At 50.1% G+C, this 137,719-nt stretch overlaps 7 protein-coding genes and 1 non-coding gene across 15 annotated transcripts in view; 4 read left to right on the top strand and 4 right to left on the bottom strand.

The window, feature by feature from the left end:
* TIE1 (tyrosine kinase with immunoglobulin like and EGF like domains 1) overlaps window positions 1-7,618 on the top strand; it is a 19,965-nt gene extending 12,347 nt beyond the window's left edge. For both annotated transcript variants that reach the window (XM_070786710.1, XM_019957671.2), the window contains 9 exons: window positions 1,926-2,136; window positions 2,298-2,408; window positions 2,617-2,807; window positions 3,800-3,913; window positions 4,024-4,094; window positions 5,251-5,291; window positions 5,393-5,489; window positions 5,575-5,674; window positions 7,150-7,618. In XM_070786710.1, the coding sequence (XP_070642811.1) occupies window positions 1,926-2,136; window positions 2,298-2,408; window positions 2,617-2,807; window positions 3,800-3,913; window positions 4,024-4,094; window positions 5,251-5,291; window positions 5,393-5,489; window positions 5,575-5,674; window positions 7,150-7,221 (1,008 nt within the window). In that variant the 3' untranslated portion in view covers window positions 7,222-7,618. The remainder of the gene's footprint in view (window positions 1-1,925; window positions 2,137-2,297; window positions 2,409-2,616; window positions 2,808-3,799; window positions 3,914-4,023; window positions 4,095-5,250; window positions 5,292-5,392; window positions 5,490-5,574; window positions 5,675-7,149) is intronic.
* Window positions 7,619-24,151: 16,533 nt separating this feature from the next.
* MPL (MPL proto-oncogene, thrombopoietin receptor) lies at window positions 24,152-39,063 on the top strand. Its single transcript, XM_019958428.2, has 12 exons — window positions 24,152-24,230; window positions 24,396-24,528; window positions 24,873-25,051; window positions 25,547-25,845; window positions 26,479-26,641; window positions 27,007-27,133; window positions 31,910-32,088; window positions 32,251-32,393; window positions 34,707-34,866; window positions 35,059-35,155; window positions 37,212-37,299; window positions 37,505-39,063. Exons 1-12 carry the CDS (start codon window positions 24,152-24,154, stop codon window positions 37,790-37,792), a joined length of 1,935 nt encoding a protein of 644 aa, XP_019813987.2. The 3' UTR covers window positions 37,793-39,063.
* Window positions 30,918-31,021, bottom strand: LOC139182353 (U6 spliceosomal RNA). The gene has a single exon (XR_011566024.1). It is a non-coding gene; the product is annotated as a U6 spliceosomal RNA (small nuclear RNA).
* Window positions 39,064-43,103: 4,040 nt separating the features above from the next.
* CDC20 (cell division cycle 20) lies at window positions 43,104-47,123 on the top strand. 2 transcript variants are annotated; one of them, XM_019957664.2, is made up of 11 exons: window positions 43,104-43,256; window positions 43,429-43,617; window positions 43,732-43,880; window positions 43,967-44,063; window positions 44,224-44,352; window positions 44,453-44,649; window positions 44,760-44,854; window positions 44,992-45,220; window positions 45,378-45,503; window positions 46,401-46,518; window positions 46,868-47,123. In XM_019957664.2, the coding sequence occupies exons 2-11, from the start codon at window positions 43,437-43,439 to the stop codon at window positions 47,044-47,046; spliced, it is 1,500 nt and encodes a 499-aa protein (XP_019813223.1). In that variant the 5' UTR covers window positions 43,104-43,256; window positions 43,429-43,436; the 3' UTR covers window positions 47,047-47,123. The 2 variants fall into 2 exon arrangements, with proteins under 2 accessions (XP_019813223.1, XP_070642807.1); XM_070786706.1 differs by having other exon boundaries at window positions 43,115-43,256; window positions 43,398-43,617.
* Window positions 47,124-47,299: 176 nt separating this feature from the next.
* LOC109556406 (very long chain fatty acid elongase 1) lies at window positions 47,300-72,963 on the bottom strand. 4 transcript variants are annotated; one of them, XM_070786704.1, is made up of 15 exons: window positions 72,884-72,963; window positions 71,182-71,300; window positions 70,072-70,216; window positions 69,395-69,535; window positions 69,119-69,200; window positions 68,511-68,759; window positions 67,720-67,780; window positions 51,986-52,092; window positions 49,420-49,479; window positions 49,099-49,289; window positions 48,799-48,879; window positions 48,619-48,675; window positions 48,423-48,528; window positions 48,204-48,340; window positions 47,300-48,035 (listed from the first exon to the last, which is right to left on the bottom strand). In XM_070786704.1, exons 1-15 carry the CDS (start codon window positions 72,887-72,889, stop codon window positions 47,814-47,816), a joined length of 1,764 nt encoding a protein of 587 aa, XP_070642805.1. In that variant the 5' UTR covers window positions 72,890-72,963; the 3' UTR covers window positions 47,300-47,813. The 4 variants fall into 4 exon arrangements, with proteins under 4 accessions (XP_070642805.1, XP_019813229.2, XP_019813227.1 ...); XM_019957670.2 differs by lacking the exons at window positions 67,720-67,780; window positions 68,511-68,759; window positions 69,119-69,200; ... (2 more) ...; window positions 71,182-71,300; window positions 72,884-72,963 and adding an exon at window positions 52,607-53,051; XM_019957668.2 differs by lacking the exons at window positions 67,720-67,780; window positions 68,511-68,759; window positions 69,119-69,200; ... (2 more) ...; window positions 71,182-71,300; window positions 72,884-72,963 and adding an exon at window positions 51,185-51,277.
* LOC139182265 (dolichyl-diphosphooligosaccharide--protein glycosyltransferase subunit TMEM258-like) lies at window positions 53,193-67,160 on the bottom strand. Its single transcript, XM_070786708.1, has 3 exons — window positions 55,657-67,160; window positions 55,006-55,052; window positions 53,193-53,433 (listed from the first exon to the last, which is right to left on the bottom strand). The coding sequence occupies exons 1-3, from the start codon at window positions 55,876-55,878 to the stop codon at window positions 53,334-53,336; spliced, it is 369 nt and encodes a 122-aa protein (XP_070642809.1). The 5' UTR covers window positions 55,879-67,160; the 3' UTR covers window positions 53,193-53,333.
* A 22-nt stretch (window positions 72,964-72,985) lies between the features above and the next one.
* Window positions 72,986-126,077, top strand: SZT2 (SZT2 subunit of KICSTOR complex). 2 transcript variants are annotated; one of them, XM_019957662.2, is made up of 72 exons: window positions 72,986-73,094; window positions 85,236-85,361; window positions 85,663-85,836; window positions 86,133-86,303; window positions 89,598-89,729; window positions 90,488-90,629; window positions 91,038-91,144; window positions 94,651-94,861; window positions 95,043-95,213; window positions 95,565-95,799; window positions 95,987-96,116; window positions 97,028-97,170; window positions 97,420-97,572; window positions 97,705-97,819; window positions 98,028-98,245; window positions 98,328-98,543; window positions 98,943-99,021; window positions 99,219-99,313; window positions 99,579-99,747; window positions 99,916-100,030; window positions 100,146-100,259; window positions 100,448-100,618; window positions 100,739-100,833; window positions 101,070-101,193; window positions 101,285-101,449; window positions 101,536-101,740; window positions 102,035-102,150; window positions 102,259-102,505; window positions 103,305-103,446; window positions 103,555-103,647; window positions 103,802-103,880; window positions 103,982-104,275; window positions 104,439-104,580; window positions 104,759-104,854; window positions 104,942-105,005; window positions 105,237-105,422; window positions 105,737-105,907; window positions 105,995-106,082; window positions 106,179-106,250; window positions 106,428-106,629; window positions 107,433-107,532; window positions 108,231-108,360; window positions 110,114-110,266; window positions 110,369-110,471; window positions 110,557-110,662; window positions 110,748-110,859; window positions 111,387-111,505; window positions 111,613-111,777; window positions 112,019-112,103; window positions 112,239-112,403; window positions 112,488-112,655; window positions 114,382-114,515; window positions 114,904-115,070; window positions 115,184-115,281; window positions 115,371-115,503; window positions 115,603-115,733; window positions 115,869-115,969; window positions 116,043-116,219; window positions 116,408-116,675; window positions 116,779-116,858; window positions 116,941-117,066; window positions 117,171-117,370; window positions 118,682-118,772; window positions 118,997-119,077; window positions 119,160-119,234; window positions 121,738-121,951; window positions 122,313-122,466; window positions 122,607-122,729; window positions 122,824-123,229; window positions 123,343-123,459; window positions 125,019-125,087; window positions 125,247-126,077. In XM_019957662.2, exons 1-72 carry the CDS (start codon window positions 73,068-73,070, stop codon window positions 125,388-125,390), a joined length of 10,290 nt encoding a protein of 3,429 aa, XP_019813221.2. In that variant the 5' UTR covers window positions 72,986-73,067; the 3' UTR covers window positions 125,391-126,077. The 2 variants fall into 2 exon arrangements, with proteins under 2 accessions (XP_019813221.2, XP_070642804.1); XM_070786703.1 differs by lacking the exons at window positions 72,986-73,094; window positions 85,236-85,361; window positions 85,663-85,836 and adding an exon at window positions 88,974-89,139 and having other exon boundaries at window positions 86,196-86,303.
* HYI (hydroxypyruvate isomerase (putative)) lies at window positions 126,070-128,994 on the bottom strand. Of its 2 annotated transcripts, none has more exons than XM_070786707.1 (8): window positions 128,667-128,994; window positions 128,476-128,587; window positions 127,343-127,457; window positions 126,870-126,948; window positions 126,731-126,780; window positions 126,560-126,629; window positions 126,338-126,382; window positions 126,070-126,227 (listed from the first exon to the last, which is right to left on the bottom strand). In XM_070786707.1, exons 1-8 carry the CDS (start codon window positions 128,863-128,865, stop codon window positions 126,154-126,156), a joined length of 744 nt encoding a protein of 247 aa, XP_070642808.1. In that variant the 5' UTR covers window positions 128,866-128,994; the 3' UTR covers window positions 126,070-126,153. The 2 variants fall into 2 exon arrangements, with proteins under 2 accessions (XP_070642808.1, XP_019813220.2); XM_019957661.2 differs by having other exon boundaries at window positions 126,338-126,472; window positions 128,667-128,992.
* Between the last annotated feature and the right edge of the window lie 8,725 nt (window positions 128,995-137,719).

The following is a 137,719-nucleotide window of genomic DNA, read 5'->3' as shown; positions in this document are numbered from 1 at the left end:
ATGCTTGGGAAGCCGGATGAGAACATGGAGAATGCCTGGGCTCCATGAGGACCTCTCTCTGGCCAGGCCGTCCTGCACACATCTGTGGCTCATGTCCTCAGCCCTTCTGTGACCTCCTTTGGGCTAGAAGGGCATTTGCACTTTGAGTTCCTCATCCCAATCTCCATCTTTGCAAATCCCAGGGCCTCCTTGGACTTAAGAACTCCAAGGGCCTTCCCTGATCCTGCAGAGGGCAGCATATTCTGCAGCCCTCAGACCCATTGCTGCAGCTCCTCCTACAACTGTTTCTACTGCTCTCGAGTTGAGCCGAGCCTGCAGCCTCACCTGTCACTCCTTGCGAGAAGCACAGGCCTCCCTACTCTTGTCTTCCCTGTAAACCTGAGCACCAGGCCCCCACTGAGGGGGTAAGGACTGGGTGAGGGTGCTAACTCCCCTTCAGGGACCCCAGCATCACCCCATCTGTCACCCTCCTCCACCTCTCTCTCCTCTGGAATCTTCCCCACTGTTGTCACTTATGATCCGAACTCTGCCCTGGTCCTCTGTGCCTGGACTCGGTATTTACAAAGAAGTTTTGGCATTTCAAAAAAAAAAAACCCTCTTCTCTCTCAAGGGCTGATCCTTGTGATAGAAAGCCTAGTGTCCAAGGCTGTTGTCTCTACCATGCCTCTAAAATACTCCCTTCAGAGATTCAATCGGCTTCTTTGTTCCAGGCTGCGTTGGCCTCCCTCTGAGGTCAGTGTGTGCAAAAAGCGGCCTGGCTGTGGTGGGGGAGGGTCAGGGGTATGCATGTGAAGGGAAGGAGCAGGAAAGTAGTCTTAAATGGATGTAGCATCCTAACATATATCAAGACATTCCCCTGCCCCAGGCGCCTATGTGCGGGTATCTGTGTGCATGAACGCGTGGCTGGGCGTGCGTGTGCCCATCTGTGAATGCCCCCATCTGCATGCACTTGTATCCCTGACATATGTGTCCCTCTGCTTGTTCTCCTGTATGAGCACATGTCCACATGTACCTCTCATGGATGCCCTGCCTACTGGCCTCCACTAGAACACGCGTGTGTGCGTGCAGGTGTGCGCTTTCAGTTGTCTACGTTTCATGTGAATCCGTGTGACCTGTGTCCTCAGACCTCTCCCATCAAGCTGGGCTGTGCCTCATACGGGGACCCACACCCCAACAGGTCTTAACCATTCTTTGTATTCTCACATTGGCGGTGCCCATGGTCCCGCTCAGCTATTTCCTTTCCCTGCTCTCAGCCCTGCCCGGGTGGCCCAGGGCCTACTTGGCTAGGGCAAATGGATGGTCGTCTCTGTTATGTTCTTTCTGTCTTCAGTCCTGGGTGGTTGAGAGCTATGGGAGCTGCCAAGTGGGTGGACAGGGGTCATCTCTGCTTCTCTGCTATGGAGAAGAAAACCACTCCACTGGCTGCCCGCTGCTCTAGGCTCAGCATGGAGTAGGTACTCACTAAACACACCCCGATTCACTGCCCAAGGCCAGAATCCACTCCAGAACCTCCCTGGTGACAGCACAGCCTGGTTGGGGGATTGGAAGAATAAGGGGACGCTCGTTGCTCCCACCACAGCTCACTCCAGTGCCTCTTGGTTTTAGGGTTAGGAGTATCAACCTTCCGTTGACTCATGCCGTGGCTTCCAGCAATTTTACCTACTCCTTGTTCCTTCAGAGCCCACACACTAGATCTCCAGCCTGCGGTCTCTGCATTTCTCTCTGGACATTTGTCTACCCACTGGCCCACCTGTGGCTCCATCTCATATGATTCTGTCTCAGTATGTGTCCTGTGTCTGTCCATGCCTGGCTGGCCACCAGGGTGCCCTCTGTCTGGGTCTCTGTTTGTTTGTCTGATCACTGTTTTGTCTGCCTGTCCCTGTGTCTTGTGTGGACTGTCTGCCTACTTGTCCCATCCTGTGAAGGGCGAGGAGACCATCCTGCAGTTCAGCTCAGGCACCTTGACACTGACCCGGCGGCCAAAACCTCAGCCCGAGCCCCTAAATTACCCAGTGCTGGAGTGGGAGGACATCACCTTTGAGGATCTCATTGGAGAGGGTAACTTTGGCCAGGTCATCCGGGCCATGATCAAGAAGGATGGACTCAAGATGAACGCCGCTATCAAGATGCTGAAAGGTCCGCTGAGAGCAACCCCTGCCCCAGCCCTGACCCTCTCCTTTCTTCCTCAACCCTAGGCCCCACCTAGCTTCCACCAGCAACTGACCCCAGCCCTCAACAGCCCACACCCTTTCTCCAGGATTATTTCCGGCAAAAGTGATATTGGATTCTTTACACAGAGTATGCCTCTGAAAATGACCATCGTGACTTTGCGGGAGAACTGGAAGTTCTGTGCAAATTGGGGCATCATCCGAACATCATCAACCTCTTGGGGGCCTGTGAGAACCGAGGTGAGCCCCCAACTCATCACCTACCCCTTCTTCCAAACCCTCATCATCAGCCAAGACCTCTAGTAGCTTATAGGAAGCTTCAGGACACCAAAACATCACTGTTGGTTCTCCTTCATGCGCCAGGTTCTCTATCTAGTACCGTAAGGTGCCTGCTGCCATCCCAGGTTGTCTGAGTATAAATCACCACCCTGTATTCCTCACCTCCCAGGTTACTTGTATATCGCCATTGAATATGCCCCCTATGGGAATCTGCTGGATTTTCTGCGCAAAAGCCGGGTCCTGGAAACTGACCCAGCTTTTGCCCGGGAACACGGAACAGCCTCCACCCTCAGCTCCCGGCAGCTGCTGCGTTTTGCCAGTGATGCTGCCAATGGCATGCAGTACCTGAGTGAGAAGCAGGTGTGTGTGTGTGTGTGTGTGTGTCTTTGGGGAAGGTGGGCTAGCAGAATGAGGGGAGACCATCAAGCACTTCAGAACATCAAATCAGCAGGCTCTAATTGAATATGGAATTGAGGATAGAGAGGATGTGACCCCAAGTTGCTGGCCTGGGTGAGTGGGTGAGACCACCCCCAAAGCAGGTCTGTGTTTGGGGATGTGGCTTAGCATATTGCAACTGTCAGCCTAGAACCAAGGAGGGAGGCCTGGACCAGGGACAATAGTCTGGAAGCTGTCACTTCAGAAATAGGGGTGCTGGTGGCCAGGGAGTGGGTGAGACTCACCAGGAGAAGGGTGGAACAGACGGGAAGCCTGAGCCCAAGTCCAAGGACACCCCGCTTGAATGAAAGGAGGGAGGGGACAGTTGGAGGAAGGGATGTGAGACTAAGGGAGGCATTTTGAAGTTGTTAATGTATTGAGTATCTTTGAAAGTAGAGGGCAGGGGGCCAGGGCAGAGGGAGGGATGATAGAGCAAGGTCTCTGAGGAAGGTGGAGGGCCCAGTGAGGAGGATCTGGAACTCAAGGGAGAGATCGCTTTGGGCAAGAGAAGGGCCTTTCCACTGTCATCAGTGGAGCAGGGGTCAGGGAGAGGTCAGGGAGAGACGGGGTCAGGGAGCATTCAAAGAGGAGAAGATGCAGTGTGGTCACTGGGGGAAAGTCAACCGTTGTCCCAGGAGAAGGATACAGCCTGAACTTGGCCATGGCCCAGATCACAAGTAGGAAGGGATGACAGTCCCCACTGTGGTTTTTCCCAGGCACGAGTCTCTGAGTCGCTCTGAGTCTCTGAGTCTCAACCTACCTCAGGTTGAGGCCTGGGGTAGGTGGGCAGAAGAGTAAAGGGCTGCTAAAGGCCCAGAGGGCCCAGGAAGCCAGCCATGAGGTGGACCCCCTCCCTGGCCCTGGAGTCCCAGGCTCCATCATCCTCCATCGTCCCTGACTTCTAACCATGCCTGCAGTTCATCCACAGGGACTTGGCTGCCCGAAACGTGCTGGTCGGAGAGAACCTGGCCTCCAAGATTGCAGATTTTGGCCTTTCTCGGGGGGAGGAGGTTTATGTAAAGAAGACTATGGTAAGTCTCCTTCAATCCTCCCCTTCAGGGCCGGTGTCTCGCCCTGCCTCCCAAAACCTGCTGAACAGCCCTTTCTCCTTACCCAACCCCTCAAACCCACTCCCTCCCAGGGGCGTCTCCCGGTGCGCTGGATGGCCATTGAGTCTCTGAACTACAGCGTCTACACCACCAAGAGTGATGTGTGAGTGTGGGAGTGCAGACAAGCAGGAGGGTTTGGTCCTCTAAGGATGCATGTAGGTGTGACCTGGACACACCTCAGAGATGTGTCAGGTTGTCCAAGGCATGACTTGGCTGCCCCTAGGGTATATTCCAGGTATGACACAGATGTGACAGATGTGTCTTAAGCATGCCTTGGTCATGCCCAGCATCTTAATGGGAAGGCGGGGTTGGGCGGCGGGGAAAGTAGCTGGAAGGAAGCTTCATCTTGGAAGGTGTTTCAGGGTAGCATTGGAGTAGGAATGGTTTAGGGCTGTGTTTGACTAAGAGACTGGAGGATGCCTTGGAGAGGTATGGGGCTGCTGGCGGATAACGCCTGGGTAAATGGAGAGACCACTCAAAAGAATGCTCTGACCTTCCTCTCTGAGGGGCAGGTCATCCCCACTGGAGAACCTAACCAGAGCATGACCCCCAGAGGCCGCTTCTGTGCTCCCTCCTCCAGACAGCCATCCTGGCACACCTCTGCCCCTCTCTTCAACCTGGCCTGCCCAGCACTCCAGCCCTGGTCCTGGCCCTTCCCCAAGCTCTTTGGCCTGGCCTGCCCAGCTCACTATCTACCACACCAACACCCCTCTAACCACTACTCCCCTACTTCCTACTTCTGCCCCAGGTCCCTTGAAATGCCTCCCCCGACTAGAACTCCTACCCTGGCCTCAGCCACCTCTCATCTGCTCAGCTGCTGTTATAATATAAGAGGCAGCTAAGAGCAAGGGCTTTGGAACCAGACTGCCTGAGTTTGAATCCCAGCTCTGCCACTTGCTAAGTGTGTGACCTTGGTGAGCTAGCTAACCTCTCAGTGCCTCAGTGTCTCTGTAAAATGGGGATAATAATAGTGCCTATATCATAGGGTTGGTGTGAGGGGTAGATGAATTAACATATACATTAAATGATGAGTGCCTGGCCCACAGCAAGTACACAGTAAAAATGTTAGCTGTGATTATGTTGAGCCTGGGAGGCTGTGAAGGAATTTCAGTAGCAGAGACCACACCTGGCCAAGGCCCGACCCTTGCAAAGTAGACATAGGTAGGGGCTGGGAGGGGCTGCACACTTGGGGTAGGTAGACATTAAGCTGCTGGGCCCCAGGGCCTAGAAGGTAACTCAGTGCATCCTCCTCATTTCAGTTGGTCTTTTGGGGTCCTCCTCTGGGAGATCGTGAGCCTTGGTGAGTCCCTGAGCCCTGTTCCCCAGAGGGCCCCCACCTTTCCCTGACCCCCACCCCTCTCCTCCTGGGCCCTGGGCTAAGAGAGCATTGCCCTCCCACAGGGGGCACCCCATACTGCGGCATGACGTGTGCCGAGCTATATGAGAAGCTGCCGCAGGGCTACCGCATGGAACAGCCTCGCAACTGTGACGATGAAGTGTGAGTCCCTCAGCCTCGAGCCCTGGGCCCCCTGTCAGTCACCCCAGCAGGCCCTGACCCTCATCTCATCGATCCCCACCCGCAGGTACGAGCTGATGCGGCAGTGCTGGCGGGACCGTCCATACGAGCGACCCCCCTTTGCCCAGATTGCGCTACAGCTGGGCCGAATGCTGGAAGCCAGGAAGGTTAGGAGAGCACCGGGGTGTGGGGAGAGCTGGGCTCACTGAGCTCACAGGATTGCCCCTCACAGTGCCCATAGGAGCCAGAAGGCAGCAGTCTCCATGGCCCTGTCCCCACCAACAGCTGCACCACAGCTAAACTGGGCCCTGGGGCGTAACGCCCTTTCTAGCTCTCACCGAGTTGGACACTGGGCCTTTCTAAAGCCTTCCAAGACCACTGATTAGCTTCAGCAGCAAGTCCCTGTCCCAGATCCCATGTCCAGGACTCCCTGCTTTCCTCTGCTGGGGTCATCAGTCCTTTCTTATCTTATCTTATGGACACCTCTTCTCACCTGGCACAGAGCCAGGGTGGAATGCACGAATGGTCAGCTCACCAAATGGATGGATGGATGAGTAACACAGTAACTGAATGAATGAATGTATAGAATTAGTGGATGAATGATATAATAATCATACAAATAAACTAATTAAGGGAATTCCTGAATTCCTTGCTGGTCCAGTGGTTAGGACTCCATGATTCCACTACAGGAGGCACGGGTTTGATCCCTCGTCTGGGGACTAAGATCCTGTAAGCCACATGACAAAAAAACGTGTAATTAAATAACTAAATCTAATATAATAATATCATAAGTAAATGATAATAATAATATAAGTAAATGAATTATCAAATAAATCTAAGTGAAGAAGTACATGAAAATGAGTAATGTGAAAAGAGTTCTTAAATATCAATTAATGACTAAATAGTTTTGGGAATTATTAAACTATCTTAAGAATGAAGGAATAATCAAATAACCATGAAAGCAAAAGTTGCTCAGTCATGTCCTACTTTTTGCAATCCCAAGGACTACATTCCATGGAATTCTCCAGGCTAGAATCCTGGAGTGAGTAGCCATTTCCTTCACCAGGGGATCTTCCCAACCCAGGGATCGAACCAGGTCTCCCACATTGCAGGTGGATTCTTTACCAGCTGAGCCACCAGGGAAGCCCAAGAATACTGGAGTGGGTGGCTTATCCCTTCTCCAGGGGATCTTCCTGACCCAGGAATTGAAGTGGGGTCTCCTGCATTGCAGGCAGATTCTTTACCAACTGAGCTAAGTAGTTATAGAAATTATTAAACTATCTTAAGAATGAAGGAATAGTCAAGCAACCATAAAAATGGGTAAATCAGCAGAAATAGCCTTATGAGTACAAGAATAAGTAAATGAATGGATGAATGCACTATCCATCAATTCATTAGCTAAGGGCATGAAAAAACACCTATCCAACATTGTGTCAAGGGTCTCTCATGTGAGCTTCCCAGCTGTGGTCTGATATTCTTGCTGCTCTGGGCTGGTGAGCACCACCCTTGGCCATGGGGTCATCTTGAGTCTCCAGTATGGATCAGTGTCTCTTCCAGTACCCCAACCATATGGAAGTCGAGGACCTCCAGGGCAGGCATACCCCATCCCTGGCCCCCCACTAAAGCTTTCTCTGCTCCCCAGGCCTATGTGAACATGTCGCTGTTTGAGAACTTCACATATGCAGGCATTGACGCTACAGCTGAGGAGGCCTGAGCGACTGTCCAACCAGATCCTGGCTCTGCTGGCCAGAGCACACTCGGCTCTCCAACCTGTGACTGCTGATCCTTGTCGCCTGAGCTGCCTCAAGGAATTGGTTTTTAACTTAAGGAATAAAAATGGGGATCCAGGGATGGGGTGGGCTCAGGGGTGGGGTGGGTCCTCATCCCTTGCAGTTGCTCCCAGTGCCTCCTGCATCACTGATGGCTACCCTCACATCCTTCCTTCTGGCTCAGCTGCTCCAGAGCTGTTTGCGCTCTTCTGCTCCCTCCACTCAAACCCCTGCTTCAACCCCTCCATTCAAGCCAGCACTCACACCACTAACGTGCCGTTTTCAGCTGCGCCCGACTCCCAGCCTCATAATCAGGAAAAATAAATGCTCTAAGAAGCTCCATCCAATGTCTACCTTTTACTGCTGGTCAACCCCAGGGAAAATTTAAACCAAAGAGGGAGAAACTGGACTTTCCAAGAAAAGAAATGCTCTCCCTTGTTATACTGTCATTATTTCAAGCTCTCCATGGTGGGAGATGTCCTGAAAGACTCATTTTACACATACACTGCCCCCACATCGGGCTTCCCTGATAGCTCAGTTGGCAAAGAATCTGCCTGCAGTGCAGGAGACCCTGGTTCGATCCCTGGATTGGGAAGAGCTTCTGGAGAAGGGAAAGGCTACCCACTCCAGTGTTCTGGCCTGGAGAATTCCATGGATTGTATAGTCCATGGGGTTGCAAAGAGTCAGACACGACTGAGTGACTTTCACTTCATAATCACTCCCTCACGTCACTATCATAATGAGAAGCCCAGTTTTCCCCTAGTCTCTTCCCTGTTCTCCAGCCTATACTACCAATATGTCTCCCTAAACAGCTGCCAGTCTAGGATTCTCTGCTCTGTCCAAACAGTCCCTCCCCGCATCGGCTCTAGCCCAGCCTCAGTTCAGACTGAGCACCAGACAGAGTCTGGCCTGTCTGGAGCGCCCATATTACTTTTGTCTGTAGGCAACCTTCCCTGGCTTGGTACTGCCCACCTTGTGGGCCCCAAAGGAAGAAGGCAGAAGTCATTTCCAGCTTCAGTCAATCATAGCAGGATGCCTGTGCCTTCTTCAGAGTCTCTCGGTGTTTGGGGAGGTGCTCCCTGTCCTGAAAGCTAGGCCCACATCACTACCCTCTGCTGTGTGGGCTTCAGGTTTGCCCACCCTTCTGATCTGTCACTGCTGGCCTCAGGTTTCTCTCCCACTGCTCCTTAAAAAACAAGACATCTTGCTTCTCACATGTTTTCAGAGAATCAGATAAAATCAAAGAAGCCATAACATAGCATGACATTGTGGTTAACAGCATAGTTTGTGGAATCACATAGACCATGTCCAAGCCCTGGTTTTATCACTTACTATCCGTGTGACCTTGGTCAACTCACTTAATCTCTCTGAGCTTCAGCTCTCTCCTCTGAAAAATGGAGTTAGTAATAGGTACCTCCCTGTTGTCAGCACTGAATATGATCACAGCACTGAACCTTGGAAGTAGTATTTAGTAAGTGTCGGCTGATAACATTATATACAAATACAGGAGGTTGGGGGAGGGGTGTACTCCAAAAAGACTTGAGTGCTAAGAGAGTGCTAAGAGAGACTTTAAGAAGAAGAAATTCACTGGAGTAAATGGGAGGCTATGCATGCTAGGGGAGATGGCATTTACTTAGATGAAATTCCATTTCTGATCTATTGCAGGGCTATTTCCAGGTCCAGGGTGGAAGGATTAAAACGTTATCTCTGATAGGGACCAACACATAGACAAAGATGCCCTTGTGGGATGACAGATCCTGTAAACAAACTAAAATACAGTGGTGTGTGCTATAGGAGCAGGAGGGGGATCTGGGGGATACATAGAAAGGAGATGCAGTCAGGAAAGCTTTTCCAGAAAAAGTGACATTTTAATATGGGCCGTGAAGAAGAAGCAAGAACTTGACAGAAGAAAACCTCTGGCAGAGGAAACAACACCTGTAATATCTGGTATGTTCAAGAGCTGCAAAGAGTTCCCTGTGGCTGGAACAAAGTGAGAACATTGCTCTGTGAGGGTAATGACCCCAGAGAGGTGACACAAGCCAGCCTGTGCTGAACCTTATAAGCACTATTAAGGATATGGATCTTTATCCTTAGGGCAAAGGTCAGCCATAAAAGAACTGGATGTAGGGGTGTGTCATGATCAGTTTTGCATTTTTTAAAAGATCACTAGCAAATATGTACAGAATGGATTATAGAGGAACACAGTGAAGACATGCCTATAAATTAGAAACCTTCAATAAAATAGATAAATGGAACTTCGCTTGTGGCCCAGTGGTTAAGATTCCAGGTTTCTACTGTAGGGGACACGGGTTCAGTCCTGGTCCAGGAAGATCCCACTTGTTGTGGGGCAACTAAGCCTGAGAGCCACACCTACTGAAGCTTGCTCAGCTAGAGCCTGTGCTTCACAGCAAGAGAAGCCGCCGCAGTGAGAAGTCCGCACCGCAACTAGAGAGTAGCCCCCACTCACCACAACTGAGGAAAGCCCGTGCGTGCAGCATCAAGAACCAGTTAGGCCATACACAAATAATTTTTTTTAAATACACAAACTCCTAGAAAGACAGGAATTACCAAAATTGACTCAAGAAAAAATAGGCATTTTGAATAGACTTAGGACAAGTAATAAAGCAGAGACATTACTTTGCCAACAAAGGTCCGTCTAGTCAAGGCTATGGTTTTTCCAGTAGTCATGTATGGTTGTGAGAGTTGGACTGTGAAGAAAGCTGACCGCCAAAGAATTGATGCTTTTGAACTGTGGTGTTAGAGAAGACTCTTGAGAGTCCCTTGGACTGCAAGGAGATGCAACCAGTCCATCCTAAAGGAGATCAGTCCTGGGTGTTCTTTGGAAGGAATGATGCTAAAGCTGAAACTCCAGTACTTTGGCCACCTCATGCGAAGAGTTGACTCATTGGAAAAGACTCTGATGCTTGGGGGGATTGGGGGCAGGAGGAGAAGGGGACGACAGAGGATGAGATGGCTGGATGGCATCACTGACTCGATGGACGTGAGTCTGAGTGAACTCCGGGAGTTGGTGATGGACAGGGAGGCCTGGCGTGCTGCGATTCATGGGGTCACAAAGAGTTGGACACGACTAAGCAACTGAACTGAACTGAGGACAAGTAAAGAGATTAAATTAGTAATAAGAAAGCAACCTACAAAGAAAAGCCCGTGCCCAGATAACTTCGCTGCTAAATTCTACCAAATGCTTTAAAAATAAATACAAACTATTCACAAACTCTTCAAAAATAGGAGAAAGAATAGCTCCCAATTCATTCTGTAAGACCAGTGTTACCCTGATACCCAAAGCAGACAAAGATATCACAAGAAAACAGTGAGCCAATATAGCTTATGAATATGGACACAAAAATTCTCAAGAAAATAGTAGCAAACAGAATCTAACAACATATAAAAAGGATTATACAACATAACCAAATGGGCTTTATCCCAGGTCTACAAGCTTGGTTTAGCATCCAAAAATTAGTTAGTATAATATGAATGCATGATCATCTTAATAGGCACAGAAAAAGCATTTGACAAAATCCAACACACTTTCATGTTTAAAAAAAGAAACTAAAACTAAGAGTAAACAGAAACCTCATCAAACTTATAGAGGGTATTTACAAAAATCCACGTCATGCTTAATGAATGCTTTCCCCCTAAGAAAAGGAAGAAACAAGACAAATATATCTCTTTTCCTACTTCTATTCAACACTGTACTGGAGGTTCTAGCCAGAGCAGATGTGCAAGAAAAATAAACAGCATCCGAATTGTAAATGATGAAGTAAACCTGTCCCTAGTTGAGAATAACATGATCATGTATCCAGGAAATCCTAAGGAATCCAATAAAAAAACTATTAGAACCAATAAATGAGTTCAGTGAGGTTGAAGAACACGAGATTTATATACAAAATGCAGTTTTATTTTATACACTTGCAATGAACAAACTGAAAATGAAAATAAGAAAACAATTCCACCTATACTGGCACTAAAAAGAATAAAATACATAGGAGTAAATTTGGCATGCAAAACATACCCTGAAAACTATAAAACATCACTGAAAGAAATCAAGCCACATCTAAATAAATGGAAAAACATCTCATGTTCATGAATTAGAAGACTTAGTATTGTTAAGATAATAATACTGCCCAAATTGATCTATAGATTCAATGCAATCCCCATCAGAATACTAACTGGCTTCTTAGTAGAAATTGACAAGCTGATTCTAAAATTCATATGAGAACTGCAAGGGACACAGATTAGCAAAAACAATGCTGAAAAAGAACAAATTTGGAGGAATAATTCTTCCTAATTTCTAAAAATTACTACAAAGCAAGAAAAATTAATGGTACTGATGTAAGGATAGACAGATCAACAGAATAGAATTGAGAGTCTAGAAAGTAACTCAGGTGTCTATGGTCAACTAGTTTGGGGTTTTTTTTTTCTTTTTTTGTTGTTTTTGTTTTTTTTTCTCAACTAGTTTTTTAACAAAGGTGCTGAAACTATTCAATAGGGAAAGAAAAATCTTCAACAAATACCATTGGAACAACTGAATCAGATCAGATCAGTCGCTCAGTCATATCCGACTCTTTGCCACCTCATGAATCGCAGCATGCCAGGCCTCCCTGTCCATCACCAACTCCCGGAGTTCACTCAGACTCACGTCCATCGAGTCAGTGATGCCATCCAGCCATCTCATCCTCTGTCGTCCCCTTCTCCTCCTGCCCCCAATCCCTCCCAGCATCAGAGTCTTTTCCAGTGAGTCAACTCTTCGCGTGAGGTGGCCAAAGTACTGGATCTTCAGCTTTAGCATCATTCCTTCCAAAGAAATCCCAGGGCTGATCTCCTTCAGAATGGGCTGGTTGGATCTCCTTGCAGTCCAAGGAACTCTCAAGAGTCTTCTCCAACACCACAGTTCAAAAGCATCAATTCTTCGGTGCTCAGCTTTCTTCACAGTCCAACTCTCACATCCATACATGACCACTGGAAAAACCATAGCCTTGACTAGATGAACCTTTGTTGGCAAAGTAATGTCTCTGCTTTTCAATATGCTATCTAGGTTGGTCATAACTTTCCTTCCAAGTGATAGCCACATGCAAAAGAATGAATTGTACCTATACCCAAACACCATAAACAAACTTAAACTGAATCAAATACCTAAATGCAAGAGCTGAAACTATAAAATCCTTAAAAGAAAACATAGGGGTAAATCTTCATTACCTCAAAAAGTATAAGTAACAAAATTAAAAATAAATAGATTAGACTTTATCAAAGTTGAAAACCTTGGGGTATCAAAGGACGTTATCAAGAAGACAACACACACAATGGTGAAAAATATTAGCAAAGCACATAACTGATAAGGAACTTGTATCTAAAATACATTGGCTTGGTCAAAAAGTTCACTCAGATATTTCCATAAGCTCTTATAGAAAAACCCAAATGAACTTTTTGGCCAACCCAATATAAAGAAGTGTGGAACACTCAGTCGCTCAGTCATGTCCGACTCTTTGTGACACCATGGACTGTAGCCCACCAGGCTCCTCTCTCCATGGAATTTTCCAGGCAAGAATACTGGAGTGGGTTGCTGTTTCCTACTCCAGGGGCTCTTCCTGACTCACGGAGTGACCCATGGCTTTTGCGTCTTGTGCATTGGCAGGCAGTTTCTTTACCACTGCCACCTGGGCAGCCCCATAAAGAAGTATTACAACTCAACAATAAAGACAAATATTTCAATTTTTTAAGTGAGCAAAGGCTCTGAATGGACATTTGCACATGAAAATATATTCAACATTATTAGCCATCAGGAAAATTCAAATCAAAACTATAAGGAGAGTTGGTGGGGTAGGGGGAGAGAAGGATTAGGAGTTTGGGATTAGCAGATGTAAACTATTATAAATATATAGGATAGATAAACAATAAAATCTTCTGTATAGTGCAAGGAACTATATTCAATATCCTGTGAAAACCATAATGGAAAAATTTGAAAAAGAATATGTGTAACTGAGTCACTTTACAGCAGAAATTAACACAACACTATAAATCAACCACACGACAATAAACCTTTTTTTAAAAGCTATAAGGAGATACCACTTCATATCTACTATGATGGCTATAATCAAAAGTCAAACAATAACAAGTTGGCAAGAAGAAATCAGAACCCTCATACATTGCTGGTAGAAATGTAAAATGGTGCAGCCTCTTTGGAAAATAGTAGTTCCTCAAATAATTAAGCATAAAATTCCCATAGCACCTGACGCTTCCATTTCTAGGTATACACCCAAGAGAAATGAAACACAGGCCTACATGAAACTGTACATGAATGTTTGTAGAAGCATTATTCATATTAGCCCCAAAGTAGAAACAACCCAAATGCCTATCAGCTGATGAAAGGGTAAACAAAATATGATATATCCATAAAGTTGAATAATATTCAGCCATTAAAAGGGAATGAAGTACTGATGTACTCTATAACACGCATGAATGTTGAAAATACCACACTAAGAGAAACCAGTCACAAAAAGACTAACATTGTATTTGTTTGTATTCCATTTATTTGAAGAGTCCAGAACAGATAAGTCTTTAGAGACAGTCAGTAAATTGCAAGTTGCTTAGGACTGGGAGAAAGATGGAAGGATATAAAGGCAAGAGTTAAAAGATACAGAATTTCTTTTTGAGGAGATAAACATGATCTAAAATTGACTACACTTTCATATAAACACTAAAGTATACTAAAAGTCATTGAACTACACGCTTAGTTGGGCAAATTTTATGGTATGTGAATTATATCCCAATAAAGCTATTAAAAAAGAGAGGGAGAGAGTGGAGATGTGATGGTGTGGTGATGAGCTGGAAGAAATTCTCGGGTGAAAGCCCGAGCAGGCGGTGAATAAGGGTGTGGAAGGAAAGGGAAGGAGTCTAGGATGGTTGCCACACTTCTGTTTACATGATTGGGTTACTGGAAGTGCCAGTCACTAAAAGAACAAAAAACAGCTTTAAACTCAACATTAAAAAATAACTAAGGTCATGGCATCCTCTTCTTCACTTTAAGGCAAATAGAAGAGGGGAAAGTAAAAGCAGCAACAGATTTTATTTTCTTGGGCTCCAAAATCACTATGGATGATGACTGCAGCCATGAAATTAAGACACTTGCTGCTCAGAAGGAAAGCTAGAACAAACCTAGACAGCATATTAAAAAGCAGAGGTACACTCAATCAAAAAGTGGGGGAAAGACCTAAACAGACTTTTTCCAAAGTAGACATACAGATGGCTAACAAACACATGAAAAGATGCTCAACATCACTAATTATTAGAGAAATGCAAATCAAAACTACAATGAGATATCACCTCACACCCAATCAGAATGGCCATCACCTAAAAGTCTACAAATAATAAATGCTGGAGAGGGTGTGGAGAGAAGGGAACTCTCTTGCACTGTTGGTGGGAATGTAACTGATACAGCTAGTATGGAAGACAGTATGGAGATTCCTTTAAAAACCAGGAATAAAACCACCATATGACCCAGCAATCCCACTACTAGGCATATACCCTGAGGAAACCAAAATTGAAAAAGACACATGTACCCCAGTGTACATCGCAGCACTATTTACAATAGCTAGAACACAGAAGCAACCTAGATGTCCATCAACAGATGAATGTATAAAGAAGCTATGGTGTATGTGTATATATATGTATATATATATATATATATATACATGATGGAATATTACTCAGCCATAAAAAGAAACACATTTGAGTCAGTTCTAATGAGGTGGATCTTATTATACAGATAAAGTAAGTCAGAAAGAGAAAAACAAATATTGTATACTAACACAACCCACTCCCGTATTCTTGCCTGGAGAATCCCAGGGACGGAGGAGCCTAGTGGGCTGCCGTCTATAGGGCCGCACAGAGTCAGACACAACTGAGCGACTTAGCAGCAGTAGCAGCAACACATATATATGGAATCTAGAAAGATGGTACTGATGAAATTATTTGCAGGGCAGCAATGGAATCAAGATTACCAGGAGAAATATCAATAACCTCAGATATGCAGATGACACCACCCTTATGGCAGAAAGCGAAGAGGAACTCAAAAGCCTCTTGATGAAAGTGAAACAGGAGAGTGAAAAAGTTGGCTTAAAGCTCAACATTCAGAAAACTAAGATCATGGCATCTGGTCCCATCACTTCATGGAAAACAGATGGGGAAACAGTGGAAACAGTGTCAGACTTTATTTTTTTGGGCTCCAAAATCACTGCAGATGGTGATTGCAGCCATGAAATTAAAAGACGCTTACTCCTTGGAAGAAAAGTTATGACCAACCTAGATAGCATATTGAAAAGCAAAGACATTACTTTGCCAACAAAGGTCCGTCTTGTCAAGGCTATGGTTTTTCCAGTGGTCATGTATGGATGTGAGAGTTGGACTGTGAAGAAAGCTGAGCACTGAAGAATTGATGCTTTTGAACTGTGGTGTTGGAGAAGACTCTTGAGAGTCCTTTGGACTGCAAGGAGATCCAACCAGCCCATCTTAAAGGAGATCAGTCCTGGGTGTTCACTGGAAGGACTGATGCTGAGGCTCAAACTCCAGTACTTTGGCCACCTCATACAAAGAGTTGACTCATTGGAAAAGACTCTGATGCCGGGAGGGATTGGGGGCAGGAGGAGAAGGGGACACCAGAGGATGAGATGGCTGGATGGAATCACTGACTCGATGGACATGAGTTTGAGTGAACTCTAGGAGTTGGTGATGGACAGGGAGGCCTGGTGTACTGCAATTCATGGGGTCGCAGAGTCGGACACAACTGAGCGACTGAACTGAATTGAATGCAGACATAGACAGAGAGAACAGACTTACGGACACACAGGGGAGCAAGGAAGGAAACTTACATTACCATATGTAAAATAGATAGCCAATGGGAATTTGCTGTATGACTCTAGGAACTGAAACCAGAGCTCTGTAACAACCTAGAGGGGTGTGATGGTAAGGGAGATGGGATGAAGGTTCAGGAGGGAGGGGACATATGTATACTTATATTGATGTTTGGCAAAAACCAACACAATTCTGTAAAGCAATTATCCTTCAATTAAAAAATAAATTAATTTTTTAAAAAAAGAAAGAAATTAAAAAAAAAAAAAAGCAGAGATATGACTTTGCCAGCAAAGGTCCATATAGTCAAAACTATGTTTTTTCTGGTAGTCATGTACGGATATGAGTGTTGAAACATAAAGAAGGCTGAGTGTCGAAAAATTGATGCTTTTGAACTGTGGTGTTGGAGAAGACTCTTGAGAGTCCCTTGGACTGCAAGGAGATTAAACCAGTCACTCCTAAAGGAAATCAACTCTGAATATTCATTGGAAGGACTGATGCTCAAGCTGAAGCTCCCATACTTTGACTATTTGATGCGAAGAGCCAACTCATTGGAAAAGACTCTGATGCTGGGAAAGATAGAAAGCAGAAGGAGAAGGGGCTGGCAGAGGATGAGATGGTTAGATAACATCACTGACTCAATGGACATGAATTTGAGCAAACTCTGGGAGACAGTGGAGGACAGAGGAGCCTAGCATGCTGCAGTCCATGGGGTCGCAAAGAGTCCAACACAACTTATTGATTGAACAACAACTTACATGATACTTAGTTGCCGGGCACTGTCCCAAAAACTTGACATATATTAATTCCTTTAATCTTCAACAACCCTATTAGGTTGGTACTATTATTATCATTCCCATTTAACAGAAAAGACAAGTCTGAGAGGTTAAGTAACTTAACCAGAGTCTGGCAGTTAGTAAATGGCAGAGTTAGGATTCCAACTGAGAATTTTGGATCCAGAATCTTTCTGTTAGCCACAGTACTATGGTGCTTCGCTGGCACAGGAGAAAGGGCCCAGCTGAGGTATGATTGTTGTTGTTGTTGTTGAGTAACTAAGTCATCTCCAACTCTTTGCGATCCCATGGACTGCATGCAGCATGCAGGCCTTCCCTGTCCCCTAATACAAGCTTGCAAATCCAACACCAATACTTTGATTCCATACTGCATACCAGGTCCTGGGCTAAGGGCAGGCCCCAAGGGTATCCTCCCCAGCAGGAGAGCTCACATGTCCACTTGGTACCATAGGACCCAGGATGCCACTGCAAATAAGACCTTCAAGCCAAAGTGCCTGGCTTCGCAGCCCCACCTGTCCCAGTCCTGTCTAGCTGTGGTCCTCACCACCTCTGTCAGCAGCTGCATTCCCACAGAGGCTGGCCGGGGTTGGATAAGCATTGGAGCAAGAGACCAGACCAGCAGCACAAACTTGTTTCCAGGGAAATGATGGAAAGCAGAAGAAGGAGGGCCAAGGCATGCCTCTTAAAGCCTCATTAGGCTGGCGGCTACCGGGAAGGCAAACCCAAGCGCTTTGCCCAACAGGCTTCGCTGCAGCCTGCCTGGGCTGCAAAAACGGAACTCCCACCCGTCAGCCCTGAGTCATTCCCCTCTCAGCCCCAAGGAAAGGGTGATTTCCTGCCTAGCCCTCTGGGCAGCTCAGGCGCCTCTCATGGGTTGTGCATCTCTTATCTCACCCCAGGCCCTCTCCCAGAGTCTGGCCGGAGTGGTCTGGTCCTCATGTTTCCTGAGCAGGAAAGATGGATTCAGAAAGAACCCAGCAGCTCAGGAGAACAGAGAGCTAAGCAAACTGGGTCTCTGGAAGCTCTCTCGCTTGGAGTCACTGGTGGGTACCTAGGGATCATTTATCCCTTTACTTGAATTAAGTCTCTCCTGATGCCTATTTTCAACCCAGCCTCATCCTGTGGGAGATTCTGGCCTAGTGTGACCCTGTGCCAGGCACAAAATATTAAATACCGTAAGTCCCCTGCATATGAACAAATTCCTTTCCGAGAACACATTCAGAAGTCCAATTTGTTTGTAAGTCCAACAGAGTTAGCCAAGGTGCCCAAGTAAAGCAACCAGCTATATAGCACTGTACTAGAATAGGTTTATAATACTTTTCACACAAATAATACATAAAAACACAAAAAATAAACATGTTTAATCTTACAACACAGTTCCTTGTTGTACTTTAATCAGTACAACAGCTAAGATGCAGTGATTGGCATCAAGTGAACAGGCAAGAAGAGTGACTGACTGGAGGAGGGAGAGGAGGTGGGAGATGGCAGAGCTGAAGGATGGTCAGCAATAGGAGACAGACGGCAAGCTGCACTTTCACTCACGTCTGACGTTGATGGCACAGGTTCTGGTCCCTTGCTGGCACCAGATGCACGTTTGCATCTTTGAAAGTCCTCAAGTTGAAGTTTCCTATGTAGGGGACTTCCTGTAAGTGAATGAAGTGAAGGAAACAGTAGTCCTCGTCAGAGGTGTCCATGTAGAAGTTATAAGAACAGGCTTTGGAGTCAGACAGACCTGAATTCAAATCTCAGCTCTACCCCTGAATCATGACTTTGGACAACTCAGTTAATCCATTTCAGTTTTGGTTTTCTCTTCTGCCAGGTAAGAAAGCGTGAAAGTGAAAATCGCTCAGTCGTGTCTGACTCTTTGTGACCCCATGGACTATACAGTCCATGGAATTATTCAGGCCAGAATATTGAAGTGGGTAGCATTTCCCTTCTCCAGGGGATCTTCCCAAACTAGGGATCAAACCCAGGTCTCCCACATTGCAGACAGATTCTTTACCAGCTGAGCCACCAGGGAATCCCAAGAATACTGGAGTGGGTAGCCTATCCCATCTTTAGTGGATCTTCCCAACCCAGGAATTGAACCGGGATCTCCTGCATTGCAGGTGCATTCTTTACCAGCTGAGCTATCAGGGAAGTCCAAGAAGAAGGGCATATAATCAATTCCTCATGTGATGTAATGAGACAATGCGTTAGGACAGGGCTGGCAAACAGCAAGCACTCTTTAGTGGTAGCTGGTGAGACAGGGAATTAGAGAGGAAGAGGCTGGCCCACCCCATCCAGCTTTTACCCCAGGAAGCACGAGTATAAAATGATGGTACCCTCTAAGCAGGGTTGACATCTTGTCTAGCAAAGGCAAAGGTATGCATGGCTGTTTATATATAAAACAGCCCAATAGAGGCGCAAAATTCTGGGGAGACTCAGAGGAAGGGAGGAATGTGGGTGTAACCCAAATATCCTCAAGGCGTTCTACCCTTTGAGGTCACCTTTTCCCTTTACATCCGATCAGAACAGCCCTGTCCCTACTCCACATCCTCTGGAAAGTCCATACCTGTCTCTATTTTGACTAGGACTTTAGTACATCCTCATGATTGCCTCTCAGTCTGAATTCCTGCTCTTGCTAAATTTTTCATCACTTTTTGCTCACTTTATGTGGCTGCCATTGTCTCTTGATTCCTCAGATATTGTCACCTTTTTCCCTTTGTTTCTAAAACACCATGTAAGTTTTCGTGGATAGAATGCCTGTACCAATTGTATGCTTTAGGGAAGCTAAGCTTTCACAGAAGAGAGAGTATAAACTTAAAACTGAGTATTAGGCATCATTGTTCTAAAATTTTCCTCCAACAGCTGTTCTACTGAAATTTCTCCCTGGTGAAGACGTCTTTTCCTCGGGCTGCTGTCTTTCATTTACTACCCCTCCTTCTTCCTCTCTGGAGTTACTACTATACACTTCAAAATTCTCACGAATTTCATATTTGGCAAATTAGCTCTCTAAATCCTTCCCAGGCCCAAAGGCTCACGCATTGTTTCTGATCACAGAAGAGTTACCAGGCCTCTGAAAGAAATGTGACACTGCATTTTTCTTTTACAGTTAGACTCCCCCCAAACCCCGCCACCACCCATTACATTTAGTTGGGAGAGAAGAGTCCCCAAAAGTAATGACTCAGGACAAATCTTGAATCACAAAGACAGTTCCAATAGGTTGCGAGGTTCTGAAGGGCTTTGTGCTCAGGGAAGCAAGGGCTTGTGGCAGGAAAGGGGATCGCATTTGGGAAAGAGCGAGGCGGGCATCGCGAAGGAGAGAGTCAGGAATGGGACGAAGAGAGGCAAAGGGCTTCTGCTCCAGCATCAAGAGGTGAGCCTTGGTCCAAAGGATCATGAAAGGGTTTTAAGCAGGGAAAGAATAAAAGCAAATTTGAGCTTCAGAAAAGGTTCTGAGTAAGGAGATATCATTTGTTAACAACGGCAATGGCAAACGTAACACTGAAGAAAATATGGGGAAACACTGCTCTGACACGCTGCCCCAGATGCCAGTGCAACAAGGACTCTAGAGAGAAGCTTGGCAAAGCTGCAAAACAGGCAGGGAGATGGAGAAACCAACTGCCCAAAGCTGCCTCTCCCAGGCTTTCTGACTGGATTAAAATGACAATGTTGGGAAATCTGGGAGGGACAGGGCAGGAGCACATCACAGGAGTAGCTTGAAATTAGCTGTTTTGCAGGTCTTGGGTTTTTTGTTTGTTTTTAACCATGTGGCACATGGGACCTTATTTCCCCAACCAGGGATTGAACTCGCACTCTCTGCATTGGAAGTAACCACTGGACCGCCAGGGAAATCCCTGGAGTATTTATACCACGTGCATGCGTGCTAAGTCGCTTCAGTCTTCTCCAACTCTTTGTGACCAACTGGACCCACTGGACCCACTGGACTTTGTGATCCTCTGTCCATGGGATTCTTCAGGCAAGAATACTGGAATGGATTGCTGTCCCCTCCCTCCTCCAGGGGATCTTCCCAACCCAGGGGTTAAACCTAAGTCTCTTACATCTCCTGCATTGGCAGCTGGGTTTTTTACCACTAGCACCAGCTGGGAAGCCCACTTATACCACAAAGGTCAGCAAATGCTACACAACAGGACTCCCACCACCCACCAAAGAGCAGATCAACAGCACATACCTGCCTGAGCCAATCCTCACACAGCAACCCTTTGAGTTCCCTCAGCAACGGCTGTACAGAGAATAAATACAGTTTTGTAGGCCAGGGCTTTGGCTTGATATCCCAACAGGAAAGTCTAGGCCTGCTGACCTGGGCTGGACCCACTGGACTCTGACCAGAGAGTAGCAGACCTAAATGATCTTTCCCCGAGGGCTACCCCAGTCCTTGTTTGATATTCTACAAAAGCAGAGGGCCCAGGAAGGCATCTTTCTTCAGCTGTGTGGAAGCAGAAAAAAATGGGAAGATGAAAGGGACAGATAATTGGACCTCCTTCCATGAAGGAGCAAACAGGCCCCAACTCAACTCTCTGATGGTCATAAACAAGCCCCTTGTCTGGTGGGCTCTGCACCCCTAACTCTCTCTGTAGAATTCACAGGACTTGGTAAGACCTGCATGCAGGAGTGGAGGAAAAATGAAAATTTGAGGGTAACATTCAGGTTCCAAGCTTACACACCCAGGTTGCCTATGGGGAGATGCAAACCTAGAAAGGGAAGATAGGAGGGAGGTAGGAATAGCTCTGTTTGGGACCCGGTGAGCTGGAAGCACCCATGGGACAACAACTCAAGATGTCTAGTAAGTAACTGAAAACTTGAAGTTCAAGAGTGTTAAGATTTGGAAAGTTACTGGTAGATTTTATAAATGGAACTGAAGCCATGAGGCTACTCAGAAACTAGTAACAAAAAGGGGGAAGCAAGGAGATCTTTAGAACAATAACATTTAAGAGAAGGAGCAAAGAAAGAAAGAAACTGGAAGGGAACATTACAGGAGTGGGAAGAAACCTGGTGAATGTGACATATTGCAGAACCCAAGGAAGGAAAGGAGTGCCAAGCATTGCAGAAAGGTTGAGCATGATGAGAATTCAAATGAGAGATACAATGAGGTTACTGTGACCAATACAGAGAGAAGGAGACAGTGGTAGGAGATAGGATCTAAGTAGGCTGAGGTCAGATCAGACAGGATCTTGTCTTTAGGAGGTATGCTAAGTGCAGTAGGAAGCAATAGGGGTTTTAAGCAAGGGAGTGAAGAAATGTGATATGCATTTGGAACATCTCACTTCATTCTATGGAAGATCTGCTGGAGGGATTAATAGTGGAGGCAGTCAGGAAACTTATCAGTGACTCAAACTGGGACTAAAATGGTAGGGGTACAGGTGGTAAAAAGCATTCAGGTTCAGGGTACATTTTGAAAGACTTTCTGGCAAGAGTTGCTAATGACTTGAATGTAGAGTAAAAGGAAGATAGGAATCGAGGAGTACTGAGATTTGGTGCTTAATCAACTGAGTAGATGGTGACACCACTTACAGAGTAGGTAAGACTAGAGGAAACAAAAAAGGTGTAGGGAGGAAGCCAGACTCAAGAGTTTTATTTTGGCCATCATAAGTATAAGATGTCCATTAGACGTGGAAGTAGAGATTCGAAGTAGGCAGTTGGTGATCCAAATCTGGAGCCCAGGAGGGGGAGTCACAGCTAGAGACATTAATTTTGAAATCATCAACACATCCGCAGCATCAAAGCCATGGGACTCCATGAACATTACAGTTATTTCCCCTCTCACTTGACCCGACAAATTTGGTGCCCCTTGCTTGGGGGCTGGGAGAGGCATCCAACGTCATCTCCATTGGGCAGAGGAAGCTGGTCCCATGGAACCTGAGAGACGGATGGGAATCAGGGCAAATCTGGCCTCAGGGACTTCTTCAGAGAAGTGATGCCAGAGAAGCTAAGACCTCACAGGTGAGGCTGAAGGTTTCACATCCTACAATCCTCCTACCCCTCCCTACAGCACTCTGTTAATAACATTAATTCAGGAGGAAGAAAGAAGGATACTCAGTCTGTAAAGCCAATGAGGGGAGCCCCAGGTGAGGTCGGCGGGGCTAAATGTGGGAAGTTACCATGGCCTGCACTGGCCCCACGCGCTGCCAGAGTCAAAGCTCCTGAGAGTCGGCGCAAAAGCCACCACAGTTACAATAGTCGCAGGAGGGGACTTGGGCTTCAGAGAAGGGATTCCACCAACTCTTCCACCACAAATGTGAAGATGAGCTAGAGTTGGAGAGCTGAGACCAACCATCCCTTGATTCTGAGCCAACCAGATAAACGCACTGAAGCCCAGAGCTTCTCAAACTTTAATATGTACTCACATCATCTGGGGATTTGGGGACAGTGCAGATTCTGCTTTAGAAGGTCTGGGGCGGGGCCCAAGAGTCTGCATTTTAATAAACTTCCAGGTAGTGCATTTGCTGATGGTCCATGGACCACACTCTGAGTAGCAACAGGATGAAAGGTAGCTGTGGAGGCTCCCCACGGTGGAGGGGGCTGTCCAGTTCCAAGGAGAACATGTTTATTTGTGCACAAAGTGACAGAACCTATTAAAGTGGAAACAGCCACCATCTTGTCACCACTGCAAGGCAGACAGTCATTTCTTGGTGGATTTCACCTTCCAGAGGCGCTGGCATGGTTGTTAAACACTTAGGTTCTAAGCTTGATGTCCTGAGTTTTGCCTCTTAGGAGGTGCGTCACCTTAGGCAAATGTGCAATTCATCTGCGTCTCCAGCTTCCCCATCACTGTAATGGAAATAATAAGACTATTATGAGGATAGGCTGAATCAGGGGATAAAAAGTGCCTAACACGTGTCAGCAGTGAACAACACTCAGTAAGTGTCGCTCTCCGTGCTCACAATACGCCTTCTCCAGCAGTGAACGCGGACCAACACAGAGGCTTACTCTGCTTCTGGTACGTGGTCAAAAAAAAACCAACGCAATCCCCCATCTCTCTCTTGATGAAAGGCCTGTATCCTCCCTTTCAAATTCCCCCTTCCCTCCTGCCCACTCCCACGCCCCCTCCCCTGGCCCCCAGCCCCAGTGTGGTCTGGATGGGCCCCACAAGGGCAGGGACAGGGACAGGACGTGGGGCTGTATCTGACAGGAACCTGAGGGGCTGGCCTGGGAGGGGACTGGGGCCCAGCTTCCTGAAGGGAGGATGGGCTGAGGCAGGCACACAGTGCCGGAGAAGATGCCCTCCTGGGCCCTCTTGGCGGTCATCTCCTACCTCCTCCCGGTCCCCCAATACCTGGCACAAGTCACCAGCCAAGGTGAGGTGTGTGGAGGGTAGCAAACACCCATACCCAGGAAGATGGAGCCCTGGGCGGGCGGAGTGGGGAGGGAAGTGCAAAGTGGGAGGCCCCCACTGGTCCCCTACTCTTGCCCACAAACATGCCGGGGAGGACCAGGAGCCCAACTCACCAGCTGTTCCTCAGATGTCTCCTCGCTGGCCTCGGACTCAGAGTCCCTGAACTGTTTCTCTCGAACCTTTGAGGACCTCACTTGCTTCTGGGATGAGGAAGAGGGAGCGCCCAGTGAAATGTATCAGCTGCTGTATGCCTATCCGGGGTATGTGTTGTATCATATGTATCACATATGTGTATCGTGTATATACCACTCCCCTGTATTTGTCCTGTGCATACTACAGCTGAGCCCTATTCCAGCAGCTTCCCTGCCTTTGGCCCTGTCAGAGGACTAGTCCAAGTACGAGACCGAAGTAGCCACTTAATGAACAGAGGTGCTTTGGATACAGCCAGCTCCAGCCCCTACATACCCCCTAATCCCACCCATCCCAGGCGCTGAGAAGAGAAATGGCGGTAATGGAAACAGCAGTCGGGCTTGGGCCCAGACCTGGGTCCTCAGGGCTGGACAGGTGAGCGTGTAGGTAGCCCAGACTTCTCCTGTGCCCACAGGGAGCAGCCCCGCACCTGCCCCCTGAGTTCCCAGCATGTGATGCCCTTTAGAACCCGCTACGTGTGCCAGTTTCCGGCCCAGGCTGAAGTTCGCCTCTTCTCTCAACTGCACCTCTGGGTGAAGAACGTGTTTCTGAACCAGAATCTGACCCAGCGGGTGCTCTCTGTGGATGCCGTGGGTAAGCAGCATCCTCCTGTCAACCTGGCCCCTCTGTTTGCCACCCTCGGGCCAGCTCTTGGAATCAGACCGAGCTGTGCTCTTTCAAGATGACACGGGTGCCCCCCAACTACCAGACTCCCAGAGGCACCTCGAGCCCCCCTTTCTCATTCCTCTTAGCCTCGGCGTCCAGAGCTAGACTTCGTTTCACACCAGAGACACCCTGACCTTCCCATCATTAACCTATTCATTGGCTTACTCATTCATCAGTTACAGAATTCCTGCCCTGTGCTAGGCACTGGAAATCAGGACAAGGACGCACAGATGAGGAGGGGTCCCTGCTCTTGAGGAGCACTGAGCCTACCCACTGGTGGTGCAGAACAGGATAAGGAGCCTCCCTGCCCCTGCCCCAGGGGCTGCCCTCACCCCAGCCTCCAGCACCCCTCTCCACAGTCCACGGGCTGAGCTGTAGACTGCAGCACCCAAAGAGTTCTGATGTGCTCTGTCTCTCCCTTAGGTCTGCCAACTCCCCCCAGTTTCATCAAGGCCATGGGTGGGAGCCAGCCAGGGGAACTTCAGATCAGCTGGGAGGCCCCAGCTCCCGAAATCAATGAATTTCTGAGGCATGAACTCCGCTATGGCCCCAAGGACCCCAGGAACTCCAGTGGCGCCACAGTCACACAGCTGCTGTCTGCAGAAACCTGCTGCCCAGCTCGGCGGAGGCCAAACCTAGCGGCAGCCCTGGACCCGTCTCCATGTTCACAGCCCATGATGCCTCAACAGACTGGACCGGAGCAGACCTCCCCAACTAGAGAGGTACCCTGGCCTTCTTCTGCTCCACCTCCTATCTCTTACCCTCAATTTTGCCCCAAGAAAGGACAGGCCATGCTTTGGGCATTCCAGACTGGGTTGGCCCTTGGAGAGCTAGCATAGGCTCCGATTAGTTCTCAGAAGCCATGTTTATTTAGGAATCTCCCACTTTAGGTCATTCAGACCAACACAACTGAGCGCTTCAGGTCCCCAAGTTAGTGGGGGTTTCCCTAAAAAGCCCTGAAAGTGAAAGTATCAGTCACTCAGTCGTATCTGACTCTTTGCAACCCTGTGGGCTATAGCCGACCAGGCTCCACTGTCTGTGGAATTCTCCAGGCAAGAATACTGGAATGGGCTGCCATTTCCTTCTCCAGCGGATCTTCCCTGACCCAGGGATCAAACTTGAGTCTCCCACCTTGCAGGCAGATTCTTTACTGTCTGAGCCACCAGGGAAACCTAAAAACCCCTGAACTCCACCTGAAACCCACAGACCTGGCCCCCAGTCTGTGCACGTATCATATCCAGTGAAGAACTGAGTGTCTCTCCACAGGCATGTTGTGGGGCTTCAAATATAAGAGATGGAGGCTATCTTGGCTGAGAGGCAGACCTAGATTGTGAGGCTGGGATTCTTCTCCCAAGGCTCCATCTCTGACAACGAAGGGTGGCAGCTGCCTCATCTCAGGACTCCAGCCTGGTAACTCCTACTGGCTCCAGCTACGCAGCCAACCTGATGGGGTCTCTCTCCGTGGTTCCTGGGGATCTTGGTCCCTCCCAGTGACTGTGGACCTGCCTGGTGATGCAGGTGAGTCAACAGAGGAGTAGAGGAGGAGATAGAAAAGATCTCTAGAGATGCCTGGGCTAGATATAGAAGCTCAGAGAACCATGGTCCTTCCTGATGATCTCAAACTTGCTACTGCGCAGGATGGACTATATTCAAGGAGAGAAGAAAGGATAGGAGCAAACATTCAAGTTATGTGTGTAAAGATGATCTGGATACCCTATGGAGTAGGAGCACGTGGGCTCTGATAGGGCTTCTTTCTCCACATCCATGCTCAGTCTTTGCGATCCTATGGACTGTAGCCCACCCGGCTCCTCTATTCTCCAGCAAGAATACTGGAGTGGGTTGCCACACCCTCCTCCAGGGGATCTCTCCTTCTCTGATCCCAGGGGAAATTGGACTACAATGCTTTACCTTGGACCTGACGAATGTTACCTGTCAGTGGCAACAACAGGACCATGCCAGCTCCCAAGGTTTCTTCTACCACAGCAGGGCACGGTGCTGCCCCAGAGACAGGTGAGAAGAGAACCGCTGATTGATGTCATGGGAGAGAGGCACAACTCTGCAGAAAGAAAGGAGAGATTGTTCTTGATCCTCTTCAGTCCCCTTCCTTATTCTCCAAACCAAAGGCCCTCCATGCTCTCATCCGCCAATGGGTATTGTATCCTTTCAACATCTCTTCACCCCCTGGGAATGCATTGGTTTGATTCGGTGTAATCATATCACCTGGACCATTACAACAGCCTACATTCTCTATTACTTCCAATTTACCCGCCCCTGCATGCTGTTGACAAACTGAGCTTTCTTAAATGTTGCATGGCTTTCTCCTACTCAAATATGTATTGCTATTTCTGCTGCTGCTACTAAGTCACTTCAGTTGTTTCCAACTCTGTGCAACCCCATAGACGGCAGCCCACCAGGCTCCCCTGTCCCTGGGATTCTCCAGGCAAAACACTGGAGTGGGTTGCCATTTCCTTCTCCAAATATGTACTGCAACTTTTCACTATCTGTTGGATCCAATCAAAACTTCACCTGGTCGTCAAGCATTCCCACCAAACACCTCACCGATCCGTCACCTCCTTCACATCTAATATATAACCAAGTCTTGTTGATTTTACCTATTAAACATCTCTAGGATCTGTCCATGTTTGTTCATCACAGCTATCACCCTAGTACAAGCTGTCTTCTTCTCTGAGTTTGGTTACTGAGAAGACTTACTAACTGATCACCTCTTGGATCCTCCAAAACATTCTCCACACAGGAGCTGAAGTGAGTTTTTAAAAGCAGAAAAATAAATGCAACATTCTCTGCTTAAAACTCATCCAAGATCCATAGCTTTCACTGATCTTAGGACAAAGAAAAGAATTCTATTGTGACTGTGTAAAGTTCTAAAAGACTCAGCCCGTATCTGTGCCTTCAACTTTATCTTATTCCATGCTGCCTTCTGTGCTCTTTGCTCCAATACTGGCCTACTTTCATTCCCTCTCACCTACCACAATCCCTCCTGCCTCTGAATCTTTGCACATGTTGTTTACCCAGCCTGTTTATCTTGACCTAAACTCTACTTATCCTTCAGATCGAAACTCACATGTCACCTCCCCTGACCTGCCTTCTTAGATCCAGTGGCACTATTATATATCCTTGTTGCACCGTGTACCTCTCCTTCTTAAATACTTAACATAGTTATAATTTTACATTTATACCTCACATGGTTATTTGATTGATAACAAAATTCTCTCTCAGAGCTCCGTTGAGAAAGGCTGATCTTAACTAAACATGATCCATCAGGGCAAAGTCAGTGTCTGCTTTTACTCACCAATGTATTCTCACTTACCATGGGGCCTAGAACAGAGTAAGTGCTCAGTTAAAAATAAAAAATGATTGAATGATGAAAAAAAACCATTAACAGTTTTAGTGTATTCTTCCAGTTTTCTATGCATTTACATCCCATGGACGGGGGAGCCTGGTGGGCTGCAGTCCATGGGGTCGCGAAGAGTCGGACATGACTGAGCGACTTCACTTTCACTTTTCACTTTCATGCACTGGAGAAGGAAATGGCGACCCACTCCAGTGTTCTTGCCTGGAGAATCCCAGGGACGGGGGAGCCTGATGGGCTGCCGTCTATGGGGTCGCACAGAGTCAGACACAACTGAAGCGACTTAGCAGCAGCAAACATAATATTTAATTTTCAATATAAATTGGATCACATTATATGTATGATTCATTTTAACTTACTTCTTTTTAACTTACTTTTTTACTTAAAAATATGTCTTGGACATCTGTAATGATGTAACTCATTCTTTCTAATAGCTGTATAGATTTCCATACTATGAAGAGGGCCATGAATGAAAGGGTGGCAAAACTGAATTCACATACTCTCTGTCAAAACCTGCTCCTCCTCTTCTTGTCCATCCTGCCATCAACTCACTTTTCCACCCTGAACTTCTGCCTTTTCTACACCCTCCACATCCAATCAGAAACTCTGGTCATTTCTACCTTTTCAGTACCCTCTTTGAATCCATCTGTTTCTCTCTACCCCCACTGCCACAATCCTGCTTTCAGATCCTCATCACTTTGCATGGAAAATTCCATGACATTGTCCTAATAAATTTCTCTGCTTCTAGTCCATCCTCACAGATCCTTTCTCACAAACTGCAGTTAGAGAGACTTTCCTAAAGTACAAAGCTAGTGATGACAGTTCTCTGCTTAAAATCCTTGAATGTCTCCATCATTGCTGCAAGATTCAGTTCAAGCTCCTTAGAAAGGCATGAAGGCCACCTGTGACCTTGATCTGCCCACACTTACCACTCCCCACCAAGCCCTCTGTGCTAAAAACTTTCTGCACCACTTAGAGTTTCCCCCAAAGTACCATATCTCTTATCTGTGCACAAGCATGTGCCTGGGATGCCTGTTTGTACCCTTTGCTTGTCCTATTTATAGTCCAAGACTCATTCTCAGCACTGCCTTGTACAAGAACTATTTTCTGACCCTCCGCGTTTGGGTTAGATGATCTTCCTTGCTACTCCTAAGCCAGCCTGTGCACATCACAGAAAAATATCATCTGTTTGTTTTTCTCCCTTTCCCAATGAAATGACAGCTCCTTGAAAATTCTTCCTCTGTGTATTCATAGGGTCTATCATAGTACCTAGCACATAGTATAAATTATTTGTTGAATAACCTAGTAAACATAAAAATACATAAAATGGTAAATGATTTTAGTAATAGCTAGCTATTTAGGGGTTATAACCAGGAAGGAGACAGGATTTATTTGTTCAACAAACAACTCTTGAAGGTGACTATGTACCAGGCCCCAGGGATAGAGTGAAAAAACAGAGAAGCTTCCAGCATTGTGGGGACTTACATTTTAGTTGGGGGAGGGGAATGGGGGGAGGCCAACAAGAAAGAAAGGAGCAAGGTTAAATGATAAAAACTAAGTGGAAGGGTGGGGGTGGGTGTTAATTTCATGAGTGGATGGAGAAAGCCTTGCCAAGGAGGTGACAGATGAGCTGAGACCCAAGTGGTGAGAAGAAACGAGTCACGTGAGATCTAGAGGCAGGGCAATCCAGGGCAAGGTGAACTGCACAGACAGTGGATCTGGTATGTTTGCAGCACAGAGAAAAGGCCCGTGTGGGTGAAGGGTCATCACCTTGTGTGAGACTTGTAGGAGATGAGAACGGCAAGGCAGGGAGGAACTCAACCATATGAAGTCCTATAGGCTCTGGGGTGGAGTTTGGGTTTTATTTGGGATGGGGAGCCATGGAAGGATTTAAGCAAGAGTGATATGATATGAGCTTCCCAGGTGGCTCAGTAGGTAAAGAATCCAGCTCCAATGCAGGAGATGCGGGTTTAATCCCTGGGTCAAGAAGATCCCCTGAAGAAGGAAATGGCAACCCACTCCAGTATTCTTGCCTGGGAAACCCTTTGGACAGAAGAGCCGGGTAGGCTGCAGTCCATGGGGCCAGCAAAGAGTCGGACACCACAGCGACTAAACAGCAATGTGACGCCGTACGGTTCACGTTTTTTTCACTTTAAACTTTTTCTTCTGTATTGAGGTACAGCCAATTACTAATGCTGTGATAGTTTCAGGTGAACAGCAAAGGGACTCAGCCGTACGTATATCCAAGTATCCATTCTCCCCCAAACCCTGCTCCCATCCAGGCTGCCCCGTAACACTGAGCAGAGTTCCATGCAGTATACTACAGTTCCTAGTTGGTTACCCATTTTAAACATAGCAGTGTACACATGACCATCCCGAACTCCCTAACAATCCCTTGCCCCTGGCAACCATAAGTTTGTTTTAAAAAATATGAAATGCTTCATGAATTTGCATGTCATCCTTGCCCAGAGACCATGCTAATCTCTGTATCATTCCCATTTTAGCATATGTGCTGCTGAAGTGTTTACATTTTTAAAAGATGTTTCTCTGTGCAGTTAAAAAGAAGTAAGAGTGGAAGCAGGATCACCATTTAGAAATATGCCTTAATCCAGGCAGCAGATAATGGTTTCATCTAATGTGGCAAGAATAAAAGTCAAAATAAAGGGATAGCTTTGACATATATTCTGGACATTATCAGATCAACATTTTGGGTCTAAATTCTGATTGCTGTGTGGAGAACAAATTGAAGGGAGTGACAGAAACAGAGGCAGAAAAGCTAGTTAGGAGACTGTCGCAATAATTTGTTAGTAAAATAGCATTTAGAGGTGACTAAGAAGGCTGCCTAATGAGAACAGATTCAGAACATAAATATGTTTTGCTTTACTCTTTGAAACAATCCCATTCAAAGTAGGCATTATTGACACATTTCACAAATGAGGAAACTGAGGAAAAGATGAAAATTAAGTAATTTGCCCAGAGTTTTACACCAATAAGCCAAGACCTGAACTCTGTAGCCCATGTAATTTCCCTATTTCATCTAGCTCTTGCTTTTTTTTTTTTTGGCTGCACTGGGTCTCTGTTGCAGCACTTGGGCTTTTTCTCTATTTGCTCTTCACAGGCTTAGTTGCCGGGTGGCATGTGGGATCTTAGTTCCCCAACCAGGGATCAACGCCCCCACCCCCGGAATTGGAAAGTAGATTCTTAGCCACTGTGCCACCAGGGAAGTCCCTACCTCTTTATTAAAAAGAAGAGGCTGAACTCCAAAGCAAACCTCAGAAAAAAATACATAGCATGAGAGAGAAAGCCCTGGAGGCCTGTCCAAGGAACAAGTTAGATTATAATCGAATTCCCTGTGAGACTGGATTAGTCTCTGAAGCAGGCATTGAATCAAATGACTCTATTTGCCTGATTTGTAGGGACCCCGTCTGGGAGAAGTGTGAAGAGGAGAAAAACTCAGGATCACAGTCCTCCCAGTTCTCCCGCTGCCACTTCAAGTCACAAAATAACAGTGCTATTCACATCCTTGTGGAGGTGACCACAGCCCAGGGTGCTGTTCACAGCTACCTGGGCTCCCCTTTCTGGATCCACCAGGCTGGTAAGGACTTTCTTCCCTTCTCCTCCCACACAGTTCCCACCCCTACCTTGTCTGACCCCATGCCCAGGATCACCAGCTCTGATACTTCTGACCCATGGCCCCGGTGACATGATGTCTCATGCACAGAAGGGCTTAGGCCAGTCCCTGGTGACATCCCTGTAGTGCTCATCCCTACTCCAAACTTGCACTGGAGGGAGGTCTCCAGCGGGCAGCTGGAACTGGAATGGCAGCATCCATCAGCCTGGGCAGCCCAAGAAACCTGCTATCAGCTCCGATACACAGCAGAAGGCCATCAGGACTGGAAGGTACAGTCAAGTTACAAATGACCCCAGACCTCATATTCGGGGTATTTCTGAGTTTCAGGATGTTTGTTATCAGGAGTGATAACCAAGATATCACTGTATACTCATGTGTATCTCTGTCTGGGCTGTTTATCTCTATCTGATTCAACTGGTATCTTAATCTCTCTTTGACATGTGACACTGCTGACTATGCCCATTTAAAATGTTCTCTTCCCTTTGCTTTTGGGACATCATTCTCTCCTGATTCTCCTACCACTTCTCTGACTGAACCTCCTCACTCTTTCCCGGGCTCTTCTTTTCCACACTTCCTTAATAGGTTGTGCTTCCTGCAGTCCCATCCTAGACTCTTTTCTTCTGTGAAAGAGTTAGTCGCTCAGTTGTATCCAACTCTTTGCAATCCCAAGAACGGTAGCCCGACAGGCTCCTCTGTCCATAGAATTCTCCAGGCAATAATACTGGAATGGGTAGCCATTCCCTTCTCCAGGGGATCTTCCTGACCCAGGAATAGAACCCAGGTCTCCTGCATTGAAGGAGATTCTTTACCGACATCTAGCTGTTCTCCCTAGGTGAGTGCTTCGATTCCATGTTTTCAATGACTATACATTAACCATCCCAAACTCATTCCAACACCTATGTGGAAAATAACTTCCATACCATAGGTGAATTACCTAAACTTCTGAAAAGTCTAAGTTTCCTCACTGGTGAAATGGGGATAAAGCTATGTACTTTCCAGAGTTATAGTAAAAATTAAATATATAGATACTTAGCATATTGCCTGGTAGATAGAAGGCACTCAATAGACATTAAATATTAGTTTCTTTCTCTACTTTTATTCTCATTGACCACAGGTATATATGACTTCTTACTCGACAGTTCTACCTAAAAGCCCCCTAGAACATTTCAGACTCAGTATATCCAAAACTGAACTCATTTTCTTCCCCAGACTTTTTTACTTTTTTATTGAGGTATACATTACATAAAGTAACACAAATCTTAAATATACAATTGGTTAATTTGTACATGTGTATACATCCATGTAACCATTACCCAGATGAAGAGAAAGGTTGTTTCTGGTACCCCAGAAGTATTTTATGCCCTCTGGTCACACATACACACCCTCCGGGGTAACTACAATTCTGACATTACCATTCATAAGTTCTGGCTATTGTTGAACTTAATAAAGTCGAAAAATACAGCATTTTTTCCTCAAACTTACTTCTCCTGTTCCTTGTCCGTGACAATGGCACCAACACTTAACCCAGTTACTTCAGCCTGGAATTATTCTTGACTCTTCTCTCCTTCTCCCTTGCCCCTTCCCTCTATCAACAATTTAGTTGAGTTTATTGTACTAATAGGCCTCACGTCTCTACTACCACTGTTTTATCTTTGACCCTCTAGCCCACCTATGCATGCCCTTGGTACACAGAACACTCTGTAACCCACAATCAAGCAACTCAGTCAGCTTAACACTCTTTTGAGGGCTCTGTGGTACCTTACTTATATTGTTATTACTGCACTCATTACTTCTTGTAACTATTTACTTGTTTGGATGTCTTCTTCATAAGACATGTGAGACCTTGTTTTTCTTTTTCCCCAATGCCTACCCCAAGGCTTGGCTTGTCACAAGCAATTCATAAATGTTTACTACTGATCAAGTTAATAATGTCTTCCTGCTGGTATACGCGATGTTTGTTCCCTCTTCTTGGACTCTCCTCGTACCCCCAGCACCTAGCACAGTGCTGGCATCCTCTACTGAAAGGATGTTATTTGTGGCCTGATTTACATGGCTATGGGCTTCCCTGGTAGCTCGGGCGTGGGAGACCCGGGTTCGATCTCTAGGTCGGGAAGATCCGCTGAAGGAAATGGCAACCCACCCCAGTACTCTTGCCTGGAAAATCCCATGGACCGAAGAGCCCGGTCGGCTACAGTCCATGGGGTAGCAAAGACTCGGACACGACTGAGCAACTTCACTTACACGGCTATGAGTATCTGAGTGTGTCCGGGGTTTCCCTCACCCCCTGGTCAGTGTGTGTGTACCGGATGTCTGCCGATGGATCGTATGTATGTGTCAGGATGAGTAGTTCTGTGTGTAGATGAGTCAGTGTGTCAGGGGTGTACCACGCCAGGCAGGGCGAGGCTCTCCGTCCGAGTGTTCTCTCCAGCCAGTTTCCGCCGGGGATGCGTGTTTTCTGCCAGTGAGGCGCTTTGGAGGAATCCCCGGGGATTCAAGGCGGTAGGATTGGGGTCAAACAGAGGCCGAGTTCTCCCCAACGCCGTCCCACGGGGACCTGACCACCCGCTTGCACCTTTGCGTAGGTGCTGGAGCCACCTCTTGGGGCTCAGGGAGAGACCTTGGAGTTGCGCCCGCGCTCCCGCTACCGCGTACAGCTGCGCGCCAGGCTCCACGGCCCCACCTTCCAAGGTCCCTGGAGCTCTTGGTCCGACCCAGTGAGGGTGGAGACGGCCTCGGAGACGGGTGAGGGCCGGGCAGGGGCAAAGGCTCTCTGCGGCTGCGCGAGTGGAGGGGCGGGGCTCCGACCTCACCAGGCTGAGGTTGTGCAGACCTACCCGGCGCCCCGGGACAGCAAGTGGGTGGGGCTGGTGGACCTGCGGGCAGGGCTCTGGCCAGGCGCCTCCCCCTGAGGGCTGACTGCTTTTTGTCCCTTAGTCTGGATCTTCCTGGTGACTGCTCTGCTCCTGGTCCTGAGCGTCAGCGCCCTCCTGGGCCTGCTGCTGCTGAGGTGGCAATTTCCTGAGCACTACAGGTACCGCTCCGGCCAGGTGGGAGACGGGGGTGTGATCCGGGCAAGGCCGGCGGCCCCTAAAGAAGCATCCTCTGGTCACTCTATGACGCCCGCTCTCCAGACAATCTCACATCCAGACCTGTGGTATCTGCCGCTCCCCGCACGTCTTCCCTGGGAGTCCCACCGCCTCCTTACACTCGAACGTGTCCACTCTGCGGGACACCTCAAACAGCCCTGCCTTCTGGCTCCTCATCTCAGTAACAAGTCCACCTGTCACCCAAGCCAGACCACTTGGGCGCCTCCCTCCCCATTATCCAGTCTGGTCCTGTCATTCCACCTCCTAAACCTCACTCAAAAACAGCACCCTTTCTCTAGCCCTGCAGGAACTACCGGACTCACCAAAAGGGAGCCCCTTCTGCCTCCAATCTAGCCGCACACAGCCACCAGAATAATCTTTCTAAAACGGCGCACATGAACTTGTCACTCCACTTCCTTAAGTTTCACTGTTAGCTCCCCAGGATAAAGTCCAGGCTCTAGGAAAACAAGCAAGGCTGTGCCCCTGCCAGTGTTTCCAGCTCCCACCCTGCGCATCAGCCTTGCCACACTGCCAGTGATTTCCTCCACAAGTCCAGTGGTTTTACTTCTCAGTGCCTTTGAACATAATGTCCCCACTGCCAGGAATATCCTCCCTGGATGACTAACACCCATTTATCTTTAAATAACTTTCTTCACCAACTCCTAGGAAACCTTTCCTGACCCTCCCCTATTGGCTACTCTCTTCGTGCCCCAATACAGACTTCTTTCATAGTGCAGGAAGCATTTTACTGCATTCATTTCTTTATATGTCTTCCCTGTGCCTTACGTGGTCATCCTTAAATCTTCAGCACAGTGCCTGCCAGATAGCACACCCTTAAATAAATGCTGTTAATAAATGAGTTGTTTATGTGGAGAGACTAAGGCTGAGGATAAATGTCACTGGAAGTTATAAACATAAAGGATAGATTCCATACCACCTCAGTCCTCTGGTAACATCTCTTTATTCTTGAGGACTCAGCTCAGAAGGTGACTCCTCCAGGTGGCCTCTTCTGATGGCCCTAGGCTGGATTAGATGCCCCTCTTTGGGGCTCACATCTCTCCTTGAACTCGTCTTTGAGCTTTTAATCCTCTCTAATGTAGGAGCAGACTGGGATGTAGCCTGTATCCGGATCCAGCTAAAAGGTTGAGGGAGAAGAGGGAGGCTGCACTGCTGGCCCGGGTGTACCCAGTTCCTTTCCCCCAGTTTACCAGATACATCACTCCTCCTCCCCTGGAGAGATAAAAATGTGGTCACAGAAGAGGCTCAATTAAAAAAAAAACAAAGAAGAGGCCCGAAGGTCATTCAGCTAAAATCCTTCCTTGTGGAAATATGAGCCTAAGGAACTGGAGATTCCCCTGGCATACCTTAACCCACATTCTTCTAGGGAGAGCATCTTCCCCAGTAACTTAATAAAAGCCCCCACGAGTTCTCTTCATTCAACTAATTTCTTGAGAATCTATTATGGGTCAGATACTGTTCTATACCCTTTAGATCCAAGAGTTAGCAAATAGACAAACTCTTTGCTCTCATGGATTTACATTATATATATATATATATATATATATATATATATATATAATAAGATTCTAATAAATATACAATAAGTCAAGTACTATAAAGAATAATAAACAGAGCAGGAGACAAAGAGTGATGGGGAAGGGAGGTGGTTCTATTTTAGACAGGGTAGTCAGAGAAGGCCTCTCTGTCGGGATGACATCTGAGCAGAAACCTAAGTAAAATGAGGAAATGAGTCGATGTTCCAGGCAGAGAGAATACAAAGTGCAAAGACCCTGAGGCAAGAATGTTTGAGGACACTCAAACTGCTTTTTTGAGCCTCCACACCACTGACTTCACCCCACCACCTGAGGGCTCCTCTACCTTCCTCTTACCTCTTCAAGCTTACTCCCGCACCTCACTGCCTCTCCCCACACACCTCAGTGGTCTCTCCCCCCTCCTAATTCACTCCCACAGCCCAGTGTCCTTCTCTTCCTTCTCCTCAAGGAGCCTGAGGCATGCCCTGTGGCCCTCACTTCCAGACCTACACCGGGTCCTTGGCCAGTACCTTAGGGATACTGCAGCCCTGAGTCCGGTGAGTGCACCTCCCCATACCACTGCCCACCACCAGCCCTGCTTAGAGCTCCTTGTCCCATCACACAACTTCTCCAAGGCCCTTGGCCCACAAATATACCATCCCTGGGCCCTACCTCCAGCCCAACCCTCCTTTCTGCACAGTCCAGGTCCTGCTCCCACAGGACCTGCTCTAATCCAGACCCCTTTCCCCCCATCTCTCCCAGCCCAAGGCTGCAGTCTCAGATGTCTATGAGGAAGTGGAACCCAGCCTCCTTGAAATTCTACCTAGATCCTCAGAGAAGGCTCCCTTGCCCCTGTGTTCCTCCCAGGCCCAATTGGACTACCGAGGATTGCAGCCTTCTTGCCTGGGGACCATGCCCCTGTCTGTGTGCCCACCAATGGCTGAGCCAGGGTCCTACTGTGCCACTCACATCGCCAACCATTCCTACTTACCACTCAGCTGCTGGCAGGTCCCTCGCTCCCAGTACCCTGGACAGATCCAAACTCTCTAGCTCTCCCTCCTGAACTCCCTAACCCATCCCATCCCAACAACCATCTCAGATCTCACGTCCTTCCTGTTGTCTGCCCTTCTGGCTGCACTTCATAACACTGATCTTTCACCACTGCTGCTGGCATCCATCTGGGACTCTTTCTCCTCAGGCAAGGCTTACTTGACTAAGCCCCTCTAAATTTCACCTCCTTTCTCTCTGCTCTTTAATGCCAAAGTCCTTGAAAAGGAGTCTCCACTTCCCAACTCCCATTTGCTCTTCAGACTGCTTCAATTTATTCCCCTGCTACCACTCTGCTAATGAAACTACTCAGGCAAAGCTCACCTCAAGCTTTCTCATCACAAGATCCAATCAGATATTGTTAATCCTCAACGTGTTTAATCTCTCTGTTGGCATTTGTCATGGTGACTACTTATTTCGCCTTTAAGTTCTCTCCTCCATGGCTTGCATGCATCACCATCTCTCCTGGCTCTGCTTGGGCTTCTCTGAGTATACTGATAGTTGACAGCATAAACTTTGTGGAGTCAGAGCTAGGTTCAATTCCTATCTTTCCCACTTGCTAGCTGTGTGACCTTGAATAAATAACTCAAAGTCTTTGAGCCTTAATTTTCTCATCTATAAAATAGGGATAATACAGAATGCTATAGAGTTGTAAAGAGTATTTAGTGAGATAGTCTAAGTAAAGCATACTGAAAGAGGGTCCCGGATTGATGTCAGCAGCACTGCCAACATAGTGCCGACTAAGACATAGTGTTTGAGATATCTAGACTAGACTATAGTAATTATTCCTTCCTAATCTCTTATCTTGGCATGTCGTCCACTCCTTAATTATTGCAGTCACTTAAGAGGCAGTTCTTAAGTCTCCAACCCATCTGCTCTCATAGTCTTTCTTACATGCTGACCGTTCTAAAGCTCTTATCTTCAGCCCAGACTTATACTATAGCACCTGTAATGCTTTATGCAAATAACTGTTTACATGTCTGTCTCCTGTTACTAGATTGTGAGCTCCTTCAGGGCAAGGGCTGTGATTCATTTGCCTTCCACCTCCCCTACCCCCTAGCACCTAGAGTAGTGCTTGATTCACGATAGAAGGCCTCCAATAAATGTTTTCTAAATGAAGGAAATCTTTCTGGACAATGCCACCTCATCCCATGCCAACCTCTCTCATCCTCTATGCCATTCATATATGCAGTGGTAAATATGCTTAGGCCATTCTGATTATAGATTCCCTGACCCATTCAAATTCTCAAACAAATGGTATTTTTTTGCTGACTCCAAACATACCCACTGTATCAGTCAGAGTCTTGGCAGAAATAGATGACACACACACACTCAACCTGGGTATCTGGATGAGAGTTTAATATAGGGCATATTTACAAAGATGGGGCAGGATTCAGTAAAAACATCAAGGAATAGTGCAGTGTCCTGGGGCTAACAACAACTGGGAGGTGGGGCCCACCCCTCCCCACCCTGGGTATCAAGGGGTCCCGGGAGAGAGTGGTTACAGAGAAGGCTGCCTGGCAGGAGCTGTGGCAGAGAGCTGCAGCCAGCTTGTGGGGATGCAACAGTAATGGAGCCCGGGGAACAAACAGCTCCTGCCTGTTCTCCCCCTCCCTCCAACACCACCCCTTGACCCCCTCTGTATTAGTTTGCAAGCACCCCCCTAACAAAATACCACAAACAACAGACATTTATTGTCTTATAGTTTTGCAGGCTAGAAATTCAAGGTTTTAGCAGGGTTGGTTGCCTCTGAAAGCTGTAAGGAAGAATCTGTTCCATTCCTCTCCCCTAGCTTCTGGGGCTTTCCTGGTGTTCCTAGACTTGTTCCTAGGCCTCTCCTCCATCTCTGCCTTCATCTTCATATGGCGTTCTCCCTTTACCTGTGTGTATGTCCAAACTTCTCCATTTTATAAGGATGAAAGTCATATTGGATTAGGACCCACCCAAATGACCTCATCTTAACTAATTATATTTTGGAGTGACTCTATTTCTAAATAAGGTCACACTCTGAAGTACTGGGACTTAAGTATCCAACATATAAATTTGGGGGTGAGGGACACAATTTAACCCATAACATCCTCCTATTGGTGAAATACAAACAGAAACCAGAGCCCAGGGGAGTCCACTGACGCAGGCCATATAAGTCAGCCTCACAGGGCACAGAGCAGAGCAGGATGAATGTGGCCCTGGACGGGACAAATGATGACACCTAGTATACTCACTTTCCATATTTCCTTCCCCAAGCCACATTCAAGGCTCCAACTCGACTCCTAGGGACTCAAAACTAGGACTAAGAACCAAACCACTGAAACTCTCGCCTCTACACCAATTCAGCCATCATGTCCTTAACCCCTTTTACTTACCAAATTCTGTATCCTCTTCTCCATCTTCACTGAGCTATTATTACAGCCTCTACCAACGGCCTCTGCCTCCAGTCTCTCTCCCTCAATCCAGCCTGTATGTTGCCTCCAAATTGATCTTCCTGTTCATCTCACTCTTTACCTCTAAATCTTTAGTTTGGCTCTTTAGAACCGATCTTATTCTCTTCTACTATTTTGCTATGTGAGAATTAAAAGTGTTAATACAATGCCAAGCACACAGTAAATACTCAGCATTTACAGAGTTATCTTTATTATTATCCCAACTGGACTGTTCCACCCCGTGAATATTACCTATATTTTATTCCCTCCATACCCTCTCCCTCAGGTCCTTTAGGTAAGAGTTCCCTTATCTAAGCAGCTCATCAGGTATCCAGATACTTTGCTCTACCAACAGGCCATTGCCTGTCCTCTTCTATCTCCTCTGGCTCTTTTGCCTTCACCTTCAAAGATTCATAGGCAGGACTTCCCTGTAAGTCCAGTGGATAAGAACCCACCTGCCAATGCAGTTGACACTGATTCGATTCCTGGTCCAGGAAGATCCCTCATGCCTCGAGGCAACTAAGCCTGTGCACCACAACTGCTGAGTCCAAGCACCCTAGAGCCCCTGCTCTTTAGCAAGACTGCTCTTCAGCAAGAGAAGCCACTGCAATGAGAAGCTCAGGTGACCCAACGACGTGTAGCCTCCTCTACAACTAGAGAAAGCCCTTGGGCAACAACAAAGACCCAGCATAGCCAAAAATAAAAATTTTAAATAAAAGATGCATAGGATCTTAGTGCTGGCATTCCCTCCAGCTCCCATGAACTGCCCTCTTTCCCACTCTCAAATTTCTTATACAAGTAGCCCATGCTTGCTGCCTCCATATTCTCCCCACCCTCCTTTCTGCAACCCCTTCCAAAGGAAACCCGAGCACCCCCTCCCCTGATCCCTTTCTCTCCAAGGTCACCCATGATTTATTTCTCAATAGCCAACTCTGACCTTTTCTGTCACCACTCGACTATTTTGCATATTAGAATTCCTCCTACTTCAAGGTCCATGTCAGTACAGTTTCCACTGGCTTCTGCCATTCCTTTGTTTTTATTTTTTAAATTAAAGTCCTTTTTTTAATTGTCTTTTAAAAAAATAATTTTACTTAATTTTTGGGCTGTGGTGGGTCTTTGTTGCTGTGGGGGCTTTTGTGTAGTTGCACAGAGAGGCTACTCTCTAGCTGCAGTGCACGGGCTGCTCATTGTGGCACAGGCTCTAGGACACTCAAGCTTCAGTAATGTGGCGTGTGGGCTCAGTAGCTGCAGCTCCTGGGTTCTGGAGCACAGGCTCAGTAGTTGTGGTGCACAGGCTTAGTTGTTCCATGGCATGTGAGATCTTCCTGCATCAGGGATCAAACCAGTGTCTCCTGCACCAGCAGGCTGATTCTTTACCACTGAGCCACCAAAGAAGCCCTGTCATTCCTTTACTTTTCAAGGTTCAAATTCCCTGAAGTTGTACCCTTATTTACCCTGTTGTTCTTTTCCTCTACGGTGACCCTCCAGAAACTGCAAATTGCTGGCCATGCCTTTAGAGACTCTCATTGACTCCACAATGCCTAGCAGATAAAAGTCCAAACTCCTTAGCTTAACATTTATGGCCCTGACCAGCTTGACTCCTTTTATGTCCTCTAGGGCTCAGGGACGCCCCATTTCCAACCCTAGGACACATAAATCCTTGTTTTCCAAGGTAACTGGAAAGAGATAACATGAATGCTTCAAAATTAAAGATAATAACAATATCATTTGGGTGAAAACTCCAAAATTTTTTCTGTCATCATCAGAACTGATTTTAGGCTAACAATTGATTTTTGTTTTTCCCTAGCCTTTTTCTAGGACAGTGTAGAATATGGTTAGATTCTGAGGTTAGTTAGTTTGGCTCCACTAATTATTATTGGCTGTGTGTCTTTGGGCAAGTTTCGAACATTTCCCTGATCTGGTTTTTTTTTTTTTTTTGTAAAAAGGGAATAAAGTTTCTGCCTTATGGGATTAAGGATTACCTGCAGTAATGTACGTAAACTCTTTAAACATCATAGTTAGCAGATGGTCAGTAAATGGTGCCCATTATCATTTTTATGATTGCTGCTTCAGCTCTAAGTATGTCATACAATTCACTGAAGTCACTGTTAGAGCACTCTATTGAACAGGAGTCAGATCTGGACTCCCACCAGCATGTGACCTTGCACAAATCCTTCGGGGCTGCGGTTTCTTCATCTGTAAAATACAGGTGCGTTGCTGGGATGGGGAGATGCACCATGCGCAGATTAGACTCGTGGATCTCTAAAAATCCTGACATCTCTTGAGCTCCATAGGGGTCAGCCCCAGTTTCCCTCACAGGGCTATCCAATCTTATCTCCCAGATGGGCAGGTCTGAATCCTGATCTTTTTTCTTGATAAGAAAAAAGGAATTCACCCCTCTTTCAGCCTCATTTTCCTTGTTTCTAAACAACAGCAAACAAAACAGTTTTTGAAAACAAACACAGGCACTTCTTCCTTCTAGTAGTGTTCCCTCAAGCACTAAGCTAACAATGGACGCTCCGGCCTTCTCTCGTCTAAGTTTCTCAATCAACGCCTGCAGCACCCCACTCCCAACCCGCCTGCCTGCCTTCGGTCCGGCTGGTCGGCCACTGCCTTACACTGCCTTCTCTAAACAGGCTAAGTGCTTTAGGGCATTCCACCAAGTTCCGCACTTCGTATCATAAAAACTATCCTCAAGCATGAAGCGTGAAGGACGGGTGCGGGGGAGACTGAGGAATGAATGAAACCAATAGGGGAAGGCAGCCAGCGCAGGCCCCGCCCCCAGGCGCGCCCCATCCCGCCGCGTCTCCCGACACCTGGTGGCGTAGAAGCTGCCTTCAAATCCCGCTCGCCTGCTGGACTCTCGTGAGATCTGGAGCTTCCGCCGGAAGACCCGCCCCCTGTGCCGTGGAGGCCAATGGGCTAGGGCGACTGTTGCGACGGTTGGATTTTGAAGGAGCCAATGAGTGCTTGGAGCGGCGAGTTTAAGTTGTCCAAGTCCTCACTGCTAAAGCCGGTCTGGGATCGGAACCTGCTCTAAACTGACGGTGAGAGACGGCTGGACTAAGGGAACCGGTCTGGGACCGCGGCCGAGGGTGCTGCGCCGGGAAGGGCTGCGGCCAGGGTGGTCCTGACTGTGGTCGGCCGCCCCAGAGCACGGTCGCCTATCTTACTCTGGGGCTCAGCAGGCAGCCCCTGCAAGGAACCCTCTCGCTCCAGACGTTCCCATGGCCCAGTTCGTGTTCGAGAGTGACTTGCACTCGCTGCTGCAGCTGGATACACCCATCCCCAATGCACCCCCTGCGCGCTGGCAGCGCAAAGCGAAGGAAGCCGCGGGGCCGGCCCCCTCGCCTATGCGGGCAGCCAACCGATCCCACAGCGCCGGCAGGACCCCAGGCCGAACTCCCGGTCAGTAGGGTGCGGCGGTTCGCGGGGGAGGGGAGGGCAAGGGCTTGAAGCAGCCTTCACGCCTCCTCCCCCTGAGTCGGGTCTGACAGTCTGGCTTCCCTCCCCCTGTCCCAGGCAAATCCAGCTCCAAGCTTCAGACCACTCCCAGCAAACCTGGCGGTGACCGCTATATCCCCCATCGCAATGCTTCCCAGATGGAGGTGGCTAGCTTCCTCCTGAGCAAGGAGAACCAGCCTGACAACAGTGAGACGCCCACCAAGAAGGTATGTGTCCCAGGGGACTTCTGGCAGGAAACTGGTCTGTGAAATCTAGATAATACCGCCACCTCATCCCCACCCTTATGTGCCAGGAACATCAGAAAGCATGGGCTTTGAATCTGAACGGTTTTGACATGGAGGAAGCCAAGATCCTTCGGCTCAGTGGAAAACCACAAAATGCCCCAGAGGGTAAGACGTCATTCTATCCCCAGGGCTCAGGGTGGGTGAGATGGCTGTCTGCCTTTTCCACCTAAGATTGAGGGGAAGGAAGTGCTTATCTGGCCTTCCTGGCTAAAGGCATGCGCAAGTGTCAATCCTCCCGGTGTCTAGACCCACTCTGTTGCCACAGGTTACCAGAACAGACTAAAAGTACTCTATAGCCAGAAGGCCACGCCGGGCTCCAGCAGGAAGACCTGTCGTTACATTCCTTCCCTGCCAGACCGCATCCTGGATGCCCCTGAAATCCGGAATGACTACTGTAAGTGCAGTCTTCTCCTTGTCCGGCGGATGGAGAAAGAGGGAGAGAGAGGGACAAGGCAAACAAGACAGCTCATGCTCTTCCCTTCCCCCTCTGGCAGACCTGAACCTTGTGGATTGGAGCTCTGGGAATGTGCTGGCTGTGGCTTTGGACAACAGTGTATACTTGTGGAGTGCTAGCACTGGTGACATTTTGCAGCTGCTGCAAATGGAGCAGCCTGGGGACTATATATCTTCTGTGGCCTGGATCAAAGAGGGCAACTACCTGGCTGTGGGCACCAGCAGTGCCGAGGTGCAGGTGAGACTTGTCCTGGTGCTGCAGCTCTGTTGTCCCCAGACCCAGGGGGCTTGCCCAGCAGGACGATGTTAATGCCAAGTCCTGATCCTCATGGTCTTCTCTCTCTGTAGCTATGGGATGTGCAACAGCAGAAACGGCTTCGAAACATGACCAGTCATTCTGCCCGAGTGGGCTCCCTCTGTTGGAATAGCTATATCCTGTCCAGGTCAGTGGCTTTGCTAATCTGTTAAAAAATCAGATTTTGGCCCCCTCTCCCTGGACTGTACACTGTGCAGAAGCAGCTCTGGCCTGCCACCTGTTTGGCACTGCTGCAGGACCTGGTTCCCTTCTCTCCTCCGGCAGTGGCTCACGCTCCGGCCACATCCACCACCATGACGTTCGGGTAGCGGAACACCATGTGGCCACGCTGAGTGGCCACAGCCAGGAAGTGTGTGGGTTGCGCTGGGCCCCGGATGGAAGGCATCTAGCCAGTGGCGGCAACGACAATCTGGTCAACGTGTGGCCTAGTGCTCCTGGAGAGGGCGGCTGGGTTCCTCTGCAGACCTTCACCCAGCATCAAGGGGCTGTCAAGGTGAGAGTGGGGCTGGGCCGGGCCTCTGCACTCTCACCTAGAACCTGGGGACTGTTAAGAGGACATGGGATGGTGAAAGTGGACTGAGTTAATCTGTGTGCCCGATAACTCCTTGTCTTGCTCTAGTACCTGCTGACTTCACCTTTATCCCACCTAGGCTGTAGCTTGGTGTCCCTGGCAGTCCAACGTCCTGGCAACTGGCGGGGGCACAAGTGACCGACACATTCGTATCTGGAACGTCTGCTCTGGGGCCTGTCTGAGTGCCGTGGATGCCCATTCCCAGGTAGTTTTCATTATTCCAGCCTCACTCCCAGATGTGTTATTCTGTATAGCTTTCCTGGGCAACCTCCTCCCCTCCAATGGCTTCACCGACGCAATACTGGCATGATCTCCAAGCTCAGATGTCACCCTTGAACTCCAGACACACATTTTCAACAGTCCACAGCCAGTCTGTCTCTAACCCCATGTTCTATAACGTGGCACCACACTAGTATGTCCCAAATTAAACTCGTCGCTTCCCCTTGCCTCCCTGAAATGTGTGTTCCTCCTCTGCCATTTGAAAAGGATACTAAGAAATCAGAACAAGTAAGACTCTTTCATCTTCCTCACCTAGTCACCAAGATAAGTCAGTTTTCCCTCAGAGTATCATTCACATGTGTCCCCTCCCCTCGGCCTCATCCTTCTTCCTGTGGAGACTCACAGCACTGGTCTTTTATCGCTTCCAGTCTGTCCTCTATATTGGTCTGGGTAGTCTATTTTTGTCCTCCGCAAGCCCTGCAAGGGCTCCCAATTACCTACAGTGTATAATCCAAATGTTTTAGAATGATATTTGAGGCCCTAGCTCAAAGGTGGGTCTCCCTACAAGTGCTGCAGCTTCCTCTCCTGACACCCCCCTGCCCAGTACATGCAGACTTTGCTTTATTCGAGCCTCAGGCTCTGGAGCCAGAGTTCAACTTAATTTGTGTGTGAGCTTAGACAACGTACTGAACGTCCTTCCAACTGATTCCTCATCTGTAAAATGGTTAACAATTCTAACTCTCAAAAGGGTTTTGTAAGGACTACAGTCATTCAAGTCTGAGTCTGTAGCCTCTGGGAGTGCCTAACACCGCGGTGGATGCGGTTGTGATTTGAGTAGTCCTGGCTCTGTGTGTGTCATGCCCGTGCCATTTCCTGTCCGCAGGTGTGCTCCATCCTCTGGTCTCCCCACTACAAGGAGCTTATCTCAGGCCACGGCTTTGCCCAGAACCAGCTGGTTATTTGGAAGTACCCAACCATGGCCAAGGTGGCTGAGCTGAAAGGTAGGTGCTAAGTGACAGACTCAAAAGGGCACACACTGTATGACTATTTGTATGAAATGTCCAGTAGAAGCAATGCAGAGACAGAAAACGGATTAATGGTTGCCAGAGGCTGGGAGGAGAGAGTACTGAGGAGTGACTGTCTTTATGGAGTGAATTATCATTGTGATGGTTGCACAACTTTGTGAATATACTATAAACCAATAAATTATATGCTTTAAAAGGATGCATTTTATAGTATGTGAATTATTAATTATCTCAATTAACGTTACAAAAACTCTCAAAATTGGAGGGCTTGTAGGTACCTACCATCCTATGTATTGCTCTCACTTTTTTCCTCCTCACATCCCAGGTCACACAGCCCGGGTGCTCAGTCTGACCATGAGCCCAGATGGGGCTACAGTGGCATCCGCAGCAGCAGATGAGACCCTGCGACTGTGGCGCTGCTTTGAGCTGGACCCTGCCCGGCGGCGGGAGCGGGAGAAGGCCAGCGCGGCCAAAAGCAGCCTCATCCACCAAGGCATCCGCTGAGGACCAACTCCTCACAGTGTTTTGTGGGGTTTGTTTTTTGTTGTTTTTTACTTTTCTAATAAAGTCACATCTCCCTCTCTTCTGGCACGACCTCTGTCCCAGCCAGCAGCCTTCCCAGAGGCTCCTCCCTACTATGATCAGAGAGCTAGAAACATCCATCCTGTGGGCACCTTGACCATCCCTCCTGTTTGCAGACAGGCTGGCAGGCTTTGTACCCACTCTTCCATTGACACATGTGCACACACAGCCACCATGCTTTCCTCTGTCACTTTTAATAAAGACATAAAGGAGTGAGCAGCCTCCACAGGCTGTATTCCCAGGCCCCTCACCCACCCTGACCTTTGGCCAAGAAGCTCCTACTTCATTGTGGGGTGGAGAAGTGGGGAGCCTGGGTCCACAGTGACAGATTATTGCTGACCTCTTCAGTGTGAGGAAAAAGGCCACAAGACCCTGGTGGGGGCCAGCCCTGAGTGCTCCTCTCCCAAGTGTAAGGCAGGGAGGGGGAAGTAAGTGTCCAGCCCTTTCAGCCCCCGGCTCTGGAGTGGCAGAGGGCAATGAGGCCACATCCCTGGGGCTGGCCGGGAGAAGTCAGGGAGGAACGGAAGCGGTGGTCTCTGTGTACCAGCTGTGGGAAGCAGAGAGCTGTCTGCTGCTCAGTCCTGACCACATAGCCCTGGTCACAGGTGTAGCTGGGGAGGACAATGACAGCTGCTGCCTAAGGTGCAGTCCTGAGGCACTTAGGTGGGCACCAAGCTAGGCCATGTTTCTCAGTTGGCCTTGACTTTGGTGGTACCTGGAACTCCGTTTTGCTGAGATACACGGGGCAGCCGCTTGCCTTTAGTGTAAGACTGATACCAGAAATTGGAGAAGAGCACGAAGAAGATGGTGCCGTACATCCAGATGAGGTGGATGATGACTGGGTACTGGTAGTTACAACTGGGCAGGAAGTAGTATTGGGAGATGTGCAGCGAGACCAGGACAAACTGGATCTGGGACCAAAAGGCATGGGTCAGAGGACACAGGGAGAGAGGACTGGAGAGCAAGGGGACAGAACACAGTGGGGAGGGCTGGGGTCAAAGGTGAGGTAGGCTGGATAAAGGTAGGGTCCAAACCCGAATGTCGGGGGGACGACTGTGGGTCAGGCTCGGGCCCCTCACCAGCTGGATGGCTGTCATGTGCTTTTTCCACCAAAGGTAGGGCTGAGCCACAGGCCCAAGGGCAGACAATCCATAGTACAGGTACATGACGACGTGCACAGAGGAGTTGATCATGGCGTGGAAAGAGCCCATTCCTCCTGTGAGTGGACAACAGGGTCAGGAGAGTCAAGCCTCTGGTCCCCAGTACCTGTCCCTCCCCCAGTGGCCTTCACCACTCACCTGGGGCTATTTTTACCCCCCACCACCAGCTCCAGGGAAGCACTGAGTGATGGAAGACATGTAGGAAGGTCACCTGTCCGTCTTTCTTCCGGAGAACAAAGATCAGCTGAGAGAATTGTAGGGGGAAGGGGTTTCAGAGCCAAGGCCTCTCACATCTTTCTCCCCACACGTTCTCAAATCTCACGAAATTACTCACTGTATCTATCAGCTCAATGAACTTGGAGAAGAGGAAGAGCCAGGCCACTCGAACCATCTGTAAGAAGTCAGGACATCCTTAGGACTGCCAAGAGCCTCTCTAAACGTGTCTATAAGACAAGGCACATCCAAAGTGCTCTTACCCCTGGCTGTTTGGGGCCTGGCCTCCGCCGCCACTTACCCTCAGTGCCTCCGGGTTGTTGGAAAAGTCCACTGGGTCGCAGCGCCAGGTGTAGGAACTTAGCCAGCCAGACATCAGGAACTATGAAGAAGTGTGGATTAGAGAGCTAGACATCCCTCCCTCCTCCAAATCTCTTTTGTTCTCTAGACCAGCGGTCCCCAATCATGGCCTGGAGGTTGGGCACCCCTGCTCTAGATGGAGAAACAGAGCTGAGCCTCTCTGGAAAGAAGATGCCTCCTCTAGCCCGAGGGCCCACCCATTATCCTGGAGGAATAAAGCTGAGGCATCCCAGGGGCCTACCTCATAGACAATGTAGAGAGAAAGTGCCACCAGTGAGAAGTTGTAGACAACCATGAAGCCACGGAGCTGGAAGGGCTTCCGGTTGGCCATGATGCGAGGGCCCAGTGAGAGAACGAAGTATACATAGGTCAGGAGGATGGAGGTCATTAGCAGGGGGGACTCCATCAGAGGGTAGCCCTGGACCCGGGGATCTAGGAATAAGGGTCAAAAAAGGAAGGGTCACAGAGTCCAAACAGGCCCCACCAGGTTTGCAGACATGAGGTCAGGTCACAAAGGGTCAAGGGGTCTGTAAGGAGGAAGGGCTAGTAGACAGCATCTCACCTGCATGCTTCATCATCTCCTGGTACAGGTTCACAATAGCCTCCATCCTCGCTAAGGGCTCTGGCGAGGTCAGGATAGGTGTCAGAGAGGGCTGACTGTTCCCCCAACCGCCCCCCCACCCCCAATTTCACCCTTGACCCATAGACAGAACACAGACCAGACAGGACAGTTCCAGACACCTTGCTGCAGAAAGGACAGAGCAGTGAGAGGAAGGAGTTGCTGGGGACCAGAGCGAGGAGGCGGCCATGGGGGGCAGGGATGGGGTGTGTGGGGGATCTGTTTCCCACACATCCTGCATGCCTGGGAAAGGCTGTTCTGCCCTTTCTCTCCACACCTTCCTCTCCCCTCCTCACACTCTGCTCCTCTCCAGGGATTTCTACTTTCTGACTTCCACTCCCTTTTTCTTCCACAAGAGGACTCTCAATTTCTGGTCTCCTTCCATAGAGGCTTACCTCCTACCACCAGGGAATTCATCTCCGGGACGACCCTCCTCTCCCTTCCTCACCAGTCTCTCACCTCTCCAGAGGTCCTCCCCTTTGATTTCTCTTGCCCCATTTTAGGATGCACAGCTCCCAGGATGGTCCCTCCTGTCCTCTCAGGAACTGTCCCTCCCTCCTCCCCCCTGCTGAGACACTCCCTCGGGCTCTCCTCTGCCCTCCTGGGCTCTCACCTCCAGCCTCTCCTCTGTCTCAGACGCTCTCCTCTCACCCTTCCTTTCCAGAAGCCTGGCTCTTTGAGACTCCTGCCCTGGCGGCTCCACCTGTCTGACTAGATCTGGCAGCAGCCCCGCCCTCTGCCCACCCCCACAGCACAGCATCCGAGGTGGAGGGTGGGTCCAGGTCACAGGTCAGTGCTTGGAGGACCCACCAGGATTGAGAAAGCCAAGTAAAGCGCAGGACTCACCACCCACCCAGCCACCCCGGATCAGTCAGATGAACTCTAGGTTTTGAGACAAAAACTTGGACTCCTGCCACAGGCCTAGCCTCTGCCCAAAGAGAACTGCTGAAAACCCATACCCGGGCATCCTCTCCTAAATGAGCCATAAATTCTCAGGCTGTCCTACTTCAGAATGGGTACCATCACCCCCTCTCCCAGGGAGGGGCCGGGAGCCAGTGGCATGTGAGGAGGTGGCGAGTGGGAGAGGTCTCAGGAATCTTCCCCTCCCTCAAGGAGGGCTCATAATTGACTAGGCCCTCTCCCTCTCCAAGCCTGAAGGAATGTCGGGGGAGGGCTCAAAGGGACACAAAAGCCTTGGCCAGGAGGAGAGCCCGGGACTCCAGACAGACAGCCCCCAAGGGGCAAGGCGCTCCCCAAACAGCCAGCACAGCAGGTGCTCTGCGAGCTGTGTTAACTTGGGTTGGCCAGGTTCCCTCCACCCAGAGAAGCAACCCTGCAGGTACCAAGTAAAGAACACAACTTCTGACAGTCACGGGGGCTGCACACACATCTCACAGACGCTCCCCCAACCTCTACGCCCACCCACAACTGCCCCACCTCCGTCAGGCCCCCAGCCGTCCCATACACACAGCCCCTGCCACAGCTCTCCCTCCGCCCCTGCGACAACTCGCCAGTGGCAGCACACGCATGCACACACAGAGCCCACCTGCCTCCTGCCGGCTGCAACTGCCCTTGTCTGACACACTACCCGGACAAGTCTTTGTGGACTTTGACATGCACGGTCTCTAATACTCAGGCCTGCTCCTAGCTACGCGCACACTGGCAAACACACCTAAACACACATGCTCCTTCACAGGAGCCGCATTACCATGTGCAAGGGCTTGTGCTCACATGCAGGTTTCCTCTCGCGTCTGTGAGTCTCAGATGAGCGCGGTCACATACATAAACTCACACAGCCCACCTGCAGGTGAATGAAGCCAACATCACCCACACCATGTGCAGACATAGACCTACCCGGGGTCATGCACACCCGCAACTCTCTTTTCACCGATGGCAGTCATCATTCATTCATTCACAGAGTTTTGCTGGCTGCTTATTCCAGGGTAAGGCCTGCCCAGAAGCATGTGCTCTAACACACAGCTCCTCCTCGACCCATGGGAGCTTGCCAGCTTGTTATCTCCCAGTCTCTCTCTGCCACCATCCCCAAGTTCACCTCCCCCACCCCACACACGCAGGCACCCTGGAGGTCAGGGGTGGCTCCAGGCTTCTGGAAGGCCCTCTCCCCAAGTTTGAGGAGAGTCTGGGTGTGTCCCCAGTAGGGAAACTCGGTCTGGTCCTTCCTTGCTTTAAGATGGATGGAAGGGAAAAGGAGACAGGCAAAGGGAGCAGCGGGGGTGCAAAAGGGCGCCAAGGGGAGGGAGGAGTAAGAGACGGAGAGGGGCCAGAGTAGGAGGTGGTGGAGGAAGGCCCAGGTTCAAGCAAATGGGGGCCAGGCGCGAGGGAGGCTGCTGGGGAGGCCCAGCCCCGGAGAGCTGGGACCTCCCACCCACTCTCCACAGGCACAGCCTCGCCCACAGCCTGGGCAGGGCAGGGCCGGGCCGGGCCGGGTGGCCCAGGGGGTCAGGGGCCTGGGCACGTGGCGAGCCCGCCCTGGGAGGTCCCGACTCACCAGTGGGGGCCAGGCGGGCAGTCGTGGAGGGTTGGGATGGAGCAAGGCTGGAGAGCAGTCCCCAGGGCCAGCCTGCCTGCCACTTCCTCATCTGCTGGGCCGACTTTCTGTCACCAGAGGGGGAGAGGGCGGGCCGGGTAGGGGGCGCACGCTGATTGGGCCTCTGGTCGAGGCAGGAGGGGCCGGCCAGCCCCGGCTCTGCTGGGCCCGCAGGGCGGAGGCAGGGGCGGGCCGCTGGGCCCCTGGCAGGAAGCGCGCCCAGCCCCAGCTCCCCACCCCTTTCCGCCGCATCGCCTCCCGCCTCGGTCAGCTCGCGCGGCCTGGCCCCGGGCCCTTGCCCGCCCAGGCTGTACCCTGCGCCTTCCTAATGTTTAGCCCCTGCGTGGCCTCCTTCTGGACCCTCTGGGATTCGTCCACCAGCACGACAGCTTCTATTCGTAACCGATCCACCCAACCTGGGACCTTGGAGCAAGTTCCGGGGTCAGCCGTCCCCTCAGAGAGCTCCCTCTCGAGAGAGTGGGACCCGAGGGGTGCAGGCAGCCTCTCTATGCCCCGATAGTGGACTCGGTCGGCGGGAAGGTCTCAGCCCAGGGAGCCGCTGTGTGGGGAAAGCTTCCTTACCATCCTATAAACTTGGGTGAGCCCAGCCTTTGGAGTTGTTGAGAGGACCGTGTGGACCGGAGGTGGGAGAATACCAGTAGCCCGGGGCAGGGGAAATTAATGAATCACTGGCTACGCTGGCCTCTTCAAGGTTGTGAAAGGAAAAAGGGGAAATGAAGCCAGCTGTGGCTGAATGTTGAAGGCCAAATGGAGCAGTTTGGTTTATTCTGGAAGCAGAGGAGAAACCAAAGAGTTTTGAGGAGGCTACTATCAGACCTGTGTTAGTAAATATCCACATTATTACTGACCACCTACCACGTGCAAGATGGGGTTAATTGCTGGTGGCACATCAATGAACAAGGCAGATGCTGTCCTCACAGGGGGTTTACTGTCTAGCCAAATCACTTCACACTGGCAGCCAGTGAGAGAGGGTACTTGGCGGGTCGGGGGGCGGGGGCAGGTGAGAGAGCACCCTCACCCAAGAAGGTCTGGAAACTGACAGGGTTGGAAAAATAGACACTGGAGGTTTCCCCGAGACAGCTAGTCTTACTCTGTACACTTAGTTGTCTATCCGGCTCCCTGAACCCCCCTCACGCCATACACTCACCAACTCTACAGAACCACTGGGGTTAAGGACTAGGTTTCAGCAAAATGAAATCTGTATCTCCAGCAGCTCCGGGATCAGTGCTAATAACTGCACACAGTGATCAGTAACTGTGCACAGGACTGTCTGACGTACACGTGGAATTCAGAGGAGGTGGCGGTTTGGGAGAAACAATGTGTTCATCAGCAGTGGAATGCAGCTTTGTGGAGGGGCTTCCCTGGTGCTGCAGCAGTAAAGAACCTGCCTGCCAATGCAGGAGATCCTTGGTTAGGAAAGATCTCCTGGAGAAGGAAATGGCAACCCACTCCAGTATTCCTGCCTGGGAAATCCCATGCACAGAGAAGCCTGGTGGGCTACAGTCCATGGGGTCGCAAGAGTCAGACACTTAGCCACTGAACAACAACAAGCTATGTGGAAGTGTAGTCTTAGAGTTAAGAGGTCAGAGCCAAAGTACAGTTCTGATCCAGTCCACAGAGTACCTACCAGTACCTACCCTTGAAAGGAAATGGCAAGAGAATTCAGATATTCAAAAAGCTCAGACTAATTAGCGTTGTACCTGAAGGCCTATCTGATCTGGTCCTCAGCCTCCCCGCATTCTCCTGGGCCACATCTTATGCTTTAACTGTTCCCCAAGGATATCAGCATCTTTCATATACACCCACACCTCCAAGCCCTGTCTCCTAACTCAAGATAAAAGCAGCTTTTCCAGGCAATAAAGCAGTCCCTCCCTTCGCTTTCACAATCTCCTGCAATGCAATTATCTGCATACCCCTTCACTGTAAGTTCTTCTCAGCAAGGACCAATATTTTGGTTGTCTCTGTACCTCTAGTATCTGACCAATGTTGGACTCATCTGCCCCTCCACAGTGTTTGCAGAGTATTAGAGTGAATGAGAAATGAGAAGGGGAAGAGAGGTCGAGGGACCCAGAGTCAAGTGGGGAAGACAGTAAGAATTCAAAAGCTTTTCTACTTGCCTTGGGATGACAGTATCAGTTGAGTCAATAAATATTTATTGTTTTAGGTATACTTCAGTAGCCCTGGGGGTCACACCTAACTCCAAAGACCTGATTTTAAATCTCCAGTTAGTACTTACATGACTTAATGTTAAGTGGCTGAACCTCCAACAGCACCTATCTCATTAGATTGTGAAGATTAAAGGAGATGACCCAGGTAAAGTACTCAGCACTGTTTCTACCTCGACATTTCATAGCCAAGGGGTGAAGCAAGAAGGTATATTCTTGTATGTCGATTAATGAGCATTCGTTCAACAAATACTTCCTAAATAAACTGTGCAAAGCACTGTTTGGAGAGCACTATTGAGAGGTTTAGACTAAGTGTCCATCTAGAGACAAACAAAGCAGACTGTTATAAATGATGAAACAGTTCCTGAGGTTAAATATGGTAGAGATGTGTGTGTGGGTGCTGTGCTCAATTCTGTCCAACTCTTTCCGACCCCATGGACTGTCACTCACCAGGCTCCTCTGTCCATGGAACTTTCTAGACAAAAAACTGGAGTGGGCTGCCCTTTCCTACTCCAGGGGATCTTCCCAACCCAGGACTCAAACCCACATCTCTCGCATCTCTTGCCTTGGCAGGAGGATTCTTTACCACTGTGCCACCTGGCACAGAAAGAGATCTTCCACTATCCATTAGTCACCTGGACCACACTGGTATTGATGAATGACCATAGCAAGCCCTCAGGAAATGCCCACTGACTACATGAACATGCCCAAAGACTCACTTCCTTCAGTTCCAGTCCTAGTCCTAGGAGAAAACACCTTCAAATATCTGATACAGACCACCAAACCAGGTCCTACCAAATGGCTTCTCCAAGGCACTGGGGTTCCTGAAAAATATTCACAGTCTAGAAAAGAAGACAGATAGATAAATTAACAGTTACAATAGCAAGTGGTGAGTTAAACCAAGAGGGTTAAGAGAGCAGCAGGGGTTGGGGGGGGCACCTTACTCCAAGGTGGGGGTTAGTTCTTGAAGGCTTCATAGAAATTACACCAAAGCTGGGTGTTAAAGAAGGCAGGGAAACGTTTTCAGGCGGATGGAAGCATGTGTGTGAAGGTATGGAAGCAGGAGATATGGCCCGCATGGGGAGTTCTGGGGAGTCTCCAGTCCAGAGGGCGAATGGGTAAGGGGGGAACGTCGGCAGGAGTCAGTCATGAAGAGCTCTGTATGGCCTGCTACAAAGTCTGGATTTAGCTGTTTATCTTTTTTAGCCCTGGCTGCACACCAGAATCATCTGGAGAGTTTTAAAAATATCAGTGCCTGACTCTCACCTCCAGATTGATTCTAAAGGTTTTGACTTTGTTTTTTCACATATATGCCTTTACTGTGAGCAGCAGGTAGGATACTTCCAGCAATAGTAGAAACAAAAACCAAAAATTAATTTACCAAAGGAAGGACTCAGTGAGGACCCTTGGTTGAAACCCTTGGGAGCTCAGACATAAGACACTGACCCAGAGCAGCAGGCAGAGGACTCCAAAGCCCATGAAGAGTGAGGCCACCAAAGAGATGAGGAGTTCTTTGTCGATATGCCAAGTGTACTTGGTGGAGGTGACCTTATAAACAAAGAACCAGGAGGTGAAGAACATGTCAGCGGCCAACAGCACCACAGTCATACGGGGAAAGATAGCTGGGTTCACTGGACGGGGATATCTACTCATGGCCTCTAGCTCCATTTTGCTGGGCTCAGGGTAATCCACTGCTCCTCTAAGGGTTGTTTTTAATGGAAAGAGGCTTAAGCGTGTTTATGTGCTGTGTAGAAGACAATGAGATACGGCACACACAGGGTTTAGACTTTGGCTCAGGAAAACAGCTTACAGGCTGAAATATACAGAAAAGAAGGGTAAGTCTGTCAATGCACTGCTAGGAAATGGGACCACTTAGAACCTGCAGGGAAGCTGGTGGAAGATCTTGGAGGTAAGAGGGTCCATGGGACGCTACCTCCACTGGAGGCAGGCTGATAAACTGGAGAAGCTGAAAGAGTCCAGGAAGTCGTTCTTGATAAGGATAAAGGCCAGATGTGTATGTGGGTAGGGAAGAATACCAAGTCCAACAGCTGAAACTCCCCCTGAAATTCATGGAGCCTTCCTGACTAAAGGGAAGTGAGGTGACAACTTCCCCTGGGCCCCACCCTCTCTGACTCACACCTCACTCACATGGGCCTTTCTCCATTCTCTCTCCCCAGAAGATAAACTACTGATTTACCTTCTCCAAGGGTTCAGTCTGAAAACCACCATCTGTATGAACTGAACTCTAACAACTCTTATTTCCATGATCATGTGGTTTTATGTGTTTCTGGGGAAAAAAAAATCTAAAGGGAAACCGGATCAAAGAAGCAGAAAAAGAAAAAATGGTAAAAGGTATTATCTGTATGCGCCTGCAAGGGAGCCGGTGGAGCAGTGGAGGGAACAGGGTATGGGGGCGACAGGCGAAATGGCTGAGAACAACAGGTACTGAGGGTCAGAGGCTGAGAGGCCACAGGAGTGGCAGGTAGAAATGGAAGCAGTCTCCCGGGGCCTATGTCGAGCTTCTCCCTTCCCCACCTGTAAGGGACAAAGGGCACTTTCTAACTGTATCCGCACAGAGGAGCTGAGGGGAGGGCTGCAACCTGAGGACAGAGGAATGAAGATGAGGGGAAGGGCTTGTCGGTTAATGATTCTGCATGTCCATGGGCCTCAGTCAGCTCGCTGGTGTCCTCTGCCTAAGGTTGGGACCTTGGCTGAAGGAAGGACATCCAGCCAGCAGAAGAGAGAGACTGCATGCAAACACTCATCATACTATCTGAACTGGGGGGCTGCCTGAACCCGTGAGAGGTCAGGGAGACAAAGCCTGATCTGTTGTAGGTAGCCAGTGCCAACACCCTATGAGTATTGTTCAGTGTTCACTGAACTGAGGTTTAAAAAAAAATTCAGTTTGGGGGAAAGGGCTGTGATAAAATGTGCTAGAAGAGTTCTGGAGAGAGAAAAGGGAAGGCTTTTGGTGAGGGGACAAACCAGGGGAGGTTATCAAGGTGGACGAAAGAGAGTTAGCAAGATCTGGAAGATGTGAGAGAAAGGCCAAAAGGGGGAGAGAGAAAATACAACACTTTCCCTGGCAAGCATGGGGCCAGCTGCTTCCCATATGCTCTTATGGTTCAGTTCTCTAAGGCAAGTACTGTGATCACTGCTGAACAGATGGGGAAAGGATGGAATCAGAAAGGGCGAAGGATTTTTTCTCAAGGTGACACAGCAAGTGAGGTGGAAGTAACATAGATGGTTCAAGCTGAGGAAAAAGCATGGACAAAGGGGTGGATGGAGGGAAGAAAAGGACAGGAGCAGGGAACTGGAAGCAGTTCTATTTGGTGAAAGGATCCAGTGAATGAAAGGCCTTCATATGCTAGGTTAAAAAGTAGATGGCTCCAAATCATGAAGTGTTTTGAATGAAAGAAAGAGGAGTTTTGTTTGTACTGAGATGTCCCTGGAGATTTTTAAGGGGTTGGTATGATCCCCATTGTTATTTACAAAGAAAAACCTGGTGACAGTGAGATTATCAAGAGGAAGGCAGAGGAAGGGAGGCCAGCAAAGAGACCAGCTCAGAGGCACAGGTGTGACACGGTGAGGGCCTAACCTAGGGCAATGGAGCAAGAAGGGAGAAGAGGGGATGGGACCAGAACTGACAGCCAGGCTGGCAAGCTGGATAACCCTGTGGAGCAGGATGGAGGGAGTGAATGCAGTTTGGGATATCCTGAGTTTGAGGAAAGATGGCCCCTTCCACAGGCAATCTGAAACACAGTACTGTAAGTTTAGGAGAAAGGATGGGGTTTGGTTGTGGTGGGGGCTGGGGCGTGGGGGACAATATCTGTGAATTGTCTGCAGAGATAAAACCACACACAGTGGACTGTTGTAGCTTTAAGTCCGGTTGCATTCAGATACTTTCCCATCCCCCTGCTTTCATTTCCTTTATGGAATTTCTGCCCAGCCCCACTGGTGCTTTAGTCATGGTGTTCTCTCCATTTCCCTCCGTGCTTCTAATGGCACAGAATCCAAGCAACAGGAGAGTTCTTCCACAAGATGAGCTATATGTAGTAGAGTGGAGAAATGCAGAGACAGAGCTGAGACAACACCGAGCCCCTGACCTGCCTGGAGCCAGTCACCCTTCAACTCCCCATCTGTATAACCCAAATCCATTGGGTCTCTCTTTTTTTTTCAGTTAAGCTAGTTTAATTGTACTATGTTGTAATCAAAATAGTCTAACATGCTATGTGATAAACACAAGATTTCTCAGGAGAGTGTAAGGGATTGCTCAGGGGAAGGAGAACAGTGTTGGCATTTCAGTGCTGACTATATGCCTGGCAGGCCTTGTATATGCCCTTCTAAGAAGCTTGGACTTTATCCTATAGTAAAGTAAGAGCTACTTAAGTTGAATTTTAAATATGCTAAGTGGAAGGTACCTTTCACTGAGCATATTATGGGATTATAGCACCAATTTAGGAGGTAGAAATCAAGGGTCTTGGAAGTAAAGTAATCTGCCTAAGGTCACATAATGGATAAATGTCCAGTTCAGTTCAGTCACTCAGTCATGTCCAACTCTTTGTGACCCCATGGACCGCAGCACGCCAGGCCTTCCTGTCCATCACCAACTCCCAGAGTTTACCCAAACTCATGTCCATTGAGTCGGTGATTCCATCCAACCATCTCATCCTGTCATCGCCTTCTCCTCCCGCCTTTCCCAGCATCAGGGTCTTTTCAAATGAGTCAGCTCTTCACATCAGGTGGCCAAAGTACTGGAGTTTCAGCTTCAACATCAGTCCTTCCAATGAACACCCAGGACCAATCTCCTTTAGGATGGACTGGTTCGATATCCTTGCAGTCCAAGGGACTCTCAAGAGTCTTCTCCAACACCACAGGTCAAAAGTGTCAATTCTTCATCGCTCAGCTTTCTTTACAGTCCAACTCTCACATCCATACATGATCATTGGAAAAACCATAGCCTTGACTAGACAGACCTTTGTTGGCAAAGTAATGTCTCTGCTTTTTAATATGCTGTCTAGGTTGGTCATAACTTTCCTTCCAAGGAGTAAGTGTCTTTTAATTTCATGGCTGCAGTCACCATCTCCAGGTCGGGTATAATTTAAGAATGGTCAACTGTAAAAGGGAGGAAGTGATAAAGACTTCACAGGAGTAGGTGCTATTGGGAGGACGAATTGTTCCCTAGGTGAACAGGAGGTTGGAGCAAGAAAAAGAGAGGGCAGACACACCAAGGAGAGAGCAAAGCATGTTTAAGGCATGGAGGTGTGAGACAGCACCTAGTCCGCAGGTATTGGCCATAGCTTAGAGTATAGTGACAAGAACCATGGAGTTGCCATGGCAAAACAAGGCCTAAAGGACTGGTGGTGACTGTGAAGGGAAGAGAGCAAGCATGGAGCTCTGGTGTGCGATAACCAGTGGATCACACAGCCACCGGTGAAGACCTAAGCCTGGACTGAGTGAGCAGGGACAGAGAAGAACACATCCCAGCTGCACAGGGAGACCTCTGAATGGTGAAGGCCCCCCTTTAGATGAGATGTGGGCAGACTGGAACTGGGTCTTCAAATGGTGTGGACAGGGAACAGATAGAACTTAGAAGGGGTGAAAAGGAACACTGCCAGTGAGGAAGCCTGTCATATGGTCTCAACTCAAAATCACAGTTTAGGAGACCAAACTGGGCTTTAATAGACAACTAAGAGGGAGAAAGAAAGTTCGCACAACTAGATCTGGAAATGACTCATTGCATCAGGCAAGCCAATGCAGAAATGTTCCAGTGTCTGCTCTGCACACAGTGGGGGATTAAATGTGCATGGAGAGTCTCTCCTAGTGTGAACGTAGCTATGAGCACAGATGAGCTACAGAGGGAGGAAGAGTTACCTCCGCACAGAGGGACTGGTCAATGATTGATTGAAGCAACAATTGCTGACAGCAGACTTTCAGACACTACCCTGAGGATAGTTAATATTTACTGAGCTTCTACTATTGTCAGGCACACTATCCTAAGTGCTTTGTATGTATTAATATATTTAAACTTCACAGAAGCCTTGTGAAATAGCCACTAGTATTATCATCCCTAGAAATAAGGAATCTGAGGCAGAGAGAGGTAAAGTAACTCGCTGAAGGCCACACAGCTAGTAGGTGGCACAGCTAGAATTTGAACCTAAAGGAAATCAACCCTGAATATTCATTGGAAGGACTGATGCTGAAGCTGAAGCTCCAACACTTTGGCCAGCTGATGTGAAGAGCTGATTCACTGGAAAAGACCCTGATTCTGGGAAAGATTGAGAGTAGGAAGAGAAGGGGGCTGTAGAAGATGAGATGGTTAGATAGCATCACTAACTCAATGGACATGAATTTGGGCAAACTCTGGAAGATACTGAAGGACAGGGAAACCTGGCATGCTGCAGTCCATGGGGTTGCAAAGAGTCAGACACGACTAAGCAACTGAACAACCCGGCACTAGAAAATGCTCTTTTAACCAAAATGCTAGATTATACTCTCTCTCCAAGGTCAACCAAATAACAACAGTAATAGCAGCAGCGACCACTTAAAGTGTTTACAGTGGGCCAGATGCCATGTATGCCAGGCATGCACATTTCTTGCAGAAGAAAATATAGCTCTCAGATAGAACTGGATTCACCCTTTGACAGTGCAGGGTGCTTGAACTTGGGGGGGCAATAAAGAGCAGCAGGAGCTAGGATAAGTTTGTACAAGGTACAAATGTACAGCATAAAAGAGCAGGTCATTGACCACACCTAGTGGAAATGGCACTGGGCTATGGACAGACAGCTTTCTCAGAAAGCTTCAGAGTGTGACCTGTGAGCTGAATTTCGAAAGAAAATTGGATATTCATCACCGAACGATGGGACAAAATGTTCTGTGCGGAGGGAACAGTGGGAATAAAGGTATGGGAGGCCAAAGAGAGTTACATTCAGGAAACATCAAGCAATTTGTACAACATGGGAATAGATTGGGTGGCAGGACAGTACACAAATTAAGTTGGGAGAAGTCAGGGAGCTAGATGACAAAAATCTCGACTTGCTTTTCCAGGAAATTTAAGCTGTTTTTCAAACTTGTCTGCTGCAGTAAATGTAAAAAAAAGAATAAATATCCCCAGAGAATTTAGCAGCTTAGTATGAAACCCTTCGGACTAGTGGTAATTCCCCAAAGTCTGCTTACTCCTTACTGCATGCCTGATAATTCTGCATTTTGTTTAAGTTACTTAGCCTCGAGTAAAATGGGCAGCTAGGATGAGCTCTACCCTATAACATTCAGTATGCCTGGCTCACTGCCCCTACCAACCTGCCCAGTATGTGGACCCCAGTTTGAGAACCATAAGAAGGAAACTATCAAAAGGACTTTAATCAAGGGAGTAATGTGATCAGTAATGTGAGAAATCTGTATGCAGGTCAGGAAGCAACAGTTAGAACTGGACATGGAACAACAGACTGGTTCCAAATAGGAAAAGGAGTACGTCAAGGCTGTATATTGTCACCCTGCTTATTTAACTTCTATGCAGAGTACATCATGAGAAATGCTGGACTGGAAGAAACACAAGCTGGAATCAAGACTGCCGGGAGAAATATCAATAACCTCAGATATGCAGATGACACCACCCTTATGGCAGAAAGTGAAGAGGAACTAAAAAGCCTCTTGATGAAAGTGAAAGTGAAGAGTGAAAAAATTGGCTTAAAGCTCAACATTCAGAAAACGAAGATCATGGCATCCGGTCCCATCACTTCATGGGAAATAGATGAAGAAACAGTGGAAACAGTGTCAAACTTTATTTCTGGGGGCTCCAAAATCACTGCAGATGGTGACTGCAGCCATGAAACTAAAAGACACTTACTCCTTGGAAGGAAAGTTATGACCAACCTAGATAGCATATTCAAAAGCAGAGACATTACTTTGCAAACAAATGTCCGTCTAGTCAAGGCTATGGTTTTTCCTGTGGTCATGTATGGATGTGAGAGTTGGACTGTGAAGAAGGCTGAGCACCGAAGAATTGATGCTTTTGACCTGTGGTGTTGGAGAAGACTCTTGAGAGTCCCTTGGACTGCAAGGAGATCCAACCAGTCCGTTCTGAAGGAGATCAGCCCTGGGATTTCTTTGGAAGGAATGATGCTCAAGCTGAAACTCCAGTACTTTGGCCACCTCATGCAAAGAGTTGACTCATTGGAAAAGACTCTGAAGCTGGGACGGATTGGGGGCAGGAGGAGAAGGGGACGACAGAGGATGAGATGGCTGGATGGCATCACTGACTCGATGGATGTGAGTCTGAGTGAACTCCGGAGTTGGTGATGGACAGGGAGGCCTGGCGTGCTGCGATTCATGGGGTCGCAAAGAGTCAAACACGACTGAGCGACTGAACTGAACTGAACTGAACTGAATGTGATCAGATCTGCACAAATCTCTGGCAGCCACATGGAAGATGAGTTGGAGTGGGCAAGCCTGGATGCAGGGCATCCAAACAATACTTTTAAGGCGAGGCTCCAGGCCTAAACTACAAGGCAGGATGGATGGATCTTGGGGAGGCAGAATTGACAGGATTTGTATCTGACTGAGTGGGGGGTGGGGCGGTGCTGGGACACAGAGTGGGGAAGTGTTTAGGACAGTTTCCATAGACCTGGCTTAGGTCACACCTAGGATACTAGAAAAGAAACAGGTTGGAAGGGAAAGATGATTGGACTGACACATTCAGAACCTGAGGTATTTGTGGATCATAGGGGCAGAAATACGCAATAGGCATCTGCATGTCAGCAAAGAGGTCTGGGCTGTCTGATAAAACTTGTTTGAGTTATGTACATAAAGGTGGTGGTCACAGAGACAGCAAGTAGAATTAGAAAAGAAGGTTAACAACAGAGTCCTGGAGAATAACAACATTCAAGAAGCAGGCAGAGGGACAGAAGGCCAAAACCTGCAGAGAAGGGATGGTCAGAGAAGTGGGAGTCAGTGAAGGGGAAAAGGTGGAAGAGCAATGGCCAGCACTGTTTAAAACCATGGAGATAAGTAAGAGACAGAAGGACTGAAAAAAGTCTGGATTTAGCTCTCAGGTCAACAGTGATCTGAGACAGGCTAGTTCCTGAGGAAGAGTGGAAGTGGGGCTAAAGAGTGAGTACAGGGCGTGAAGGAAGATGGTGGTGGTAGCCTCTGTATTTCAAGAGCATGGCCGAGAGTCAAGTGAGTGGTGACGTGGGTTCAAGGATTAACACGGAAGGATACTAACCAGGGTCATGAAAATGTGTGCAGCCTAGAGAAATGAGTACAAAAGAACAAGGATGGTCTACACATGGGTTGTGGGCCACGGAAGATTAATTATCAAAATGACCATGAAGGAGGGAAATTTGGGCAACAGCAGGGAAGGGAATGACATGGCAGAGGAAACACAGGAAGGGGAGCAGCCCGTGGTGCCTTGGATTCAATTCCATGGGGAAGGTTATCATGTGGAAAAGTATAATTTGCTGTCTTTAGGTGGGGGAATCTCTGGTACATTTATCTTGCCCAGAGGAGAGAAAGAGATGCCTGAGTGGGAAGGTGACCTCTGGCATTCAATGCATTTATCTCTGTTGTAACTTTTACTAAAGAACTAGTGCAAGTTAGGAAATAATTTTAGGGAAGTGGTCCAGAGGGAGGTCTGTATTTTAAGCTGCAGGTGACAGGGAACTTTAGGAACAGTTTGGAGGGGTTCAAGGGATTGGCAGGCTAGTCTAAGAAAAACTTTGCCTATCATAACATAGTCATGTGATGAGGAAAATGAAAAATGCCTGGGGATATACAGGCTTCAGAATCATTGCCAGAGACTTGAAAGCTAGGAAGTATCACTGGGAGCACCCAGGTGAGAAAACTGAGGCCCAGGGAAGTCAGGGGCCTTGTCCATTGTGTACTTGGGGGAACTGCCATGTACATATGGTAGGTGATATCTTGAGAGCATGTGAGCTGATCAAGAGGTGACAACAGAGAGCCAGAACCTGCCTCAGTAGAAAGTAAGAGACAGAAGCTAAAGGGAAGAAGAGAGGAAATTTGTCCCGTAGGACAAAATACATCTTGAAGCAATGACTGGAGTTTCAGTTAGAAAGCCCCACCTGCAGGGTGGTAAACTCTTTCCAAATGTTAGCCTCTGTGTGTTCAAGGCTGTCAGGCCAGAGCCACATTGAGCCTCCATAAGTTGGTACAGTGAACCCTCCAGACTGAATCACAAAGGGACCACAGCCCCCAGCCTTACTCCTGGCCTACTGCTAAACTTCAATAGGCTAACCCCCACAACTTGGAACAGATGGAAGAAAACGTACATCCCTTGGCGGTTTCTCTAGACAGTAATCAGGAGCTGATCTAAAGTGGCCTTTGGATGGATTCCGCCCCCGTCCTGCCTGGTGCTGGGATCAGCTCACACGGCTCCTGTGTCCACAAGGCACAGAGAATACATTGTCCATAAGGAGGATTATTCTGTACAAGAAGTTTAGACAAAGGGAGAGGTTGTTCCCAGCTGCCTGGGGGAGGTGGGAAGGGGGTGGGAAAGGGACTGGCCTTGCACTAGGGCATTCCTGCAGAGATCAGCTTCCTCCCTTCAACAGCAGGACAGGAGGTGGGCACTATACCGGCTCTGGTTCAGTCCAAACACCAGGACTGATTATGGAGTTTGAAGGAGCACTTAGCTGAAACCTATCTACCTTGACTGTTTCCCAAGAAAGTGCAAGGTCAAGTTACATGACCTAACTAGGTAGGGCAGCAATAGACATCAGCAGAGGAAGAAAACAGGGTGACTGGGGCAACGTGCAAAAGAGAGGTTCAGCAATGAGAGTCCCAGCCTCAGGGCAGAGCTGGAGAGGGGGCGGTCCTAGCAATGGGTGTCATGCAAATACCGATGCAGTAAGCCTCCACCTTCAACAGGATGACCTCTGTGCTGCACTTAAGTTTAACAGCTGCTGCTTCTTTCGCCATCCCAGACACACACCTGGGAGACAATGGTGTGTCCTAATCTCATTTGCCCCGGTTCCCCAAGAGTAGAAGCAAGCACAGGCCCCAGGCAAAACAGAAACATCAGAAACTGGACAACACTACCAGAAGGGAGGAAGAGTGCCATCTTTTTATCTTAAACCTGAGCAAGGGGGCAGCAAGTCAATGTGCTCTTCTTGAAACTCTGTAGTATTCTCTCTATACCCTCCGTTAGGGATGAGTGTTAGGGGTGGGAGATGCTCTCCACTGAGACACTTGTTGGGCTGTATGAGCCCCACAGTTGGTGACGCTGCTAGGTTTGTGCACTCCAGAGGACCCGGGGTTGGGACGCTGGGAACGAGAGCATGTCCTCTCAGAGGGAATACAGACGTAAGGACGGTTTGCTTAAGGGCATGAGATGGAGGTGGGGTCCCGAGTATGCTCCTCTTGGGACAGGAGGGCACTTCAACTCTGGGAGGGCAAGGAATCCATTTCAAATAGTACTTTGGGAATGACATTGCTATTAGTCTGAGACAACAAAGACACTTGGGGTTGGTTTCAATAGGTTTGAAAGTTTTTAAGAAACTTTCAACAGGAAGGAATCTTTGGGTGGAATAAAGGACAGTGGTCACCAAGCTACTCCAGGGGTTTTGGAGACACACACCTTGAATCCTATCCAATGTGACAGTGAGCTCGGGTATTTCCAGTGCAAACGGAAGAGAGGAGAAGGAACAGGTGAGTAGGCTGACAGATCGGTAAGGCAGCCCTGCTGTAGTGGGGAAAACCCCTGACACTGCCTCAGAGCTGACGGCAGGACTCTCCATGCTCTGTGTACTATGATCAGTGAGCTGTGTGGACACATTTCTGGTCGTGATGGAACTAGAATGGATGTGACATCTGTGACTGCTTTTCCAGTCCTTTGCTGCCACAGCCTGGCAGAGTCCTGCCTGGCACTGAACAAATACCTAAGTACTAATACGTGACAGAAGAGAACAGAAAAAAGGCAGCTGGGAGGAATGAGCAGGCCATTTTATTACCTCTCAGGACTTTTAGATCAAACCTACAGATAAGAGAAAAAAAAAACAAAAAACCTAAGAAAACTTTTTATTGGAGAACAAACAAGAATTGCCTTGGGACTTGGTGGTCCAGTGGTTAAGACTTTGAGCTCCCATTGTAAGGGGCCTGGGTTTGCTCCCTGGTTGGGGAACTAGATCCGATATGCTGCAATTAAGAGTTCACCTGCTGCAACCAAAAATCCTGCAGGCTGCAACTAAGACCCAGGACAGCCAAATAAATAAGTAAAATTTTTACAAATATTGCCTTGCAGCAACCTTGAAAGTCTCTGACATGTAGTCTCCAATCCCCACATAGCTCTCTCAATTTACCTGCTGTAGATAACCCTGACACAGTGGTCATCAACTTAAATAACTTTATTCAGAGCAATCCTTTGGTCCACTTCTGCTGACTCAACTCCTGCCCTTGCTTGCAAAGGAGAGCCAAGAAAGGCAGCTTAAGCTGGTGACCCAAGCCCACTCTCCTCTCCAGCTTTATAGAAGCAGGCAAAAGTGCTGGCGGCTGCCACCTCCCACCATCCACTTGACCCTTATTGGAACTACTGGCTCTATGGACTGGAGAAAAGCCATGCTAACTGAGCCCAGGAACCAGGCATACTTTGAGGATGACTCAACCATGACGAGAGACGGTGTGAGGTGCAATTCCTCTTTCCCTCCAAAATATGAAAGAAAAAAAAAAAGGTCTGGAGAACAAGGGATATTTTCACATGCTCACAAAACCCTTTCTCATGTAGCCCTGCCTGGCAGAGCCACTTCCTGAGGAAGCTCCCATCTACTGGGACTTCAACATCTTCCCTCACAGGCCCAGGGTTGGGTAAAGGATAGGGGACTCTGACTATTTCCCAGATGAGAGCTGAACTGGCTTCTGAGAGGATGGAGAGTAGAGCAGGCCCAAGCTTCTCCAGACTTGTAAGTGGATGGTCTGTCTCAGCCCAGAGGCCTCGTCACCTGCAGCCTGGAGAGATGGCCAGGCTGGAATCTGGGAAGCCAGGCCTGTGGAGGCAGTGGGCCTCTAGGGACACAGAAGCTGTCACCATCTCTGGCAGCACAGAATAAGCACAGGATTTCAAACAAAGCTGAGCGGTCCACGATCTTGTGTCCATCAGCTCACCACAGACATGAAGCAGTCTCAGATCAGGGCAAGTTCTGGATCGAGGACTGAGGAGGGGACAGTGGGAAGAAGTGGCTGGAGAAACTCTCATTTATTGAATACTCATTATTTCATAGATTGTGCTAAGTGTTTTACATCGTTTTCCCATTTTAATCCTCACAACAACCCTATGAGGTAGGTATTATCATCATTTATAAACCAGAAAACAGGCTCAGAAAAAGTAGGTCACTTGCCCAAGGTGACACAGCTAGTTGGCAGTGGAGATGGGATCTGTCTGTGGCCGAAAGCCTGTGTTCTTTTCACTGTACCCATCCAGGTCAGCTTTGGGCAAAAGGCAGTTTCACTGCCCAACTCTGAAAAGAACACCTGGGAGTGGAGGTTGCCACTCACACTCACCGCTGGTAGGGATGCATGGAAGCCGACTTGATGTTGGTTTTTATCCCACTTGGCATTTTCCCTAAAAAAAAACATGAAGAAAGATACCTGAAGCATAGTCAGATGTTCATCATAAATCAGAAGTGCTGCCTCCCAGGTTCCCTTCTGTCACCTCCTCCATCAGCTCAGAATCTGTGGCATCTGACCTTGGGTGACAAGGCTGAGGTACGGCTCCCTGCCCAGCCCTCTACCTGAAGATGGTCAGGACGAGGAATAGTGGGAAGGGCTGGAACACATCCCTGGAGGTTCCTGCTCCTCCCCTAATAGAAAAAGAGAGCTTGTCCCTTTGCCTAGACAGCTTGGAAGAAAATATTTCTTCTAGCTGCTTATATCCAAACTCCTCCAGACTGTTCTTATAATTACTAAGAGTGAGCAGAAGAGACAGTATACAGAGCAAGGAATACGCATAGCACTGGAAAACCTGCCTGCTTGTCAACTCCTAACACACCTACCCAATGATCCTAATACCTAGGGTGAGACACTGACAATACACCTACCCAAAGTTAAAGGGGACAGAAGGGTAGCTAAGGGCAATTTCAGTCAAAGTTCTTTCTCATTGTCTGGTGTCTGTTAACAGAGTTTCAAATGGGACTTTCACTCTCAAGAGTTTTTTTCCAGGTCACAGTCCAAGGGAGAAAAGGAGAATCTCTCCAGCCCTGGGGATGGGGTAAGGGGGAAGTGTGGCAGATAACCCAGTTTATTTTCACATCCCTGCTCAAGGTCTGTCACCAAGCCAATCTTTGTCACCTTACCTGGCTGACCTGCTTGGGCCATCTGCACCCCACTGAGCATTGGCTGCTGCTGATTTGGAGCTCCTGCCATCTGCACCTGCTGTAATCCTGAGGCTCCTGCGAGGACTGTTCCAGCTCCCGGCTGGCCTGGCTGGCTAGGACCACTGCTGCCTGCAGGCCTCCAGTTAGAAAGCCCCTTTCCAAAGGCAACAGCTGCTACTAAGGCGTTGGTATCTGCTGGGTTAAAGGTCTGCTTATTCGGCCGGAGACCTGAAAGGCAAGGTAAGTGGAGACCCTGAGGTATGCCTCTGGCCCTGGACTTCATTTAGCACCAGTATGAGTGCCAGGGCTTGGAGTTCTGACTTTGGTAGCATCCAGACTTCCTGGCAACCCAGAGGAAGAGCCAGAGGACCCCCATGACTATCTCAGAATTCGCCCTTCTCCCTTTGCTCCTTTCTCCACCTGCCCCAGCGCTGGCCTGAAATATAGAAGGCCAACAGAATAGATGCATACCCTTGGCTAAACAGCACATCCCTGCATCCTCATTTCACCACTACCTACACCACCCTTCCTATTCCAATGATCTTATCCCTCATTCCCCCACCACTTTGCCACCAATCCCTCCATACCTCCACTCTCTGATTCTCGTTCCTCTTTGCTGATTTTCTCCAGAAGGTTTGAGCACATTTTGTTCAAGCTCTGGATCTGTTTCTGTAACACATGTAAGTTTGTACAGAAGTTAGGGCAAGCAAGAAATGATTACAGGAAAGTTTCTTCTTTGAGCTATTCCAGGGGCAATGGAGGCATAACCAACTGCCATACCCTACAGTACAGGAGTGGGAATACTCAGCTTCTCATGGTAAAACTCGAGGGTGTAGGGCAGCAGGGCAGTGACTCAGTCCAACCTGCGCTGCATCAGCACCAATGCGAGCAGCATCTGTGGTCAGCTGCTTCTCTTGCTCTTCAACCTCAGGGTCAGGCTTGGTTCTCAGATGGTCAGGGACCACCTCGTGGCTGAAAACAGGTACCCGTCCTTCAGTCTGCCTCTGTAATACACAGATTTTATTGATCCTACTGTGGACTCCAAGAAGATTCAATTCTGGCCTGATATACACATAGTTCCTTCCACAGGCAAACACTGCATTTTCAGGGAAAACACAACCTGAGACTAATAATATCTGGCTTCCTAAGACACCATTCCCCTCATTCCATCCTTCAACTCTATCTACTCACACCCCATCTCTACCAGATCTAAGGATAAACCCCTCTCTGCCACATTTTAATCAAAGATTGAACTAGGAAAGGTTACAAAAAACAAACGTTTTGCTCGAGACAGGAGGTGGAGGAAAGAGGGAAAAGGTCTTTATCTTGGTGCTGTAGGCCTCAGGTTAATTTAGCACTCTTTGGGAGTGGTTCTCCCAAACTCCAGAAGGACAAAAAGCAAGGCCTCCAAAATGTAGCCCCCACTTATTGCCATACATTATTGCATATTCAAAATTTCTAGAATAGAAACCAACCACTGTGCTGTCAGTCCTCACGTAAGAACGTTGTTTCCTAAGCTGCATCCCTCTCCTCCTCTTACCATGAGATCTTCATCTCGGTCTGGGGACAACACCAGAGGGATGATAACTTGGTTGCGGAACAGTGGTGTCTTTTCATGCTTCAAGACCTTGTTCAGAGTGTTCAGCTGTCCAGAAAGCAAGGCAAAGCTGTCCAGGACAGATGGCCTGGTGGTGGTAAGAAGATGTCAGAATGTTCCTGGTAAAGGAGCCTCAAAAGGGTCCCTTGGACTAGGAATAACCAGACTTACCCCCAAAACACTCACAGCCCTACACTGGCCTGGGCAAGAACTAGACTGGCTCACAGGGATTATGGGGTTAAAAAGAGGGATACACTTTGAATTTCTGACACAGATGCAGAAAAAAGACAGGTTATTATAGCAGTCCCCACTTATCCTAAGTTTCACTTTCTGAGGTTTCATCTACCTGTGGTCAACCACAGTCCAAAAATATTAAATGATAAATCCAGGAAATAAACAATCCATGTTTTTAAACTGGGAGGTGTTCTGAGGAGCATGATGAGATCTTGCTTCATCCCACTCTGTCCCACCCGGGATGTTGATCATCCCTTTGTCCAGCATATCCATATTGTATACGCTACCCACACAGTAGTATAGGAAAAAAAAGAAAAAACCCACAGTATATACAGAAAAGGATTCAGTATTATCATAGTTTCGGGAACCCACAGTGCGTCTTAGAACTTATGCCTGGACAATGGCAAAATAGGAATGATGGCTACACTATTAATCACTAGAACTTCAGAAACTGGGTGAAAGATCCCTTTCCAGATCCAAACTTTCTGAGTAGATTGGACCTAAAAGACTTGGCAACACCCGTGCAAGAAATCCAGTATGAATACTGCAGTGGGAGGACCCACTGCAGGAGGACCTCATCCTGGAGAAGTCAAACAGGGAGAATCAAAAGCTAGAAAGAACCTGGGTTGAGAAATTGGGCATTTCTCTACTTCCCATACAATTGGGGCCCAAGGCCAACTTCAGTGTTAAATGTTGGGAAACCCAGCTCTTTCTAAATCAAAAGATGTTGGCAAAGTGATACATGCTGGAGATACCCTATCCAGCAGGGGGCCTAGCCCACCCATGGAGCCCTCCCCAGCTTGCCCTGGCAACTCTTACCAGGTCAGCCGGTCATACTCGTTCTCCAGCTTGTAAATGAAACTCCCCAGTGAGTTCTTCAGATCAGCCACTTGACTCAGCAGTGCGTCTAATGATGCCTCAAGCTGTTTTTCCTCCCTCTGAGCCAACAGTAATAGGTTGGTTACTCAGATAAGTGTAAGGATGATGCATATAGAAGAAGGCTGAAAAGCCAGGGTGACAGTGTGCAACACCAGTACAGTGACACAGAATCTCATTGGCACAGGGAGAGTCAGGTTGTTTACTGTATTTGGTGTTAGGATCACAGATAGCATCAACCCTTAGACCTTTAAACCCATTCATCTGACTGCAATTCCTCTTACCTACTGATTCCTTCCTCTCATTGCTTTTAATCCAGGCGTGACTGTTTCCCTATATTAGGCTTGGTTTTTCTCTGTTCTCCCTCATTGGACAATTTTCACCAGATGTAATACCTGGGATTTATTATGTTTGGGACACCTCAGCAGCATACATCCTCTGGCGTCCTCTGTTCTAGAACCTGCCTTGTGAACCTGGCTCTCCTTGGCAATGACATAATCTCTGAAAACCTACCTACACAGGAAGGCTCCTCTGAATACTGCCACGGTCACCACCTCTGCCACCCCCACCTTCCTCTTCCCTCAGCATTTGCTGTTTCAACCTCTTCCTTGCTAAATCAACCTGCACTCACTTTATTGCTGTACCAATATTCCTGTGCCCCTTTCTCAAGCTTGCTGCTGCTGCTGCTAAGTCACTTCAGTCGTGTCTGACTCTGTGCGACCCCATAGATGGTAGCCCACCGGGCTCCCCCGTCCCTGGGATTCTCCAGGCAAGAACACTGGAGTGGGTTGCCATTTCCTTCTCCAATGCATGAAAGTGAGAAGTCAAAGTGAAGTCGCTCAGTCGTGTCCGACTCTTGGCGACCCCATGGACTGCAGCCTACTAGGCTCCTCGGTCCATGGGATTCTCCAGACAAAGAGTACTGGAGTGGGGTGCCACTGATGTACTGACAACTACTCTTGTGCAACAAACAGTGACAAATGAAAACCGAAACAAAACAACAACAAAGCTGCACAGGCCCCTAAGCACTAGGCAAACTATATTAAAAGCGGAGGGGTCTTCATGGCATTTCCTTTACGTCTACGATCTCCAGTTTTATCTCATTTCACCCTTTAACTACTAGGGGTACACACTAGGAAGAATGACGCAAAACTGCAAAACCCCGAACGTGCAGGACAGGAGCCGGGTTCCACCCACGGTCTCAGATTATTTAGTCTGGCTTCTGGCCACCACGGTCCCACAATTCCTTCCACCCTCGGGCTTCTCTCCAATTACAGATTCTCTGTTCTGTCGACATCCAACAGCCTAGGCTGGGGCCTGAGCCCGAGCCCAATCCACCTCTTTCTTCAGCCATCTTTCTTGGACTGCACCTTCCCAAATTACAACTTGATCCTTTTCCACACCCTAGCAAGACAGTGCTGCCTTCTCCGTCCCAACTTAACTGCAGTTTCTGTCTCCTGTCAGCCGGGCTCCACCCCATCCCCCTCTAAAGGTCCTCGCCCCCATCGCGCGTCCCCTTATCTCACAGTCGCGGTCTCGACCCCGTCCTCTCAGCCCTAACTCCTCACTCTCTCCTCGGCCAGCCCACTTTCTGTCTCGTTACCCAAAGCTAGTTAGCGGTCACTAGCTCCAAACCGGTCCTCACCTGCATTGCGGCGGCGGGGGGGCGGTGTCAATCACTTCCTCTTCCGGTTCCCAAGTCAGCCAATTAGAAAGCCAGAACTCGACCCTCCCACTTACTTCCGGCCCCGCCAGTCGCGAGACCTCCGGGTCAGGGGTCAGGAGCGGAGCATCGTCTCTGGCCCGGGCCGGCGCGGGAGGGCTGTGTGATGGCCTCGGAGCGCCCGGAGCCGGAGGTGAGGGGCGGGCGGGCGCAGCGCTGGGCCTGGAGATCCGAGGGGGAGGGTCCGGCGGCCAGGCGTGGCCGTGGTCTCCTCCGGGTCTGGGGGCCGCCTGGCCCTCCTGAAGGCCCAACAGTAGCATCTCCTCACCCCTACTTTCCTCGCGGGGGCTAGAGGAGGAACTCGTGGCTCAGTTTTGTTTGCCGAAATTTAATCCACGACTCTCAACTCTACGGCTCTTGGGTTCTTTGACCTCGTAATGGCATTCAGAAAATCTGTATTTTGATCTTCTGTTGCAGTTTCAGTGGACAGGTTTGCCGGTTGCTGCATCTTTCAAATATTATTGGAATGCCATAAACAGCATAAATTAATTAGGTTCTAGCGGAATCCCAGGGACAGAGGAGCCTAGTGGGTTGCTGTCTCTGGGGTCGCAGAGTCGGGCACGACTGAAGCGACTTAGCAGCAGCAGCAGCAGCGCTCACGCTTTTGGAGAGCAGCTTAGATTTCATGAAAAAACGCTGGATTCAGAGTGAAACCTCGTTCTAGTATTGGCGCTGCCCTGTAGCTATCTGTGCAACTTTGGGCAAATCTTGACTTCCCTGATCCTGTTTTCTTCTTTGTAAAATACCTATCTTCTGGTCTGTTGTGAGGATCACACGTTTCAAATCGGAAAATGCAAATGAAGCATCCATTAAGTAGGAAGGACCGTGCAAGGAACTTTTGTATACATTGTGTGGTTCAGACTTGTGCAAGGAAGATGACAATAGCCATTTTCATTTACAGACAAACTAAAAATCAAGAGAAGTGAAGTACCTTACCCAAGTGCTACTCTGAGCTGGGGAGTAGCAGAGCTTTGGAATTAGAAATGTAAAATGTCAGATTTGGAAAGAAAACATCACTAGGAGAGGTACCCAATGTTACAGGAGAACATGTGAGTGGATGGGAAAGGTGAGAGGTGTATAATCATGAAATGAGTCCTTACCTATTGAATGCTTACTGTGTGCCAGAGACCATCTTAGCGCTTTACCAGTGTCAAAGATTACTCTCAACCCTACGAAGTAGACACTGTTATCCCCATTTTTTAGTTGAGGAAACTGAGGCACAGAGATTTTAAGAGTAACAAAGTTGCACAGCTAGTAAGTGGCAGGGCCAGGACTCCAAAACAGGTGGTCTCTTGTAGATCTTGTGTTCTTAGCCGTAATGTTTACAGTGCAAAAAGAAAGTGGCCACAGGATGGTAAGTCTCCAGTATTAGGATTTGATGTGATGAGACCCAAGATTAAATACAACTATAGGAAACTACCCTATTAAAAAAGATCAAATGTGCTCACAGGGCTGGTGGAGTAGCCTATGCATCAGAAATACCATTACTGAGGAATACTCAAGGGATTTGAAGCATGTTTTGTGGATTAAAATGAGAAGACATGGAGGGATGTTGTGAAATACAACAGACCTTTCATGCATATAGTCTAAAACAGCATTATCCAATGGAAACCCAATGCAGGCCGTATATGCCAGTTTTCTGGTAGCTGCTTAAAGAGGTTAAAAAAAATAGGTAAAATTAATTTATAATAATATATTTTCTTTAACCCCATATTTCCAAAATAGTGTCATTTCAACATGTGATGAATATTAAAAATTACAAGATATTTCATGTTCTTTTGTACCAAGTCTTTAAAATCCAGAGTGTATTTTACATTTAAGCATATGGCACTTTGTGCTAGCAGTATCGCAAGTGCTCAGTAGCCACAGACGGTAATGGCTACCGTACTGAGCAATGCAAACCTAAAATAACTTGAATCAACACACGTTCCTGGCAGTCTCACTCAGCCACAAGTCCATTTGTTAAATCCTTGATTTGCATTTCTGAAAATCTTACCCCAGAAAGTAAAGGGAATGAAGAGTTCTGCCCCTTGGCAGAAAAGTGACTGACAGAGGTTATTATAATCCCAAGAGAGAAAGATTGAGCCTAGTCAGATTTAAGACGTCATCATTCTTCAGATACTTAAATGATGTGTGCTGTTATGGACTTGGAATTGTGCTAAGTATCAGGGTGGATAGGAAGCAGTGTAAGACACTCCCTATTTTAATGGGGTGAACAAATATTGGATTATGATAATAAGTGCCTCAAAGGAAAAGTACAGAGCGAGTGAATGTTTAACAAGGGTTCTTAACCTAGTTGTTAAGTGAAGTGGGTGGATCCTACAGCCTTCTCAGAGGAATGACATTTAAGCATGGAGGAGTGGAGGGTGGCAGTGAGGAGAGGCGGAATACATTGCAGGCAAAGGGAAATTGACAGTCTGGAGGGAAGGAGGAGGAAAAGGCAATGGCAACCCACTCCAGTACTCTTGCCTGGAGAATCCCATGGACGGAGGAGCCTGGTAGGCTGCAGTCCATGGGGTTGCCAAGAGTCGGACACAACTGAGCGACTTCACTTTCACTTTTCACTTTCATGCATCACTGGAGAAGGAAATGGCAACCCACTCCAGTGTTCTTGCCTGGAGAATCCCAGGGACGGGGGAGCCTGGTGGGCTGCCGTCTGTGGGGTCGCACAGAGTCGGACACGACTGAAGCGACTTAGCAGCAGCAGCAGAGAAGGAGGAGCTGTGAGCCTTCAGAGAACTTAGAGGAAGCAGCTGCTCATGTGGGCTCGGTGACAGAATAGCTAACACAAGTGCTTCCTGAGTTACCGTCTAATACTTGGGAAATCCCGGTGAAATCGGCACAGTTATTATCCCTCTTTCACAGGTGAGGAAACTCAGGCACAGAGAGTTTAAGTAACTTCACCAAGGCCTTATTCTAATAAGCAGTGGAACCAGTGTGTGATCTTAGGTGCTCAGACTCAGGGGGAGGTGGGTGAGAGATAAGACTGGTGAAGAAGATCCAGGTTGAAGCCATGCTTGAGGTTCAGACTTTGGCATATGTACAGTGGTTCAAGGGCAGGTGAAAATTCTTGTGGAACTCTGTTAACAGAAAACAGCTCAGGGTTGGAAAAGGCTTCAAGAATAATTTGTACCTTAACCACCAAGGGACAGGGGCAACAAACAAAAAACAAATTAATGAGATGGACATGGTTTCCTTCATGCTGGCGTACATAGTGTGCAGCACATGCCTCATGTCTTATTCAGCTTGCTGTCAATGAATGTTCCAGAATGATAGGCTTTCTCTGTCATTGTCTTATTCTCCTGGTTAATTGCCACAGCATCCTTCTGAAATAGACATTCTTATTCACATATTACAGAAGAAACTGAGGCCTAGAAAAACTGACTTGTCCAAGCTCAGTTGGATACCAAGTAGTAGAGCATATTTGAATCCAGGTCTCTGCCTTCAAAACCCTGCTTTCTTTTTGCCAGACAACTCCAATGTACTTCAAACTCAGGAGGATTCAGTGCTATGCTATGCTATGCTAAGTCACTTCAGTCGTGTCCGACTCTGTGTGACCCCATAGACAGCAGCCACCAGGCTCCCCGTCCCTGGGATTCTCCAGGCAAGAACACTGGAGTGGGTTGCCATTTCCTTCTCCAATGCATGAAAGTGAAAAGTGAAAGCGAAGTCGCTCAGTCCTGTCCGATTCTTAGCCATCCCATGGACTGCAGCCTACCAGGCTCCTCCATCCATGGGATTTTCCAGGCAAAAGTACTGGAGTGGGGTGCCATTGCCTTCTCCGCAGGAGGATTCAGTATCAGGGATTAAATCTCCACGTAAGTGTCAGTGCTGTGAGAACACAGCTAACTCAGGAATTCTCAACCAGTGCAGTGGAAGAGTGACTTGGGGGAGCTCATGAAGTGTAGACTTCTGAGCCTTCTCAACTCTTAATTCATGTGGTCTCAGGTGGTGCCCAGGTTTCTTCAGTTTAACAAGCACCTCAGGTGGTTCTGATGCCACTGGGTCCTTGGATCACACTTGGAAAAATACCACTCTAGCTGCCTGAATTAATTCTTGAATCTTTTGGTTTCGATAAATTGCATCTTGAAAGTGAAGAAAACTTAGAGCTGATGTTTGTGAAAATGTAGTTGTTGACTTTGAAGGATACATACAAGGGGGAATGTTGCAAGAAGGCTCGAGTTAGGAAATGTTCCTGGTTTCAAGAGTGTGGATTCTGTAAGAACCGATTAATGAACTAGACTTCAGTTTGGCCTTGAAGAGTTAGTCCGTCATTCAAAATAACCTTTGAAACAAGGTGGAGAAACGGAAGCTACACAGTACTCGAATTAAGCAGCTTACTAACAAATAGTCTGAAGAAAGTCTTCTAATGGGACAATGCTTGTCTGTACCCTCCATCTGCTGTATCCCCCTTTTCCTCCTCACTTAGTCAACTCTGTTCAACCTTCAGAGTCACTTGCTCTTAAGACCCACCTCTGAGTCAGGTTACTTTGTTACATGCTCTCATAAAACCACATTCTTATCCTTAGGCACACCTAGTTTGTATTAATATAATAATTAGAGTGATTATCTAACTGGTTTTTTTTTTCATTATAGGGTAAATTCTGTGAGAGCAGAGAATGCCAATTTTTGCTTTCCATCGTATCCTTAGGACCTAGCCCCATGTTGGCACATAGCAGACTCTCCATAAATTTGTTGAGTGACAGATGGATGCATACTCAGCTTACCTTTGTCCTCTTTGGACTTGGATAAGGACTTGATGGCATCATGATTGAATCAGCAGGGAAATTTAGCTGTAAAGAGATTTACTAGAAGACAAAACAGCAGCCTAAGCTTCACAATAGAATAATAGGCTGGGTTTATCCAATGTAATAGGACAAATTGAATAATTGTGTGTGTCCAAAAAAAGCCAGCTGCATTAGGACAGAATAGGGGATGTGTCTAAGCAGCAGAAGCAAGAAAGTCATAGAGATTTCTTGGGTCAACAGCATGGTAAAGCTTTCCCCAAAGTAAATAGAATGTGGGATACTCTGAATCTGTGCCTTCACCTGGGTCTTATACTCCATTTTGGCGTCCACATTTTAAGTTGAAAAGTAGACCAGCCAGAGTTCGTTCATGGGCTTGTGATCTAAGATATAAAATAGGAAACTCAAACCATGCTGTTAGAGATGCACTTAAGGAACCTGGAGATGATTATTGTGGAGCAGCAAAGACTCAGAACCATCATCAGATATCTGATAGATTCTCCTTTGGCAGAGGGTCAGATTTTCCCTCTATGGCCTCAGGAGGTAAAACCCAAAGTGATTTATGTATTTTCAAGAGAGCAGATTTCCAGAGCAGGTCAATGTAATATCAAGAAGACAGATTCTGGCTCAGTGTGAAGAAATTTCTAATTCTGCCAGCCAAGTGAGGGTGAGCACAAAAAGCTGAAGTGAGTGGCTGTGCAGGACTTCCTCCAGACTCAAAGCAGCAGCACCTTGTTACCATTAACACATGCATTTATGTGGCACTTTTAACTTTACAATGTGCTTTCACCCATCGTTGGGATAGGTGATGATATTTTATAGAGGAGGAAACTAAGGGTCAAGGCCAGAGTCTCAGCTGTCAATACTGTCATTGCATCTAAAACAAATCTATTAAGAGTCTACACCAGAACCACCCCCCGCCCCCATTCCAGAATTGTACAGAAGAACATAATATCAATAAAGAACATACTAGTAGGGGGAAAAAAAAACTTGGTAAAAACAACTTTCATGGAGGCAAAGGAAAAATCCAAACAGTAGTTTTTCGACAAAGCAGATGAGGAAGGATAGGAGTTCTTAAATAGCAAAAGCCAGATGTTGATAAAGGTGAAAAATTTGGAATCACTGGTAAGATACTAAGAACATAGCTTAAAACAGAGAAGAGAGTGAATATAACTTGGAGGTATTTCTCTCATTCATACATTCATTCAACAAATATTCCATCCCTTAGTGTCTTGGCACTGTGCTGGTTGCCAGAGAGACAGCAAAGAACAATACAATGTAGACAGCCCCGCCTCCCCGCGGTCTCTACACTTGTTGGGGAAATCAACATTTAAAAGTATTTTTTACAAATTTTTCAGTATTAACTCTGGTGGGTGCTATGAAGAAATCCAGGCCACTTTGCGAATGCCTAACAAGATACCAAACAGTACAGGGAATCATGGAAAGAAAGGTTCGTTTATTAAGCCCAGAGTGGCCAAGATTTTAGTCCTAGAAGATGAAGTGACCAGGTGTCCCCAACTCTCCTTATGGTGCTGACACATAGACCTGTGCTCTCCCTCCTTTAACCCTGGCCCAGTATGGGCCACAAAACCCTTTCCTGGCTATTTCCTTGCACAGCTGAAACAAACTGGCATTTTAAAAAAAATATATCTTTACTCACCACCAAAGAAGAACAAAAGGAAAACAGCATGGAGACTAATGTTCTGATGACCTCACCTTGAGAAGAGTTGTACTGCCTATGATTGGTTTTAAATGTTGCATTTGCTTTGCTTAGAACATAGAGTGAATTCACTTATTCAGCAAAATTGTATAGCGCATCCTATTGCCAGGCCGTGCACCAGACTCCGGGGATAGAGTGATAAACAGAAAGGGCTGCTGAACTGGGATATCCTTCTTATTCTGATAATTCTGAACCCAACCCAGCCTTTTTCAAGATAAGAACCGTGGCACAGTCAACATGTATACAAGAGAGGTCACTAAGGCCACACAGCCAATCCAGAGGGAGAGGTTGCCTAGTTTGTAAAAGTAACTCATTCTGAGACCAGGGATCAGAGAAAGAGGGCATGTAATTGCCGCTATTTCCTTTCAAGCCAATTAGACCCCGTTTGCCTTTTTAAGAGTTTGGCAATAAGAGCATTCGATTTGATGGGACCTTCTGAGGGGAATGATGGTTAGAAATGATAGGAAATAACTATATCTGATTTCTCTAGCTACCAGAAATCATCCTGCAACCTACTGGTTTTTGTGGTGTTACCTTAAGCATCCTTGACACCTTTTTTTTTTTTTTGGTTACTTTGGACTTCCCTGGTGACTCAGACGATAAAAGAGTCTGCCCACAGTGTGGGAGACCTGAGTTCGACTCTTAGATTGGGAAGGTCTCCTGTAGAAGGAAATGGCAACCCACTGCAATACTCTTGCCTAGAGTATCCCATGGATGGAGGAGCCTGGCGGGCTACAGTCCATGGAGTCACAAAGAGTTGGAGACACTGAGCGACTTCACTTCTCTTCCCTACTTTGATTAATCATCAGTTCTTGTCCATCTTAATATAAAGATTCCTTAAAGTGCAACTGAGCTCACTTGTCTTAAAGGTTAGTTCAACTGACTTTTCCCAAGACCGTCAGTGAAAGGCAGTGGTGGTTTTACATTCTAGTACAGCTCCTTGTCTCAGCAGGGAACAGGCTCAAACACTCACAGAATGGCTACTTTGAGTAGCTGTGCTGTAGGCCATTGTCATCTCCCCTGGTTATTAGGAGAGCTTTCTAAATCCTGTGGTAGCCAGGGGGGGATTCTTTTAAATTCAGATACAATAATACTGCCCTGCTGAAAAAAGATTTAGGTAGCTTGACCTAATTCTTAGATAAAATCCAGACTCCTAGCCAGGGCCTACCTCAGGCCCATGCAGGATAACAGTATAACAGTGGTATTTCCCAAAGTGTGATTTTAGACAGTATAGAGACAACACAGAGTAATACTGAATCGCATCACATTGATGTTTAAATTGTCTTTTTGAATTATGTCACAGCATCCTTTATAAACCTCCATCATGTTCCTTCTTGTAACCATTTTAAAACTTTTCTGCTCCTAAGCCCCAGTTTGATCCATATGTTAAGCTCAGTAGATGGGCTTTCAGCTCATCAGGCATGGGCTTGACTTCTGACCCTGTGCCTACAAATTCTAGACCACTAGACCATTCAGGTATGACCTAAATCAAATCACTTACAATTATACAGTGGAGGTGACAAATAGATTCAAGGGATTAGATCTGATAGAGTGCCTGAGGAACTATGGATGGAAATTCATGACATTGTACAGAAGGCAATGATCAAGACCATCCCCAAGGAAAAGAAATGCAAAAAGGCAAAATAGTTGTCTGAAGAGGCCTTACAAATAGCTGAGAAAAGAAGAGAAGCTAAAGGCAAAGAACAGGAAAGATATACCCAATACCCACCTGAATGCAGAGTTCCAAAGAATAGCAAGGAGAGATAAGAAAGCCTTGCTCAGTGATCAATGCAAAGAAGTAGGGGAAAACAATAGAATGGGAAAGACTAGAGATCTCTTCAAGAAAATTAGATACCAAGGGAACATTTCATGCAAAGATGGGCACAGTAAAGGACAGAAATGGTGTGTACCTAACAGAAGCAGAAGATATTAAGAGAGGTGGCAAGAATACACAGAAGAACTGTACAAAAAAGATCTTCATGACCCAGATAATCACGATGGTGTGATCACTGACCTAGAGCCAGACATCCTGGAATGTGAAGTCAAGTGGGCCTTAGAAAGCATCACTATGAACAAAGCTAGTGGAGGTGATGGAATTCCAGCTGAGCTATTTCAAATCCTAGAAGATGATGCTGTGAAAGTGCTGCACTCAATATGCCAGCAAATTTGGAAAACTTAGCAACGGCCACAGGACTGGAAAAGATCGGTTTTCATTCCAATTCCAAAGAAAGGCAATGCCAAAGAATGTTCAAACTACTGCACAATTGCGCTCATCTCACATGCTAGCAAAGTAATGCTCAAAATTCTCCAAGCCAAGCTTCAATAGTATGTGAACCATGAACTTCCAGATGTTCAGGGTGGATTTAGGAAAGGCAGAGGAACCAGAGATCAAATTGCCAACATCCACTGGATCATTGAAAAAGCAAGAGAGTTGTAGAAAAACATCTGCTTTATTGACTATGCCAAAGCCTTTGACTGTGTGGATCACAACAAACTGTGGAAAATTCTGAAAGAGATGGGAATAGCAGACCACCTGACCTCCCTCCTGAGAAATCTGTATGCAGGTCAAGAAGCAACAGTTAGAACTGGGCATGGAACAGCAGACTGGTTTCAAATAGGGAAAGGAGTATGTCAAGGCTGTATGTTGTCACCCTGCTTATTTAACTTATATGCAGAGTACATAATGCAAAATGCTGGGCTGGGTAAAACACAAGCTGGAATCAAGATTGCCAGGAGAAATGTCAATAACCTCAGATATGCAGATGACACCACCCTTATGGCAGAAAGCAAAGAAGATCTAAAGAGCCTCTTAATGAAAGTCAAAAAGCTAGCTTGAAGCTCAACATTCAAAAAACTAAGATCATGGCATCCGGTCCCATCACTTTATGGCAAATAGATGGGGAAACAATGGAAACAGTGAGAGACTACTTTTTTGGGGTTCCAAAATCACTGCAGATGGTGACCATAGCCATGAAATTAAAAGATGCTTGCTCCTTGGAAGAAAAGCTATGACCAACCTATACAGCATACTAAAAAGCAGAGACATTACTTTGCTGACAAAGGTCTGACAAAAGTCAAAGCTAGGGTTTTTCCAGTAGTCATATATGGATGTGAGAGTTGGACTATAAAGAAAGCTGAGCACCGAAGAATTGATGCTTTTGAACTGTGGTGCTGGAGAAGACTCTTGAAAGTCCCTTGGACTGCAAGGAGATCCAACCAGTCAACCCTAAAGAAAATTCTGAATATTCATTGGAAGGACTGATGCTGAAACTCCAATACTTTGGCCACCTGATGCGAAGAACTGACTCATTGGAAGAGACCCTGATGCTTGGAAAGATTGAAGGCAGGAGGAGAAGGGGACGACAGAGAATGAGATGGTTGGATGGCATCACTGACTTGATGGACGGGAGTTTGAGCAAGCTCCGGGAGTTGGTGATGGACAGGGAAGCCTGGCATGCTGCAGCCCATGGGGTCGCAAAGAGGTGGACACGACTGAACGACTGAACTGAACTACAAATTCTGCTAAGCCGCCTAACTTTTTTGGATCTCCACTTAACTTCTGTTAAATGTTTTGTGTGAAGACTGAATGTGGTTACGTAGGTAAAGGGCCTAGTGTTGAGCCTGGTCATAATCTGTAATAGTTAACTTCTATTGTGTTCTAACTAAGTGCCACGCACTCTGCTGACGACTTCATATACATAGTTTTCCTTCATCCGCAGAACAGCACAATTCAATTGGTATTAGGATTGGTGCTGGTAAATCTAATACCAGTACTATCTTCATTTTATAGATGAGGACACTAAGACTTATATAGGTTAAGTACCTTTTCCACAATCTCACTGCTAATAGGAGGCTGAATTGGGATTCAAACCCAGGCTGTCCGAATCTGAAGTTCTTATACTTAACCTCTCCAGTGTTCTATTGAATGTATTTTAGGTACTCAATAAATACGTGTTTCTTCCCTCTTCCTACTCCTACTCTCATCCCTGCCATTTTCCAGTGTCCCTTTCTGTATCTCTTTCCCCAAACTTTAAACTTTTTATTTTGTATTGGGATATAGCTGATTAAAAATGTTGTGGTAATTCCAGGTGAACAGTGAAAGCACTCAGCCATATACTTGTACGTGTATCCGTTGCTTCTGTATCTCTTTATGCTTGCCTTCTGTCTTGGAGAGAAAGGTCTTTTTTCATCATTAGTCGTTGCATCTCTGCTCTCCAAACTCTTCTCCAGCATCAGATATCCATCATTATTGCTTTTCCAGGACTTTTTCCATCTCTTCTCCATGGATATTTCCCCATTATTGGAGAAAAAAAAAATCTTCATTTCAACATCCCATTTCTCAACAGGATATCACTGACTTCTGCTCACTTCCTCGTAGCCTGGCATTTCCCCCCTCACTAGGAACATGGGAAGAGAAATTTGCAGTTTGTCTAAGTAGGAGAGGAGAGTAAGCTTTTCATCTGAGGCAAGAGTAAGGGAGTAAAGGATGTTACTGATAAGGGTTAATCTTGAGGAAACATTGAAGAGTTCAGGCCAGCGACCCTTATTTCTCTGCAAAACTGTAGGCAGGTTCATCTGCTGGGACCACGGGAGTAGGCAGATTGTAAAACCTGAGGGGACTAAGGAAGGGTTGCTGAGCAGGAAAAGGTGAGATGATTGGTGACGTTCTCTAGAAGTGGCACCACTGGCAAGGTGGGAAGCTTCTTTCCATCAGAGTGTACAGCCGGTGCAGTGTATGTGTGGATAAGGAAGAAAGTTAAATTCATCCTAAGTCAAGAGTTGGCTGGGCTTTTGTCGCGACAGGTGAGGACACAGGCAACGGAACAGATGGTCGTTAGGACACAGTTGAACTGACTGCCTGTGAGGCAACGGAAGGAAGGAACTGGAGCGTTGACAGCTGAGAAGGATGGGGAGGGAGACTGTGACCCACAGAAGTTGGGCTTTGAGGTCTTCAGTAGGCTTGCCATTCACCCAGTGAAGAGCTCTCACTCCCTGCTGTTGTCAAGACTTAGTAGGAGGAACTGCCGGGCATTATTGAGTGTCTGTTCTGTTTTAAGCGACTTGCTAAGCACAGGGACACAAAAATAGAGCAAGATGCAATCCCTGCCCTCAAAGAACTTAGAGTTTATAGGAGAAACTCACATATCCATTGAAGTGTACAAAGGTCACTTGATCTGCATAGATGTCTTTAGAGGAGAAATGGGAACCAAGAGATGAGAATTGAATCCTTGGGAAGCCCATTGCACTGAAGTGGGGGTAACCATTTCACCTCTGCTGCCTCGCCTCTCGGTAATGGATTCCGAGCTTTTTGGACAAGTTACTTGCACTGTGATCTATATGTACTGGCAACTAGTGGATTTTAAAAAAATACTTACTTGGCTGTGCCAGGTCTCAGTTGTGGCCACACGAATCTTTAGTTGCAGCATGTGAACCCTTAGTTGAGACACATGGGATCCAGTTCCCTGCGTGCATGCTGAGTCACTTCAGTCATGCCCAATTCTTTGTGACCCCATGAACCGTAGCCCACCAGGCTCCTCTGTCCATGGGATTCTCCCAGCAAGGATACTGGAGAGGGTTGCAATGTCCTCCTCCAGGGGATCTTCCTGACCCAGGGATCAAACCTGTGTCTCCTGCATTGCAGGCAGATTCTTTACCCATGGAGCCACCTGGCAAGCCCCTAGTTCCCTGACCAGGGATCAGACCCAGGCCGCCTGCTTGGGGAGCATGGAGTCTTAGCTGCTGTACCACCAGGGAAGTCCCTGGGACTAGTGAGTTTTTATAGATTTTTAAAATATCTCTTTATCTCTAGGTGGAAGAAGCTGGGCAGGTGTTCCTGTTGATGAAAAAGGATTATCGAATCTCCCGAAATGTTCGCCTGGCTTGGTTCCTCAATCACCTGCACCAGACTGTGCAGGCCACACCCCAAGAGACGCTGGTGAGGCCCAGAAGCATGCGCAACGTGAGGGCTGACCCCGAGGATCTGGTTTTTTTTTAGGAGACTGCTGGAAACAGGAGGGGAGACTAACTCTTGAGGGGTCCAATTCGAGGAGGGGCAAGTGACCTTGCCCACAAAATTTCACAGGGGAAATTTTGTCTAGTCATTTTTCCAGCTTGGAGAAGTACTTGGTTGGGTTGCGGGAGGTAGAGCCAGTGGTGTGTCATTTTGGGTCTGGAAGTCAGGTCCTGGAGAGAAAGGGGCGACTTCCCTGACTCTTCCCTCTTCTCTCCATCATCAGCTTCAGTCTGAGCAGGAGCTGGAAGTCCTCAGTGTCCTGCCTCCTGGGTGGCAGCCAGATGAGCCGGTGGTGCCCAGGCCCTTCCTCCTTGTACCATCCACCCGGGTCACCTTCCTGGCCTGGCAGTATCGGTTTGTCATTGAGCTGGACCTCAGCCCATCTACCGGCATTGTGGTAAGGGGTTGGTTGAGGGGAGGCAGTGGGAAGAAAGGATTGGGTAGGAGGTGAGAAGTAAGAAGAGGTAGCCTGAGATAAGTGAAGAATGATCCCACAGTGGTACCACGGTGAAAAGGAGACAGGTGTGTGAAGGAATGGTGGGTGTTTGAAGACAGAGCCTGTCCCATCTGTGCACTGTGTTGGGGGGTATGATCAACCTTAAGAATCTCAACCCCAGAAGCTGCTTATATCTGCCTTCTGCTCGGGGCTGTGTTTGGTTACCCTTGAGAGACCTTTCTTTGCATTGCCCTCAGGATGATTCCACAGGGGAGATCTTGTTTGATGAAGTTTTCCATGCCCTCTCCCGCTGCCTAGGCGGGCTGCTCCGGCCCTTCCGAGTGCCTGGATCTTGTATCGACTTCCAGCCTGAGATCTACGTCACTATCCAGGCCTACTCCTCCATCATTGGCCTGCAGTCCCATCAGGTATTGCATCCTCTCTCCATGTCTGTATCCTCAGACCTCATTTTGGGTAGTCCACTGACCAAGTCCTTATCCTGTCTCTACTCTCCATGCCCAAAGTCCCCAGCCCTCCTCAAACCTATTCCTAGTCATCTCTGCAAGTCTCTCTCCTCTTTAAAAGTGTCTGTTGCTCTGGCCTTAAAGGGCCTTCCCATAAGCATCAGGTGCGTTGGCACTGACTGGACAAATGCCTCTCTCGTGGCTCCTGTCAGTCTCTGGTTCTGCTCCTGGACGTCTCTTCTCTCCCCTGCCCCTTTTAGTTCCATCGGAAGACTTGATACTGTCCTAACTCCTTGCACTGCCTCTAGGAGATGGTCTTTTGGCACAGTTTTGTGGTTTTGAAATATAACAAAGAACCAGAAACATAATTTCTTCCAAGGAGAGAGGAGGGTCATTTTTCTTCTGAGCCCTGCGAGCTGTCGGGTGTTAATGCTGACCATACAGATAATTACAGGCTTATCCGACACCCAGACAGGCTATCAGAAGGCACTCCTTTTGGAGAATGGCCAAGTCTGTTACTGGAATATCTGTTTTGGGCTTAGATAAGTATTGGCCCAGTTTCCCCTCATCTGCTTGTAACCACCCTTAACTCATTGGTAGGGGCTTACCCTGAAACTGTTCCTGATGGCTGCATTGTCAGCTTAGCTATCAAACTGGCTTTGAGAGAGGAGGATGCAAGAAACAGCATCTGAGGAGCTGAAATATGCATATGGCATTGGGTACATGCCTGGGTCCCAGGCCTCTACCCAGGATTAAAGTATTCTCCTAGAGCTGGTGTTAGGACTGTTGGTGGTGGACTACATCCCCAGGCAGAGATCAGGCTTTGCAGGTACTCATGGTCAAGGTGAGAAAAGTTTAGATGTTAGGTAATCACTCGACACTTGGTTCACTTTGATAAACACTTAGTGAAGCCCAATCGATGCCAGGCCTGGGCTAGGTCCCGGATGAATCAGACCCTGTTCCTGTCCTACTGGGAGGGGTTGAGAGCTTAGTGGGGTAGACAGATATTGAAAGAGATCATTTCAGTTGAAAGTGATAAGGGCACTGATAAGTTATGACTCAGGTGCTGTGGGAGCACCCAGCCAGCCTGGAGTAGCAGCAGGAGAGACTTTTGGACCAAGACATTTGAACTGAGTCTTGAAGGATGAATTGATGTTAATTATTGAAAACAGAGGAAATGGGCTTTCCAGGCAGAGGGGCCAGCAGAAGCAAAGACATAGAGCTGTGAAACTGTGCTGTCAGTCACTGGGGTTCTAGGGAGCCACATGTTACTCAGCTGGCCACAATGAAGATTGAGTGATGGGAGGGTTAGGAGGGTGGTAAAGGGGAGACTAGAGAGAGAAGCGGGGGCAGAATTAGGAAACGCCTTGGATGTCATGGCTAAGAACTTGCACTTTATTCTACAGGGGAGTTTGGTGGTAAAGAGCATCTGTATCTGCAGATGCCTCATGTGCTTCCTGGCTGTACCCCTTCCCAGCTATGTGTTCTTATGCAAGTTACTTAACCTCTCTGTGCATCTGGGTCTTTTCTCCAAAATGGGGATGTCACCAATATTGCATGGTTACTGAATTAATACATATCAAGCATTTGTTAATAAAACAATGCCTGTCACACAGAAAACGTGCAAATGTTAGCTACTGAAATTATTAGTCACAGGTAGTAGAGAACTCTTGGAGGTTTGGAATGTCAGTGACAGGATCAGATGTGTACATTAGGAAGATGACACTTGTTTGTGGCCAATGAGAAGAATTGCGGGCAAATTCTGGACTAGGGAGAACAGGCGGAAGATTATTGCAGCATGGCAGAGGAGGTGAGTTCTGAACAAGGACAACCACTGTGGAGAAGATGAGGACTGAGAGCTTAGGTAAGCCTCCAGGGCCACTTGTTACTAAGTCAGCTAAGAAGTGAGGCAACTTCCTCAAGATGCATCCTGCTGTTTTTCAAAACAAAAAGTTGTCACGTTTATACTATATGCCCTTTGAAGGAGATTTGGAAAATATAGAAAATATTTTTTTTTAAAACCTACAGAACTTGCTTGTAATAAACCTCTCAGAAATAGCTATTTTTGACATGTTATGGAATGTCTTTCTTCTCTTTGAGTATGCGTTTATTTCCCTCATCACCTCTACTCAGTCCAGAGACAGAAGAAATATCAGGCTTATTCCAAACACCCAGTGGTACCCCTGCTTTTTTAACATATGATATGGGCATTTTTTCCACATCACTAAATATTTTTTGAAAGCGCAGTTTTAAATGACTGCCTCTCTTAATATTTTATCGTGTTTTTGTCATTATATATTTAGCCAGACTTTTGTTGTTGGATCCTTAGGTTGACTCAGTTTTCACTCTTCTGAACAATACAGCTCTGAACATTTTGCTCATCTTTTCACAGCCCCAGTTCCCAGTCTTCCTCTCCTCAGTCAGGCCTTTAGTCGTCCTAAGTCCCGCTCTGCCCTCTTCTGGCTGTCCCCACGCACTGGCCCAGTTCTGAATGGAGAGTGAAGCAGTAGCTGTTGGGTGGGAGGGCAGGGGTTGGGGAGAAGTGGGCAGATTGGAGGAGTCTGATGAGAACAGGGAGAGAGGAGAGATCCCAAGGCCACCACAGGGGCTGCCAGGTCTGTATCAAATTTTTAGGATGGGAGAACTTACTCACGTTGAAAGTAGAAGGAAGGAAACCCCATGGAGAGAGAACCAAGATGTTAGACAAAAGATCCAAGATTAGATGGAGATATTAGCTTTGGGGAGAAAAAAGAGGAAGAGGAATCTTCTTCGGAGCCTGAAAGGAAGAACAAGAACACAGGTAGATCCAAATGCCTGGCAAATGCTGAGGGCGTTTTCGGTGGGTCAGAGAGTAGTCACCCTGAAGGTTAGGGTGAGTGGGGAGTTCCTGTTGACTGGTTTCCTTTCTCTGTGAAAATGGTGGGTGGGAGTTATCTGCTAAGGGTAAAGAGAAGGAAGGAACACTCATTGGGGGAATAAGATTCTAAGCTTAAGAAATAGAAAAGATCCAGAGCAGCTTGGTGTGCAATGCTTGGAAATCAACAAGAATAAGAAAGTATGAGTCAAATTCCTGGCCAGATAGGGCAGCTTGTAGACGATGTCCTGGAGGCCAAGATGGAGGAAACTGGAAGACGTTAGTGGCGCCCACATGCGCGAGCTTGGGGCAGCCCAGTATGGCAAATAAATAGGGAGGCCAGAGGGGTACTGCCCGGCGTCCCCCTGCCCTTCATGTCTCGCTCTTGCCCTTGTGCTTCTCAGGTGCTGGTCCAGGGCTGCCTTTTGGACCCTTCCCAGCAGGAGGTGTTCTTGCAGCAGGTGTATGCGCAGCTCTGTCTCTTTGAGGATAAGGTGGCCACCATGCTACAGCAGCAGTATGACCCCCAGAACCAGGTATGTGGGAGAGAAAGCACGTAGAGGCCACTTAGAAGGAAGAGCTGTTAAGGGACAGAGGAAGGACAAGCCAAATGTCATAGAGGGAAGAGACAGCAGGAAAAAAGGGCTAAAAGCCAGGGGCAGAGGGCGCCAAGGAAAGAAGTGCCAGTGAGTGCACACAGCAGTTCCCTGTTGGAAGAGGGCTTATTAGACTCCCCAAGACACACACTGCTGCTGGGAGAAAATGTGGAGGCTGTTTGCTTGTGTTTTTTCAGTCTTGAATCTTCTCCCCCAGTGGATCTGAGAAGGTGATCATGGGTGACTTTGATTTCCACTATTTTGTATAATCTGGGATAAAGCTGCTTGGGTTCACCACAGTGCACTCTCTTGTTCTTTTAGATATCTGAGAAGTAGCCAGGCAGATGGCAGGTCTGTGTGTCTGAAGACTTAATCTGATTGATGTATTAATATATATCGTAATAGCAATGGAAGAATACGTAAAGGGGGCCTTACTGGCAAAAGGTGGGGAAGGCCTGCTCCAGGCCAGTGAGGTGCTTCACCTGGTGCTGGACGCCCTGCTCATCTGAGGATCAGCCTCCAAGCACACAGCCGGGGAAGGAGCACAGTCAGGACTTGGCCACACAGTGGGGAACTGGAGGGCTCATGGGATTAGGCCTGTCTGGCCTGGGCAATGCTAGACTATCAATTCTGGCTTTGCTGTGGATGGGGTGGCAGCGCCATCTGTCCCATTCAGTCTTTTCTGTAACTTGGGCCAGACCGAGGACCAGTCCCCAGACTCAGGGGAGCCCTCAGGCCGGAAAGTGGGCGTTTCCATGGTGACAGCTGATCTTGGACTGGTCAGTATGATTCGTCAGGGCATCCTGGCACTGCAGCTGCTGCCCTCCAACTCCAGTGCAGGTCAGTAGGAGGAATGTTGGTGAGATTGGGGAAAGGGGGATACAGGAAGGGTGGGTGGTATTATCAGCAAAGATAGAAGTTCCAAAGGATTGGTGGGCCGCAGGGAAGTGCGTCTGTTTCCTTGTTTGTGAAAGGTAAGTGTTCAGTAGTGTGTATCTCGAGTACCCCCAGCTCTGACAACCAGCAGGGACCCTGGTGGGAAGGAACAGAGCTCCAAGATCACCTCTTGGGAGGAGTTTGGGACCCAGCCCTCAAGAGGTTGGAGCAGGAGGGAAGGGGAGAAGGAAAGGTATTGGAGGATTATAAAACACAGTGGTTGGTGGACACTGAGGTCCTGTCCCTTCGGCGCCTCCCTGTGACTCTGATCTGGAGGGACCCCAGGTCTGAGTCTGATGCTTCCTGCTCCAGGTATCATTGTGATCACGGATGGAGTGACCAGCGTCCCCGATGTTGCTGTCTGTGAGACGCTGCTGAACCAGCTTCGCAGTGGCACTGTGGCCTGTTCTTTTGTGCAGGTAAGGACTTTCTGGGAAGGAGGAGAGGAAAGTATCACACCTTACCAGGTGGAATGTGGCTGGTTACTTTCTTGTAGGCAGTGGTTTCCCAGGTAAAGCCAATAGCATAGTTCTGGAGGGATGGTGGGGATGGGGAGGGAGCATCATGTCTAGAACAGGATAGTAAATTGGTGGGAGAGGATTCTCATCTTTGTTCTTTCCTTAGGATGTGAGAGACAGCATGTTATAGTAAGAAGAATCCAGAATTTGCTGTCTGGCAGTCAGTTCCAGTCCCACCTCCCTCATTAGATTAGTTATTCCTGTTTCAGTTGCAAGGGTCAGAAAACCCAGCTCAAACTAGCTTAAGCAGAGGAGGGAGTGCATATATTCAGGGACCTGCAGCCAGTTTGGATTGACAGGCTATAGGATAGAAGGCAGAGAGCTGTGGAAAGTGAGGCTAGAGGGTAGGCATAGGCCAGAGCATGGAAAGGCGCTTCTGCTGTGTTAGAGGAGTTCCAGCATAATTGTGTGGGTGATGCTGATAGAGGGAACGAAAGTCACTTACTGGGTTTATGTTTTATAAATGTCACTCATTGCTGGGGGAGGGACAAGAGTGGAGGCGAGGAGGCTGTTAATTGCAGTGGTCAGGTGAGAGGATCAGGACTTAAACTAGGGGAATTCAGGGTAAGAGAGAATGGGGGTTAGCATTAAGGAACTGAAGGGGCGGCATCAACATGACTTATGATTAGCGAGGTGGGAGGGGTGAACAAGAAAGAGGGGCTAAGGGTGTCTCCAGGTTTCTGACTTCACTGATGACTGGGAGCCAGCAGAGTCAACAGAGCAGCAGCTGGGGTAGAGTGCGGACAGTACGATGAGGCCAGGCGTGTGCACATTGTTCCAGGGGGCTCTGTGTCACCTTTGGAGTCAGGCATGCCTGGCCGGAATCCTGGCTCCACTTACTGGCTGTGTGATGTGGACACATCATTTCACTTCTTGGGTGGATTCATTTGTAAACGGAGATTGTAACAGTACCTTCCTCAGTGGGTGAGGTGATGCATTTGAAGGGTTTAGCATAGTGCAGAATTGCATAGTGAATGACTGCTATTCGTAGCCGTTAGCAGTCGGACATGTAGCTCAGACACTCAGGAGTCCACACTAACTGAGAGGGAGTTAGGATTTGGGCAGCCTACACACGGCATTTGAGAATAGATAAGCGTCCCCAAAGAACCTGGGGGCTACTGGGGTTTAAAGACCGTTCATAGAGAGGGGGCCCAGCAAAGAATGAAGAGGAAATAATCAGACAAAAACCGGAAGGCTCTGGTGTCAAGAATTTCAGGGTTTGGGGGGAAAAAGGAGTACTTCACAGCATGAGAGGCAATAGAGAGATCTTGTACAATGAGGAATGAAAAGTGCCCTTTGGGTTTGGCAATTAGGAGGTTATGGAAATTTTTTTCGAGGCTACTACAGTCAAGAGGCGGTGAGAGAAATGATTGCAGTGTGTGGAAGAGTGGATAGAAGGGAAGGATGTAGAGACAAGTGACATGTGGAATCTGGTTGTTCAGAACAAGGGAGGAGCAAGCGTGCTCAAGAGAGAGAACGGCAGCCTGAGGGGAGGATAGTGTGGAAAGAGAGGGCTGTTCTGATTTGTGTTTTAAGCTAGAGACTTCATGTTTCCAAAGGGTCATGGTGGAGCAGAGTTTGAAAATAAAGGAAAGGAAGCTGAAGTTCCTAAATTAACAGGAGGGCGGTGGCTCAAAAAATAAATTGAGGGATTCTTGAAGCAGAAGGGTGTCCTTGCTTCTCTGAGACTAGGATAGAAGTGAAGACATGTGCTGTGAGAGAGGGAGGCAGAGCTGAGGAGGAGGAATGACGCTGAAGACCAGCCTGAAGGACCAGCTGCATTGGGTGTCATACGTTTTGGTGTGGCGCCACCCTACACAACTGTGCAGTTTTTCTTCCATTTGGGATCCAACCAGTCCATCCTAAAGCAGACCATCCCGGGTGTTCATTGGAAGGACTGATGCCGAGGCTGAAACTCCAATACTTTGGCCACCTCATGCGAAGAGTTGACTCATTGGAAAAGACCCTGATGCTGGGAGGGATTGGGGGCAGGAGAAGAAGGGGACGACAGAGGACGAGATGGCTGGATGGCATCACCAACTTGATGAACATGAGTTTGGGTGAACTCTGGGAGTTGGTGATGGACAGGGAGGCCTGGCGTGCTGCGATTCATGGTGTTGCAAAGAGTCGGACATGACTGAGAGACTGAACTGAACTGAAGATCTCATTTGGGATCTGGGTATAGAGCTTGTGATCTTAGTTGGGGTTTCCAGGTGGAAGCAGAAAAATGGTGAGGAGGGCCTGGGAGTTGGGAATGTTGCATAAGAAGTTGTTTGAACATGTGGTCCAGGCTAGGTTGTAAAAAGAGGCCCAGGAGGACGTGGATAGATTTGAAAAGAGCAAAGGTTCAAGGCCTGGGAGTCTTAATGGGATCAGAGAGCAGCAGGAGGAGGAGGATGAAAGGAACTTAAAAATGGGACAGAGTTATGTGTAATCAGGGATGTGGCAATTGAGTTCACAAAGAGGAAGTAGTTCCAGGTGAAGCCAGGGGCCAGTGTGTAGCTAGGGGGCAGGTGAGTGGAATAAAGTTCCTGGAGATGAGGGTTAAGGAGCTGAGTGGCCAGGAAATTGAATGAACCATCTGTAGGTGTCCCCATCTCTGATCCCTAAAGCCTGATGATCTGAGGTAGAGCTGATGGAATAATAATAATAATAGAAATAACTTGCACAGTAAATGTAATACAGTTGAATCATCCTGAAACCATCCCCCTCAACCCTGGTTCATGGGATAATCATCTTCCATGAAATTGGTCGCTGGTGCCAAAAAGGTTGGGGACTACTAAATTCTAGAGTATACCTCCAAAGGACCAAGTAGTAAACATTTTCAGCTTTGTGGGCCGTATGGTTGTCCCAGCTACTCAGCTGTGCTCTTGTAGCCTGAAAGCAGGCATGGACAGTAGGAAGATGAATGGGCGTGCTGTGTTCCAATAAAAGTTTATTTACAAAAATAGATGCTAGACTAGAGTTGACTGCAGGTTGTATGTGGTTTGCTAGTCTCTGATCTATAGGTTTAGTGCTCAAACTACGGTCCACAGACCAGCAGCCTTGGCATTGCCAGGGAGCTTGTTAGAAATGCAAAATCTCAGGCTCGCACCCCAGACCTCAGGTGCTTTGTGTGCACCCTGAAGTTTGAGAAGCACCCTGTCAGACACTGCAGTCTTAAGATGATGATAGGAATTTGGTGAGCCATTGGCCAAAATCTTAGTGAATGGGGTCAGGCTGGTATTTGATGTAGGGTGAGAGGGGTGTGGCCAGCTGGCGTTGGCTTCAGACAGAAGGGCTCAGGGAAGGAAAGCTGCCGCTGTGCGGGCCAGGGATGGGAGCTGCCACCCAGCCCAGTCTCTTCTTGCACCACCTTCTCCGTTGCCTCTCCTGGAGCTAGGTCTCTACTTGCTCACTTTCTTCAGGTGGGAGGAGTTTACTCTTATGACTGCAGTTTTGGCCACGTACCCAACGTGGAATTGATGAAGTTTATCGCCATGGCAACATTCGGCTCCTACCTGTCCACTTGTCCTGAGCCCGAACCAGGCAACCTGGGTCTGACTGTCTACCACCGGGCATTTCTCCTCTACTCCTTCCTGCGCAGCGGGGAAGCCCTGAACCCTGAATATTACTGCGGTGAGGGGCAGACTGGGGCAGGTGTGGGGACCGGGGGATCCTAGTGTGGACCCAGAGATGATACAGGGATCTGTCTAGGGCTCGAGTCCCCGGGCAGTGTAACTGGGCTGATGACTTCACCCTGTTCTCCTCCATCAGCTGACAGGTAACACTGTCCCCTGCCCCTCCCCTCGGCCCCTAGGCTCTCAGCACCGCCTGTTTAATGAGCACCTGGTCTCCGCAAGCAGCAACCCTGCCTTGGCCCTGCGCCGGAAAAAGCACACTGAGAAGGAGGTTCCCGCTGACTTGGTCAGCACCGTGTCTGTGCGGCTTCGAGAGGGCTACAGCGTCCGAGAGGTCACACTGGCCAAAGGTAAGGTCTAGGCCCTGCTGTATCCCACACATCTAAACAGAGCAGGAGACCCCCGTGTACCATGCATGGCAGACTCTGCCTGTCAGTTGAGCTGGGCTTCTCTTTGCATTTAGCTTCCCAGTTTCATCTCCTGTTCCAGGTGAGTCAGCTGAGAGTGGTGTAGTGTCCTGGACTTAGCTTGTTTTCAGATTTTGCCTGCGAACTTCAGTTTGTGTCTGTTGGCGGGCTCTTGGCCTGCACTCTGTGGAACCAGGCTTGGAACCTTTGGCCAGGCTAGAGTTGCATGCTGTAGGTGGAGGTTGCGGACAGGACCCAGTCCCAGGCCCTCCTCCCCTCCTGCTTCCCCTGAAGGCGGGTCCCAGCTGGAGGTGAAGCTGGTGCTGCTGTGGAAACACAACATGCGCATTGAGTACGTGGCTACTGCACCCTGGCCCCTGGAGCCTGAGGGCCCTCGAGGCACCCGGGTGGAAGTGACAATGGAAGGCGGTTATGACATCCTGCATGACGTGTCCTGCGCGCTGAGACAACCCATTCGCTCACTGTATCGGACCCACGTTATCCGGCGGTTCTGGAACACGCTGCAGAGGTAAGCAGGGTCGCCGCTCAGTGACGGAGGCCCCACTCGCTGTGTGGAGGGGCGGAGGTGTGAAAGTGGGGCTGGAGAGAGTCACCCTGAGCACTCGGGCTTGTGTCCAGACTCCCACGTGCCCCGGGGCTCCCCTCCCCTGACTCCCCAGAGGCCGGGGAGGCTCAGGGTGGCCCTTGCTGTGCAGCATTAACCAGACGGATCAGATGCTCGCCCACCTGCAGTCCTTCTCCTCCGTCCCGGAACACTTCACGCTGCCCGACAGCACCAAGAGCGGAGTGCCTCTCTTCTACATCCCACCCGGCTCCACCACCCCGGTGAGGGGGCCCTGACGCGCGTTCTCCCTATCCTGTGCTCTCCCTCTGGAGCCCAGAACCACGTTCATTTTCCTCACCTCTCAAATCTGAGGCCCCCAAACCAGGACCCTGAACTTTAGCCGTCAGAGCCCCCTCCTCCCCACCCCCACCCCCTGCCCCAGGGGAGGAAAGAGTCTCTAGAGAAAGCTGACCCTCCACGGATCACTGGAGTCCAGGGTCAAGAGTAGCAGAATGTCTCCGAAGTGGTCTCCCAGCCAGCTACAAGCCCTTTCGCCATCTCCACACGCGCCCTCCAGCCTGCCCCGCACTTCCCGCCAACCGCGACTGCTGTGCTTCTCAAGGACTGTGGCTCCGTTTGTCTTTTGCCTTCTCCACACTTGGCCCCAGCTGTCAGCCTAGCACTGAGGGGCTGGGGGCTTATTCTACCCTCATGAGGGTATGAATCATACCCTCTTCCTGAGGTCCTGCCATCACTCAGAGGCTTTCCCCCAAAGTCAGTGATGGAAGTTCCATCCTGAGTCTGGATTCAGCTTTAAGAGGCCACGCTGCCTGTCCCTGGGCCCATTTGTCTTAATCTAGCCAGTGGTCCCCAACCTTTCTGGCACCAGGGACTGGTTTTGTGGGACAATTTTTCCACAGACTGGGGTTTGAGGGAGTCGTTTTGGAATGATTCAAGTGCACTATATTTATTGCGCATTTTATTTCTTACTATTATTTCAACATTTCCAGCTCAGACCCTTAGGCATGAGATTCTAGAGGCTGGGGGCCCCTGACCTAGCCTTCCTATTGGAGGCAGTTTCTGCCTCTGTCCCAGGCGGGGCTTAGCCCTACACCACTGCCGCCTCTGACCCCCCCGCCACCCCAGGCTCTGATGCCCTGCAGAGGTCATTCATGACCTCTTCGTGCCCCAGGTGCTGTCGCTTCAGCACAGTGGCTCCGACTCCTCCCATGCCCAGTTTGCTGCCTACTGGAAGCCGGTGCTGTCCATGGACGCGAACTCGTGGCAGCGCTGGCTGCACATGCATCGCCTGGTGCTCGTCCTGGAGCACGACACGTGGGTATCCCTGGTCGGGCCACAGCTGGGGTGGAGGAGCAGGGCGCGGGAGGGACGCGGAGTGACGGGGAAGGGAGGCAGTGGATGAGCCCGTACCGACTTGGGGAAGGAAAGCTCCAGCTGTCCTAGCCCTCCTGCTCTTGAGCCTCCAGACCCTCAGACAGGGCCTGGAAGAGAGAAGTAGCAGCCTGTCCCCCTCCCCCAGCCTGGGGCCGGGCCGGCTGACCTCACCGCACACCCTCTCCCCAGGCCCATCCCCAAGCACCTGCACACTCCGGGCAGCAACGGCCGCTACAGCACCGTCCAGTGCAGGATCTCGCACTCCTCGCTGACCTCCCTGCTCCGTGACTGGAGCAGCTTCGTGCTAGTTGAGGGCTATTCCTATGTGAAACTGCTCTCCAGGTGGGCGCGGTGATGTCCCCTCCTCCCCCCATCCCGTGTCTCTTCCTCTCACCCCAGACCCTCTCCCTCCTTCCTCCTAAACCCATCTTCTCCCAGCCGAGGGCTGCTCACGGACCCTCCATTTCTCCCCAGTGCCCCAGACCAGCCCCCCTCCTCCTTCTACATGGTCCGCATCATCTCCAAGGCCCCGTGCATGGTGCTCCGCCTGGGTTTCCTCATCGGCACACCAGCACAGGCTCGGCACAAGGTGAGCGGGGCCCCAGCTCACTCTCCGACCCACAAGCCCTGGAGTGTCAACAGGCTCCTTCTCCCCAGCACTCCCAGGGCCAGTCGAAGGAGGAGCCCCCCAGACCAATAAACCGTGGGGCACCAGGCTCTCCCGCCTCGTCTGTGGACCCCTTCTGCATGTCCATAGCAGATGGGAGCAGGAGGTTGTGATCACAGTTTCCCCTCAGATTGTGTCGGACTTGCGGGAAGAAATCCTGCGCCTGCGTTTCCCCCACCGGGTTCAAAGCAAGGAGCCAACACCCAAGGTGAAACGAAAAGGGCTGGGGGGCACCGGTGGAGGCAACTCTCCCTCCAAGTCCCCCCCAACGCTGGGGCCACAGCAGGCCCTGTCTGACCGGCCCTGCCTTGTGGTCCTGCATAAGCCACTGGACAAGCTGCTCATCAGGTTCGTAGAGAGGGTGAGGACAGGCCAGGAACATGAGCTGGGCATGAGTAGAGGTCAATTGGGAATTGCCCTTGTTGCCCAGGTATGAGAAGCTGCCCCTGGACTACCGGGCACCCTTCTTGCTGACCCTGGAGCCACCGGGGCCACTGCCCTTGGTGTCAGGCCGCTCAGCCTCTTCTAGCCTGGCATCACTGTCCCGCTACCTGTACCACCAGCGCTGGCTCTGGAGCGTCCCGTCAGGACTGGCCCCTGCACTGCCGCTCAGCGCCATCGCCCAGCTCCTTTCCATCCTCACTGAGTACGTCACTCAACCTACCGGGCCACGGGGGGCAGGGAGGGAGCAAGCATCAACGCTGGGCTTGGATGCTGGCAGAGAGCCTAAGCCAGACATGGTCCCTCTCTCTGCCCTCATCTCTGAGGCCCCAGCTCTGCAGAAGAGCCAGCACAGAGCTGGCACGCTGCTCCCCTGCCTACCATCTTTCCCCACAACTTGGTGACTTTGGCCCCTAGTTCTCATTGGACCTGCTGCCCCTAAAGGACCAGTGGTTTGAGGTTTGAACAGGGCCACCAGCAGACAAGTCTGCCTGGATGGCCACTGGAAAGTGGACGTCTTAAGTGGCATCGGAAGCCAGGGGTTGTATGCTGAATGTCTCTCCCCATCTCATCCCGTCCCACTGCTGCTTCTCTGGGGCCTCAGAGTTCGGCTCTCGGAAGGGTTCCATTTCGCCTGCAGTGGGGAAGGCATCATCACCATGGTCCTGGAGCTCCCGATTCAGGTACGTGCCATCCCTCATATCCCACCAAGGTCCATCGTCATCTCAGGGCTACTCACCTCTGAGCGGGTTCGGCGCTGATGGAAACACTGCCTCACTGGGACCCTGTGGCCTGAGGCCAATCCCAGGAGTGTGGCGAGGGGCCTAAAGTTCTGAAGGCCAGGGCTGGGGTGGGTCTAAACTCTCCCCTCCTGTCTCAGAACGAGCCCCCGGGGCAGGCTGCGGCCAAGGAGAGGCACACGTGCGTGGTCCAGTACATCCTCTTCCCGCCTCATTCAACCTCCACCAAGGACAGGTGAGGCCCGACCCCCAGAGCCACTTTGCTCCAGTTCCCCTTCCCCCTACTGCGCCCTGAAGGTCTGTCTCCCAACCTTGAGAGTCAGGGCAGGGGATACTGTCTTTAGACGCTTCATGGGGCAGATACAGTGACAGAAGGCCGTGTGTGAATTGTGGCTGTCCCGTGAGCCCTGGCCTTCCCACCCTCTGTAGACCAACTCCTGACCAGGTGGTAGTGGGTTGGACTCTCCTTTCTTCCAGGCTTAGAGTCCTTCCTCCTTTAGCTTCTCAACAGATGATGACAACGATGTGGAGGTGGAGGCCCTGGAGGGGGACTCGGAACTCAACCTGGTCACCGAGGTGTGGGTGGAGCCACAGCATGGACGGGTGGGACCCGGCCCTGAGAGCTGGAGGCACCTCCAGGACTTGACGTACTGTGAGATCCCTCGAGCTGTGAGTGGCCTCGGAGGACCCCACCGCTCCCTAGTCCCCTGGGAGTAGCACAGCCTGATGGCTTCCTGGTCCCTCTCAGTCTCTGTGTTCTGAATGTCTGTGTTGGTGGGGCTTCCTTGAGAGCTGGAAGCTGGGGTTCACCCCTGCCCTCTGCTACTCCTCCCCTAGCTCCACCCTCGGGACGCTGCCTGCATAGGCTCCATGCTGAGCTTCGAGTACCTGATACAGCTCTGCCAGAGCAAGGAGTGGAGTCCCCTGCCCCTGGAGCCAAGGGTCTCTGCCGGTCAGTGGGGAGGGGCCTCTGGGCAGGAGCAGGGGAGGAGTGGGGAGAAGCCAGCTGCAGACGGGAACTCCAGGCCTCCCTGCGCTCGTCTCCCCCACCCTCACTGCCCTCCCAGGATTGGACCAGGGAAGAGACGCCTGCGTCCACGAGATCCCTTTCCGTTTTGACCTCATGGGACTGTTGCCTCAGTGCCAGCAGCTCCAGATGTTCTTCCTCCTGCTTTCCAGAGGTGGGTGAACCTTGTGCCTAGAGAGCCGGCCAGCCAAGGGGTATTAGAGCACAGAAAGCAGATGAGTCTGCGAAGGAGCAGAGGGTGTCAGGGGCGGCGGCTGCAGGAGGGCCGGGCTGGCCAGGGCGGAGCCGGGGGCGCTGGGCAGCAGGAGGCCCTGGGTGCTGAGTGGAGTGTGTGTTGGGCAGAGCCAGAGGGCGTCCCTCCCGCCGAGGGGCCCTGTCCCGCCAATGACATGGTGCTGTGCCTGCTGCATGGCTGCCTGGGCCAGGAGCTGAGTGACCGGGAGCTCCCGCTGCCCGCCGCCGACCAGGCGGCCTTCCTGCGCGAGGTGCTTCGGCGGACCCGCCACAGTCCAGGTGAGCCCCCGCCTCTTTCCAGGCACCAGACTCTACAGAGCGGTTCCCGTCTGGGTTCTGGCCTCCCGTTTCCTGCATCTCAGAGCTCTGCTCTCCCATCCACCTCTACCTTCATTGTAGGTCCAGAGGGGCCACCAGTGGGGGACCCTAGGATCCTAAAGGATCAAGCAGGCAGCAGCGCCCAGGCCATCGGAGACCCCGGTCTTCCCAACCTGGTCAGCACTGGTGCATCGGGCCTTTCATCATGGTGACCTCCTGCTGTCCCCACATGTTCCTCCCCAGCTTTCTAAGTCTGGGCAGGCTCAGTGCCGCCCACCACTGACAGGGTGCCGTCGTTCCTCTTGGTCGCCAGTGTTGCAAGCTGTCCCTGAGCGTGGAGTCTCGGGCAGAGGAAGGAAGTGGGCACTGGGTGGTCCCTTCAGGCAGCTCTGATTTTGCTTCTCTTGTACAGAGTCCAGGCCCTCCTGAAACTCCCGGGCCCGTCAGCTCTGCCCAGCCCCCTCAGTGGCGCTGCTATGCAAGGCTTGTGACCCCCCAGCATGTTTTTCTGACTTTCCTCCCCGCGACCTTCTCAGGTACTGACTGTTGACCTCTCCCACGCATCCCCTCAGCTCCCTCACTGGCCCGCCAGGCGGCTCTGAGTTATGTCTCACTTTTCTTCTGCAGATGTCCTACATCTGGCTTCATATGGCCTAGAGGGACCCCCTCAAGAGGAGATGAGGCCTAAGTTTGAAGATTGGAACGGGGCCCCCAGCCCGAAAGATCTGGCAGGAACTGGGGTCACGGTGACAAAGTCCCAGGTCCCCACCCTCAGTGTCACCCCAGCCAGTGGTAAGTCTGCTGACTCTTAAGTCAGCTAAGCAGCAGCGGGAACGGGAACAGAGGGCTGGATGCCATGGGCTACCTCTTGCCCACAGACAGTGCCCAGAATCCAGGAGAGCTGAGCCCACCCTTCCGTCAGGACGTACCAGCTTACCCTGGGCGCCAGGCTTCACAGACAGAGGGTGCAGATGGGCCCCGGACCCGGTGTCCTGTCTACATCTATAGCTGTTCTTTGGAAGCATTGAGGGAGCAGATGATTGGCATGCAGCCCCCTCAGCCACCCCGAGATCTCGTCTTCCGGTGAGTGCCCTCTGTGTTGACCTGGGTCCTTTCCCCGCCCCCAGCCAACCATGGCCCCCAGCCATGGCTCAAGGGGAGAGACACACAAGTTGATGATCAGTGTCAGGAGCTCAGCTTCTTGGCCATGTCCTGCCTGCCCAGTGCTAGACTTCCTTCAGTGCATCAGCTGAAGTCTCTGGGCCGTCACTGCCTTTGGTAGGGACCTAGGGACAATCCACTGGAAGGTGGGGATGGTTGAGTGTGGGCTGTCACTGAGGGGAGCTGGCCAAGCCCTCTCTTTCCTTCCATTCCTAGGACTCAGTTCCTCGACCAGCCTTCCCTCTCCTCAGCCTGGATGGAGCCCAGGCACAAGGGGGCAGCCAGCCACTGTGCCTTGCTACAGGAGCACGCACAGCGATGCTACGTCCGCGGTGAGCGTGACGCCGCGGCAAGGAGGAGCCCACTTTGCAGATGACGGCCATGGGGACTGGAGAGGTCCTCGCAGAGCTTGACCTCGTGGCCCCTTCTGCTTCCCTCAGGGCTGTTCCGGAGCTTGCAGCAAGCACAGAGCGTGACCTCGCAGGACCTGCTGATAGCAGTGGATGCCTGTGAGGAGCTGCTGCAGGAAATAGACATCACCCCCTTTCTGCTCGCACTGTGTGGCCACACTCGGGGTTTGCCTCATGCACCCCCAAGCCCTGGTCCTCTCAGCCCAGGGCTCTTCAGCAGCAGCATGGAGGAGGGCCCCGAGCCTCGGGAACGAGCTGTCCTGGCTTCTGAGTCCAGGTTGGGATGGTTCTTGAATGATGTATAAGGGGGCACACAGACGAAGCCCCTATAGCCCGGGGCCTCTTGCCCTGGGGAAGCGACCAGGCATGCTTGGTCACTGGTTTCCCACCTCCTGCCCAGGCTTCTGTCTCCCATTCAACATGGGCAGCAGTCTCCCCATCTTACTCTCCTGGTTCTCCCAGCTTTCCTGTTTTGGTGTGGAGTGTTGAGCTAGGTTAGTGGTGGGGAGTTGCCAGTGGCCATCAGAGAAAGCAGAAGCTTGTCCGAGGACATCCAGATTGTAGTGATGATCCCCTAAACTGCTGAGTCTCAGACAGAAACTGTTGAGTGAGAGAGGCAGGCAGGCAGACAGCTGTGTGTCTGGTGTCTGCAGGGGTCAGCACTGGGGGAACGGAAGGAGCAGAGGGCTGAGTACACTGGTGGTGCTCAGTTCCCTCTCTGGAGGTCTGTATCCCCCACCTTTCATGCCCCCCAGATGAGTGCACTTTTCCCACCAAACCTTGCTTCTCCACCTGGGTCTCTCTTCCACGATGAATGACCTCTCCCTCCACCCGCTGAAAGCCAGGAATCAGCCTTACTCACTCCTCTGTTGCACAGAAATGTCCAGCCACCAAGCAATATGGCAGTTAGAGTGGAGACGGGTGGGTGGGTTCTCCCGGCCTCTCCTGCGAGCGTCCTGTGCTCAGCACCCTTCTGAGAGGCGGAGGCAGACCATCGTGTGCTGCTCCCACTTGGGAAGCAGGCTCCTCTAGGACGCAATGCTTCCTAACACTTCACTACCCCCCACCCTGCTCAGCATAGAGACCGAGGACCTAAGCGAGCCTGAGTTTCAGAGCACCCGTGTCCCTGGGCATCCAGACCCGGGCCTGGAGATCTCTCTGACAGATGTCTGCCAGCTCAGAGGAGAGGCCCATGATGCTCTTCACAGCCTCATCCAGGTGAGGGCAGAGAGACAGAGCCCTGGCTGGGCAGTGGTCCCTCATGGTTGGGGGTGTGTAAGCTCAGCCAAATAGCAGCTGACATCGTAGCCTTCTAACCCCAAACAGGAGAAGTTCCTGGAGATCAGCAGTCTCCACTTCCGCACCGTGCCCTCCAACCCCCACTACTTCTTTTATTGCCCTCCATCCAGCAGGCGTGAGGTGAGCGGCCATCTCCCTTACCTCCCTCCCTCCCTCCCTCCCCACAGCCTGTAGCCCCTGAAAGCCTGCTTGGCCCACCCAGATCCTCCTGATCCCTGATGCTTGGTCCCCTGAGGCCCCACCTCAGGTCAAGCTGTCCCTTTCTCTTGCCCAGGATGAGGGCCCCCGGGACACAATCGACAGAAAAGTCAGTGACTTGGAGTTTTCAGAGGCTGAGCTCATGGGAGAGGAAGGTACATAGGCCAGTGGGTATAGGGGTAAAGGCTGCTTCCAGCCAGCATCCAGGGCCTCCGCCGCCAGCCTCTCCTGTTGACCATGTGACATGTGTCTCCAGGAGATGCATCTGCCTGCTGCGTGGTCACCGAGAGTGACCCAGAGCTGGAAGTGGAGTACCGCGAGAGCCGTGAACCAGACCTGGGGCCTGCTGGGCTGGACTGTGCCTCGCTGTCAGATGCAGACACCGTGAACCCGGACGAAGACTCCTTCAGTATCCTGGGGGGCGACTCCCCCACGGGGCCTGAGAGCCTGGCGCATGACCTACCGCCGCTCTTCCTGCACCTCACGTGCTCCGTGCGGCTGCGTGGCCAGCACAGCTCAGTACCTGTGTGCAGCCTGCCCACCTGCCTGGGTGAGTCTAGAGGTCCCCAGGGGAGGGCCATAGGACCTGGTCCAGCCTGCCTGCCTGTCTGGGGGTGGGAGAGAGCCTCTGGGTATAACTCTTTAGCCCTAGACACTTGGAATCTGTGCTTGTCCCAGGGCTCCAGTGACCCCTAACCTCCCCCCTCTCCCAGGCCAGGTGCTTTCTAGCCTGGAGGGCCCCCCTATTGGAGGCCGAGTTGCTCTGCGGGACCTCAGTGTCACTCTGGACGTCTTTGTGCTGACCTTGCCCCTGGAAGTGGAGCTTCCCCCGACCTCAGATCCTCAGCACCACCGGTGTGGCAGCAAGTTTGGTGGGGGATCTGGGGCCTTGGGATCCTTAATGGGAACCATTAAGGAGTTTAGGGGTGCCTGGGGACCAAAGGTACCTTAAGGATTCCAAGAAAGGATTGCGGAGGAGGCCTTGGGAGGATGATAGGTGCTGACCTTTGATCTTTGCTCCTGTTCTGTTCAGGTCAACTTCTGAAAGCAGTGCGTCCTTCCCACGGTCCCCAGGGCAGCCATCCGATGATGGGCTGGGGCCCCCACTTCCACCTCCAGGAGAAGACAGGTATTTCCTATCTCCCTCTTAGACTTCCTTGCTCCCCATCGGTTTTTGTCCTCTGGAAACCAGTACGTAAACCTTTCTTCCAATTAGGCACCCAGGACTGTCTAATTTGGCCACACCCCACAGACTGGCTGTTGAGACGACCATGAGTGAGGTGAGGGCCTTCCCTCCCCCAGCCTAAGTAACCACCCCTCAGCACTGTAACTGACACCCTTTCCATCAGATGGTGACATAAGACACCCCCTTTATTCTGGGGTCCAGTGAGGCCTGTCCCAGTCTGTGAGGCAGAGTCTCTTCCAGTGTCTTCTGATAGAGGAGTACAGTGATGCCCCAGTCGGCGTGGGGGGTGCCCCTCACCACTCCCTGCATCGCTCTCTGACTGTAGATCCGCTGGCTGCTGGAGGATGAGATGGTGGGGGCGCTCCGAAGAGGGGGCATCCCCCAGAGCCCGGCCCTGCACCGCGCAGCCGCCCACATCCACAGCTCACCCGGACGCTCCACCTGCCTGCGCCAAACGCTGCCCCTGAGTTTTGTGTTTGGGCCAGAGCGTTCTCTCACACAGTTTAAGGAGGTATGCTGCCCTCGAGATGCTCCCTGGTCACCCTGGGGCCCGTCCTTCCCCAGGCTGCATGGATAGAACCAGAAGGCCCTCGGTTGGAGTCCACCTCCTCACCCTGTGGTCTGACTCTGACCCCATGCCTGGCAGCTCACCCTTGCCCCCGGGCCTGTTGAGTCTTGGGCGAGTCACTGAGCCTTTTCATAACAATGGGGATGCTAGCTTGTGCTTCACCGGCTACTTGTGAGGGGTCTGATGAGGAAGTGTGGGGCCCACCAGTAGGGAGAGCTGCTCCTGCCTAACCTCTGCCCTTGGCTCCTGCTCCCTAGGAGTTCCGCTGCCTCCACCTCCCTGGTCATGTTCTTCTTGAGGACCCTGACAGTGGCTTCTTCTTTGTGGCAGTGGGCCAACAGCCAGGTGGGTCCCACAGGGAGCTTGGGACTTCCCCGGCCTGGGCTTGGCGCAGCCAGGAGGACAGGGCTGAAGGCCTTGAAGGGGAGGTGAGTCTTGCCTGGGCTGACCTGCGAAAGGAGCGGGTGGTGGTGGAAGTATGGGGCTGTGCTCCAACCTGACCTCCTGACCCTCAGGCCCTGACAGCCAGCCCCCAAGCCCCTGGCTCCCCAGAGGATTCTCAGAGCCCCCTGCTCATCAGTCTGCCCAACCTGCCCCAGGGAGGTAAGAGGACTTGCACCTCCCTGGCCCTGCACCCATGTTCAGAAAGCGTCCTTGGCAGGATCGAGAGAGGCTCCAGGCTTTCCCTTCTCTTCCCAGGGAGCCAGCCTGGGCCCAGCCGGGGACTCAGTCTCATGTCCAGTCAGGGCAGTGTGGACTCGGACCACCTAGGTAAGTTGGAGCAGAGCAGGGAAGACCAAGCTGATGGGAAGTGGACTCAGGGCCGCATAGTGAAAGGTCTGGGCAGGTCTATCAGTAGGGACTAACCCAGGGGGGCCCACCAAGCTGATGCATTTGGGGCTCACATGAGCCTAAGGGTAAGGTCGAACTTGAGCATGTTTGACACAGGTTACGATGGTGGCAGCAGTGGCTCAGACAGTGAGGGTCCCAGTGAGACCCCAGGTGAGAAGCCCCCTTTCATGTTGCGGACCCCACCCGGGCCTCCACCTCCACAGCCTTCGCTCGTAGGCCTCCCTGGACCCTGCCTGCCTGACTTCTGGCTCATTGTCCGGGTGCTGCAGGACCGTGTGGAAGTGTACGCACATGCGAGGTAAGGAAAAGCTGGGCCTGCACCCTGACGCCGACGTTAGCCTCTCCCTGGTCCCACAACTCCCCTCTTCAGTGTTGTTAGAAGGCTAGACTTGGGACTTAGGTTTTGGGTAGGGATCTGACTTGTGCTCTGAGGTTGGGGGCTCCTGACCACTTCCCACAGGTTGTAACAAAGCGTATCACTCTGCTCTTCTAATGGAGTTGAAAAGCTGATGAGGATTTTGGCTCCTAGCCAAGCATTATGAGAATCTATAGTTCACAGCAGCTCAGGAGCTATAGGCATATAAAAATAAGGGATAATAGGTAGTATTTAACAAGTACTTGCTATGTGGCAGGCACTGTGCTGCTTGTTATATGGATCACTCATTTGATCTGTAACATACCTGCGAAGTATTATTATCCTTATGGTCAGAATGAAGAAACTCCAGCACACATAGGCTATATTATGCTTGCTCAAGATCCCAGTTAGTAAGCAGCAGCGTCATACTTAGACATTTCTAATCATGGGGGTGGGCATGTTAAGAAAAGGGAGGCCCACCATTCTGACAAAGAAGATCGGAGGATAAAGAAGAGGTGAACTGCATGAGGGAAACCTCAGGTGGTACCTACGTGGAGGCTGTGAGGCCAGCCTGGAGCCCAGACTTCCAGAATTGCTGTTGAGAATTCCATCTTTCCTAGTTCCCTTCACGTTTACTTCCCCTTGTCCAGTCCTCCTTCCTTTCCCTCCTCTTGGTCCTTCCTCCCATGACCCCCTCCCGCCTCTCCCGCCCCACTGCAATTCTGTGTCTGATGTATCCTCCCCAGGAGCCTGATTCGGGAGGATGGGGGGCCAGGCACCGAGTGTCGCCACCTGCAGCAGCTCCTGGTGAGGCGAGTTGGGGAGATCTGCAGGGAGGTCAACCAGGTAAGGGGCAGGGCTCTCCAGGCATGGGATGCAGCCCAGATGAGGAAGGAGTTTCTAGGAACTTGACTTTCGGAGGCTGTTGATCCAACTTGGACATTTTCTTTGACCCTTAGTTACTGGGATGCTATTACTCCCCAGTGTCCTTACAACCTGAGGAGCTCTCCCAACCCACCCCCAGAGTGGGTTACTCTCTCATTCCCTTCCAGTGACTATGAGATGCTCCCTCTCATTGCACTCAGCTAGCATTAGGGATGAGATAATGAATTAAGACAGAGGGAAGCTTATGTCAAATGGGGAGAGATGGATATGAAACCACTAAAGCACACAAATTATTTCCGCTGCAATTGTGAAGGCTTCTGCAGAGGAAAAGCAGAGACTGTGAGAACACTTAACAGGGATCTGACCATCTGCAGTGTCAGGGAAAGCTGGGAAGAAGAGATTTTTAAGCTGAGATCTGAAGGGCAGTAAATAGATTCTGGCAAAGAGGAGGGACAGATGTCCTTCACTGGCTGCAGCGCCCAGAGCCCAGTGACTGTCAGACACCATCTCTGAGCTCCCAGTGATTACTGATGCTCTTTTTGACCTCCGACCCCCAGTGATAATGGGCATTCTCTCTAGCCTTTGATCACCCCCTCCACCACCAGCAGTGTATGCGGGAGTATTTCAGTTCCCTGAGAGCTGGTTCCTTCTTCTCTCAGCGGCTGCTTCTTCAGGACCTGCACGACAGTCATGTGTGCAACTCTCTTCTGGTGGCTGAGAGCGAAGAAGACCTGTGGCGTAGCGAGACCCCCTTCCACTCCCGTCAGCGGGTACCACTGCCCAGCGATGGTGAGTCCCACTCAGGAGCCTTCCTTTACCGAAGACTGCTGAGAAGCTGGGGGAGGACCAAGTCACTCACCATTACTTGGTCCTCGGTGCCAGGTAATACAGTGGAGAAGAGGACCGAAAAGGATCACCAGGTTTGGCTGCCACGGGGTCATCAGTGGCTAGTGAAAGTGCTTTCAGTGGAGACAGGAGTAGGAAACCAGAGAAAGTGGAAACATGAAAGGATATTAGGCTGGAGGAGCCGGGAGGCACTCCTCTTTCACGTCGCCTGGCAGTGAAGGGAGAAGCAAATAGATCCAGCAGAAACTAAAGGAAGGTGGGAGGCAAGGCAGGAATTTAAAATAAGGTAGAGACTTGAACATGTTTCTGTTCCATGGGAAAGAGCCAGCAGAGGGGGCACCGTTGAAGAATACAGGAGAGAAGGGACACGGAGCAGGCGCCGCTGTGGCCTGTCTTCCTAAGGGCATGCTCTACTGGCCCTGCCTTGTTTTCTGAAATGACCATCTCGCCCCTGCTGGGTGATGGCCGGGGCCAAGGAAAGGGCAGGGGATGGTGGACAAGTAGGCCAGCTCACAGACGAGAAGCCCGGAGGGGTGGAGCCTGAGTGCCCATAGGATTTTCCCTCTGATTGGCTGTCCCTCCAGACAGGCAGGCACAGAAACCTTTGGGGTTAGAAAACACACGATCATCTACTTGAGATGGGAATCAAAATCTCCACACTTCTGCTCCCTTCTCTTATTCCTCATGACCTCTCACCCCAGCTCACAGCAAAAAACCAGATTGTGCCATTCCTTTGCCGTTTTCCCTCAGTTCTAAAAGTCATGTCAGATCACTCCTTATCTTTAACATGCTTGGCAAGTCTGTAGACAAATGTTCCTAACAGCTACGGGAGAGCGCGTCTCTCAGCACGTCCTGGGATGTGTTCCATATCAAAGCAGAATCCCCGTAATTGATGGACTTCCCAGGGTTTAGAAGACATCTTCTGCAAATTGAGTATGAGCTGCAACCGCCAAGCACTCCTTCCCAGTGGCTCCCAGCAGCCCAGGATGTGAGACTAGTCGGAGCCCAGACCCAGCCCTTCCTCATTTTAGTCTTTCCATATGGTTTCGCTGAAACCCTTAGCAACCAGCATTCCAGTCCAGACTCTGCAGCCCCCTGGGTGTCCTGTACGCTGCTCACATCTTAGAGCAGCTTCTGTGGGAAACCAGATTGCCACCTTGACCTACTGGAAGGTTCCTCATCAACCTGGAAGGGGTCGGTCAAGGCCGTGGGCTGCAGCCACAGTCTTGCAAAGAGCCACCCAACCCTTCGGGTTTTCTGGGCTAGCTGTCCTCCAGAGCAAAGGGCGTAGTGTCACCCCTGCCGTAGGGGTATGTGAGCAGTCACACACGTTCTGTTTTAGTGGGGTGTGTATTATTATTGCACTGCCCAATGAGTACATGAGTAGGATATGTTCTATATTAGATTCCGACAGGCTCAGAGTGTCCTGGCAGCATCCCCAGGACTATGCTTTGCCTTTCCTGATACCTCTTCTTAGCTCCTTCTCCATGTCTTCCTGAGATAGTTCTGAAAACCTCTGTGCTATGACCTGTCTTCCTAAGAGCTTATCTTAATACCCAAAGTGACCGTCTTTCCCCCCACAGAGCGATCGGCCAGAGGAGTCGTGGGTTGAGGACAGGTAGGCCAGTTCACAGGTGAGAAGTCTGAGGGCAGAGGGCTGTGTCCTGTTTCTGATCCACCATCTCCCGTCCCCCAGATTATGCTGCCGATGAGAGCTGTGGGCCCCGAGGGTACCTGGCCGCCACGATGCAGTTTGTCCCTGGCCATTTCTCCTGTGATGTCGTATGGGGAACCGTGATTCGAGTCCACTCACGCCTCAAAATGGGACCCAGCATGGGCGTCTCTCGGGGTATGTGATTGGCATGAGAGGGCAGGTGGAGTGTAGCGGGGTCAGGGGTGGGGGTGGGGAATCTGGAGAAAAGAGTTTTCTAAACCCAGGTTCCCCCTACAGCCATCCAGGCCCTACGCTCTGTGCTTAATGCCTTCTCTGTGGTGAACCGGAAGAACATGTTTGTTTATCAGGAGCGAGCAACAAAAGCTGTGTACTACCTGCGGTATGTGGGTCCTGGGAAGCCGGGCTACAGCCTGGGGCAGTGGAGGAGCTGTGGTCCAAAGCCCTCCCGTGCCACTCTCTCCCAGGCTCCTGGAGACGTCCTGCAGTGAGCGGCCATGGGACAGTGATGCCCTGCCCCCGTCCCTTGCTCTGTCCCGAAGCCAGGAGCCCTTCTGTTCCGAGGAAGCCTCGGCATGTATCCCCCACTCCCCGATTGCCCCGTGCTCCTTCAGACTTTGCTCCCTGGAGCCAGGCCCTGACCACAGTGTCCCTGCAGGGTCCTCGTTCTCCCCTGGACATGGCGTCCAGCCGCAGTTCCGATGCTGCTCGTCCTGTGGGCCAAGTGGACAGACATATCCAGCTGCTGGTGCATGGCGTGGGGCAGGCAGGTGAGGGGAGTGGCCAGATGTGGTTCCACAGTTGTCTGGGACTTCTTACACTAGCTCCGGGCATCTCTCGAGCAGGAGCTGGGTGGGAAAGGACAGGCTCCTGGGATGTTGAAGGGTAGGACCTATAGCTGGCTAAAATGTAGCCAGACGTCTAAACTGACTGAATATGTGGATAGATGGTGGTCCCATTGGCCAGATACTGGGGCGGGTTTGGGATACACTGAACCCAAGGTATCCAGTAGGCAACTGGCTCATTTATTGATGGCTCAATAAATGTATACTAGCCTTGGGCTAAGAATGTTACTGATGAGATAGATGCTATTATTATTCCCACTGTATTGAGGGGGGCACCGAGGCTTTGAGAGGTAAGACTCGCCTGTCAAACGCTGAGTAGCTTGGCAGAACTAGAAATTAGTGCTGGCAGCTTCTGATGTATGGCAGCCTGTTTGAGTCTGGGGTTAAGGGATGAGATGGGGTGGCTGGATCTTCTGCCAGTGTCTCCACCTCCCCACCATGGCCGTGTCCAGGTCCTGAGATCACGGATGAGCTCGTACGGGTTCTGCGTCGGCGCCTGGATGAGGCCACACTAGACGTCATCACGGTCATGCTCGTGCGGAACTGCAAGCTGACGCCAGCTGACGTGGAGGTCAGCTCCCTCCCAGGCTCCCTGCGTGACTCCACCGCAGCCGCCGGGACAGTCGCAGCCAGAACCTCTTTCTTCAGCTCTGACTCCCCTTCCTTCCCTCTCTGCAGTTCATCCAGCCCCCAGGGAGTCTGCCCTCAGAGGTGCTGCAGCTGGGCCTGCCACCCTGCTGCCGGCCCTGGCTTCCCGCCCTGGCCTGGTACCTGCGGCAGAACCTGCTCATCTTCCTGCACTCCCCCAAGTATACGGACAGCAACAGCCGGAACCACTTCCAGGTGAGGCTGCACCCCCCGTCCACACTTGCGTGCATGCTTGCTGAAGTAGCTGTTTTCTGCAGATTCCCACCCGGGTACCTTTGTGCGCCCGTGGACCTCTGTACACCCGGCCCGTAACACCTACCTGTGTCTCCCTTTGCTCTTGTGTGTGCCTGTTCCCCACTCTCCCCGTGGATACCTGTTCCCTGAAGCCTGTGTCCATCTGCCTGGTCTTAGTGCTCAGAGGCTCTTCTCTCCGCAGCATCCACTCCCGCCGCAGGGTGGCCTCCCCGACTTGGACATCTACTTGTACAACAAGCCTGGAGGACAGGGCACTGGGGGCAAAGGTACAGTGCAGCCCCTGGGCCCGTGGTGCCACGGGGTGTGGGAAAGCCTGTTCCTGTCCCGAAGCTGGATGGGGGGTGGGGAGGGCAGGGCCCAGAAGTCACAGAGCTGAGCTTTCCTTTTGGATTTCTACCCAGGGGTCGCCTGCATCACTCTAGCTTTTGTGGATGAGGAGGGAGCCCCCATCTCGCAGGCATCATGGCCCACTTCTTCTCCGGGGCCCCCAGACCCACTACAGGAGGAAGAGTTCGAGCAGCTGACTCAAGTCACTCGCTGCCCAGTCCTGCCGGGCAGTTCTTCAGGTGGGGCGGTTTGGTCAGAGGAGGGGGTGTTCATTTAATGCTGTGGAAACCAGGGACACACTCAAGTGGCCCCTGTTCTTCCAGCTCCAAGCGGGGCCCCACGGCTTCGACTGGATGTGTGGGAAAAGGGCAACATCAGCATTGTGCAGCTGGAGGAGAAGCTCCGAACAGCAGCTCGCCAGGCCCTGGCGGATGCCATCATGGAGCTCTGGCTGCTGCCAGCGCCGCTGTGTACAGAGGATACATCCGCAGGTATGTGGAGTCCTGCTGTGGGGAGTCACAGGTTCGCCAGGGCCAGGGCTGAGGGGAGAACCCCAGAGATCCAGGTGAGACGGTGTTCCAGGTCAGGGTGCAAGGAGAGTCTGGGGAGATGTGGCGGAGGCTGCATCTAAGATACACATTCTCGGCTGTCCATCACCTCCGCATCAGCACGGTGACACACCTGATGGAAGTGCCTGTGTGCGGCTGTCACTCGCTGAGATTGGGGGTCTATCACCAGGAACTCCCTACACACACTCACAACCAGGAACTCCCTACACACACACAGGACCAGGAACTCCCTACATACACACACAACCAGGAACTCCCTACACACACACACAACCAGGAACTCCCTGCACACACACACACACACACACACACAGACGACCAGGAACTCCCTACACACACTCACGACCAGGAACTCCCTACACACACACAGGACCAGGAACTCCCTACACACACACACGACCAGGAACTCCCTACACACACTCATGACCAGGAACTCCCTACACACACACAGGACCAGGAACTCCCTACATACACACACGACCAGGAACTCCCTGAACACACACACACACACACACACACACACAACCAGGAACTCCCTACACACACACACAACCAGGAACTCCCTACACACACATACACAACCAGGAACTCCCTACACACACACACACACACACACACACACACACACACAACCAGGAACTCCATACACACACACAGGACCAGGAACTCCCTATATACACACACAACCAGGAACTCCCTACACACACACAGGACCAGGAACTCCCTATATACACACACAACCAGGAACTCCCTACACACACACAACCAGGAACTCCCTGCACACACACACACACACACACACACACACACAACCAGGAACTCCCTACACACACTCACGACCAGGAACTCCCTACACACACACAGGACCAGGAACTCCCTACACACACACACACGACCAGGAACTCCCTACACACACTCATGACCAGGAACTCCCTATACACACACACACAGACGACCAGGAACTCCCTACACACACTCACCACCAGGAACTCCCTACACACACATACACAACCAGGAACTCCCTACACACACACACACACACACACACACACAACCAGGAACTCCCTACACACACTCACGACCAAGAACCCCCTACACACACACACAACCAGGAACTCCCTACACACACACACACACACACACACGACCAGGAACTCCCTACACACACACACACGACCAGGAACTCCCTCCACACACTCACGACCAGGAACTCCCTACACACACACACACACACACACACACACACACACGACCAGGAACTCCCTACACACACACACGACCAGGAACTCCCTCCACACACTCACGACCAAGAACTCCCTACACACACACACGACCAGGAACTCCCTCCACACACTCACGACCAAGAACTCCCTACACACACTCACGACCAGGAACTCCCTACACACACACACACAATCAGGAACTCCCTACACACACACACACACACACACACACTCTGCCATTCAGAAACAGGTATAGTATGTAAATACATGTCTGTCTCTTACCAGTCTTGGGGCTGGCTGGGTTGCAGGAACAGGTAGAGTAAGTAAATGGCATGTCTGTCTCTTACCAGTCTTGGGGCTGGCTGGGTTGTCTGAAAGAGGGTTGACGGTCAGTGACAAGAGTCTGTAATGCCTGCTGCTCACAGGGAGTCTCAGGAGTGGGTCGCTGGACACCAAGAGCCCTGCAGGCCGAGCCAGCACCTTTCCCCCCAGCCCTGGCCCTGGCGAACCTGTGACTCCCCCCAGCAAAGCTGGCCGGCGTAGCTTCTGGGATATGCTGGTAATGGAATAAAGGGAGGTGGTGAGGTTGACCTCTGCCTTCTTGCCCGCCTCTTGTCTCCCCTCTCTACTCCCTGGAGGCCCTGCCTCAGAGCTCTGTCCCTTAGACAGGAGTATACAGAACATGGCACGTTCCCACTTATACACAGATAGCCTCAGCTTAAGTGTTTTCATTTCCACTTTCCTTGTCAGATCCTCACAGCCTGCAAGATTTCAGCAGGCCTGTTACTAGCGAGGCCACTGAGGATCTGGAAAGTTGAGTAGCCTGCTCAAGGCTGTTCGGTTAGCCTCCAGCTCTTCTGGGTTCTTGTAACTATTCTTGGGTGCCTCCATCCTCCACCACATTCCCCTTCCCAGTAGCCCCTCCTCATTCACTGCATTGCCCCCAGAGTAAAACAGAATGTGGGGACTTGGGTTCCCCCAAAACAACTGACGACATTGTCCTGGATCGGCCAGAAGACACTCGGGGCCGGAGGCGTCACAAAACGGAAAGCGTTCGGACTCCGGGTGGGACTGAGCGGGCAGCGGGCCCAGAGTCTGGGGCCCAGAGACAAAGGTATGTGTGTTGTCATGGAAAATGTGCTGTGAGGTCACAGGGGTTGTTGAGTGCGTGTGACCATACAGGTCTTGTGTGTGGGTGCGAGGCTCTTACTCCTGCTGTGTCTTCAGACGGAGGACCACACAGCTGGAAGAGGGCGAGGCGGGCACCCTGCAGCCTGTGTTTGCTCGTGTTGCTCAGCACTGGATGGAGTTCATGGTTCAGATTGGTGAGACCCCTCTCCCACCCCCGAGCCTGTGGCCCAGTCCCCAGCCCCCAGCCCCAAGCCCCACCACAACCTCTGTGCCCGGGATCCAGGCTGCGCCTCGGTGTCCAGGAGCTCCACTCACATGGTGTCCCGCTTCCTCCTCCCATCCGTCCTGTCTGAGTTCACCACTCTGGTCACCTCAATGGCTGGCGACACCAGTGTCCGCATCTTTGAGCAACATTTGTGAGTTTGGGATCTCACAGAAGCTGAGGTGGGAGAGGCGATGGCCAGGGAATGGGGCCGTGGATGGTCTGCTTTCTGTCTGTCCCTCCCTCCCACTAGGACTCCTGAGCCAGAGCTCTTCAGTCCGTGTTCCCTTGGACAGCTGGGCCCACCGCCCCGCCCGGCAGCTGAACGGCACCTGCTGCTTCTGGGCAGGAACTTCTCACAGTGGAGGAGACCCACCCAGCAGGGTGAGGCCACAGCCTGCAGTGGGGGTGGGGGGGGTCTCAGAATGACTGATCCTGTAGCCTCTGACCCTCTGGGGGTCAGTGAGGGATTGAGAGGGATCAGTCCCAAGACCTTCATTTTGTCCCTTGACCCCATAGCTGCCAAAGCCGTGCAGCGCTTTGAGCCGGGAGGTGACGGGAGCATGGGGCGAAATGCTCCCCGGCAGAGGTTTCTGCTGCTAGAGGTCGTGGACAAAAAGGTAGGCGTGGGGCCAGGGGCCGGGTGGTAGGAGGGGCTCTGTGATCCCACTGACGCTGAGCCCTGACTTCCAGCTCCAGCTACTGACCTACAACTGGGCTCCAGACCTGGGCGCAGCCTTGGGCCGTGCTCTGGTTCGCCTCGTGCAGTGGCAGAACGCACGCGCCCACCTCATCTTCTGCCTCCTCAGCCAGAAGCTGGGGCTCTTCCACCACTACGGCCAGTTGGACTTCCCAGTGCGGGATGAAAAGGTGCCTGCCGTCTGGGCCCTTCCTCTCCTGGGTGGTCAGCTAAAGGAAGCTGCCGTCCGGAAACAGGAGAGGGGACAGACTGAGAGCAGAGGTCGCAGGGAGGGCGAGTCAGAGAGGCAGCCACGGGGTAGGAGAGGAGGTCTGAGGGCAGAGGCCCTGGACCCATTGTGAGACTTCATCTCTCTCAGGAGCCAAACCCATTCCTGCTGCCGACCGTAGAAGCAGAGACCCTCATCCGGAGTGCAAGTCCCCCGCTGAGCCGTGAGCAGGGCCGGCTGAGTGGGTCCTCGCGGGGCGGGGGCCCCCTTCCCCTGGACACATTCCCCTTCGATGAGGCCCTGCGGGATATCACGGCCGCCCGCCCCACCTCCTCCCTCGGCCCTGTGCCCAGACCGCCCGATCCTGTCACCTACCATGGACAACAGTTCCTGGAGATCAAGATGGCAGAGCGCAGAGGTGAGCGTGCTGGGCCGGGCGGCAGGCAGGGCCAGCTGTGGAGCCCGGCAGGAAGAGGGGTGGCTGCTCCTGGGGTCTGCCAGTAAAAGCCTTCAACCCCTAGAGCTGGAGCGCCAGATGAAGATGGAGAACCTGTTTGTCACGTGGCAGCAGCGCTCCGCCCCAGCCAGCATGCCCATCAGTGTGAGTGCCCCGCCCGCGTCCTCCGGACCGCCCCGTGACCCTTGCCCTGGCCCCCCGCCCAGCGCTCACTCTATTTCTCCAGGCTGGGGAGCTGGAGACCCTGAAACAGTCATCCCGCCTGGTGCATTACTGTGCGACGGCCCTGCTCTTTGACCCTGCAGCCTGGCTGCATGGGCCCCCAGAGACCTCGGGGCCCCTGGAGGGACAGGTGAGGCTCCAGACTCTGGATTTCTCCGGGAGGACCTCTGTTCCTTGACCCCTGATAGGGTGGTTGCCGGTGGGTAGAGTTTCTCTTAACCTCCACTCCCACAGCGGCGCCATCGCCCTGAGTCGGCCTCTGGAAGTCGAGAATCCCCTGCCAACTGCGACTCCTCGGACGGGCCTCCGCTGGGCGCCCGGGAGGAGCCTTGGTTGAAGGAGCTGAGCTTGGCCTTCCTGCAGCAGTACGTGCAGTATCTGCAGAGCATGGGCTTTGTGCTGGTGCCGCTGCGGCCCCCCTCGCCTGCCCGCAGGTGAGCCCCTCTCGTCTCCCTGTTCTCCTCTCCTCCTCCATGGCAGGTGAGGGCCCACACTCCCTTCCCCTTGGGTCCTGTTTGGGTAATTAGGGCCATGTGCACATTCAGCTCACCAGGCCCACGCTATGACAGTTCATTTCATGTATCCAGATATGTGAGTTTGTTTTCTCCCTCCTGTTTTCAGTTTGATGCCTTTTCAAAGTAGTAAATGTAAGTCATGCTTTCTTACTCAAGATGCCCCCTAGGCCCAGAAAGCCATTTCCCACCTCCTTAGTGTTTCTGTAGCCAGCTCTCCATCTCCCCGGCCTCCCGTTCTCTCCCCGGCCTTAGGAGGAGGACAAGCCTGCACCTCCAGGATGTTTCATTCAGTTGCCCCTCTCATTTCTCCGGGACAGACCCCAGGAGGAACTCAGCTTATTGCCCTCCACAGCCAGGTCCCAGCGGCAGGGATTTCTCTGGTGTTCACGTCCTTCCCATTCAGCTATGTTCTTCCCAAAAGTCAGAATGCCCTTTTAAAACCAAAGACACTAAGGTTAAATATATGTTTCTAGAGGAAAATTTTAAATCAGACCTTCCTCCCTCTCAAGTCTCTCCTATCAATAGGCCTGGTCCCTATTTCCTTGAGAATTAAGTGGGACATTTCTTCTTGCCAAAGGCTTTGACCACTGCCCACCCCGCCACCCCCAGCAACAGTCCCAGGAGTTTGTAGTCCTGAGTATGATAAGTGGTCTCGTTGGCTCTTTCTATTTTGTCCTCATTCACAGTACTTCTCTTTTTCCCCTTTGTCTCTGAGTTGAGAAAGGAAGGACAGTAGGCTTTAGATCACTGAAACTGACCTTCCCAGCTCAAAAGAGAACCCCTTTTCCCTCTCAGAGGAACTGTCCTTACCAGGGCATCAAGCATCCACTTGAGCTTTCCCCGTGAAGTCTCAAGATGGACATCACCCACTCCCCTCCCACCCTCCCCTGCTGCCTCCAACAAGCAGGTACTGCCATATCCCACCGGGGTCTCCCCTTAGTCATGGCAGCCTCGCCGGCCCCACACTCATCCTCTCGCTGGAAGAGAGGGGCCTGTCTCCACCTCCCCTTAGAGCAGCACCTGCTGTGGAGAGAGCCCCGCACCACAGTCTAGCCCCGGACTCCAGTCTCAGCCTGCCCACTGACCTACCGTGGGACCCAAGCAGGTTACCTCTGAGCCTGTCTCCTTGCCTCCACAGTGACTCCATGTGAACTGGTTCTGGGTCTGATAGCAGGGACCCTTCACCCCACAAGCCTGCCTCACCCCCTTGTCCCTCTTCCTTTTCTGCAGCACCAGTCGGCTTCGGGCCATGGCTATCCTTGGAACAGAAGGACGGGGTTCCTTCTCCTGCCCGAAAACCAAGGCTGAAGGGAGCCCCAAGGTAAACACATTGTCATGTGCCTTCCCCAGCAGTGAAATCAGCGATGCCTCAGACACCAGCATCACTAAGCCTGAATTATTTGCCCAAGGCCTAAAGTCAGGGGCCCTGGATAATGACTGAGGTCATTGATCCCAGCCTGACACCACTGAAGTCATTGGCCCAGGGGCCTGCTTCCCCAAGAGCCCCCATACTTGCCCCTAACCCCAGTCTTTCTCCTTTTGCAGAGCACGGGCTCTCCAGTCACCACATACCACCTGCAGCGGGCACTGCCTGGGGGCATCATCCTCATGGAGCTGGCTTTTCAGGTAAACAGGAGGAGCACCATGTGAGGAGAGCCAGGCCCTCCTGTCTCTTGCCCTCCTGACCTCATCTTTGTCTTCTCTCCAGGGCTGTTATTTCTGTGTCAAACAGTTTGCCCTGGAATGTTCCCGAATCCCCATGGGGCAAGCTGTCAACTCTCAGGTAAGTGGTGGGGACAGAGGGCTGTGGGGTCTAAGTGTAACCCCAGCAATGATTTGCTGCTGTGGGTAGCTGGGTCATTCCAGTGCCATGACTGGCCCATCTACCAGTCACATTGTGATAGTCCAGAGCTGTGTTCAGGCATGGCACTGGGGGCAGAAGGCAGTGCAGCACAGGGGCCAGTCTGGCCCTGGAGTCATTCTGGCACTGACCGTAGATGGGTGGACAGTGAGGACATTTGAGCTGAATGGTGATATGACACATGGGTGGGCCAGTGCCAGTCCTGGCTTAGAGGGGGGGCAGCCTGGCACTGTTCATATAGTCACTAACACTTAGAGTGTGGACTAGAGTCCCCACCCATACAGCATACCCCCACACTTGGTTTTATTTCTAGCCCTGTCTGATTGCCTGAAGGCAGGGCCTCTGTACCCCATGAGGGCTGAGCACTCAGGAGGGCTCAGAATGAATGAATGAGTCAGGACCGAGTGTGGTCAGGGACCTGAAGCCCTCCAGCCTTGAGCGAGTTTGGCCCCTTTGGGTTGTCAGGCTTGTCGTGCAAGGGCCTCTGCCTTCCTTGTACCTCAAGTTGAGTTTCTAAGAGATCAGGGTCTGACTGGGCACAGGCTGTCACTCTCCAGGACAGACGGCATAGACTCTTCCCAAATCTGGACAGCTTCAGATCCAGCTTGTAGGTGGTGGGCTCTGACTCGGGTATGGATGCCTCGTCTAGTCATCACAGGAGAGTGAGATCCAGGAAAGTTTGGTGACTTCGGTGCAGGAACCTACCTGGCCTAGGGCACAGCAGGGAGATTGGACGGGCAGGTACTCTTCCACACTTTGCTGTAGTATTGGCAGGACGGACCCACTTCATTATTCTCTTGAGCTTCCTGAAGTCCTGACTTCCCTGACCCCTGATCTCTGTCCAGCTTGGTTCTCTCTGCCCCTGCATATCTAATCTGTATTCCTACTTAGATTTCTAAGATGCTTTATTATTGCTATTAGTTAGTAAGTGTTTAGTATACATTCTAAGCAAAGAGAATTTTATTCCTGCTGTACAGATGGGGAAACTGAGGTTCACAGAGGTTAAGTGGTGTGCCCCAGGGACACAGCTAGTTGGTGGCAGTACTGGGGCTGCAATCTGAGGCTCATCCTTGGCGACTGCAGTGTTTATCACACTGCTTCAAATTTATGAGGGCCTTTCCTTTATTTCCATAGTGGATGGGGAAACGGAAGCAGAGAGGTTGTGACTTACCCAGGGTCCTGCAGCTACTCTGACTCCTAGGCAATTGCCTCATTTACAGTCACTGACTTCCTTTCCTACTAGTTTTTTGCCCAGTGCCACCAAGGGGCATGCTCATGTAGATTCTGCCATTCCAGCCTCACTTATCCAACTGTTAATACACTCTCAGTAATGCTGATTTCCTCCAAGAGAAGCCCAGCTCCGTGTCTCTGCCTTCCTTTCTTCCTGCATCAGTGGTTTGTTCATTCATTCATTCCTTCGCAGATCAACTAGAGAAGGCCTACCCTGGGCTGGGAGAAGGCAATGGCAACCCACTCCAGTGCTCTTGCCTGGAAAATCCCATGGACAGAGGAGCCTGGTAGGCTGCAGTCCATGGGGTCGAGAAGAGTCGGACACGACTGAGCGACTTCACTTTCACTTTTCACTTTCATGCATTGGAGAAGGAAATGGCAACCCACTCCAGTGTTCTTACCTGGAGAATCCCAGGGACGGGGGAGCCTGGTGGGCTGCCGTCTCTGGGGTCCCACAGAGTCGGACACGACTGAAGTGACTCAGCAGCACCCTGGGCTAGCCTTGACAGGATGTCCCAGATGAAGCTTTACAAATGAGTGGGAGTTAGCCAGCTTTGGGGGTCAGTGGGAGCAGCATTCAGGCAAAGAGAATGGCCGGTACAAAAGTGTAGAGAAAATATGTGATATATACTTGGGGACAGCAAGTAATTTGATGAGAAGATAAAGCTGGAGAAATGGGAAGTGCCCAGAAAAACCTTTCTAATAGTAATTACACACCTGGCCTACCCAGCCCACCCTGTTTAAAACCACACCTGCTTTACCACCTGATTTTCCATAACAATCTACTAATCTGCTGTGTATTCATTTACTGTGATGTTTATTATCCTGTCCCCACTGCTAGACTGTAAGCTCCTTGAGGGCAAGGGTGTGTATCCCCAACACCTAGAACAGTACCAGGTAGGCAGGTGGTAGGCACTCAGCAAGTATTTATTACATGAGTAAATCTGTGCTGGATTTGAGTGGACTCTGGGATACAGAGTTCAGAGGTTCATCTCTCAAAATGGTCAGTTTCATGTCAACAGTTACAACACAGTTGAATGTCATGAGGAGGGCTTCTCACAGAAGCGTTTCTGGCAGAGGGACCCACAGGACAGGGTGAATTGTGAGCGGCGTTTTCCCAGGCAGGAGGAGGGAAGTGGGGGTGCGCTGGGCCGCCTGCCGTCGTCCCCTGACCTGGCCCCCCGCGCCTCCCCAGCTGTCCATGCTGTTCACGGAGGAGTGCGACCGGGTGCGGGACCTGATGCACGTGCACTCGTTCAGCTACGACTTCCACCTGCGCCTCGTGCACCAGCACGTGCTGGGCGCCCACCTGGCGCTACGGCACGGCTACCAGCTGACCACCTTCCTGCGACACTTCCTGGCCCACCACCCAGATGGGCCCCACTTCGGCCGCAATCACATTTACCAAGGTCAGTGCCCAAGGGCCAGCCAGGGAGCCCGGAAAAGAACAGGCCGCGAGCCGGGACCGAAGGGACCACTTCGGGGGCCAGACCTTGTCTCTTGTCCCCCGTCTCCTGTGTCGTCAGTCGCCTTGCGTCACCTGGACCCTGTCCTCACCTTTCTGTCTTAAGTAACTCCCAGTCTGTTTCATAAGCTTAGGTCCTGTACCCCGTGTGCCCTGAGCCGCTTTGTCCCACCCCCATGTCCCACAGGAGCTCCCCAGAAAGAATCAGTCTGCTTGTCAGTCAGAGCCTCAGGGACTCTTGTCCTCCAGCCCACAGATCCTTGAGTCTGTCTGGGGCTCAGTGTCTACTGTAACTCGCCTCTCAGGGACCCTGGAGCTGCCCACCCCGCTCATCGCTGCCCACCAGCTGTACAACTACGTAGCCGACCATGCCAGCTCCTACCACATGAAGCCGCTTCGGATGGCCCGGCCAGGAGGCCCGGAACACAATGAGTATGCCCTGGTGTCGGCATGGCATAGGTAAGGCGGGATGGGGACAGGTGGAGCTGGAGCCAGGGCCATCCTTGCAGTAGGGGGACCCGTGTTCTCTTAGGCTGAAAGGGTGGGCCTGGCTTCATCAGAACCTCAGGTTTGACGTCTCCCCCACCCCCACTGCTCAGCTCTGGCTCCTACCTCGACTCTGAGGGACTTCGTCACCAGGACGACTTTGACGTGTCTCTGCTTGTCTGTCACTGTGCTGCACCCTTTGAGGAGCAAGGAGAGGCCGAGCGGCACGTTCTTCGGTCAGCAGATCCCCTACCTTGAACGTGGCTCTTGCCCTGAAATGGCCGTCTCCCCTACTGTGACCACCACGCTCCTACCTCCTCCCCACCCTAGGCTACAGTTCTTCGTGGTGCTCACCAGCCAACGAGAGCTGTTCCCCAGACTCACTGTGGACATGCGCCGGCTCCGGAAGCCGCCCAGACTGACGCCGGAGCCAGAGGCTCCTGGGAGCTCAGCCAGTAGCCCTGGGGAGGCCTCTGGGGCCAATTTGGCCCCCGGACCAGCTCCCCTCTTCCCCCCACTGGCTGCAGAGGTGGGCGAGGCACGCGCACGGCTGGCTCAGTTGGTCCGGCTGGCTGGAGGGCACTGCCGTCGGGACACCCTTTGGAAGCGCCTCTTCTTGCTGGAACCACCAGGACCTGATCGGCTGAGGCTAGGGGGGCGCCTGGCCCTGGCCGAGCTGGAGGAGCTCCTAGAAGCAGTCCATGCCAAATCCATTGGGGACATTGACCCGCAGCTGGTAAGGGGCTGGGGTGGGTGCTTGGAATGCCACCAGCAGCCAGGGTAAAGGTTTCGGGAGTCTCAGAGGCGGCTCTGGGACAGCAGATCCATGCCTGTGGACCTTTCCCCCAGGACTGCTTCCTGTCTATGACAGTCTCCTGGTACCAAAGCCTGATCAAGGTTCTCCTGAGCCGCTTTCCCCAGAGCTGTCGCCATTTCCAGAGCCCAGACTTGGGGACTCAGTACCTGGTAAGTTTCCTTGGCCTTCCTCTGAAAGAAATCCTCATTAGAGGGAGGACAGGGTCCCCCTCAAGGAGCCCCAGCCTGACTACATAGGCTCTGGGGGGAGGCTGAGAGGGAGTGATGACACAGGTAGATAGGAGGAAAACTCTTCAAGCACCAAGCCATAGCCTGTGACTCACTGAGAAGAACCTAGAGCTATGCTCTCAGGACCCTCAAAGGCACAAACCTTGGCTAGTGATCCCAGGGGCCAAGCTCTGGAACCTCATAAGTGGTTAGTTCATGTAGGTTCAAGTCCCAGAAAGGACTTCTTGGGCTTTCAGGACTCTTGACCAAAGTGTGGTCCTCGAACCAGCAGCATCAGCCCCACTTGGGAGCTGGCTGAGTGCAGGTCCAAGGCCCCACCCCCAACCTGCTGGCCCAGCAGCTGTTTTTCCACCATCTCCAGAGAAGGCAATGGCACCCCACTGCAGTACTCTTGCTTGGAAAATCCCATGGATGGAGGAGCCTGGTGGGCTGCAGTCTATGGGGTCGCTAAGAGTCGGACACGACTGAGCGACTTCACTTTCACTTTCATGCATTGGAGAAGGAAATGGCAACCCACTCCAGTGTTCTTGCCTGCAGAATCCCAGGGACAGGGGAGCCTGGTGGGCTGCCGTCTATGGGGTCGCACAGAGTTGGACACGACTGAAGCGACTTAGCAGCAGCAGCCAAAGTGATTGATGTGCACATTAGAGATTGACAGGTTGCTGGGAAGGGCAGTGGAGAGAAGAGAGTTATGGCAGTGGGCACTGGGGACTGCAAGACTCAAGGATGGCCCAGTTGAGAGCAGCAGTTTAGGAGGGGTAAGGTTCAAAAGATTTCTGAAAAAATAGTACTTGGCCCATGGTGAGGGGTCCTGCCACATGGTGCTTGTGGGGAAGACTTAGTTTCAAGGTGTGACAAAGCATCACCCAGAAGCTGAGGTTAGTTAGGGTAAGGCTGCGGGAGTGCGGGCGAGTGTGAGCAGATGGGGGTGCTTCTGTGGATGGCAAGAATGCTGGAGCAGGAACGGGTTTGGGGGAAGGGCGATGAGTTGAGTCTGAGGCCCAAGAGGACCTTGCAGGACCACAGTCTGGAAGGTCTGTGGACATCGGGGATTGGAGCTCAGGAGAGGGGTGTAGGCAGCACTTATATGAACAGGAGGTCACTGAAGCCCCGGGCATAGAAGAAACTGCTTGGGGAGAGATTACAAAGCTGAGCTACAGGGACAGACATCCGGGAGGCCAGAGACACAAAACCCAGGAGGCAAGGAGGATTCTCGTCGAGGGGAGAGAGCCTCCCTTTGTTGATGGGCTTCAGGTGTTGATGCCAGCTTGTGTAGGGCCTTCCAGTCAAGGACCACTCCCCTCATCCTGACGTCCTGCACAGGCTGACTGGGAGCCAATACGGATGAGAAGCAAGGCTGCAGCGCAAGGGGGGTCAGGTGGTGATGAAAGCCGGCCTTCCTCATGCTGGCCCCACCTCCAGGACGCGCTCGTGGAGGTCTGTCTGCCGCACTGTCCGTCTCGTTGTGTCTGTGTCTTTAGGTCGTGCTGAATCAGAAGTTCACGGACTGTTTTGTGCTAGTGTTTCTGGACTCCCACTTGGGAAAGACGGTGAGAACAGGGGTGGGGGCTGTTGAGGGGCTTTGTGTCAGCCCTAGTGGGAGGCTATACCCCAAATGCTCCACCCCAGAGCCTGCTGAGGTTGGGGAGCCCAGCTTCCTGGGCCCAGCCTGCCCGCCTCTCACCACTGCACCCACTCCCTGTTCTTAGTCTCTGACAGTGGTTTTCCGAGAGCCCTTCCCTGTGCAGCCCCAGGACAGCGAGAGCCCCCCCGCCCAGCTGGTCTCCACCTACCACCACCTGGAGTCCGTCATCAACACAGCCTGCTTCACCCTCTGGACCCGCCTCCTCTGAGGGACGGGCCACTGAATGTCCTCGAATCATGGGTCTAGAAGGTTGCCCTCTTGAAATCTTGGCCAGCCCTTCCAGGTCCCTGGGCAAGACTGGACACTGAGGGACGCCAGAGGTCGTGTGAATGTGTCTTGGGGGCCTGTAGCAGGAGCTATGCTCCCTAAACACTTGCTGCCACTGACCAGCACAGGGCTCCAGAGGGTCCACTCACCTCCTGAGATGCCCATGTCCTCTCAGGTCCCCGGGCCCTTCCAGAAGGAGACTCCTTTCTGCTCACCTGGCTGAGTCTGGGAATTCTTCATATCAGGTGGCAGGTAGACCCCTTAGAGCTGCTCTGCCTGAATCCTGTCCGACACCCACCTCCCCCACCCCCATCTCGAGTCCTCTGATCATCAGTTCCCACTGGGACATCATTGCCAAACCATTGCCATTGAGATAAGACACCTCCGTTCGAATCCCAGCTCTGCCTCTGAAGCAGCTGTGACCGTGGGCAAGTCCCTTGGCCGTCGCACCCTTGGTTTCTCATCTGTACACAGGGAGCACGGACACAGCCACACCGGCCCAGACTGGAGGACTTGAACAGGAGCTGTATGGCCCTTCTCTGCAGGAGGAAGCGACCCAAAGAAACTGAAGAGTTAGACACTGTGTGTCCTCCCCTCCCCTCCAATAACACACACGTGGAAACGTTCAGCAGGTTGTCTTTAATTAGAGGAGACTCAGTCGTGCTGCTCACCGTCCCAGAGGCGTGTGGCTGGAGCACAGGACCTCACTGGCCAGCCTGTGGGCGGCCCCTCATCTCCCAGTATGAACGCAGCCAACTCAGGCCCTCTGCTGTGTCTCCTGAGGGGAGCAGGGCGCGCAGCATCTCAGCCCATGAGGAGGACGACAGCCCCGGTCCGACACTGTCCCTCCAGAGGCCTTCCCTGGGGCCAGGCTCAGCCCACCCTCACCTCGAGGCTGGTACTCGCAGCCCACGAAGCCTGTGTAGCCTTCATCTTCCAGCAGTTGGAACAGATAGGAGAAGTTGAGCTCTCCGGGGCTATCGGGTTCCCCCCGACCCGGGACCTGTGCCACCTGCACATGCCCTGGGGGTAGATGTTGGGGTAGAGGGAGTGGAAGGACAGAGGAAGCCTCATCGCAGACCAGGAAGAAGCCAAGAAAGGGGCCCTCACCAACAATGGGCAGGAACTCTCGCACGTTCCCTGTCAGGTTCCCGTCCATGATCTGCCAGTGGAATAAGTCCTGGGGCAGAGATTCCCACAGTCAGACCCTGCAGCCCACACCACTGTCCCCAGCTTTGGAGAACACGGCCCTCTGAGAAGCACGCCCTCTCCCCCACTTACCATCTGTAGCTGGAGGTTGGGTCTTCCCACCTTCTGTAAGATGGCAGCCGCTGGGAGAGAAACCAGGGAGGGGGGTCATGAGACTCAAGGAGGGCTGGAGAATCAATGGACAGGAGGCGGCAGGGGGCCGGGGGCCTACCCTGCTGGGGCGTGTCCAGGAAGTACCGGGGGTCCGTGATGCGGGTGTTGATGGGCTCCAGCAGTCCCACGAGGTTCTCCTAGCACCAGGCCAGATCCATGAGTAGAGCTCTCCCCAAGTCGACCCCCTCAGTTAGTCACTGCTCAAGCCGATCTCCAGCCCTTCTGGCCTGGGCCAGGGCCCAGCCTTGCACCTCACTGCTCTCCCTACTGTGTTTCCCCTCCACATACATACATGCATGGAGTATGTGTGTCTGTGTGTTTTCACTGTCTCGTGTGCGTGCTCAGCCATGTCCAACTCTGTGACCCCAGGCTCCTCTGTCCATGGGATTTCCCAGGCAAGAATACTGGAGTGGGTTGCCATTTCCTCCTCCAGAGGACGTTCCTGACCCAGGGATCAAACCCACATCTCCTGCATTGGTAGGCAGATTCTTTACCACTGTGCCATCTGAGAAGTCCCTTTCACTGTCTCACCTGAGCCAAAACCTCAGCTGCATGCCTGAGGTTCTCCAGGAAAACTATCTCCATTTCACTCCTGACTGCGGCTCTGTCAGCCCCCTTGGGCACTCGGCCAGCCATCAGGTGAATCCTGTGGGGAAAATGGGACTGGAGGGGGCTGTGGAGTCCATCCTCCTGGAAGAAGCCTTCACGCCCACGCTCCCTGGGGACTTCTCTTCCAGCTGCCCTCCAACTGCACCAGCCTCCCGTCTCCCCAGGTCTCCAGCTGGGACCTGGCTGTGGTGCTCAGGCCTCCCGGTGCCCTCAGATACTTGTGTCAACCTAAGACCAAGACCTTTCCCAGATTCCTTCTGAAGGCCCACCATCCTCCTGCTTCAGAGACCACAGGCCTTCATGCAGCCGGTCCTGTACATCCAGATTCTCCTTTTCCATGGCCCTTCTCCTCAAGCCTCACCTTTAAAAAATTACTTTGACCCTTACGCTCAGTTATTCCATGCTGCTTGTCTCTCCTCCTTGCATCTGTTTCTTAGTTGCTCCCCATCTGTTTTCTGCACACACACTCCTCCCTCTGCCCCATAACTGCTTGTTGCCAGTTCCTTCTCAGCCTGGTTGCCCTGTGCAGGATTTGACATTCACCTTATCAGCCCCACTCTGAGTCCCGCACCTTCTCCCTTCACCACCTCATCTTTCTCAGTCACCTCCAAAGCAGATAGGCTTCACCTCCAGCCTCATAATCTCTGCAGAATACACCAAGCCCCCAGGGGCGTGTGGCTACTGCATCCCTGCCTGGAATGCTCCTTTGGTCAAGAAAGCACCCACCACGGAGACCCAGTTCAACATCACTACCTGTTAAGAAGCTTTCTCTGACCCCAGACCGAGTTAGTACCTGCTCTGCTCCCAAGGTCTCCTTGAACTGACCAGTCCTCTTAATGGATCACTGCTTTGTTGACTGTGTTATGTCCTAGGTCATACTGAGTTCCCAGCATGAGGTGAGCAAGAAAGAGTTGCAAACTGAGAGTGACATACACACAGATGAAATGCAAAAGGCAATTTACAAGGGCCCAGGCCTGAAGAGGCAGAGACGGGAGTACCCCTGAGCCTCTTCTCTCGCGGATTATGGAGGCGGGGGAATGGAGAGGGGAGGTCACCTGGAACAGCCCAGAGCCTTAGCGTACAGCACCGCCTGCTCCAGCCCTTCTCGGAAGGCCGCCTGCCTCCCGGGAACAGCCCCGAGCCCATTCTCCCCCTTCTCTCTGTCTCCTGCGGAAAGAATGGGCTTCAGCTCCCTGCTCCTTCCCCCCTGCCCCACCCTGTCCCGGCCCGGGCCCTCCCGGCGCACCCGGGGGCGTGTTGATCAGCACGACTCGTAGCCCGGCTTCCTGCGCCGCGCGCGCCAGCGCCTCCGGCGGCTCCGCATACGGCCAGCCGATCTCGGCCGCTTCGAAGCCTGAACTACCCGCGGCCCGGAGCCGCGCGGGAAAGCCCGACAGCTCCGGGAACAGCCACGACAGGTTGGCCGAGAAGCGGAGCGGAGCCATGGCTTCTCGAGAGCGCGCGCGGGGCGGAGTCTCCGCAGCTAGAAGGCTGCAATGGCGGGCAGGGTTGAGCGGGGGACTTCACGGCCCAGGCTGCATGCAGGGCCGGGTTAAAGACTGGAGGGCCGCACTTGCCGGCAGCGGCGGGGCGGGGCGTGGAGGACCCGGAAGTGGTGGAGGAACCCGGCCCGGCCGCGCGGGGGCGCGCTGGCGCCGCGAGTTGGGTGCCGGCCCTCTCCGGCTGGGAGACCCGTGGGTGGTAAGGGCCGAGGACCTGCCAGGAAAGTGCACTTTTCCGGACGCGAGAGGAAGGCATGGGGAGGGGGCGCGGGCCCAGTTAGGGTGAAGGAACGTGGATGCTAACAAATGCTTGGTGTTTACCTTCATCATAACCGGAGTATCTTGTTCATTAAAGAACTTTTGAAAGCCGTGTGCCGCACCACGCAGCCGTTAACTTTCCTGTACAGGGCAAAAACTCAACATGTGCAGTCTTGTCTTAGAAAACCCTGATCACAGTGTATATGAGGTCTTATAGCATATTATTTCGTTTTCCCCGAGAAAACCTTGAATTAGCTGCTCGTTCCACACCTGAACAGCCTAGAACTGATCATGTTACAGGGGTTTCAAAGTGTGTGTGTGTGTGTGTGTGTGTGTGTGCGCGCGCGTGCGCGCATGTGCTATGAAAGCTCTTTAATGCACCTTTTGGTTCCATCTCTGAATCGTTTTCTCAGGTTCCTCTTGTAGGTACAAAGTTCAAAGTCCCTTTTAAGGAAAACTGCCCCTACCCCCTGGACTCCGCACCGAGCGGCTGTGGGCGGGCTGTCCCCTCTCAGCCCCAGCTGATTGGGCCACGGAAAGACATCTGATCCAAGCGCAGCCGATCGGCCCCGAGACCCTTGTCCAGTTTGTAAAGCTAATCTGGCCAATTAGATTCCCTCTTGGAGAGTTCAAACAAGGAAATCCTGAGAGCCAAGTAAGCGGTGGGTTTGGCAGATGGTTTTGGCTGTAGAAACTAAATAAACTGGAGTCAGGTGGTGACGAAAATTAGAACAGAGAAGGAGAATAACCGAACACTACGAGTAGGCGTAGCACATTGAGATACCGCTGCTTTAGAGTTCCCAGGACTGACCAAACCCACGGCAGCTCCCAGGTCTACGCTTCCCCAGGCCAGGATATTTAGACTTTCCCTGGTTTCTGTGTCTGTAGTCTCCTGGTGTTTGTTCAGATCATCCGAATAAATTTATTTCAGCCCCACTAACCCAATTGAATAGGCAGATTCCAGGTTGGGATTACATGGTGAAAAAGTAGGGCCATGCTTAAGTTTTTTATGACTGTGCTAATGTGCTGCAGGCGCTAAGTTGCTTCTGTCGTGTCCAACTCTGTGCGACCCTATGGACTGCAGCCTGCCAGGCTCCTCTGTCCATGTCCATGGGATTATCCAGGGGAGAAACCTGGAGTGGGTTACCGTTCCCTCCTGCAGGGAATCTTCCCGACCCAGGGATCGAACCCGTCCCAAATCTATCTGCATTGGCAGGCCGGATTTTTACCACTAGCACCACCTGGGAATGGCTTCTCAAAAATGTGATTTTACGCTCAGATGACACATGCACAGAAGTCATCCTGATCTGCTTCCTGTGCTAACTTTGACAAAAGGCAGCTTGAAGTGCAACATCAGGAGAACCCAGTGTCCACTGTCTTCTGTCACTGCTCACTTGCAACTCAAGTCAGGCTCACCCAGCCACCCCGGGTCCAGGCTGAGAGTTAAAATTAATCCAAGTTCCTGTCAGGTACTATTTCTTCAGCACTGCCTCCACGAACAGACGGATGTCAGCTCACCTGAAATCAAATCACTTTATTTCTTGCCCCTCTGCATTATGCTTGGAACTCTGACTCCTCCAGGAACATGTTTCTTGGAAGAAAGTGAAAATGAAAGTCACTCAGTCGTGTTCGACTCCTTGCGACCCCATTCACTATACAGTCCGTGGAATTCTCCAGGCCAGAATACTGGAGTGGGAACCTTCTCCAGGGGCTCTTCCCAACTCAGGGATCAAACCCAGGTCTGCAGGCGGATTCTTTACCAGCTGAGCTATCAGGGAAGCCTTTCATGTTTCTTGGGCACTGTCCAATCAGGATATGGCCTCACTAAGTTTAACATTTTAATCAATCTCAAGTTCAGCATGTTTATGATCCACTGTTGACAATGTGGAGTAACATCTAAGGTAAGTAATTCCTTATCAACAGTTCAGTTCAGTTCAGTCACTCAGTCGTGTCCGACTCTTTGCGACCCCATGAATCGCAGCACGCCAGGCCTCCCTGTCCATACCAACTCCTGGAGTTTACCCAAACTCATGTCCATCAAGTTGGTGATGCCATCCAGCCATCTCATCCTCTGTTGTCCCCTTCTCCTCCTGCCCCCAATCCCTCCCAGCATCAGTGTCTTTTCCAATGAGTCAACTCTTCGCATGATGTGGCCAAAGTATTGCTTCACTATAAATCTCTGAGTATGCAAATTCTATATAAGACTTTAAAAACACCACCATCTTCTTGGGTCTTCACCAGGAAAAAGATTTGTCCAGGCTCCAATGGTCTACTTGTTTTTTGCTTGTGTACCCTTTTTAGGGCAGCAGAGATAATGTATAAACTAGATGTTCATGGCTCGCTTTTCTCCTTATATCCACCTTCACATAATGTATCAAAGCATATACAAGAGGAGAATAATGTCCAGGAAAATTATTTTCTTTAGTCATCATTTGCCATTACCTTATCCCACTTTGCAAAATAAGCATTACACTAAGTTATTATTACAAATCTTGATTCTTTGCATTTAACTTTTCTTTTGAATGTATTTAGTTATTTTTGGCTGCACTGAGTCTTCATAGCTACACATGGACTTCTCATTTCAGTGGCTTTTTGCTGCCCAACACCAGCTCTAGGGCACTTGGGCTTCCGTAGCAAGCGGAGCGTGAGCTCAGTAGCAGCAGCTCCCCGGCTTAGCAAGCTATGGCATGTGGGATCTTCCCAGAGCAGTGATTGAATCGGTTTTCCCTGCGTTGCAAGGTAGACTTTTAACCACGGGCCCACCAGGGAGGCCCTGCATTTAACTTTAATCACAGAATGTGTACAGGTATGATGATCAGTTAAGAGAACAAGAGCTTGTAAATAAGTATGTGGATAATGGCTGAAACTTGCACGTAGAGTTCAGAGTCTCATTTGATCACTGATTGCACTTGCCAAGGTCATAAAAAATATTACAGCTCATATGTGAAATGCAAACCAAAGCCTTAATGAAATTTCATTTTATACTTTCCAGATTGGCAAAAAAAAAAAACAACAAAACACCTTAAAAGGTAGACAATAGTAAGTATTGGAAGGGATTTGAAACAACTGGAACATTTAATCACTGCTGATAGGAGTATGAATTACTACAACCACTTTGGAAATTAATTTGGCATTATCTCTTAAAACTGAACATTCATATACCTTTGATCCAGCAGTTCCATGCCCAGGTTTATCCCCTGGAGAACTTTGTGGAGAAGAGTACCCAGAATAATTCAGTAATGTTCATAACAGCACTATTTACACAGCAAAAATAAGGAACTGACTCAAATGTCCATTGATACATATATAGATGAGATGTAGTATGACCCTGCAGTGTTGTTTATAAAAGTGAAGGGAAAACGGGTGACTTAAATGATAAAATTGAGTTGCTCTTGGATTACAGTAATGCATGAAGACTTAGTGACTTTGGATCAAATTGAAAACATCAGTATGAACACATCAAATGGATAAATCTCAGAAACGTAATTGTGAGTGAAAGAAGCAAATCACAGAGAAATATATACAGTGTGATTCCACTAACATGAAGTTGAAAGCAGGGAAAACCAAGCAACACCTTGTGTAGGGATACAAACATCTGTGGTAAAACTATAAAGAAAAGCAAGTGATCATGACCACAAAATCCAAGATGATGGCGACTTCTGGAGGGGGAGAGAAGGGGGTGGTGTTGGAAACTTCAAGATTAAGGGTCGTCCCCTTTTTCTGGTGTGTTGTGATCACATACCTTTCTTTATCACATTCTCTATATCTTACATATATTTTATAAATATTTTGTATCTGTTTTATATTTAAAATGATAGCATTTTAAAACTTTTGATATGCTTTATTACCACTTGTTGGCACATTTTATATTCATATCTTCATTTCACTATCATGAGAATCTCAGGGTTTTTCTACAGACTCAGCTTGTTTGTGTTAGACTATAATTGCTACTTTTTAGATTCAGCATGTCTCTGCTCAGGCAAGTGGTCCTTTTCTGTACTACCTGCTCAGAACCTGTGGGAGGCAGCCTGTAAAGTGATCCCTGGTGATCTCCACCTCCTGGTCGTCATGTCCCCTCCCCTTGAATATGGGCTGGTCCTTGCAATTCACTTCAAACAAATAGAATACAGCAAAAATAGTACAATGTCACCTCGGAGATTAGGTTACAAAAAGGCTTTAGCTTATGTCTTGGGTATCCTCTTTCACTCACTTGCTCTGAAGAAAACCAGATGCCGTATTGTGAGCTGTCCTATGGAAAGACCTATGTCTAAGAGTCTTTCCAAGTGACTAAGAACTGGCCACAACTTAGCAACTAGGAGCCAATGCCTCTGGCTGGCAACCTGTGAATGAGGTTGGAAGCATGTCCACTCCCACTGAGCCTTAAGATAACTGTATTCTGACCAACACCTTGACTGCCTCATGACAGACCAGATTTGAGTCAGAGAGATCCAACTAAGCCACACCCAGATTCCTGGCTACAGAACCTCTTTGGTAGTAAACATTTGTCGTTTAAGTCCCTGAGTTTGGGGTAATTTGTTAGCAGCAATCAATATCTAATAGAGGTTCTCTTTCTTCTCTTGTTTGGGAGAATTATATCACTTTCACCACTTCTTCATCTTAAGTGTGAATAGGTTCTACCGTCTTCTTTCAAGTTTCTCTCTCGACCCAGCCACAGTGACTGGTCAGTGAGTGGACGCCTGACCCAAGCTAGACCAACCAGAGTACCTGTTATAGACATTGTTGGTTGCCTACCCAATGTCTGTTCCCTCTTTTCTCCTTAGTTGAACCATACCTCATCAGGACACTTCGTTCAGTTGCTAGGTCCTGTCTGACCCTTTGCGACCCCACGGACTGCAGCATACCAGGCTTCCCTGTCCCTTTACCATCTCCCAGAGTTTGCTCAAACTCATGGCCATTGAGTCAGTGATGCCATCCAACCATCTCATCCTCTGTTGTCCCCTTCTCCTCCTGCCTGCAATCTTTCCCAGATCAGGGTCTTTTAGAATGAGTCCACTCTTCACATCAGGTGGCTAAAGTATTGGGGCTTTAGCTTCAGCATCAGTCCTTTGAACATTCAGGGTTGATTTCCTTTAGGAGTGACTGGTTTGATCTACTTGCAGTCCAAGGAACTCTCAACAGTCTTCTCCAACAGCACAGTTCAAAAGCCTCAATTCGTTGGCATTCAGTCTTCTTTATGGCCCAACTCTTACACCCATACATGACTACTGGAAAAACCATAGCTTTGACTAGATGCACCTTGGTCGGCAAAGTGATGTCACTGGTTTTTAACACACTGTCTAGGTTTGTCATAGCTTTCCTTCCAGGGAACAAGCATCTTTTAATTTCATAGCTGCAGTCACAGTCTGCAGTGATTTTGGAGCCCAAGAAAAGAAAATCTGTCACTGATTTCACTTTTTCCCCTTCTAGTTGCCATGAAGTGATGGGACTGGATGCCATAATCTTAGTTTTTTGGATGTTGAGTTTTAAGCCAGCTTTTTCACTCTCCTTTTTCATCCTCAGCAAGAGGCTCTTCAGTTCCTCTTCACTCTCTACCATTAGAGTGGTATCATCTGCATATCTGAGGTTGTTGGTATCTCTCCCAGCAATCTTGATTCCAGCTTGTGATTTATCCAGTCCGGCATTTCACATGATGTACTCTGCATATAAATAAAATAAGCAGGATGACACTTGGCCAGAGAGAATAAAGTTGATGTACAGAGCGCTTCCCAGGTGGCTCAGTGGTGAAGACTCCACCTACCATGCTGGAGATACATGTTCAATCACTAAGTCAGGAAGATCCCCTGGAAAAGTAAATGGCAACCCACTCCAGTATTCTTGCTTGGGAAATCCCATGAACGAGGAGCCTGGTGGGCTCCAGCTCATAGGGTCACAAAAGAGGGCTCACAACTTAGCAACTAAGCAACAACAGAGAAACGTGGCAAGAAAAACTGAGAGAGGCATTGTGTTCACTTCTGTAAGGGAATCAATCAGGATAGTCTTCTTGCTTCATCTTACCTCTTCCCCAGAAAGAGATGTCTCAGAACTAACTTGCTTTTCCCATCACCAAACCAAGAATTGTGCACATTTCAAAAAACACTTGGTTCTTTTGGTAAAAAAAAATTTGAAGACTTGGACCATGGGCACTTGGGCTATGTATTTGCATAATTTTATGAATTTATATAATTTCATATAGCTGGTAGCAGTAGGCTAAATGACTCACAGCAACTTAGGGATCTCAGTGTCTATGAGAGAATCTTTATCTTTCAAAGTAATGAATTTATGCTCATGATTTTTATTTCACCCAATCTTCATTAAGCTCTTTCTTACCTTGCTTTAATACAAGAGCATCTTCCTTTCTATTTTAACTTTCTTATTTGAGCTCCCAGTCTTTTTTATCATTTTTATACGGCATGTTCAAATCAGGCTCCATATATCATGTTAGGTATTTTCACATCCAGCCATGTGTTCAGTTACAGCTGCCTGCATTTAAGAATCTAGTGTCACTCTATTATTATTATTTGTCTGAGCCATTGAGTTTGCATTTCCAAGGCTTCGGAATTTAACTTTCTACTTTACTCAATTTTACCAGTAATAGTCCGTATCACATGGATTCATGATCGCTTGTAACTGTGTCAAAAAGGAAACTAAATCTTTGGTAAAGTTTTTCTTTCATAGGTTTCTGTTGTATCCAAGTATGTCCTAGAGGAGTACCCATGGTACATCTACATTAGGACTGTACAACTAAAATTTCAGCACATTTAAACAGAGTCATCTCACTCACACAGTACATTGAATAATAATATCATTATGTGAAACAGCATTGAATCACTCTACAAAATTTGTACTTGCATGAACAATCCTTATATTCTGGGAAGAATATAATAATATTTGCTGTTCCATGTTATACACCCTTATCTTTAAAAGGAGGCTCCTATAACTGGGCCTTTATCTTTAGTTTCTAAATGCTATTACTGAGTGGCTGGATCGTGTCCAGAAACGCTTCTGTGCCCCTCCCCTACATATGCATGTTGTTCTCGGCAGTATTGTTAATGGAGTGTTAGCTCATTACACACCCATCCACATGCAATCTTTAAACTTTGTTAAATATAACCAGTGTGCGTATGACTCAAAGGGTGCGAGTGTGAATAACTGCATTTTATTCCAGAATACAAAGTTTTTATCCTTCCCCTATTGATGGACAAAAAGATTGCTTCCAAGCGATCACTATTACAATAATAATACGACATCTTTGTGGACGCCTTTTTGTATGTAGGTACAAATATGAATATTGTTCCAGTATATGTCTCTGAAAGTAGACTTGCTTGGTCAAAGGATGAGCGCATTTAAAGTTCTCATTCACTGCCAAAGCACCCTTCAGAACACTTGATCAGTTTACATTCGTTCTGACAGCCTCTGAGCGCCTGTTTCCCCACATCTTCATCAACGCTGGATTTTTGCCAATCTGACGCAGGAAAAAACATTTTAAAAAATCAAGTCCTTCCTTATTACTGAAGTTGAACATCTTTTCAGATGTTTATTTGCCATGAACATTCCCTTTTCTGTGAATTGCTTATTTGCAGCCTTTGTCCGCTTTTCAGTAGGATTCTTAATTAGTTTATAGATGTTCTTTATGGAAATTCTGGATGTTAAGTCTTTGGCTGTTTTACTTATCTTTGTCTTTAGTATTTGCTGTTCAGAGTGTTGGGGCGGTGCTGCCTTTCCTCCAGGCTTCATGTTCCCAATATGAAGGAAGTTTGCCCAGTATAGAAGGCTCTGGGCACCTGCCCGGCCTTCCCGGTCTTCCCCAGGGAAGCAGAGTGACTCTTTTGGCGGAGAGGAGCCTAAATGCTCAGCTGAGTTCCATCCTCCCCTCTCTGTGTGAAAAAGTACCTTTCTGGTCCACTCCCCCCACTGTAAGGTTTACAGGGCTGAGCCCTCATGTGGCTGACCTCGGGGTGAAGTCTCAGCCACCTGCTTGCCTAGCAGACCTAAGCCATATTGTCCAGTGTCAGTTGTAGTGGTAATAAAGGTAATATTTGTATCTCCATCTGCCACACTCCAGTGCCTATCTCCTAATAGGTTCTTGTATCAGTCAGAGTCCAAACAGAAAACAGATGGCACATTCAAATTAGGATAATTCGGAAGATTGAATAAAGGGACTATTTATGAAGGCGTGGGCAGGGCATGGGGGGGATCCATGAGATAGTGAAGCACCCTAGGGCTGTCACAGCAGAGCTGCTCCTCCTCCCAAGCTTGAAAGGGTGAAGGGGGTGCAGGCAAGGGGGCTGAAATCCAGGAGGAAAGGGTTCTATAGCAAGGAGCAGAAGCCCTCACTTGCAGGACACAGGCAGCTTAAGGCAGCCTGTATGGAGGAAGCCTGAGAAATAAATACCCTACCTGACTCTTCTCCCCTCTAGTCTCCTGATGGGCCTCCCACTAGATAAACCAGTCAAAGCCCGAGGGAAAGGGAACCTGTTGATGGAGCCAACACTGGTCCATCTATTCGGACAGAGAGCAAGGAGTAGAATACAATGAGAGA

This window comes from Bos indicus, chromosome 3 (assembly GCF_029378745.1).
Source record: "Bos indicus isolate NIAB-ARS_2022 breed Sahiwal x Tharparkar chromosome 3, NIAB-ARS_B.indTharparkar_mat_pri_1.0, whole genome shotgun sequence".
NCBI classification, from domain to species: Eukaryota; Metazoa; Chordata; class Mammalia; order Artiodactyla; family Bovidae; genus Bos; species Bos indicus.
The sequence above is the reverse complement of the archived record's forward strand: the minus strand, read 5'-3'. Positions and strand labels throughout refer to the sequence as shown.

What these genes read in the sequence shown, in the direction of transcription:
- MPL (XM_019958428.2), top strand. Translation starts at nt 24,152, where the DNA reads ATGCCCTCCTGGGCCCTCTTGGCGGTCATCTCCTACCTCCTCCCGGTC. An exon ending in CTGCTGTATGCCTATCCGGG is followed by an intron (nt 24,529 to 24,872) that starts GTATGTGTTGTA and finishes CTGTGCCCACAG; the next exon opens with GGAGCAGCCCCGCACCTGCC. An exon ending in GGAGACGGCCTCGGAGACGG is followed by an intron (nt 34,867 to 35,058) that starts GTGAGGGCCGGG and finishes TTTGTCCCTTAG; the next exon opens with TCTGGATCTTCCTGGTGACT.
- CDC20 (XM_019957664.2), top strand. Translation starts at nt 43,437, where the DNA reads ATGGCCCAGTTCGTGTTCGAGAGTGACTTGCACTCGCTGCTGCAGCTG. An exon ending in GACCCCAGGCCGAACTCCCG is followed by an intron (nt 43,618 to 43,731) that starts GTCAGTAGGGTG and finishes CCCCTGTCCCAG; the next exon opens with GCAAATCCAGCTCCAAGCTT. An exon ending in CAAGGTGGCTGAGCTGAAAG is followed by an intron (nt 46,519 to 46,867) that starts GTAGGTGCTAAG and finishes CTCACATCCCAG; the next exon opens with GTCACACAGCCCGGGTGCTC.
- LOC139182265 (XM_070786708.1), bottom strand. Translation starts at nt 55,878, where the DNA reads ATGGAGCTAGAGGCCATGAGTAGATATCCCCGTCCAGTGAACCCAGCT. An exon ending in TCCTCTGCCTGCTGCTCTGG is followed by an intron (nt 55,053 to 55,656) that starts GTCAGTGTCTTA and finishes CTTCTTTTCTAG; the next exon opens with ACTGTGAATATTTTTCAGGA. An exon ending in TGCCTTGGAGAAGCCATTTG is followed by an intron (nt 53,434 to 55,005) that starts GTAGGACCTGGT and finishes CTGCATTGGCAG; the next exon opens with GCAGGTTCTTTACTGCTGCA.
- LOC109556406 (XM_070786704.1), bottom strand. An exon ending in TTGGTGCTGATGCAGCGCAG is followed by an intron (nt 69,201 to 69,394) that starts GTTGGACTGAGT and finishes CATGTGTTACAG; the next exon opens with AAACAGATCCAGAGCTTGAA. An exon ending in ACGAGAATCAGAGAGTGGAG is followed by an intron (nt 68,760 to 69,118) that starts GTATGGAGGGAT and finishes CTTGCCTTTCAG; the next exon opens with GTCTCCGGCCGAATAAGCAG.
- SZT2 (XM_019957662.2), top strand. Translation starts at nt 73,068, where the DNA reads ATGGCCTCGGAGCGCCCGGAGCCGGAG. An exon ending in AGTATGACCCCCAGAACCAG is followed by an intron (nt 89,730 to 90,487) that starts GTATGTGGGAGA and finishes AACTTGGGCCAG; the next exon opens with ACCGAGGACCAGTCCCCAGA. An exon ending in CTCCTTTCCATCCTCACTGA is followed by an intron (nt 98,544 to 98,942) that starts GTACGTCACTCA and finishes CTGGGGCCTCAG; the next exon opens with AGTTCGGCTCTCGGAAGGGT.
- HYI (XM_019957661.2), bottom strand. Translation starts at nt 128,865, where the DNA reads ATGGCTCCGCTCCGCTTCTCGGCCAACCTGTCGTGGCTGTTCCCGGAG. An exon ending in AGAGTTCCTGCCCATTGTTG is followed by an intron (nt 126,473 to 126,559) that starts GTGAGGGCCCCT and finishes ATCTACCCCCAG; the next exon opens with GGCATGTGCAGGTGGCACAG. An exon ending in CTGCGAGTACCAGCCTCGAG is followed by an intron (nt 126,228 to 126,337) that starts GTGAGGGTGGGC and finishes TGCTCCCCTCAG; the next exon opens with GAGACACAGCAGAGGGCCTG.